This window comes from Dicentrarchus labrax, unplaced genomic scaffold (assembly GCF_905237075.1).
Source record: "Dicentrarchus labrax unplaced genomic scaffold, dlabrax2021, whole genome shotgun sequence".
NCBI classification, from domain to species: domain Eukaryota; kingdom Metazoa; phylum Chordata; class Actinopteri; family Moronidae; genus Dicentrarchus; species Dicentrarchus labrax.
The window spans coordinates 11,130,320-11,238,335 of record NW_026136715.1 but is presented as its reverse complement, the minus strand read 5'-3'; the positions used below and the strand labels follow the sequence as shown (position 1 = coordinate 11,238,335).

General features: G+C 40.0%; 7 protein-coding genes across 12 annotated transcripts; 3 read left to right on the top strand and 4 right to left on the bottom strand.

The window, feature by feature from the left end:
* Nucleotides 1–1,533: 1,533 nt before the first annotated feature.
* LOC127377730 (rhodopsin-like) lies at nucleotides 1,534–3,020 on the bottom strand. Its single transcript, XM_051425863.1, has one exon. The coding sequence runs from the start codon at nucleotides 2,939–2,941 to the stop codon at nucleotides 1,880–1,882; it is 1,062 nt and encodes a 353-aa protein (XP_051281823.1). The 5' UTR covers nucleotides 2,942–3,020; the 3' UTR covers nucleotides 1,534–1,879.
* Nucleotides 3,021–32,156: 29,136 nt separating this feature from the next.
* Nucleotides 32,157–70,413, top strand: LOC127377724 (prickle-like protein 2). Its single transcript, XM_051425855.1, has 9 exons — nucleotides 32,157–32,716; nucleotides 59,817–60,001; nucleotides 63,465–63,578; nucleotides 63,687–63,824; nucleotides 64,304–64,507; nucleotides 65,515–65,701; nucleotides 66,390–66,544; nucleotides 66,680–67,481; nucleotides 67,572–70,413. The coding sequence occupies exons 2-9, from the start codon at nucleotides 59,870–59,872 to the stop codon at nucleotides 68,522–68,524; spliced, it is 2,685 nt and encodes an 894-aa protein (XP_051281815.1). The 5' UTR covers nucleotides 32,157–32,716; nucleotides 59,817–59,869; the 3' UTR covers nucleotides 68,525–70,413.
* A 712-nt stretch (nucleotides 70,414–71,125) lies between these two features.
* Nucleotides 71,126–80,533, bottom strand: LOC127377731 (periphilin-1). Its single transcript, XM_051425865.1, has 7 exons — nucleotides 80,175–80,533; nucleotides 78,539–78,619; nucleotides 78,329–78,432; nucleotides 77,944–78,143; nucleotides 74,478–74,536; nucleotides 72,515–72,667; nucleotides 71,126–71,718 (listed from the first exon to the last, which is right to left on the bottom strand). Exons 1-7 carry the CDS (start codon nucleotides 80,211–80,213, stop codon nucleotides 71,536–71,538), a joined length of 819 nt encoding a protein of 272 aa, XP_051281825.1. The 5' UTR covers nucleotides 80,214–80,533; the 3' UTR covers nucleotides 71,126–71,535.
* Nucleotides 80,534–82,289: 1,756 nt separating this feature from the next.
* Nucleotides 82,290–89,282, top strand: LOC127377728 (receptor-type tyrosine-protein phosphatase V). 4 transcript variants are annotated; one of them, XR_007887741.1, is made up of 11 exons: nucleotides 82,290–82,455; nucleotides 82,970–83,065; nucleotides 83,613–83,712; nucleotides 83,803–83,893; nucleotides 84,004–84,080; nucleotides 84,190–84,324; nucleotides 84,764–84,886; nucleotides 85,014–85,174; nucleotides 85,321–85,593; nucleotides 86,298–86,359; nucleotides 86,490–86,572. XR_007887741.1 is itself a non-coding variant. In XM_051425862.1 (11 exons), exons 2-11 carry the CDS (start codon nucleotides 83,061–83,063, stop codon nucleotides 86,719–86,721), a joined length of 1,122 nt encoding a protein of 373 aa, XP_051281822.1. In that variant the 5' UTR covers nucleotides 82,297–82,455; nucleotides 82,970–83,060; the 3' UTR covers nucleotides 86,722–89,282. The 4 variants fall into 4 exon arrangements, 2 of the variants coding, with proteins under 2 accessions (XP_051281822.1, XP_051281821.1); XR_007887742.1 differs by having other exon boundaries at nucleotides 86,487–86,545; XM_051425862.1 differs by having other exon boundaries at nucleotides 82,297–82,455; nucleotides 85,321–85,456; nucleotides 86,490–89,282.
* LOC127377726 (transcriptional regulator QRICH1) lies at nucleotides 87,348–94,687 on the bottom strand. 2 transcript variants are annotated; one of them, XM_051425857.1, is made up of 12 exons: nucleotides 94,454–94,687; nucleotides 93,404–93,692; nucleotides 93,213–93,308; nucleotides 92,972–93,112; nucleotides 92,086–92,874; nucleotides 91,798–91,975; nucleotides 91,536–91,690; nucleotides 91,306–91,420; nucleotides 91,009–91,117; nucleotides 90,040–90,188; nucleotides 89,840–89,930; nucleotides 87,348–88,600 (listed from the first exon to the last, which is right to left on the bottom strand). In XM_051425857.1, the coding sequence occupies exons 2-12, from the start codon at nucleotides 93,656–93,658 to the stop codon at nucleotides 88,414–88,416; spliced, it is 2,265 nt and encodes a 754-aa protein (XP_051281817.1). In that variant the 5' UTR covers nucleotides 93,659–93,692; nucleotides 94,454–94,687; the 3' UTR covers nucleotides 87,348–88,413. The 2 variants fall into 2 exon arrangements, with proteins under 2 accessions (XP_051281817.1, XP_051281818.1); XM_051425858.1 differs by having other exon boundaries at nucleotides 92,098–92,874.
* Nucleotides 94,688–95,601: 914 nt separating this feature from the next.
* Nucleotides 95,602–103,462, bottom strand: qars1 (glutaminyl-tRNA synthetase 1). Its single transcript, XM_051425856.1, has 23 exons — nucleotides 103,248–103,462; nucleotides 102,705–102,855; nucleotides 102,158–102,267; nucleotides 101,972–102,047; nucleotides 101,812–101,876; nucleotides 101,663–101,716; nucleotides 101,300–101,363; nucleotides 101,151–101,225; nucleotides 100,956–101,041; nucleotides 100,771–100,857; nucleotides 100,582–100,681; nucleotides 100,418–100,496; nucleotides 100,098–100,337; nucleotides 99,912–100,004; nucleotides 99,683–99,820; nucleotides 98,558–98,645; nucleotides 98,308–98,454; nucleotides 98,084–98,185; nucleotides 97,885–97,977; nucleotides 97,411–97,538; nucleotides 97,256–97,322; nucleotides 96,308–96,433; nucleotides 95,602–96,170 (listed from the first exon to the last, which is right to left on the bottom strand). The coding sequence occupies exons 1-23, from the start codon at nucleotides 103,356–103,358 to the stop codon at nucleotides 96,120–96,122; spliced, it is 2,331 nt and encodes a 776-aa protein (XP_051281816.1). The 5' UTR covers nucleotides 103,359–103,462; the 3' UTR covers nucleotides 95,602–96,119.
* A 175-nt stretch (nucleotides 103,463–103,637) lies between these two features.
* On the top strand, nucleotides 103,638–106,457 carry ogg1 (8-oxoguanine DNA glycosylase). 2 transcript variants are annotated; one of them, XM_051425860.1, is made up of 7 exons: nucleotides 103,638–103,984; nucleotides 104,269–104,633; nucleotides 104,734–104,913; nucleotides 105,461–105,639; nucleotides 105,733–105,880; nucleotides 106,002–106,051; nucleotides 106,138–106,457. In XM_051425860.1, the coding sequence occupies exons 2-7, from the start codon at nucleotides 104,306–104,308 to the stop codon at nucleotides 106,336–106,338; spliced, it is 1,086 nt and encodes a 361-aa protein (XP_051281820.1). In that variant the 5' UTR covers nucleotides 103,638–103,984; nucleotides 104,269–104,305; the 3' UTR covers nucleotides 106,339–106,457. The 2 variants fall into 2 exon arrangements, with proteins under 2 accessions (XP_051281820.1, XP_051281819.1); XM_051425859.1 differs by having other exon boundaries at nucleotides 103,639–104,156.
* The last annotated feature ends 1,559 nt before the right edge of the window (nucleotides 106,458–108,016 follow it).

Here is a 108,016-nt window from a genome sequence, read left to right as displayed (position 1 = left end):
AAAAGCAATAATGTCAATCTCCATACTCTCCAACAAAAACACAATTCATGCTTTTTTAATTGTTAAAAAGTTAGAACCAGGGCTGCCATTACACTAATCATACCACTAATATACTTTGTCATCTCAAATATAATAATGTTATAGTAAAAATTGACAAATTAACACAAATTGACACTTTATTGAACTGGGTCTAATTTATACTAGATTCTTCTAAACTTTAAGATTATAAGTGGTATTTATATTTATTTACAAAAAGCTAAATAGTATCTTGTCTGTGTAAACAAAAAATCCTAAGAGTTCCATCTAATCCAATATTCAGTATATCATTCCTATTCATTAAATTTTAGAGTATGATTGTGCAGCCATAGCAAGAGAAGCTTTTCTTTTTTAGTGCTAAATTAAAGCAGTGGGTAATTGATTTTGTTTTTCCTTAAACTCTCAGGTGGCTTCAGCCTGCTAGGTGAGTATATTGGTAAAAGATCCACTAGTATGATGGTTGCTATAGCTACGCACAAAGGTCATTATGGGAGAGATCTTGAGGTGTTTTTCTCTAGTGTGGTATACTGCATAACCAACAACTGAGGAGGAGGAATTCACGTCATCAAGTGAGTTTCGGTCATTGATCATGCTGGTACAACTCATTGTAACGTCTTTCAGAGAGTAATAAAAAAGCCCAGCCTTTGAGAACACAAAAACAATGAAGCTATAAACCTTGTAGATCTCAAGTGGGTTTATACTCATTAACTACCCCAACATAATCTGAGATATCCAGTGTTAGGAGTAGGTAGTAGTCACTGTATTACTGAATTATTATTACTGAATAATAAGAAGAAGAAAGAAGAAGATATACTTTATTAATCCCCAATGGGAAAAAAATCTAACATAATAAAAGAAAACCTTTGCTTTAAATCTTGTTTTCTATATTATGAGGCCTGAAAAGAGATTCAAAACCTTTTGAGAAATGCTGTGCAGTTTTCCCAGTGATTCTTCTTTCTAGCAATATAAGAAATATACAAAAATTTAATTATTAATGGTTTGTGTGTGATATGATGGAAGTAAGGAACACAAGTGAAGAGAAATTGTTTCCATTCCATAACCTTTGCATCAAGGTGTCTCTTGGTAATACAGATTTGTGTTATCCAATAAGTCTCTGTCTGTGTTAACCTTTAATTAATATGATTAATATTCGTCATCAGATAAAGTTGGTGTTGTGTCATGTGTATATTCATCCCTGATTAATAATGTCATAATCCCTGAGGTACTTCTAAATCCAAGGTGACCTGTGATAGAGGTGAGATTACAGTAGCAATGCAGATGCCTCTACAATAGAAATCCAAACACTATTCTAAGTATCTGTACCATCAAGTTCTTAGCAGAAGAGCAGTAGTCACTAAAATAATAGCTCTAAAGTAGAAATTGACTCAAGACATAAATGCATTCTGAATAGGTCAGTCACATTTATTCAGTTGATTAAATATACTACAGTCATGAACTTTGCCACCCAAATTGCAAGTAAAACATAAACAGGATGAGTCATTTGCAAAGTGCGTTTTATTTTACGTTGCCTTGATTACATGCCTCTACATTCAAAAATAAGCCAGTATCATATAGGATCCAACTGTAAAGATTAAAATTTTTTTCCCTTTCCTCTGAGGAAAAAAAAAAATCTCATTAGATAGTTAAGTTGGATATTCTGTACATACAGGAAAAACTCTGTAATGGGCTGACCTTCCCTGCAACTGTCTTTAGTTTGAACCAACTCGTTTGTAAAAATACAAAAAGGAAGTTATTTCTGTAGACATTAGCCTTCAGTCGTTTCCCGGGGGGAGCAGAAGTCTTCTTCTTGGATAGTGGATCATGGAGCCTGTTGACGGCCCTTTTATGCAGGAGACACAGAGCTGGAGGAGACAGAGGAGGCCTCGGTCTTGGAGGCAGTAGATGCTCCCTCCTCTTCTTCGAAGGGATTCTTTCCGCAGCACAAGGTGGTGATCATGCAGTGGCGGAACTGCTTGTTCATGAGGATGTAGATCAATGGGTTGTAGACGGAGGAGGTCTTGGCAAAGAAGGCCGGGAGGGTCATGAAGACTGGTCCGAACTCTGAGCCCTGATGTGTGAAGATATACCAAGCCACACTGGCATAAGGACACCAACATATCAGGAAGGCGATACCCATGATAACAACCATGCGGGTGACTTCCTTCTCAGCCCTCTGAGTGGTCTCAGACTCCTGCTGGGCAGCAGCAGCCTCCTTGACAGCACAGAGCAGACGGCCATAGCAGAAGAACACGACACACATTGGAATGATAAAGTGGCAGGCGAACATGTAGATAACAAAGGACTCATTGTTGAAACCCTCTGCACGTGTGTAGTAGTCGACTCCACATGAGCACTGCATTCCCTCAGGGATGTAACGAGACCAGCCGACAAGAGGGGGCACGGCACAAGAACAGGCCATTACCCAGGTGAAGGCCAAACCCATGATTGCGTGATTCTCCCCGAAACGGAAGTTGCTGATGGGCTTGCAGACAACCAGCCACCTTTCAACAGCCAGAACAACCAGTGACCAGAGCCCAATCTCACCGCCGAGGGTAGCAAAGAATCCTTCCATGTTGCAGCCAAGGCGTCCAAGGACGAAGTAGCCATGCATTGAGGTGTACATCGTTGTGGTGAATCCTCCAAACACCATGAAGAGGTCAGCCACTGCAAGATTCAGCAAGATGTAGTTTAGAGGGGTCCGCAGCTTCTTGTGTTCGATGGTGACGTACAGAGTGAGAAAGTTGATGGGGAAGCCAAGAAGGATGAGCAGGAACATGTAGGCACCCAGGGCAGCATAGGCTGCTGGGCTGACAAGGTAGTACTGAGGATAATCATAAGGACTCCGGACAATGCCGGTGGTGTTAACCATAGGGACATAGAAAAATGGTCCCTCCGTGCCGTTCATGGTTGCGGCTTGGGGTTGCGATCAGCCCTTCTGTGGTGTTTCTTCTGGCTGTTCCGGAGAGTGATGGAAAGGGACCTTGCAACAAATGGATCCAGGTCTGGCTTTTAAAGGCACACCTTGGATTATCACTTTCCAAATCCGTCAGCACAAAGTGATTTAGGCCACAGTTAATATCTAATCCAGCCACCACTGCAAACATAACTGACCACTCATCAAGATATTAAGGTTACACCTGCTCATGCCTGTCATGGAGCTATCCAGTAACTTCTTATTTGAAAGCATGATTACAACATGGTACCTCATAAAAAAAAAATATTTAGTAAATATTTTCACCATTGAGAGTGACAGTGTTTCTGTGCACAGTTTAAATGTCTCCCCATATTTGTGACATTCTTCCAGGTGCTCCCAACTCCTTAAGCAAAAACATGCAGATAGGATTGTAGCCACTTGCTCCTATATAAATGTGAATTTAAGGTTCAATCTGTTTTAGCTGCTCCAGACACCCCCTGACCCTGAATAGAGCTAAACTGGTAAATGTGATGAATTAACATACATTAATTTCAGGACTTGTAACCCCAAAACCTTAACCTAATCTAACCTATGGGTGTAAAGTATATTTTAACATTAAGTTATAACTATAACATCAAGTGTAATTTTTATTCTAAAAAGAAATTCATCCCAAAGTCATGTGGTTTTAGTCTAATTCTGACAACATTTTATAAACTATCTGAAAGTGTGTATTTTAGATCACTTTAGTGAGGATGGTCACACAAGAAGTACAAGAAGCCAAAATCAGTCATATATACTGAACTATAGTTTACCATTCTGACAAACAAACAATATGCCAGAATCATCCTATGAGACAAATTGGTCACAGTAAGGCTGCAACTACAAGAATTATTTCCATTTTTAATTAATCTGCCAATTACTTTCTTGATGAATTGGTTAATCCCTCAGTTTTAGTATAAAATGTTAGAAAAATTAACTTTTTATGTCCAAACAATATAACATTCAATTCACTGTCATATACAACAACAAAAATCAGCAAATCTTCTAACCACGATCAATGTTTGGCATTTTCGCTTGAAAATTCACTGAATCAATTAATCTATTATCAAAATATTTGCTGATTAATTCTCTTAAACTGAAGAATGAATCCTGGACTCATGGAATAACACCATAATCCTTCTATGATTATTCCTAAAATATGTCGCAATTCATAATAGGACATAGAGAGAATATACATAAATTAAAATCATTGTAGCCACTACTGCAATATAGACCTTGTTTAACTGTGACAATACTTAACTGATTAAAAATCTCTTGCAGATGAGTTTTCTGGCCAAGACAATAGCAGAAGATAACCCTACACATTTCTTAAAATATATCTTAGTCTCCTGTATCAATGTGTGGTAAGTGGGTGATTCTCTGTACTTCATTGAATGTAGAGCAGAAGCAGTGGTGTTGCTGAGTGGTGGACCATCTTAGCTGTTGGTAAAGAGCTCAGCACTTTCCTAATGGGTGTTGTAATAAAGAGATTTGAGGCTTATGGATGTTACTCTCACAGGCCTGTAATGGACTTAATGTCGCAGAGGGTCACTCTCTCTCAGTAGGATGTTGCTGTCTTCAGATGTGATACCTTATTTCTCTTTCCTCTTGTTTTTTTTATTCCAAATTTTGTTTATGACTGGGTGAAATGTCAGAATATTGAAACTGTATGAACTTTGACAAACCATTAATTAGTTACAGCAGGGGTTTTTTAAAGTCTGAGACTGTGAGCCCTTAGATAAAGCCTGGAAAAAGACCTGATGAACATGGATAAATGGGCTAAATTGAAGCTTACTCCATGGGGTAACATTTATGTGATTAAAGTGGTGTGTGGTACGTTTCCATCACGCTGCCTGTTATCACCAAAGTTGTTCAAGCTATTTGATAGACTTGAAGAGACCAGAGATCAATACAAAGAAAATGTGGTCACCAAGGGACATTTATATAGATAATACAAATTATCTCAGGATACTTTTCATATAGAGCAGGTCTAGGCCGTACTACTTATAAAATTATATGGTATGGCTATATAATCTATCGTTTTAAATGTCTTGATTGATAAAACACTGGAAGGGAAACAGACCCAGAGCTGACCTGGATAAAAATCCAACAGGAGTAAGTCCAGCTAGTAAGTCCTTTTAAACCTTTGGATGTTCTTCACATGGTTGAACTACTAATAGTAATGATTACTTTGAAACTTTAAACTTTTAACAGGCTACAAAGAGATATCTGTAAAAATCTAAGGGTCATTTGGCAGAAGAACCTAGGGTATGATCTGAACAATGTGGAATGATTAAAATACTATCAAATACTGGGAAATAAATATAGGCTAAGGGGAAATATACTCAGTTAATATTAGTAAATTTATTTTACTAAAGAGCTCCAGGGGATGGGCTTACTGATCAGTAATTTATGCTGGAAACAAAAACAGGAACTTTTCTTTCTACATACAATTTGGGAGTGTAAACTTGTTCCTGTATCCTATTGGGAGACCAAACAGAATTGCCAGATCTATCAAAATAAGACTTTGCAGTGATAAACGTAGAGGTTGAACACGTTAGCAAGAGTCAATTGTAAAAATTAGAACTTTAAGAGGTCATGGGACCACTTCTTTGCTCATAGTGTTGCTGTGATAATCTGGTTGTATTGATGTAATTGCTTTATAATTATTTAATATTTGAATTTCATATGTATAGCACCAAATCATAACAGAAGTTATACATAATTCAAGCAAAAATGCTAAACATTTGCAAATTTCATCTTTCATCTTTTTATTCATAGTCTGAGTGACTGATTGATTAATTGGGAAAATAATTGGGAAATTAATCAATAATGAAAATAGTTATTAGCTGTAGCCCTAGTCTTACATCATATATAAAAGTCTAAAACAAACTTAAACAAAACTGAGGCTGGCCCACAGAGAGATTCTTGTTTTTTTGTTTGTTTTGTTTTAGACACAAAAGTCTGGTAATAAGTGTATGAATAAATTATACTGCCCAGACATACCAGTGTTACAGTAAAGTACCTCACTATTGAGCGATATTCTACTAAAGTTCAACTAAAGCCATCAAAGCGCAAAAAAATGCATGAACAAAACCGACTGCAGCCAGAAGGAGAGACCTGGGAGCTACAATCTCTGCACCACATATTCAAATGCTGTAAAGGATTTACAGATCCAGGAGATCAGCACAGACCTGTTGCTGAGCTGCTTAATCGCTCTACCCTGTTGTGGCTAATCTGTAGGTGTTTTGCTGCCCTCCTCAGGAAGCCAGAATAAGTACACCTAAACACAAATCCAAGGGTCTATTTTCATTGCTACAAGATAACCATGAACTAAAAGTCTTTAACCAACCACAACCACTGTTTTTTTTTTTTTTTTTTTTAGAAATTGTTTTCTCCTTTCAACATTGCAGGCAACAGCTTTAATCTTGATTGAATTTTGAAGTTTACCTTCATTCCTTCTGTCAGTACAGAAATAAAGACAGTTGGAAAGTAACATTTACTTAAGTACTCTTCTTCAGCATATTTTTGGAGGTACTTGTGCTATATTTAAGTATTTCCATGTTTTACTACAGCTGTAATTACATATTTTTTTACATTTAAAAAATATATATGATAACATTTTTAGAGATTAACAAAGTGGCTCCCATCATTTTTGGCTATGGGACCCCCCAAAAAGCAGTGTCTGGCTGTGGCCACTTGTCATGTTTCAGATGTCTTTGAGGAGCTTTGAGGTGTGACCACAAAATGATTTCCACTCTAAACTTCTCAGATGGTTTCATTTAAATAACAGATTTGTACAGAAGATGTTTGTCTTTTCTTCCTTTACATCCCATTAATCATCTCCTGTATCTTGTGAGTCTTTGAAAGGGCCTGGCTCCTAGGTTGATAAAACTAAACTACCTAACTGTACATAATAGCAGCTAGCTCAACCTTTATAAACTACTACAGTAAGTTCCTGCATACATGTTGAGGCATCAGTATCACATATAATGACATATTAGTCTCAGTGGTAATTTTCCTGGAGAATAACTACTTTGTACTTTTAATACTTTAAGTACATTTAGCTGATAATACTTATCTACTTTTTACTTAAGACTTTGAATGCAGGACTTGTAATGGAGTATTCCAGTAGTACATTGCTGTATTAAGGATCTAAATGCCTCTTCCAGCACTGGAAATCAAGTCTTTCTTCTCAATTATGTCCATGTTATAATGTAAATGTCTTTCAAGATCTTTGAACCTCTAAACTGTAACCTCCCTAAAAGCTCTCTCAACTCTCAAAGTAGTTAATCAAATTTTCTGTCACTTTTTGTGTGTTGTACCTTGGACTTTTTTTCTTCTTCAGTTAAATGGAACAAACTGTAAACCACCTAAATATCACAAAAAACATGAAGGTGTTTGTGCACAAAAAAAGTTTAGCTGGACTCTATTGCTATGTTGCAAAGATGTATGTAAATAATGCTGTTGGCCATGGTTTTGTTGTTTGTTGAACTGGCTGATTTCCACTGAAATCCCTTTCTACGATGCTAAACTGAAAATGGACTGTGGTGTCTAAAAAGTATCCACCTTGAGTTTATAGATGTCTCAGACAAGGCCCTCTCTAATGAATAATACACCGAGATTCAGCCTTATCCTCATGAATAGTGCATGCCTTTCTTTTCTCCAAAGAGAAACACATATAAGCACAGGAGAAGTATTGTTACTGGTTGGTGGTGTTTTAATGTGTAGACATAGTCTGGAGGAAGCACTGTTGGAAATATCAACACCATACAAGCATACTCCTGTCCTGACATGAGATTTCAGATTCAGTCATCATATTATATATACATATTATTATTATATTATTATAAATATTATTAATATTATCATTACATACTGTTATTATTATATACTGTTAATTACAATAACACTACCATCATATCATCAGTACTATTACCACCACCTTGCAACTACAACTCTTTGCACCTTACCTACCTATTTATCTTTTTTTTAATCTTCTCTAAGTATTTTATTGTATTGTTCTATTCTATTTTATATAGACAACTAGTAAGTTCCTGTATCATCACTAAACATTATCTAACCCTGACTATATTTAGACACAGTAATGAGTCACAACATTAATATTAGAAGTATTTTACAAATAAAACTTTGACTACGTTCAAACCACCACAACCTCACTGCCTGACTTCAGCTTTTTTTTTTTGCATATGAAGATGACTGTGGTTTTTAGAGGACAAATGTGTGGGCCGAGTGTGATGCTCTCTCACTCTGCCCACAGGAACTCTCTTGCTGAGTGACCGGTAGAGAGGAGGGAACACTGTGACCAGGACATGGCACATTCTACACCACCAGCTCCCACATACATTTCACACAGAGGGTTATACATCATCAGGCCCGTAACAAGCAAAAATAACATCAGCTGGTGTCGAGGATGTCAAGATTCATTTTGAGTTTCACTGTCCAAACAATAAAAAAAAAAACGGCGCTTAAAATAATCTTTGATGGTTTTGGACTGCAACTAAAGATAATTTTCATTATTGATGTGTGTGTTGGAGAGATGCAACAAGTTGATTAGTCAATCTAAAGGAGATTATTACATACAACCTGTATGTACAAATATTGCATGTTCCAGTTTGGAAATCCATGTCTGGATTTTATACTTTCCCTTATCTTAATAAACTCAATATATATGGGTTTGGACTGTGGCCAAGAGCAGACATCTAAATACATCACCTTGCACTATAGTAACTGTAAGGGGCATTTATAAAATATCAGAAAACAATGAAAAGTAGCCTAATTTCCAAGTCCAAGGTGACATCTTCAAATATATTTTTTTGTCCAAATAACAGTCCAAAGTAAGGCTGCAACTAACAATTATTTTCAATATTGATTCATCTGTTGATCATTTTCTCAATTAATTGACCAGTTGTTTGTGAACAATTGAAAATGCTGATCACTGTTTCCCAAAGCCCGAGGGGATGTCCTCTAATGTCTTGTTTTGCCCACAAGATAATCAGTTTATTTTCACAGAAACCAGAAAATATTCACACTTGAGAATTAAAAAAATTTATTAAAAAAAAATCTATCAATCGATTATCAAAATACCTGGCCATAAATTTAATAGTTGACAGCTTCTCACATTTAATAAGATGCAGCCAGATAGTTTGGCCTTTTTGACTAATCAATTTTTCTTTTTTCTTTTTCAATGGGTGCTAGACAAAATAGCAAAATATAGGACAGACAGGTGTAGACACAAAATAATGACACAAACATAAAGGTGTGTCGCTTACAATGCCATTCATACTGTTGCGCTCAACAATTTAGTGACAAGATGGTTTGTGAAATTTGCAGCAAATGATGTGCGAATGTTGTGTTAGGATGAAATAATGTGATCTATTTTGAGCATGTGTGTGTGAGGGGTAGTTTCTCCTGCTGCCAAGACCTAGTGTGATTGATAAAAGGGAGTATAGTTCCCCTAATTCTTACAGAACAGATACATGACAGAACAGAACAGATAAATTATGAATAATCACTTTTTGGATGATCAAGTAATCAGTAGCTGTGTGACATTTGCTTTTCAGTAACTATTTGTTGCTCTGCTGATGATTATGGGTTGGGTATAATCACACACAAACTCCACACTAAAAATCAACCATCTGGTGGATATAGCAGACAAGTATTATATGTTGCCAACCACAGACTCTACTTTCCCTTCGCTTCAAAGATAAAAACAGGACTGTAAATCAATCAAAGCTTCATATAAAGGCTGTTGATAACACATTTCTGGTGCTGCACATGCTTTCCGGGTGTTTACCAGCAGTGGGAGCTGTTAAGCTTCAGTGTACTGCTGGACATGAAATCGTTCACATTCTGCAGTATTATTGATTCTCCAGCAATCGACGGAAGAATTATTTACATCTTGTTGCTGAATTAGTAGCACCATTTCCGGCTGGTATTATTTAGCTCTGCCAGGCTGCCTATTTTTAATACATTATTCACATTGTTTGTAACAGCAGTGCTTCTCTCGAATCCTGGTGCATCGCAGCAGATGCATGTCCATGTTTCTTTAACTAAACTGATGTCTTTTACACCATCACTGCTATTATTGTATGGAGGGGGATGTGTCAGCACTCTCAGCAGTAGGCAGTAATGTATGTCAGATGGACCTCTCAGACCCTCCCCTCTTATCAAAGACTGTTATTTGTCAGGAATAGCATCCGGGCCCATTCAGTAACCATAAAGTAGAGAAGATGAGGTCAGAGGTGTTGTTACAGCTTCATTCACTGGAGACCTGCAGGAAATCAAATCATACTGCATCAACACCATCTACTCTCATCTGAAATGAACAGTGGGATGGAGTATTTGTCAGACTGGAATGCCAGGCGCCTGAAACAGATTTCTGCTTGGACCTATATTTGCATTTGTGTACGGCAATTTATTCCTGGTGTGCAATCAAATGTACAGCAGCTGAAACCTGCATGCGATAGATCTCTTCAAAGAGAATAACGGAACATAACTACCACTCATTTATTTTAAAAATACCTATTCGTATAGTGAGAGATAAAAAGAAATCACCAAGCTGATGAGGAGCTCATACATATTTCTTTCTGGTCAGTCAGAAGTATTAACAGCAAGCAGTAAGTCTCTCTCTCTCTCTCTCTCTCTCTCTCTCTCTCTCTCTCTCTCTCTCTCTCTCTCTCTCTCTCCATCGCTATCCTCCGATCAGCTTTGATTTTGCCTCTCTTCATTTCTGTGTCTTTATGGTAGTCTTTCAAGTTCACACACACACACACACACACACACACACACACACACACACACACACACACACACACAACATTCTGTCTGTGGTGACGTTTCTGTGATCCATCTTACCGCCCATTGTTCATGTTTGACAACTGCAAAGAAATTAGCAGTCTTTGGCATGATTCATCATCTTTCAATCGACTGGTTGCTAAGGTGATGAATCCACGGTATATGTGCAGAGTGCTGAAATCCTGTGGAGTGTGTGGTGAGCAATGTCCTCACACACACACACACACACACACACACACACACACACACACACACACACTGAGTATGTGCGGGGAGCGGGACTAAACCGTTGGGCAGAGCTGGGTTCTTTCCTCTCCTGGTTGATGTTTTACGGTTGAGAGAAAGAAAACCCAGATGCTGGTGGTTAAACCTCTCAATGTGTGCACAAATGTCACCCTCATCAGCAAACACTTCCAGACACACACACATCCACACACGCCACCTCCCACGCTCTCATCTGCACACGATCACACAACAACCGCTTCAAAGCCACACATATTCATCAGCCCTCTCTAAACTCCTTTTATCATATCTCATCACTCATATGCTAAACAGCCACACAGATTTTTGGGTTGTAAACTAGAGCATAGCAGGTAATAAGGAGAACACCTGGGTCAGGCTCGATCCCAGCGTGTTGGCTTTTGTCATACTCTTTGGCTTGTATGGAAAAAAAAATTCTGCTTTTCTTTTGGTGCACTGTTAAGGGGCCACAATTTCCAACTTGCATTTTTCTAATGTAGTCCACACATGCATCCAAGTAATCAGTATCCAGTGTTCCTAATTGCCAAACTATTGCCAGACTAGTCATCATGAATGATGAAGCCAAAATCAGCCAAGATGGGGTAAAACTGGTCCAAAACTACCAACCGGAGTTAATTCTCACCCCAAATCCTAACTTTGCTCCCATCATAACTCGAATATGGTATATAAATATAAATATATATGTCCAAAAATGTGACAGATCCAAGTTGCATTTGGTCTTCCATGGCTGAACAATTTGTCCCACCTTTGAGGCTGATACAAACATGGATATTTCAGAGTTCAAAGATTCTGTTAATCTTATATCAACCAATGAAAAAATCGGTTTTAACATAAACACATAATATAGATTTCAAGCAAAAATCCCAACCATTCTGTGGTTTCAGCTTCTCTGATAAGTTGAAAACTTTTCAGTGCTTTCTGGTGGAAACACTATGTAATGGTTAATAAATGTCCTAAACTGTATAGTATCTTTCTACAGTTGCAATTTCTTGTTATGTATCTGATAACATAGTTATACTCTACACAGATATCATTCACCGATCAGCCATCAGCCAACATTATGACCACTGGCAGGTGAAGCGAATAACTGATTATGTCGTTATCATAGCACCTGTCCGTGGGTGGGATATATTAGGCAGCAAGTGAACATTTTGTCCTCAAGTTGATGTGTTAGAAGCAGGAAAAATGGGCAAGCGTAAGGTTTTGAGCAACTTTGACAAGGGCCAAATTGTGATGGCTAGACGACTGGGTCAGAGCATCTCCAAAACTGCAGCTCTTGTGGGGTGTTCCCGGGCTGCAGTGGTCAGTACCTATCAAAAGTGGTCCAAGGAAGGAAAAGGAGCAACAGGGTCATGGACAGCCAAGTCTCACTGATGCATGCGGGGAGCGAAGGCTGCCCGTGTGGACCAATCCAACAGACGAACTACTGTAGCTCCAATATGGTGAGTTCTGATGGTTCTGATAGAAAAGGTGTCAGAACAAAGTTCGCCGCAGTCTGTTGCGTATGGGGCTATGTAGCCGCAGACCAGTCAGGGTGCCCAGGTGGTCATAATGTTATGGCTGATCGGTGTATACCTGCAATACGCTAGTACATTCTAGTACGAAAATGAACATTTTCACTTTGGTCCTTGGTCTTTTGTCCACTGCAAGATAAAAACGCTGCACAAAACAAATCCAAGCAGACAGCAGTGATCTGGCAGAAATTACATACTTTAGGTTCACCTGTGTATTTAAAAAACATATTTCTTCTAAAGGTAACGTTCAAGACTGACACAACATCCCCAATTCAGACAGCAGTACTGCTCTTTATCCAACCATCTTCCAAACCATATCATGGTTTTACTATTATTAGAGTCTAATATTACAACAGATGCATCTACCACTGCCATCAGCGACTGGCATCGAACTGCTTCCAAATGCAAGACACACAACAACAGTTGGACATGTTATTATTTAACTCTTTGTATGCATGCATCATCTTTCTTCTTGACATGCTGTTAAGACAGCATCAGAATTGAGACAACTTACTGAATTGCCACAGAATGTGCTGCCTTGTGAAAACCACATGCAGCTTGACCGTTCAGATGCATCACAGTACAAACAAACGTATCGTTCTTATTACTTATTAGGTATTATAGCTATTCAATTCCTTCCTGGTAGCACAAAGGTGAACCTCAACCTTTTTTCTCACCCTATTGAAAGTGCCATGCCAGACTGTTTAATTCTGTAGCCTCAACAAGAGGAACACAGCTCAAAGCATGATGACGCTTGTTTTGTGTTTCATTTCTAGACATCACAGGTCGAAATAAATGGGGGCTTTGTCAAGTGAGGGGCATGAATAATACTACTACTATAAACACAGAGTGTTTGAAGCTGGCCCATACTCATCTGGGTAAATGCATTAATATTAATAATATGTGTTTGTGTCCTTTCAGTAATCCATTATGCCACCGTACTAGTCATTTACAAGATTATCTTTAGTTCAAAACCAAATTCTTATTCATGCATGACTGTTAGAGCAGCTCACCACTACTCATTCCAATTTTCCACCATAGATTAGTTTTGGTGAACCAGCATGCCTGTAAGTTTTGCAAGCATTAATCATTGGGCTCATAATGTGGCGTGAATAGTGGAAAGGGGGCGAAGATGAAAACATTTAACCAGGATATGCATCAGTGGAGCTGCCGCCCCAAATTTGTCAAGTGTGTCTGCAATTTAGAGGAAGTGAAGGGGAGATAGAGTTTCAAACATGTCAGAAAATTAACACAATTTCCAATTAAGGCTTTCATTTCCTTAATGAGAGGAAGGGACTAGTGCAGATCCAGAGACAGATCAGCAGATGATGGATTGGGTTCCTGAGGGGTGTGACTGGGAATAGGCTACAAAGGCTTTACATCCCATCTGCTTGGCAACCTGATTTGACTCCTCTAGAGAAAAGATACCATTACATTAACATGATTAATGAATATATTTTTTTTAAAGAAGTATCTTCCTGTAAGTATGTGTAAGAATTAAAAGTGTTTCACTGTTCTAAATACCAGTAATGCTAGAAATGATCAAACCGTCTTGCTGCGCCAAGAGGATTTTGTGTTTTGTTAACTCACTGTTATGAAACACTCCAACATATCTCTCAAGGCTAGAAAATCTACAGCCTGAGAGGTGATTGAAGTCTGCTAGTTAGTTCCCTGCAGAAGCAGCAGGACCAGAAGGCTTCAGGTCTGTTTATTGAATTACATGGGGAGGTCTAATGATTGGCATTGCAAGTGGCCTGCTGGAAAATTGACTGCGAGTGAGTGAGAATCATGTGACTTTATCCGCATGACCAGTTGAAAGGAGAGGCATCGAAGCAAAAAGATAAAACTCTCTTCTGTTCACACTTAAAAAAGGCTACACATAGAGCTTATTTTATAGGACTTAAGATGTTTCTTTTCGAAAGCAGGACAAAAAAAAATCTAAAATATAGGCGCTATATGAACACTATCAGGCAGCTAGAGTACTTTATTATAAAGCTGCTATGTCACACGTTTTACCTTTATCAAGAAATTGCAGCTTCTCATGTTTGGATATTGTAATTTCAAAAATGTTTTGATTCATTGTGCAGCCCTAGAAAAACAAATGCTCTATTAATAAAATAAATAAATAAATAGATTAATCAATAATGAAAAATTACTGTTTGTTACAGGTCAACTCAGTGGTCTTTTCAATCAAGCAGACTCACACTGACTCTGCAGTGCCTGGTTATGCAGTTTGCTTCTACCTGATACACACAGCTGCAGCTGGTTACACCTCCTCCACCCAAGCCTCCAGCCCCATGTTTTGGTTTCTTATTAATCATACATTCACTGGCATTTCTCGCCTTGTGCATTATGTATATGCCATATCTCATCTCAGTGATACATGTCTGCTGTTCTGTTACCCTCTACATTCTCTGCTGCTTGAATGCTGAGAGGAGCATGTTTTTTACCCATCAAATACAAATATATAAAGCCATTTATAGCTTTAAATGGTCCAGTCTCCTTAGACGCAAGTGTTCCTGAATTATTAATTCCAGCTGCGTGTTGACAGCGGACAAATATGAAAAATCAAACATCATGACAGAATAAGAATATAGACGCAGTGTTTACATTAATTCAACCAATCAGTATGTTGTTTGGATGGAAATGTACATGCAGAAAATGAGGTGTTAATCCTGCATTAGCCACAAGATAGATTAACATTTCCAACCGTTTATATCAGACAATGAAAGCGAATGTGCTCGAATCACCGTATGCTTTTGGAGATGCTGATTTTTTTTCTAACAAGGATGGATTTCGTTTTCATTCTTGAATTCTCTCTGATTTCGAAAAGGCAAATGTGCTTTACATTACATCTGTTATAGTGAGGTGGTTCATCAAAGCTGGATCTGGAGCTGACTATTTATTGTTCGTGTGTGTGCGTCTTTGTGTGTGTTTGTGCGTGTGTGAAGAAACACTCCCTATAAGTGAAAGCTGTACAGCATCTTGATGTTTATCATGACAACCACTGTCAGAAAAGGCTGCTATTTTAGACACAATACATAAAATAATGCACTTTACACATCCTTGCTCCCATCTTTCTCGTTACCTCAAACAGTTTTGCCCCACTGTTTCATCCTACTCGCTTACTTAATGACAGAGCCCGTATTAAATAATTCCTCTTAAATGATGTTGCCAAAAATATGTATCAGTAATCCCTGCAAGGCTTGGAATAGATTTGAATAACCCAAATGCTGACATGATCATCCAGTACTTAGTTGCGTAAGTGTTGGTACTCGCGTACACAGACGTGTTAGGTACGGCCGTCCTTCACCCTTGCTCTCTTGAATCTTGTGATTCTGCTGCTGCACAGTTTAATCTCTGTATTTTCAGTTTGTTGCTTGTCTAGGAAGCTGCTGGCATCCCAAAAAGCTTTGTGCTCATCGCAGAGACAGAGCTCCTCACTGTCTGGTAAAATGACAGTGTCTTACAGATCATGACCAAACAGTGTGCTCATGTCTGCTGAGCTCAGGGTCTTACTGAGTACCAGTCTGCCCAGTTTAATATTCCAGACACCCACCATATGAGTTCTTGCCAGTAACACAGCCTTGACTCATGCCTTTCATGGCCTTAAAATGGCTTTCCAACAGGCCTGCAACAACCGATGTTAGGTTTGTGTACCATGTTCAGTGAGTAAAAGTCTTAGCGTTTGTTCTGTTCCACCAAATATGTAACAAAGACGGAGCAACTGGTTTCGACTCATGTGGCTGAAAAGTGTTTGGCAGAGGAACACAGCAAAGACGCAGTGATAAATCATGAGATCTGAGAACATAAAAACACAGCACAGCAATCTCTGCCTTCCTTCATCTATCAATTAACACGCTGCCTATCACAGCCATCTGATATACTTAATTTGATTCTGTTTATATTTAAAAAACGGATATCAAACGAAAAGAGGACCAAAAGCTGCTAGTTGGTCTTCAATGTCTATTTTAGCACAAATGCAAACCTCATCAGCAGCAATAGAGGCAACTGTACAACCAATGTAACCCTGAATGACACAATGTTTCTTCTTTTTTTGCTTCTTCTTACTGTACGCTTGGGGAGGTCTCTGGAGCAAGCTTGTTTTAGAAATGTATCTAAAAAGGGTTTATCTCCACTTAAGCCATTCCCTGTGGTGGCAGCCGCCAGGGCGTCAATGGTAGTACAGTCCTTTTGATGTCAGCTAGCACAAAATAAAACATTTATTCAGCTACATTAAAAATAGTTTTGAGTCCTCTTAACTGGTGTGCTGATGCTGATGTGCGTGAGAGAGAGATTCAGATGTAGATATCACATTCATCCGTCGCTGCTCACTGCAAATTTGTAGTTCTGGGTACAAAATGTAATGCATCTTAGGGACACCTCAAAATCAAAAATACATGTTTTTCCACTTTTACCCATCTAGATTGTTATGGTATGAGTTGCCAAGGTTTTGGAGATATCGATATCGAGATATAATAAAACCAGATGGCGCCGAGTTTGTAGTGCTCTAAGCGCCAAAAAATATATATTTGAAAAACTCAACAGCAATGTCTCTTTACAGAAATCATGACCCGGTTACTCAAGTTGATCCACAGACCTTGTTGTGAGGAGTTCCATGTGCGAACTATTTTATTTCTACCAAACTACATCCTCCAACTGCACCAGAATGTTACTCAGGTGAGATGGTTTTACACAAGCACTGCAAATCACATGACTGTGTCCTTCATCCAATCCAAATGTAATTCCATTCATATTGAAGCATCAACAGACTAACTATTATGGATCAAGTCCTCCATTATGGTATACTTAATATTATATCAATGGAGAAGCTGGTATTGGTAAAATAACTGGAAAGAAAAGTTTGTTTTTGGCTACAGCAAATTAAATACCTTGTTAATGTCAAAATCATTAAAATCCAATAAATCAGTTCTGTTCACTGAATTGCAACTTTGGCTACAATAGTCCCAGTATAAGCAGCACATTGTCAACACTGTCTCATTGTCTTCGCCCGAACACATGCGTGATGGTTTTGTGTAATTGTCCAACAACAGCCTTAACACAATGCCATTAAACAAACAAGTTGTGATTAACATGTGACCAACAAACCACTTGAACACAGCAAAAAACACACACATCACCAAAGCTGTAAACACATAAACAACATAAACTCAAGAGCAGGTGTACAGTCTGAGTATGTGGCTCTCACAGTTCCCACATTAAGGATTTATCCATTTTTCTCAAAGATCAATTCAAGACAAACACTGAAGCAAAAACATGTTTTGCAACACTTGCACTGTTTTAAAGTATATATATATATTTCCATATAAGATTGATTAAAATAAAGATTAAATACAATTTGTTGATAAATGAACCTGATAAACTGTTAGTTATCGTTATGTGCTTTGATTAGAGCATCTTTGTTTGGCCTAACGGAAGTTTTATCTCTTATTTTAACTTTGTAAACCGTTATATTTAACTATGGTGCTGCCTGCAGAATATTATTTGATCCAGTCTGGTAAACGATTCTTTGAGGGATGTATAAAATGTCTTCAAAACAAAAGTAAGTATTGTCAAACTACTTGTTACAGCAGCTTTAACCGCAAACTTACCGCTGGTTGGATTCTTTTAGTAGTAGCTGGTCTCCTCCTCCTCCTCCTCCTCCTCCTCCCTCTTTGATGGACGAAAGTAGAAACCAATTTTTGGAATTTGAAAACTTTGTGCTCCACATTTTTCCATTTATTTACTTTTTTGACCAATACTTTAATGCTTTGGCTGCTTCTGTTTTGAAAAACAAAAAACCCCGCCCGTCCCTTCCTTTCCTGGTAGTTTTACCTAAGCGCACCCATAGACGTGAGCGCACCTGCCTGAACCGCAGTGTGAGGGCGCTCGGCGTGATTTACCTGAAGTCCCCGTCGGGCGGTGCAACGTATGCCAAGGTAACTAAATCACCACACATATTGCAGACATCTTTAATCCTGTTTTTCTTTATATCTGCCTGGTTGCTGGTGCGGATGGCCTTCCTCAATAATCTTCATATTTTAACTCAATCAGTTTGGGTGTCAAATATTATTTGTTGTTAAACAGTTGTGACATTGAACCACACCTGCTCAGTTTTGGAGTTTGAGGTTGCCACATGGGGGGGGGGGTTGATCATAACCCATGTCTGTTCAAGCCTTTTGCGTCAAGTGCGGGTGGCCTGTTTGATCTTGTAACCGTGGTCGTATGTAGACCTTTTTATTTTTGTCAGACTATCATAATCAATATTTTGATAATTACACCCTCATTATTGGAGCCTGGCCACAAGGTAAAAGGAGTGCTTTTCTCCTTTTATTATATATCTTACAAGATGAAGGCGAGTATCTGGTTAAACTGCAGCTCCCTATCCTTCACAACAAAGGAAATTGTAATGAAATTCAGAAAGACGTATGATTGATCTATTTGGTAGGGAATGGGACTGAGCTTTTCCCTGACAGTATCATATGACCCTTTCACCCTGTTTCTTACAATGTTAGGGTGACCTGTCTCTCCTGCGTGATGAGGTAACATCCTACTGAAGCTGTTAATCCATGACAGTCATGGAGACATGCTTGAGAGCGTACAGGAATAGAAATGCAAATGGTGTCAGTTTCATAACACCTCATATAGAAATCAATGTCTTGATCTGTTTACCTTCATGTGCCACATCCTTTCATGCAGGAAAGTGTAGAAAACATATCCAAATAGGTTTTCATGGGTTTCATTAATTCCGCAATAGGTGAAGATTGATTCACTGAACATACAGTTTTCATTTATATAAAGGCTGTATCATTTATTGAGCTTTCCGATGTATAGAGTTTTTTTTTTTATAATTTTTTTTATTTAATATCATGCCACAGTGGGACAGTTAGAGTTGCAGTCTCTAAACACATGCCCCATATAAGACCCAATTACAGGTGATTTACTGCCCTCACAAAACAATCAAGATTCAAGATTCAAGAAGCTTTTTTTATCCCGAGGGAAATTGCTTTGCAATAATTGCGATACAAAAGTGGAGAAGTAATACAAGAGTAAGAATCAAGCTAGCATAAAAATAAAATAAGTAACTAAATGCAACAAAGTGCAAATGCACAATAGGATAAAGCTAACATAAAATAAAGTACAACAGTAACTAAATGCAACAATGCCACAAAAATGACAGTTAACATAGGTATATATAATATACAACAATACGCACTGTGCAGTTAGCCGCATAAACTGAAATAAAATAACTACAACTATACAAAACATAGTGAACGATTGTTTACAGGGATAAAATGGCTGTATGATAAAATAAGCAATCTGATCCCCAGATGTGACTTTTACTGTACTTTGCAGAACACAGGATTTATTCAGCATCACTTAGAGGTTTATAGTTATCAGCAGTTAGTGTGGTTTTGCAGTTTGATGGGCTAATTTGTGCATTTATAGATTCAAGTTGAGGCTTTGTTGCTTTGCTCTTATTAGATCTACTACTGCACTTGTGGCCAGAGATGAGAGAGGCAGGCCGACAAGTCTTTAATAGCTACTTGTATGTTTCTTACAATGGTGGTATCTTGTGAAAATGGTAACAGATAGGTGGAATTAGAGGGCAGACTGCACACAGTGCCCATGTGGTTCCCATCTCATCCATTCAACGTGTTGTCATTAAGTGTCTTATCTAATTACTTCCACCCAAAGTAGATGTGACAATCCCAAAGGTTTGTCCTCTGGGCTCCACACTGTTGATGTAATGCCTTGGTGCTAAATGCAAACCAGCTTATACAAACCATAAAATTTATGGTTGCAACAATTATTAGGCTCACTATAATAGTTACTGACTTCTGCAATCTAAAATGCCCATTCAGATTCACACATTCAGTTAATTCTTTATCATTTGTTATGTCTAATTTCATTCAAGTTTAAAGGATCAAATATCTGCAGTTAGACCGAATATTTTGAAATGTGACAGATAGAAAGCAGCACAGGTTGAAACAAGGATAGTTTCTGAAAGGAAAACAGCCAGAGACCTTGCCTATAATCCCTGTGCTATTCATTTTAATTTCATCTTCCTTGAATGAGAGATCGCCACATAAAGGGTCCTTTTTTGCTCCAATGAAAAAGCCAAAGTCTGACAAAGAACTACTGAGATTCAAGCTAGGGATTATAAACACATTATGCCGCAGTGAAAACGGCATGTTCTGTGCCTCGTATGTATTTTACTGCAAAGGTGTGTCTCATCCTATTGAACTGTATTTTCACCCAGCGTCTACTCCAGCATAGTATTGTGTGCATTTGTATGTGAATGTGCATCCATGAGTCTGGGTTGTGACTGTCTTCCAGCTGAGTCTTCTATTTGAGGGGAAAGATATGACAGTTCAGTACCCAGGGAGCTGTGATAAAGAACGATAACATGTAAAGATGTCTGCTGGTTGACATCTTCTCCTCTACTATGTTATAACATGGAGTCCCTCTGGAGGAGGACTGTTTATCACTCAGGGACTTTAAATGGAACAGGTGTACATGGGAATGTGTGGAGGAGATGGATGTGAATAGATTGAAAATGGTTGAAAGACGTGGAAATGGGCAGGGAGGGAGACTGATGTTTATTGAGCAGGGAGAAGAATGTATGTTTCAGTGTGGCTTTTTTGGCCATATGCATGTAATTAAAGTTTTTGCTCATGTTGATACACTGTGCATCACAACAAACAGCCATCTAATTCTGCCTAAATCTTCTTTTTGAATTGTATGTTGTGATCCAAATGCTTTTTCTGGCCCATGAAAGTGGATTATCTTTGCTGCGTGACTCTCCTCCTCCCATATTGTGGCTGTGCAGTTGTGCATTGAGCCACCAGGGAATCAATGGCTCATCTCCTGAAAGCTCTTAGTGGTCTTATGAGTGAGTAGTTAATACTGAGTGCTAACCCCATAGGTGCCTTCATTCAGCCAAGATAGCCTTAAATGGAAAACCAAGCAACCAAGTGTAAAACAGCACATTTTCTCCATGAGAAACATAATACATAAAAACATCATCTTAATTATTCCAAAAACAAGAAATATACCAAATGACAGTACAAAGACCACTGTGAATAGTCAAATCCCTGCAGCCTGGGTGTAATTAGATGTAGCTTCAATTAATTGCATCTTATTCCATCCATCAACACGGTCCTCATCTAATAAATGCATTCAGTTCAAAGAACATTTAATAGGCTGGAAAAAATATCTACTTTAACTGGGTTTCAAATTGTATAAAATGTAATAAAACAGTTTGGCTGTAGCTTTATTAGATTTCAGGCAAGAGGTTGATATTTCCAGGGAAAAAAACACAGACCTTTGTCAGCTAAAAGCAGGCATGGTAATTGGAAAAGGGACACTGGGACATAATCACTCCATCACAATCCTGGTATGGCTTGTAAATATTCACACTTTGGTTGCACAAAATAGCGCTCACTGAAAATGGTGATGTTTTGTTTAGATGGAGAAGGGCATCTATAAAAAGATGGGCCTAACAAAACTGAACACCACAAGGGTCTCGGGCCACACTTCTACAGCAAAATGTGTTTTCACCCAGAGGAAATAAGTATTTTTCATCTTTGTCTTTGTGTATGTTGTGTTTTCTGTGTTTTCTAGGAAGGGGGTGGCAGTTCCTTCACTCTTTGAACATGTGTGAATTGTATCAGGTCTCGGGTGAATAGCTGCAGTTTCACAGAGGTTTTTTTTTTGGGGGGGAGAGAGAGAGAGAGAGAGAGAGAACTGAATACCGGGTTTGAAGATGACGCCCCATTCAGAATGTTTCTCACTGGGTGCATACGCTGAAAAAGCCTCAGTGGTCTTATAGAGCATGAGTCCTTCTCCAGCCGCGCAGGTTGACAGAGTCGACTCCACAAGGGGGCATCGGGGGCAGTGGGGGGGCCCTAACTTCGTTCACTGACGCTTTCATTGAATACCCTTACTTGTATAGAGGGATGTCGATGTTTTCTTGAATGTGGTAAATGGAAATCATTTGTAAAGGTAGGATGCTGTTAAGTAATGTCAGTTCAAGTTTTGAAAACTAAAGGTCTGTCATTGGGTGTAGGCTAGTTTAAGTTAAGTTAGCTTAATATTTTTATCCCATTCCCAGCCATGGATTTATTTATTTTTTGGTCGTTTTTGGAGCCACTGTCACTTAATGCTACAGCCTGCAGGCTGATGGTGCTGTTGACACTACTGTGGATGATTTAGGAGAAGGTGGGCCTTTTTTGGGAGAGGTTTTATTGATGACTTGTACCAACTGCTATTTTTGTGATTGTTCTCTGAAAATGTTCTCCTGAGGTAGAATCACTGAATTGTTTCACTTTCGCTTTGCACGACTACGTTGCCACATGCCAGAAATTTAGTGCCCCTCTGCTATAAGCCTCGTGTCCCCGACACTAGTTCTGACACTGCTGGTTGAGAGCATGCATGTCCGAAATCTCTGCTGGCCAAGCCAACTGACTCCCTGTTCACTCCCTGCACACATGAATGGAAAAAGTGATTTAATCCTACGACACTTCTACACTTTCCAAATGTCACTGAACCAAACGGATCAAATTCTGGTGATAAAAAGAGCCATTTCGTGATGCTCAGAAATATTCACTGTTCCACAGCCACTCCTTTTTTGAGTAAAAAAATGCTTTCTGAGCCAGTGTGCATCACGTGATGTATGTGGAATTTAATAAGCAATATTAATCTAAACTACGTTTATTAACATGCATTAACTGTTTTTTAAAAATGTATTTATGTTATTTTTTATTTGTTGGCCGCTTGGGAGCAACGCAACAAGTTGTGAATACAACACTGGAACATTATCCCTTATAAAGTTGATATGGTGTACATGGCAGACAGTTGCCTATTTACACATCCAGCAGATACGGGGCAACATTAGCATTAATTTGAAACCAATATGCCCAATATTCACTCCTGTTTTAGCTCTGTGTTATTCTCCACCAACTCTTCCCACGCATATGTAGCTCTTTAGTTGCTACAGGCTCCACTATGTTCACCAGCTAGTCACCAACTTTGTCTGAATGTGCAGTGGGCTTATCAGAGCTTTTTCACTGACAGCTGTTGCTGCCTAAAGTGACACTGATAAGAGCTGTGAGACTGAAACAAGCTTTACATTTTTGGACCAGAAACGGTGAGCTCTGTAAAAAAGTTGAACGGAACTGCAGAGTCAAATGATAATTCTCTGTGGGTTCGTCACTATAAGCACCACCTTTCAAATTACACAGTGATTTGATTCCTTGGACAGTCAGGTGATAATTGGACATATTCAAGTCCAGCTGATACTGGATTTTTAACAAATATTTAATTTTGGTTATGATATATAGTGTGATAATTATTTTTGTTAACATATAACATACAAATATTTTTGGCAAGGATCTCTCAAATGTAGTTATGTTGCAGTTATGGCAAATATATTATACAGTATATAGTAAGGTGGGATGTTTTTAATGATGAACAAAAGGTGATAGCAACAAGGAAAAGATAACTGGAGCTATGGATTCTTTCAAATTTGTTTTAGTATCAAATTTAAGTATCAAAATTATACTTTTTATTATTTTGAAGACCTACCTTTGAGAAATATTAACCTGTTTTTCAGATTCAGATTTTTCTGATTTACTAAACATTTGTTTCCAACTTAACATGCTTGACAGTTGAGTCCTAAAGACAACATCCCAAGAATTGAGGCTTGATGTATCAGTATATTTTCAATAAAAGTTTCACAATATAAATTCACAAATGGGCGGTATGATAAAAGTACAGCCTTATTTTTGTTTTTCATTTCCATATCTGCTCACATTTACACAGATACCAAAATATCTGTAATAATAACAACAGCCCAACGATGTATCACTCGGGCTCTAAGTTACAGCAAATTTGGTTGTGGACAAATGTCCTCCCTGCTAAATTTCCATCTTCGGGGATAATAAAGAAAGATTGAACGAGTCAGTAGACTGAGTCCTGATTGGTCTAAAGTTCAGGCAGAGGGAGGTGCAGAGGGGAGAATGCAAATACAGTGAATAAAAGAGTTAGACTGACCTTCCTCAGTGGGAAGAAATAATTCCACTTAGGCAAATAGGTTTGTTTTATTTCCAGTATAGCTATATGTTTTGTTTGAATTTAGTTGCTTCTTGCTGTATTATGTGACTAGGCCTTTTATTTGGAAAGAGTCTGGGTGTCAGGTCTTCCTGTCGCGGTGACAGTGAAGGATGAGAGTCTTACTTATCGGGCTGTAGAACTGGCTGTGTGATAAAATCAAAGGGCAAACAGGATGACACAGACTTTAATAGAGGCAACACATCACTGTCATCCTCATTATCTCTCTTCTCCATTGACCTCATCACCTCAGTAACACTGCTCACCCAGTACAATGGGTCATTAGTCGATTAAAGTGTAAATAATTTTCTCACTGTGGAGCTGAATCCTTCAGATACAACCAACTGAACTGAATGCAGTAGATATATGCAACGTTGGCAATAACACGTTACTGTAGTTCCATTACTTTTGGGGGTAACTATACTTTTAACTAATTACTTTTTCAACTTAAATAATGCAATTACATTTACTGAAAATGGGCTTGTTACTTGTAACTTTTGTCTTACCAGAAAATAGCGGACAACTGCAGAGGACAGCAGACAAACAGCCAATTTCTCGGATTTTGATCTAACATCACCCGGCCTTGCAGTGCTGCACAGTGACTGTAATGTTTCTAATATAAATGAGAGAAACTTAGGTTCATCAAATATAATTACTTATTAACTACTGTAGCAAAGCTCAGTTACATACATCCGGCATTGTGTGGGTCTTCTTCTAACAAATCTGTCTTATCCATAGACTGTGCAATTATAATTTGACGTAATCTCTGTGACGTCAGCCACAGGTTTCTGAAAAGCCGTTGTGAAGCTCAAAGTGTGGTGGTTCTGGCCGTCACCATCTTGGCAGTCCTGACTCCGCCAGCTGCCGGCTAATCCAAAAATAGGCAAAGACGTGGAGCGTGGGTGGAGCTGAGGCGGGCTGAGTGAAGCCTGGTTACTGAAAACAGCCGCCTGTGATGGCACCCACCTACCAAACAAAGCGGCCATGCCTTTAATTATGCATAACTTTACTTTAACTTTGACTTTTTAGCTTTGATAAAATATAAACGGGTAAGTAATATAAAAATTCACCCCCCGTACAATGAACAAGAAATTTAGCTATACAGAACAAAACCGTTTTATAGAGCAGGTCTAGACTGAACTCCTGTAAGCATTATTTACAGAGACCCAACAATTCCCACCATGAACAAGCACTTGGGGACAGCGGCAAGGAGAAACTTCCTTTTAAGAGCGGATAACCTCGGACAGACCCCTCGGCTCTAGGTGGGTGGTCGTCTGTCTCGAGCAGTTGGGGTGAGAGAGAGAGAGAGAGAGAGAGAGAGAGAGAGAGAGAGACTTACTGCTTGCTGTTAATACTTCTGACTGACCAGAAAGAAATATGTATGAGCTCCTCATCAGCTTGGTGATTTCTTTTTATCTCTCACTATACGAATAGGTATTTTTAAAATAAATGAGTGGTAGTTATGTTCCGTTATTCTTTGAAGAGATCTATCGCATGCAGGTTTCAGCTGCTGTACATTTGATTGCACACCAGGAATAGCAACAACAACTACACTAATAGTAGTGACTGATGATGATGAACATGAAGAAGATGATGACGGCGACGCAACAACGATGAGGGACAATGAGCAGTGATTATAGTAATAATAGTATCTGTAGTAATAATAATAACAATAATATCAGTGATATTAGCAATGGGAGTCAAGCAGGACCATGGTAGGAGGCACCACCAGGATCCATGAGAACCTGCGAGACGAGAAAACACAAGAACTCCGGGGAAGAAGTGAAGTTAGTAACATGCATTAATGGAACATGAATGTGTGGGGAGAGAGAGAGAGAGAGAGAGAGAGAGAGAGAGAGAGGAGCTCAGTGCATCATGGGAAATCCCCCGATACTCTAGGCCTATAGCAGCATAACTAAGGGATGGTTCAGGACTCACCTGAGCCAACCCTAACTATAAGCTTTATCAAAGAGGAATGTCTTAAGACTACTCTTGAATGTGGTGAGGGTGTCTGCCTCCCGAACCACAACTGGAAGCTGGTACCACAGGAGAGGAGCTTGGTAACTGAAGGCTCTGGCTCCTGTTCTACTTTTTGAGACTATAGGAACCACAAGTAGCCCAGCATTCAGAGAACGTAGTGTTCTAGAGGGGTAATCGGGTGCTATGAGCTCTTTAAGATATGAAAGGGCCTGACCATGAAGAGCTTTATAGGTGAGGAGGATTTAAAATTCTATTCTAAAGCCAGTGCAGAGAAGCTAGTATAGGAGAGATATGATCTCTTTTCCTCGTTCCTGTCCAGGCTGTAAACATGTTCATATTTGCTAAAATTGGGCATTTTAATATGGGGCCTTATGGAGATTGACTCACTTCTGGAGCCAGCCTCAAGTGCCTGTCCGGGGAACTAGTTTGTGTTACTTCCGTGTTGGCTTAATTTGCCAGTCACGGAGGTTGCAGCTTGGCTTACAAGTAGGAATGCAAGTCAATGCAGCCCTCTGGGGGTCGGGATGTCTGTCAGTGATAATGAATACAGTGATAATTTGTCAAATTATCTGTGCATTAAGAAGAGAACTGAAGCATACATTTAAAAGTAACACAAAAGTTTGTTTCCCTAGTAACTAATTACTTATATCTGCACTACTTGGTAATTAAATTCCTTTTCAGAGAAATAACTAATAACTTCTAACTTTCAGTAACTTGCATAACACTGGAACAATGTGGCATACATGTCTGCAAGCACAGACATTGATACGGCAAACAGACTGCAGGTTTTTTATCCCGCTGAACACATATGTTTTCCTGCAGGCTCGCCATCACATGCAGTTACACCTCTTTAAAAGGAAAGCCTTTAGGGTTGGGGCCTGACAGCTTTGTCATCCCCTGACACTGCACAGTGATAGAGGAGATAAAACTCCCATGTGTCTTACTCACAGTCCCCCAGAGCAAAGACATTTTTCAGTAACTGAGATGGAGTATGGCAGGATGGAACCCCCCCCCCCCAACCCCGGCCTCAGAGCATTTAACATCAGTGTGCTAGTATCAGATGTGGTGGTCCTCAAGGGAGCCGAGGAAGTGTGCTGTATAGGTAAAAACATGACAGAGAGACAGAGAGGGAGAGATAGAGTCCCAAATGGGGTGTGAGTACCTTGACAAACAGATACTGGTCACAATATTCTCTTGTGGGTCAGATTTGACCTTTTTATTGTTTCTTTTTAGCCTGACACGTCATCAACCATTTTTGTCCAGTGTCCAGCTCTGACTGGTGAATTGCCTCCCTTTGACACAGTAATCACTGAAATCCTTTTAATGTCATCTTACTCTCACAGAATTGTGACATTACCCAGAGATAGGGTGACATAATGTATTTAAAGATGCAATTGATCAGGCTGGGGCCACAGTAATATCAAATAAGTAGTCATGCCGAATTATATGATTGTGCTATTGTAGGTGTACAATGGCCGCTAATGAATACATGATTGTGAATAATGGTGTTAATGGAAAAAGGCTATGGCTGCCTGCTTTAATATAGAGTGGCACTGTGATCTGTCGAAAATTATCAAAATGTGCTTCAGTCTTGCATTATATATTTTTTCTGTTTATTTCTTCAATAGTATAAGTCTATAACACATTTACTTTACGAAAGTTGTTTGTATGCCAACGGACCGAGAAATATAACTTACATCAATATTAGGCAGTCCAGTGGGATGAGTAATGTCTTAACATCCTGGTTGATATTTTCCAGTCTCGGATATAAATGTCAAACACAGTGTTATGTGGTTGTCATGCCATCTATCACTCTCAGTTGGATACAACTGCTTTTACAAAGTTTTGTGAAAGGACGAGCAGAGAACTTCTCTCTGCTTTGTATCCAACCACTAACATCTTCCTCCTCATTCTTATTTAAAGCAACATTATGTAAGATTTGGTATTTGTTGGGATTTAGTGCCCCCAGTTTTAGAGTGCTATACCACTGTCGTAAATATGGGCAACTGTGCACGTGCTTTTATTATGATTACAATACTTATGGCCAAAAACAGCTAACACAGCCAAACATCAAGCAGATGCAACAATACAAAACATAGAAAGCCAGTTAATATTACTAACTAGTTACACCAAGAAGGCCAGCTCGGTGTCTGTCTACAGCCTTTTATTTCACAAAGCCCGACACCACAAACTGTGACAGGTATTTCTATTATAAAGTAGTCTAAATCAGCTTATAATGTCACATATGATAATATATTTTTCACGGGGACATTTGACTGAACAAAAGGAAAAATAACTTTTACTTTTGATACTTAAAGTACATTTTGCTAATAATACATACTTGTAGGAAGAAAAAGGTCAGAGTCTTTCTTCTTCAACTGTTATTCTGTCACTGTATTCACTGTAATTATCATTCCACATACAGTATGTTTTGTTGTGTCTGTAGTAGTACATGTACAATATACTTTGTATATGAAGAAAGTCATATCATTCTCACTGTTCATCCATCCTCTTTCTTTAGTGTATTCACTCTGTTATTCACTAAATAGCTGTACCAAAATGAATTAAGTTTGCCTTCTATCACAGATTATGGAAATGTGCGAAGAAAAAAATAGCATGCTAGGAGTGAATGTGGCTCAACCATATAATCATCAGGATATTCCATTATTTGCATCTGATGGCAAAGTCTATTTTCAGCCTGCAACAGAAATTTGTGGAGAGGAAATTACTCTAACAGCTACAGTGCAGGCGTTCCTTTGAATTGTGTGGAATAGGCTCCATTTCTTCTCCTCACAGGCTTCTCCTTTTCCTGTTCTTCCTCTTCTTAATCAGCTATTGATCTCTCACTGTCCCTCCTTTTACCTTGTCTGTATTTCCTCACCTTCACACCCTTAGGATCAAATCATTTCTCTTGCTGGACCAGAGATAACAGAAATTTTCATTTGGATGTGTGACCCTGGAAGTAGACCACCATAGTTTTAGGTCTACAGTCGTTAAAACAATTTTTGGTGAGCGTTATTGAGTTACATTTATTGCATTATGTGCCCCACACTTCACAGATGTCCCACATCTTATCTGATTTTGCTCCAAGTCTTATACCAAATTAAATCTTGTCTTGACCATAAGTGCTGTTCACAATTGATTTTCAGTGTAATACTAAAGATCAAGATTAATAGCAATGTTTGAAGGTTTCAAATTAAACATCCATCAATATTTTTCTGTTCTAGTTTAACCTTCGTCCTACCGGCATATTTAACATACAAGGACTACCAACTGGGGTAAAACAATATGAGTTATGTAGTTAATGTCAGCTGAAAATAAAAAAAATAAAATACTACTACTAAAATAGACCGAGCACATGAGGAAACCTGTGTGCTCCTATTATCTACAGAGGCAGTGGGTCGCCTTCCATGGAGTCAAACCGCCATATTTCTACAGTAGCCAAGAACGGACCACCCAAACACTGGCTCTAGATTTGTGGCCACTGTATGCATGTGTGTATACTCCTAAGAGACCTAAGACATGAGTCATTTTCATGAATGGTTACCTCAAATCAATGAGTTGCGTACGTATATGTTATTTAACAAAACATTTTTAATTCTATTCTGTGTACATAATCAATCGGAAGTATTATGAGGTGATTGTATCAGTTAAAAATCTAAATTAAATTATAGCAATATGATTAATAGATTAAAATGTGTCCTATGCTTCCTCCTTGCGTAATGGTCGGCCATATGAAGGGGTTGTGGCCTCTTTAGATGATCTGAAACATTGTGATTGGCTTATAGACATCCAAAAGTTATGTTCATTGGAATGGATGAGGGATCTGAACTGGGTAAGAACAATGCACCACACAAGGCAACGAAGGAGTTTATTTATGGGCAGTTACTGGAATGTCATCTGACTTCAGTCCAACCTGTTGAGGACCAGTCTGATGGCAAAAAGAGTCTTATAGGTCCATTAGGTCTACAGGCCTGGACGAGCGTTACTAAGGAGGAAAATCAAGTTTACATCGAAGGATACAGTTTCTACGCTTTTTTCTGACGTGGATCTTAAGTGAGGATCTCTGATGTCACCCTCAAATTAAGACCTTAGAGTCAATGTTTCAATTCAAATAAAATATATAGGAGAACAGAGCCAACACATCAAAAAAAGTTATTTATACTATTCTTTCCGATGGCTCTGTGTAAAATAATCATCGCAGTCATATGAAAGAGGATACCAAAGCAACAAAATAGGCCTTTTACTTCCAAGATAAGTCACTATGCGTCCTGCTCACTTGTGAGTGTCTGCTCAATTAGTTTCCCTATTTTTCACCACGTTAATTGATAACACTATATTAGTACTGAAAACTGATCCAAAGTTCAAAACCATTGCATATATTTATATTAGCGGACCACAAATAAGACAAGAATTAGGTTGAAGCAGTATTACTGGCGGCCGGGCTTCAACTTTATTCACTGATTTTGGTGAAACTGGATCATATTGCATGGAGAAAATATTTTCTGGTCTTCCCTCTTGCTGCTTTGTCTCAAGTTTAAGCGATTTATGTAGTGTTCTGATGGACAGATTGCTTTACTGTTGTTGCTTTATTGTTGTTAGCCACAAACTGTAGCTGCTGTTAGCTGGTTAGCCGCGCAGACGTCCTATTAGGTGAATCTGCCTGGACTCGGTACTCAGAGCACTTGGGGCAGTGTCAGTGTTTAACATCTAGTACCTACAGGAGCAGTGGCCAAACATTGTCGATACAGAAAATGAACATGAATATACAGTAACTTCTGGAACAATGTAACCCAAAATAACTCCTACTTCACTACACAGAAGGGCACTTACCATGGCAGGCAGTACGCTCTGCAGATTAGTGCATGGTTACAGATTGTACAGTGTGGTAGCAGAGCAGTTACGTGCTCTATTTTAATAATTTACCTTCATTTTTACAGGAAAGTTACCGGGGTCAGACTTTATTGTACTCAAATGTGGCTACAGCCTTTGTAGAATGAATCATATCGCACAGTGAGTCACACCTCACAAGTAATGCAGTGATGAGCGCTGTACATTTATAACCGCACATTATCTTCTTACTGTATGCTTCTTCGTCGTTGGACAAAAAAAAATACTCCTTGCTTACTAGAAATTATATGAGATAGTAAGAAATAGAATTAAGGATAAAATGTTACATAGTGTTTTTTTTATATATATATATAAGTCCTGTTCCTTATCTTCCCCACCCAGAGCAAAGTATGTCAAGTCCTCCCAGACAATTCTCCATTTCATTTCCATCTCCTGAAAACAGCCGTGCATAAATACTCCTGTTATTCTAATCGGAGGCTGTGTGCCGCCATGTGATTGGCTGATCGCTGATGACTCACTTCAACAGGCTGGTGTGGGGCTGGCAAGAAGAGGGTGGGTGGGTGGGAGGAACGGGTGGGTAGGTTGGTGGTGAAAAGGGGGAGCAGAAGGGCGGGAGGAAAGGCTCGCTCCCACAGCTTGTACGCCTGTGTGCATTGTTGTTGTCAGAGCATGCTGTTTTGTCACACACACACACACAAACACACACCATAAATACTTGCAAACGGAGTCAACTTAATCTATACACACTTTCCCACTGTTTTTTTCTGTTCATCTCCCCAGCCATGGTTGCCTGTAGCCAGACTTGAGGAGAGACACAGAGCCTGGAGGAGAGAGAGAGTGAGAGAGAGAGAAGGAGTGAGAGAGAGAGAAAGAGAGAGAGAGAGAGAGAGAGAGAGAGAGAGAGAGAGATATTTGCTGATCACAGTCTGCAGCCCCCAGCCTTCCCTCTGTTGCTGTTGCTACAGTACGTGTGAAAGGCAGAGAGGGAGAGGCAGCAAAGACAGAGCTGGTGTTTGTCTCTGAGACTCGGAGGGAAGAGGAGAGCGCTGTGAGCTGTGCAGTACAGAGCAGAGCCAGTCGGTCTTCTGGTATGTGTCCAGTGTGAGTGACTCAGTCCAGTCCCTGCGCACCTCTGCTGCTGTCTGAGCTGCTTCGCACACCAGGACTCTGACACCAGCCACACAAACAGGTGAGTGTCAGCAGCCTCACGATCAACTACTCTCAATAGTGTATGATGCCAATCTGACTCGACACTTTTCATGCGATTATTTCAGATTTTCACTGGCGAATGTGTGTTTTTTTTTCTGTATTTACAACAAGAATGTATTGATTTTGACAAACATTGCTGAAAGTTCTTCTAAGAAGCGAGGTGTAGCCGTCATCAGTTGTGTGTGAATGTGACGTGTGGGGGTGTTTTTACATGTATGTCTGCATGTGCGTTAGTTTGTGTGAAGGCTTGTTTACGTCTTGACTGACAGGTGAAAAAGACCACAGGGACTTGGGGAAAGCGTTGCCTCTTATAGGCGTGAATCCTTCTGATTTCATCCCTGTTTCCCCATGTGTAAATCCATGTGTCAGTGAAAAAGAAAGTGGGTGGAGTGGGAACCGTTTCAGCTCTGCTACTGTTATCTCAGCGTTGTTTAGAAACAGAGGAGAAAAAAAAAAAAAAACAGATGAAGACAGAGCCATCTCAGATGCTGTGCTTTAGGCGGACTACAGTATTTGATGGAATGCAGATTGTGCACACATTTTGATCCGTAGTGTGTGTGGACACAGAAATCTAAAAGACAACTGTCAGGGAAATCTGTAGGTGTTTACATTTCAGATTTACACTGCTTTTCTTGAGCTTACTGTGAGCCTTTTGTCTCAACTGCGCAGGAGAACTACTGCATCCATCCCTAGTTGTAGCACTGACAGGAGGCGATCACCGTAGCATAAGATGGCAACAATATTCTCAGAGCAAAGTCTAATCCATTACATAATAAGGTTTTCAACATACTGGCATGATTTCATAAATGGAGCCGACATCAAATCATAGATGTGTCTAACAAACAAGATTATGCGCAGCTCCTTTTTCAGTAATATCGCATGCAAAGGACAATGTGTTGTCAATTTAGTATAAAGTTGTAATATTGTATGTTAGATTTTCTTACACATATTTCCAGTTTTTTAACAGCTTGTTTAAAAGTGATGTCACAGTTTTAATTCATCATATATTTTTTTTTCTAGATGCTTTGGCCACCTGAGCTCAAACATCCTTATTTTCATTGTGATACGTAGCTACCATTCTTCTAATCTACCATCTATACCAAACATTTCATATTTCAGCACCTTCTCCTCCATGTTAGTATGTAACACTTCCTGTTGCATCCTGGAATGAAATTTGTGTGTAATGGCAGCTCATGAGTGTTTACCGCAGGGAATCGGCAGTTTAGTCCAGAATTATTTCCCCCAGTGCACAACTTGTTGAATTAACTTCAGTTCTTTTGAAGTTTGTCTGTGAAGTTAGTCTTAATCTGCGGTGACTTACTTCAAGCCTGCATGATTTGCGTACAGAGAGGACAGAGAAATACGAGGCTTTGAATAGGACCATATGGCTGAATGAGATTTCACAGAGAGACATTGTCAGTGTCTAGATGGTTTAAACCCCTGAGCCATGACCGTGATCCGGGCTGCCATTGAGAGCGAAGTGTTTGTCTCTCTCACTGTGGATGCTGCTGTTGTTTGCCTCTGACTGTCAATCTGTCACTGACTGTGATGTTGAGGAATCAACCCCAGCTCCCCATTGACCCTGCCACATCCCTTTATCACCCATCCCTCAATATATCTGGCCCCCCATCCATCCATCCATCCATCCATCCATCCCTCCCTTCTCCCACCGGGTTTCGAATGTTTGTCTCTTCACTTTCACCGAGCACCTCCCTCCACCCCCCTCCGCTCTGGTCGCCACAGAAACGGCTGATTCAGGAAGGGTGGGCGGGTGTCTCAGAGCTCTTGCTGCTCTGCCCCATGCGGTGCATTCACAGTACATTTCTGCTTCTGTGCTGCTTTTATGGCCCTGATATGCTGACAGTTCAGGTGGCTCAGTCAGATGTTATACAATCATATCAACTACACAAAGGCTGTTTGTTCAGTTCCCTCAAAGGACATGTTAGGTATTTAGAGTTGCACTGCCATTCATGTTCAGTTTTTCTTCTAATGACAGTACAAACACACGGGACCTCATCATTGCCCGCTAACAAATCACTGGTGCTTGGAGATTTTTTTTCAAGGTTTACTTTGCTGAATTTGCGCAGACTTTATTTATGTCTCTGACGTAAATCTCTGTATCTTGACTGGTCTACTAATTAAGTGTTGGGATGATCCTATAAGACTGCAGTCCTATTTTTGCTTAAACATATATGACACCCGGGTCGGAGTCACACTGTGTGTGTTTAGAGACTACACTGAGGTGATTAATAATGTAATATACCATGACTGAGTCACTTAATAATAGATTTGCTATGACCTTTCTCTTACATTAGGTCGATAGAGCAGAATGAGAGTGATGGCGTACAGGGTTGAAATAAATAGATGGAACTGAAAAGAAAATTCAAAGAGAGAAAGAAAAAAACAAGTGATCCCCTTCCAAACCGTGTATTACAGGAGACCTCCCACTCAAAAAATACTGAGCGCCAGATAAAAGATTTGCTTCTGTAAATGCAGATTAATCTACCAGAAGTGGCTTTTTGTTTTTGTGTTGTGGTTTTATCCATTTTGTTGCATTTTTAGGATAGCTCTGGTTGCCATGGTGATAGTTTGTACAGTAGCTTAAAACACCGCCTTTTAGAATGGCTTCTGAACAGGAAATGAAACCTGCGTTTTACCGCAGTCAATTCCAAGCAGGACCCCATGAGCTCGTCCTGCTGTGCCTGATTAAATTAAAATGGGAATTTGTATTCACTGAGGAGGTAATGGTGAAGATCAGCTCTCTATAAATTGTTGTGCTCCCTGATGCTCAGGCTTTTGATGTTTTTGTGTTCATTGTACAAACACCTTATTGATCAGAGTCACAGTCTTTCTACGGCACACTATCTCTGCCAAATTAACTGCTGCATAAAGTTACTTGCAGTTAATATTATTTGACTGTTTACAGGGTCCAGTGAGTCTAACCAATATTGATTAACAACTTGCTCAAAACACTATTTGATCTCATCGTATTTAATGAAAATGTCTCTAATTATGTTTTCTTTTTCATGTTTTAGAACAAAAAGATATAAATGTATGCAGGCTGCAGGGGTTTTTTCCACCCTGCAGTGTTCAGCCATTACAGTCAGTGGTGACGCAGCCTGAGACTCACCAGGCACACTGCAGACCCGTCACAAGACACAGCCAGAACAAAGAGCACACACACTGTCATCTAAGAGAAAAGCACAACTTAGATGATAACACAGAAGCAGCTTTTTATTAATACATCATAGGACTGTAGATTGGGAGAGTTTGACATACAGTACTATGCCATATGCTGAGACCACTTTTTAAGGACACCCAGGTACCACTGTGGCACTGGACGCCTCAGATGGGACACTTTTAGGTCACTTTGATGTCCGTGTGTACCTATTCACTCTGTCGTGGTTGAACGTATGAGCTTGTAAATGTATGAGTTCACAGATGATGACAACCATAACGTCAGGTACTATAATGATATATATGTGACTTCAGCCTTACTTGATGGTTCAAACCTATAACTAAACCACAAAGGTAAGTTTATAAAGGAGGAAATGGACACCATAAAAATTATTGATCTGTTTAAATGGACAAATAATAATAATAATAGTGGTAAAAAGATTAATGTTCAAATATATTTATGTAGACCCCCGAAAAATTAGCAATTGTTGTTATGATAGCTAATGAAAATCTAAATAAGATAAACTGTGAAAAGAGACTTTTATTGCAGAGATAAAATCATAATAAACAGAGGTAAAATGGAATGAATAACCTCTTATCCTGGGGAAGTGGGATGACCATGTGCCAGTGACACAGCAAAGACTCACTGCAACATAAAAAGATTTGTGGCCGAGCTTAAAGACCTGGGCCTCAGAAGCCTCAGTGGGCACCCTTCCCCTTGTAATACATCCATTTTCATGCCTGTACAAATAATTGAATTACGAGTAAACACATGCATCTGTATTAGTTATAGGATCAACTCAATATGATGCATTTATAGTGCATTTAAGGGAATCTGCACATTATAAAATATTCATATTTCAGCCCTCTTTCCACAACATACTGTAATTAAAGTGTGAACTTCACTGGAACCTGTGCTATTTGCTGAATTGTGGTGAATTAGTTTGCAACAGGTGCTAGCCCAGTCTGTTGCACCATAGAAGTAGCATAATAAAACATTTTAAACTTAAAGGTACAATCCAAATATATACCAAAAAGGTAGCTGCAGAATTAAAACTGATTAAATTGGACTCGAACCTGCTATCACTCTCAAACTGGTTGAATGATCTTAATACAGGGAGTAATAAATTAATATTAAAATTATTGAACTTTTCTGGTGCTGCTACAACTGGTCTGCAATAACAGTAATTTAATCATATTTCAAAAGTTATTACCTGAGAAACATTATTCATTACAAGCATGTTAGATATGTAGATACAATAATAAGTCATTACTTCACTAATACTAGTTTAATTATAATGCTAACAATAAAATTAACGTTTTAATTGCAGGGCTTTTGAGGACATTGCGTACTTAGTTCCACTATTTGCCTAAGGTCCTGCTTTCCTGCCCCACTGTCACACACTGCTCAGAAGCTACAATGGTTTGTCTTCAGAGCGTGTGACACAGCCCTATAAACCAACTAATTCTACAGCACAGATAGAAGCAGTAAATAACATTTGTGAATCACAACGGGCAAAATAAAACTGTCTGAGAAAGATCTACTGTAAGATGGCAAAACAGCAGCAGGTATCCTGCAATATCACAGACTGCTAGCTAGCATCAACCTGATTTACCACAATAATAAAGAGGCACAATTATGGATAATAAAGGTAAAAACCAAGCTTAAAACTGTCTATGTAACTGTATGTAAATAAATCCCCAGAAAACAACAGGATGCTCAGCGTGTTCTCCTCCTAAAATGGATAGCAATAAAAACTGTTAAAAGTCTGATGATAGTCTATATTTTTCTTACTTTCAGCAAATCCCACAAAAAGACTAGAAGCAACAATGAATTAATCTTGCTAGCATGTATTACCTGCTGATGCAGGATATTCCTGCATAGACCTCCATTGTCCACAAACCAAATTAGTGAGCTACAGCATTACACTGGGTGACATGCTCCTGCATTACCATGAACATTGAACATGGCAGTGTAGCTTATTTTGAGTCAATCCCATATACACCTCCACCTGGAGCACCACATCTGCAGCTTAGAATAGTCCCCAACTAATACACCATTTACTCCCATTTGATTACTGCTGTTTTCAAAAATCTACAGTGTCCAGCACTTATAGGAAATTGTGCAGCCTTGTTTAATGAAAGTATATATATTTGTGATCTACTAGTTCAGCAGGAACAAATGGTTTTGTAGCTGTGTGCCACAGACAGGAAAGGGAAGTTGCAAAGTAGACAGAGAGACACATTCTGGTCTTTTAATAGGATTCTTTGACAATAACAAAAAGGCAGAATATTGCCAGCTTTAACCTTTAAAAACCATGATTAAAAACCATCTGTATCTGTCAGAAACCTGCATCTGACTTGAATAATGTTGAATAAAGATGTTATCCAATATAACCCAAGGCTTGTATCTCTCTCAAACAAAAGCGCTGGCCTTAATGTCTAAACTAGAAAACACACACACCTATTAGAACAACGTCACAGATATGCAGTAGCAGTATTAGATATTTTTTATTTTGCTGATGCAATGTGAGAAAGCAACAAATCCAGACTACTTCAAAATATTAACTGCGGAACTTGCTGCTAATGTAGGGAGCTCGTTCTCCTTTGCTTTGGTGAGCAGATTAATGATTATTGAGTGTTTCTTCCTTTATTAACTTTACTCTTAGCACACTCAGCAGCTGCCAAGATTGATGTTTTCAATAAGTTGGCCCTGTCTTTTAACTGAACTATTCTGGTGAAGGATTGGGTAATGATTGGGTATTGAGGAATATCGGATAAATGTTGCCAAAAAGGATTTAATGCAGATAAGTTTTGGCTGTGGACCAGTGAAAAGTGACCGTTTGTTTGCTGCCCACAAGCTAAAAGGACTTTGGCTCAAAATATAATAAAAGGTGATCTGATGAATCATGCCCTATATAATGTTTGAGGTGCAGACTGCTTGATTTGATTTCCATGTGGAGTGAAAGGTGAATATTTTGTCTCCAACCAGTCGTTACCACAATCAAGCTCCTCTTGAATTGGATCCTGGATGATTCCCTGCGGCTGGCTGCCGTCTGATGACTAATGTTCTACCAAGCACCATATTAAGGCCCCTTAATTGGTTAGAATAAACCAATCATTAACTTGCTCATTAAAGCTTATTGTAGTGTTGAGACCACTGTGACTCGATCATAGCAAACTTCTATAATTGTTCCCAAAGCAAAGTCGTGGTCCTGGCTGCGAAATTCAGGACTCATCAAAACCAACGTCCTGACTCAGTTTGGTTCTTTAAAGATTCCCTGGCACGAAGGTGTTTCTCTGTTCCAGCCAGTGGCAGACTCAGGCTGTTTGAGGGGCAGGGGCAAAAACATTTAAAAGGGCGCCAGCTATGCGATGGGGCAGCGTGCAGAAAGTCATGATGCGTAGTATAACAGCTTAGTCAGGGTTAGGGTAAGCAGCCTAAAGGGCACTTTACCACATTTCATCAACTGGAAGGGCACCCTAGATGGAACTTTATCATGTTTTATCTACCATAGGGGCATCCAAGAGGGAACTTTTGCAGTGTTTTTTAAGACATGGGGGCACCACAGAGTGCAATTCCACCCCCCCGGTCAACCAGTGGTTCTGGCCAAAATTCCCATCTGGACCCACTCTGCCATATGCTCATCTGAGTTCTCATTGGCCATTCCCTTTGACAGCTGTGAGGCCGCTAGTTTAAAATGGTGAAGAATAGGGGAAGAGGCTTCAGACGTATAGAGATTTGTAAAGCTCCGGGTTTAAACTCAATTTACCACAGTGCGTTTCTTTAGCGGCGTGGCACTGTGCGTCTCAGCAGTTTCCAGCCAATCTCTGCGTATGCTAGAAAGTGCTGACTGGCCTATGATAGGGATCACTAAGAGAACAATATGCAGTTTATGCTTAGTCAGAGGAAGACTGTTTCCTTTAAATTAAAAGTTACATCCAGAGAGGAGTTGAGAGAAAGAGAGACAGGGACAAATGGAGGCTGCTGCCATAGTGCAGGTGTATGGATTATTGCCAGGGGAGAGTGACAGCAGAATGTAAATGCTGGTGCTGGCGCTGATGGTGTTGATTGTGGTGCTAGTTTAGCCTCACTGACTGATGGATACAAGAAAAGTTAACTCTAGGGGAATCATCTGTGGTGCTGCTGTGCCCTGAGGTTTAGTATTCACTCTATACGAATACTAATGGCATCATTACTGGGCTTCTGAAATAGCATTTTCCTACTCACCGAAATACACACACACACACACAAATAGCCACTGTCACCCATTAACATGCAAACACATAAACTCACAGATTCACATAAAATATGATAAATAAATATTGTTAATAAGACAATGTGATAAATGTATGTATGCATGCATTTATGATTATAATTGACACTAGTTAAAGTAGGGAAAATTCATTTTTACTTCTGCCAATCTACATAGACTTTTTTTTCCTGAGTTAATATTGCATATTGTGAAGTGTGAAATGTACAAAATAAGTATATACTGCCCCTGCCCTTGTCTAGATGTCACCACAAAGCATCATTTTGAAGCAAGGTTATTTTGTAACATGTTTCACAGCTACATCACATCTCTGTCGTTATACTGTCGTTATAGACTTGTAGAAGCATGTTCTGTATTATTTTGTTGTCTGAGAGCTTGATCAGATAACATAATGTATTATAATAATGGGTCTTTTTATTTATATGTAAATGTATGACTACATTGTTTTATTCATTTCTTTTAACATAACATGGCAGTTGTGAAAATAAAGTGTGTAATATTACGATGGCGATTAACACGCCTGCAGTTTGAAGAAGCAGACATGATCACAGGCACAGAAGCTAAGCTAAACTGTGGGCAGCAACAAAGCATATAGCCACCCAAAAGACTCAATATGAAGTTGGGTGCACACAGTTGTGATAACATAAAATATAGGAGAAATTCATAGGAGAAATTAATGACAAATATTGTACATAAATTAAACTACTTACATCTACAATATAGTGTGTTTGAAAAACATTTATTAAATGTTTCTACACTGCTTATTAATGAATAATAGGGGGACTTAATGTAAAGTGTTAGCCCCTTAATATACCCAGTGTAAAAAGAGAGAAATTACTTTTAAAAAACAAACTTTAAGAAAAGTTTAAAATGCACAGGACACCCTTTACTTCTCGCTCCAAGGTCTGCTGGAAGGGTTCTTACTTTTTGCTGAATCCAAAAGGCATTTTATCAATTGGAACATTCTGAAACTTCAATCGATTTCCAGGTCACAGAGAAACGAAAGGACAAGGATGTATAAATAAACAGCTGGAAAGAACCCCATATCACCCCAGCGTCCTGGATTCAAATCCAGCAGGGGCCTTTGCTATGTGTGTCATCTCCCCAAGTGTCTCTCATATTTCCAGTCACTCTTCAACTTCAACTATCAGAAATGCAACAACTTTAAACACAGAACACAGAAATAAAAGTTTATTATTTCACAGCAGATCCCAATACTTTGACTTGGATTAGAACTGCACATTATTTTTCAAATCTCAAATTGATCTTTTTCACAGTTCCATCTGTCTTCACAAATCAGTCTCATTACTTCACGTGGAGCCCTCTTCAACTCCCATACAATTTAGGATGCATGAAAACAATGTGTAAAGTATATTTATTCTTATATTTGAATGGGTATTCCATTCAAATATGATCAGGATGGTATGACCAATGAAGCAATTCAATAATCAACTATCAGGAGGAGGAGGGATTATTAGAGTAGTATAAGATTAATTTCCATTCAGACAAAAAATAACAAAAAATAAATACAGAAAGTTTCACAACACAATAAAGGGAATGGGGAAATGCTGTACCTGTACCTTTTGACTACAGTTGCTGTACTTGTACTTGATTACAAGTAGCTGTTTAATGTTATTGTTGTAATGAAATAATTATATCTGAATGCAGAGTCAACAAAGGCATCAGTTTGTTTCCTTCACTCTAGGTGACTTGAAAAATAAGACTTAAGAGTCTACAGTTATCCTAGAAGTTTACCATCTGTGTTTAGCATGATAGCATGCTAAAATGTGCTACTAAAGACAGCACAGGATGATGGGAAAGTTGTTAGCTTTGCAGGTATTCGGTCATAAACCAAATTAGAAACAACAATGGAGAAAGAACACTTTAGGGATCAACAAAATGATTACCCTGAAATTCCACAAGGCACAGCTTTATAACATGGCATCTGCAAAGCAGTTTGGCTCCGTGATCTGTGTGTCTTCAGTGCAATCTGCTATGTGCTGCTTGATGTGAGTGGGTTGCAGCGTCCGTCAAAAATAGACAAGATGTCCTCTAGTGGAATTTCGAGCATTGCCTAGAACGGGCGTAATCAGCTCCAAGCAACCATGGCGGAGCTGGAACACGTCGCGGCCATGCCTGGTGCAGTTGGGGGGTTACAGTTCATCCTGTGGGGACGTGAATGTCTGTACCAAATTTCATGGCAATCCATAGATCCAGATTTTTCACTCAAAACTGTCAACCTAATGATGGCACTAGAGGAAGGGATCACTAAAGTTATTAAGAAACATCACATTTGGGGATCCTGAATTCCTGCAATATTTCAGTGAAATTCATCCAGTAGATTTGGAAATATTTCAGTCAGCAAAATGGTCCCATCCCTAGAGTGCTGCTAAAAATTTGTCCAATCCCCACCAAAATAATCAGCCCTTTTTATGGAAAGAGTTAGAGGCATTGCTATTTATAATTTAAGTACATTTAATTTTAAATTTTTCTAACAAGGCAATTCATGTTATGTATGTAAATGTAAAATTACCACTGCACTCTAGAGATGATGTAGAAAAAGTCAACAATGCCTGCTTGATCCGTTAAATGTTCCAGTCCCATGAGGCTGCAGGGGAATTACTTAACAGACCAAAATCTTTTGTTTCCTCTTATGAGCTCTGCGTCACTCTAAACGGCTTTGACGAGATGAGAATGTGACGCAGGCAGAGCTGTTAACTATTACACCTCCTTTGTGAAAACCACACACACACACACACACACACACACACACACACACACACACACACACACACACACACACACACACACACACACACACACACACACACACACACACACACTCTCAAATACTTCTAACCAACAGATCCTCTCTATTGCTGCACCACCTGGCTCTCATCAACCCCCTCATCAAGCAGAATAAGATCACTGTTAATCCACTTGTCTCAGCCCGTAGCGTACCAACAGCGCTCCCACTGCAGGGCTCAACTGTTCCCTCAGGGCCGCCTGGAAGCCAAGAGTATAGAAAGGTGCTCACATCCTACACACTCCCTCCGTGCCTCTCCCTCTCAGCCTTTCTTTTTCCCTCTTTTATACACAAATGCATCTTTGCTCTTGTGTTGTTTTTTCGTCTGTAAAGGAGAAAGGTTAGTGAAAGAAAGGTTACTAAAGGTGAGTGCACATACAGGAGATTGTCCAGTAGTGCAAAGTAATTAAGAACATTTACTCATGTTCTGTTGTTAAGTACCATTTTGGGGTACTTAACTTGAATATTTCCATTTTATGCAACTTTCTACCAGTTGCATAAGGTATGCAAGTGTGTGAACTTGACATTTGAGGCCCTGCTCATTGACATGCATGTGCATGAATCACAGTCAATAAAGTAAAAGTAAAGTAACACAGCGTCATCATGCATGTACTATCAGCTATGACTTTTTGCAATTATATTTATCAAAGGGAAATAAATCATGTTGTAAGACGACAGTAATCAATATTTAAGGTCTATTAGCCTACATATCATTCAGATTTTAGATAATTTTTCAGACTGGCTTACTGGCAACGGTTATGTGTTCTACTTTTACTTTTATGCTATTTTAGAAGGAAATAATGTACATTACTACATTTATCTGACCACTAGAGTTACTTTTCAGATTTTATGCAAAAAATATATGATAAGTTTATAAAATACAGCACATTGCTAGGGATAAAAAACAGTGATTCCCAGTCTTTTTGGTTTGTGACAAAACCAAAAGCAGTTTCACATTTCAGATGTCTATGAGTTGTTGGCAGTTCACCAAAGAAACATTCCCCCTCTAAACCCCTCAGATGGAAGTAGATAAAAGTACAAGATTGTGTATCAGAACTGTTATTTCTCTTCCTCCCTCACTATTAATCATCTCATGACCTCTCAGACCAACCGCCAGCTGGGAATCACTGGATTCATCATGTCATATACAATAATGTATCAGTCACAGGGACCATTTTTCTGTAGAATGACTACTTTTGATACTTTAAATACATTTTGCTGATAATACTTTAACTTAAGTAGGGTTTTGAACGTGTACTTCTCCCTCCGCTGGAGATGTCTAGGTTTAATTTTGAAGTGGAGAGCATTGTGTGAAAACTTGTAGCATGTTTCTGTGTGCATCCTATCCCGCTGTGAGGTCACTCAGGCCTGTGGCACAACAAATCATGACCCCCTCATTTTGGGGTTTATTTGTATTTGTTTACTTCCACTGCTCCCCGCTAGCTCCCTAAATGTTTCTGTGATTGTGTTGTTCTATCGATGGCGGCTCCTGATGCCTGCTCTCTCAACTGGCAGGGGAGTTTGCAAAAGTGGGTGAGTTATGGGAGTTATTTTGGCTGCAAAGTCTTCCAGAGGACCATCAGGGGAGATCCAGTACCAAGGAGGTAATTGAATTTGAGGTCTCAGTTAATGATTTTTCCAACAGCAGGACTTTCCCCCCTTCTCCTGGGCTCACAATGCCCTGCATGGCGTGAGCAGAGCGTCGTACAGGCAAGCCCTAAATCAGCCAATAATAGCTTTGGAGAAGCTAAGTACCTCTTACTCCTTTAACAGGTGTGATTTAATAGCACTTGTTAATCCATACATAAACAGAGCTTTCCATTTTGTGTGTAGTCTTATAGGCTTCATTGAGCAGATGTTAAACTAGATTTATTGCCTTTGGACAAGAGCTTCATTGTTAAAAAAACAATTAGGGGATAATGAATCACAATGAGCTCAGGATACTGTATTATACCTTCACATGTGAATTCATTAGTTGTCTGTTGTTGCAATTTAGGTTGTTGTGACTGTAACTAATAAAGGAATTTCTTTAACTGTTAAGCCAATCAATTTACATCTATATCAGTATTTCCTGATAAGAACCTGTTGAACCTGAAGTGTGAAGTTCTCTAATTATATGACCTGACCAGACCAGTGAATTGTATGTTTGATCTTTTGTTTTTTAATTACTCTCCCCCTAAAATGTCAGATACTGACATCTCAACCTCAGGTTACACAGAAACATTTATAATTAGTTTTAACATCAAAGAAACTAAGCTCATAGTAAGTAAGTATTTTTTGACTATTCTTAAAAGTAGGATAAGTATAAACTCTGTCAGACCTCATGCTGTTTTTTGCTCCAGACAGATTGACAACTTTGAAGCTGTAGTTAAATTTGAAACCTGGCAACTTCAAGGCTGATTGGTTTCCATTTGTAGTTCAGTCAGAAACAGAGACTTCTCCCCTTGGACCCCTTGTCTCCTCACCTCCATTGTTATCCTTTTATCCTTTTTATGCTGCTCCACATAATCTCCATCTCACTTTCTGTCTTTTCTTTCACCAAATCTTATTCCGGTATCTACCTTCTATTAAGTTATAATATATTTATTTCTCTTTCCAGCTTGGAAGCAGCTCTTATCACAAAATGAGTGGGTATCATAATTGCTCCTCTTATCCCACCTCGGCTCAGCCCACCACTCTCTCTCTCTCTCTCTCTCTCTCTCTCTCTCTCTCTCTCTCTCTCTCTCTCTCTCACACACACACACACAGTTGTCTTCCCTGGTGTTGTGCTGTAACCTATTTCGGTGCGACATCTTGTCGTTGCCCTTCAGCTACACAGACTCACCACTAATGGCCACCAGGTTTTTCTCATTAGTTAATTATGTTTTGTGATAAAGTCTACAGCTTTGAGCTGTTAGCTGAATGGCTTTCAGGCTAATGGTAACTGATCACCTTTGTACACAGACTAAAATTGGTCTTTTTTTTGCACTTGTTGCATTGTCATGGCCATCTATTATGCCTGACTGCATCCTTCATTCAGCCCCACAGAAAAGCTGTTGTTTGTCTTGATGAATCCAGTGAACTTTTCTGCAGCATCCCATTGTAGCGTGACTGAGGTCAGAGGCCAGTGAAAAAAAAATGATGCGCCCACTGGTCTATATGTAATCATACTCTTAATGGTAGCTGCCTGATATAATTTCCTCTCAGCCTGTTATTCCAGTCTTCTAGCCATGGAGGTGTAAGTGATTCACATTTACAAGTTCAGAGGGAACACCTGCAGCAGCTTCAGACTGTCACATACATACACAGATTTGTTCCTTTCAGAATCTTTGTCTGGCTTTGACTTGATTTATTGAGATCTGATCGATTTGTCCCAACTCATTGTCTGTCTCTTTTGTACTGTCACAGTCAATTTATATTTCTTTGTTTGCTTTGGAACGACTCTGGCGTGAGTCATTGCACATCCATTGTTGTTTGCGTCGCTGCACAAAAGCACTGGTTTTCAAAAAAAGCTTCAACAATGACGGAGGGTGTCAAATTAATCATGCCTTCTGTGGCTACCCTCTCCACTCTGTCGAATTTGGGTTGGTACCCAACTCTATAGTCAGTATTGGATTCCCTGTCTCTTAACCCCAGGCTTTAGTGGCAGACAGATGTTGGTGGTGGTGGAGTTTCCACTAGAGATATCTTTCTTTATTTATCTTCTTCCCTGAGTACACCATTTCTTCAGGGCACATTGAGCTATCTCCTGTGCTTTTTGTTTACAGCACAATGATGGTGGTGCTGAGGCAATATTAAAAAAAAAAAACGCTCAGCCCAATTCAAACTTATTGGGTCCATCTGCTATTTCTTAGAACATAGTGTCAACACTTAAGAAGAGACTCGCTCCATTCTCCAGTGCACCACACATACTTAATTATGCTACCTCGTCATGGCTGCACCGGCAAAGCAGTCCAGGAACAGGGGCTCAGACAACTCCTCTCCAGACTGAACACCAAAAGACATTTCTTTCATATGCACAGCACTTTACACATGCTGGGAGAGCAGTAAATGTTTCCCATATGGCAGCATCCACACATTTGTCAGCCCTTCTGCGTTGGTTTTTTTAAAAAAAAACGTTTGCGGCCAGTTTGCTGCCAGTAAAAGAGAGATTATGGAAATATATTGAGATTTATAACATTATTTCTGGAGAGAGTGCTGAGATTGTGAAATTCACACAGTGCCATCACACCGAAGCCAAGTTGGTATCAGTCATAGATGTCAAAAAAGAAAAAGGCTTTCTTTACTTAGCCCTAAATAAATTATCTCTTTTATAACTCATTACATTAGGAGTGTGTGGATACTGTTGTTTCATATGTGGTGCCTTTGTCAGTGCTGGAATTGGCTGGGTACTGTATTAGGGTACCTGTAGGTTGCATAATAACACTGATGTAATTATACTTGCCAACAAAGGAAGTAACACAATATAATTACTTTTTTAAAATGAAGCATATCAGCTTATTTTCACGTAACACCAAGTTCCTCTCAGGATCATACAGTATTTGTACTACAGTGTTGTACCGTGCTAGCTGCATATATTTCAAAAGCCAATGCAGTTTTATTTAGTTGTGGATAATTTATCAAACAAGGACACTATCCTCCCAAGAAAAGCAAAAGCATTGTTTCAGCAAGTGCCCCAAGACGACATTTGTTTAAGTTGAAGTCAAAAAGCCCTCTGAAACACTGAAGGAATTATGATAGGAGCAAAGGAGGAAGTCAGGTGATGTTATTATAGAACGACAAAGTCTGCATAAAGAAGTGGTTGGGGTTGATAGATAGATCAATAAAATGGCGGACTTTTAACGTGACTGCAGTTTGTTTCCTGTTTCCTCCCAACATTCAACGTTGGTTTCTTTTCACAATGACTCCCTTGAATTTCCCCTGACATTAATGAAGTAGTCATTTTTATACCAAATCCCAATTTTTCCCTTATCTTAATAAAGTACTTATTTTAACTCAAACCATGATCTTTTCCAAAACCTAGCCATGTCCTTTTGTGCCTAAACCTAACCAAACCTTAACCAAAGCGTTGTCACATGATATAACGTTATTTATTTGAGATTTGTAATGGTTTTGGAAGGCACTTATAAGCCTTATAAGTGCCTTCCAAATAAATATTTCCCGCTGATGGGGGCATCAGATCAGAAAATGCTTCTGTGTGTCGTTCTGGAGTGCATGGACCGATGATGTATTTTGTCGTTTGATTTGAAGATCCTGTTGCAAAGAAGAATTTAAGCATGAAAGCATGAGAGGTGATACTGTTCGGAGGTTTCTTTGTGGAATCCCCACACATTACTTTATTTACAATAAGTGGGAGAAAGGAGGAAGACGTTTCAGTCAAATAATTTTTATTGCCATCACGTAACTCAAAAGTTAATAATAACCCATATAGCATGACTTTAGTTTTCACTACAGGTTAAACTGCAAAATAAAGTAGTGCTTTGATTCAACCATAAAACAGAGCAGACTTCCCCATTGCTCTAACCCTGGAATCCATCCAAGTAATGGAGCAATCTGGCGAAACAACAAGCTATTTAAGGGGGTTCAAGCCCTTTCCCTCACAGCATCAAGACGACTCAGGGATATGCCCGACCTCTAACGCTACGCTGAGGCTTTCAGTGCTTTTACTGCTAAAGTGTTGTTGCATCACAGGCAAATGCCTCAGCTATGTGTTCAACTCCTCTCTACCATGATGTTTCATGTGAAGAGACCAGTGGGAGGACGTGTAAAAATGCATAGCAACAGACTCTTTCTCTCCTGTTCTCTCTCCCAGATCCTCACACATGCACACATTAACACACACAGACACTCACGCGCGCACAGGCACAGACAAATAAATACACCCCTGCACACATATAGCACACATGTAACCCCTCCAAACACAAGGCTCTGTGGAATAATAATGGCACCATATTAAAGATTACACCCTCAGGCAAATGATGTAAATGGCATCACACAACGGGAATTAGCCTCAGTTTGTGAATCACCAGCAGCAGTCGAGGGAGAACATGTGCCGCTGCCCGCCCAGCTGCACTCCTCGCGCAGGTCATAAGCTCGGTCTGGAAACTGATCCTTTATTTGTGTGGTGTGTGTGTGTGTGTGTGTTGCCATTTCAGACGCAGTCACTCCTGAGGAAGCTCACTGCTCTTCAGCCTTTTCCTGTCACCATACCCGATCACGCCTGTCTGTCAGATAATTTGGTAAAATTACAACAAAGATGGGTAGGCTTATGAACACAGGCAGTATCCACTTCCCTCACTGAGACGCAGGATGGTGCCTGTGCAGCGGTGTAGTGTGCGATTTGCCTGTTGAAACCCTGCAATTCTATTTCAGGCCATCCCACACACAGTGGGAGAGGAGCAGAAATGTGTCACCCTTTAATTACAGCTTTTCAGGTCCTTGTGAAATTTTGTGCATCTGTAGGTAAGAGAGGCCTACTTTGGATTTCAGGAACACACCTCCAGCAATTAGCACATCAGGGACATGAACAGTAGATTGCGTGTGGGTCTTTATGTGTGCATGTGCTTTAATTTGTTTAATTTAAGCATTTTGGTTTATTTGTACTGTACTTTTGGGATCCACAACTTCAGCACATGAAAATTATGTCCTTCCAGCTATTGATGACAACACGGCGTGAGTAATGCACACGGCCAATTGGAGTGTGTGCTATGTTCCCAATTATATCACCATGTATTGTCACCCACTCTGAGCTTTTCTCAGTCTGTTCTGCCAGCTGAACTGCAGAGCTTTATTCCTATAGGGTCAACCCCTTTCAATTAATTTCTTGTTAGTCCTGATCCAAATAAGCTGCAGTAAGAATTTAATCCTCATAACTGGATTATGAGCTGATTGGCGCTACAAGAGAGCTGTTTGTTATTGAAATGAAGGGTTACATAATTCTGGATTTGATGGTGTATTGACAGCCAATCAGAACCAATCAGTTAATGAACAGTTCTGTTGTTTAAAACATCAGAATCTTGTTGCCACAGAGAGAAGGAGGATTTCTAGCTTCTAACAGGAGATGAGATCTGACAGCGAATTGGCTGTTTTTATGAGTGTCCTTGATAATGATTTTCCACGCAGACCTCAGAGAGCCATTGAACACACAAACACACACACCTCTCCTTCTGTGCACATTAAGATTAAGAAACAAGATGGAGGAATGAAGGACAATGCTTGCTTGAACGATTGCACTTTTAAAAGATTTTTTTCCATTCCTTATTCTCAGTGATAACATCCATTGTCTGTTCTATCTTCTGTTCTACCTCCTCAAATCCACCGACACACACACACACACACACACACACACACACACACACACACACACACACTACTTTGTCATCTCCTGCGTCTGGATCGCTAAATTTGGATAAATGAATAACATATTTCCTGTCGAGCCTCTTGCTCGGTTGCCATGCTGTTATCGAGTTTTTCCCTTTCATTACACGGGTGCATATCAGAGAGTTGGGCAAGGGTTACTGTATTTACTCAACCAGCCTGACTCCATGGCGACCGGCTCCCGTGCCATTACCCTGTATGGCAGGTTGCAGTGCTTTGGCACACTCGTTCCCTGCTGTGTTAAATAATTCTCCCGTCATTGGGGGACTGGCTAGAAAGGCTGGAAGTTTGAGGATTGGATGGTGTGTGTGTGTGAGGGCAGTCTTTTGTGTACATGTATGTGTGTCTATAACCCTTTATTATTAATCGGGGATAACTGTGAGTTCAGCCGGGGAGGGGAAGGAGGCCAAGGGTTGACATTTTGGGCTGTTGTAAGTCCAGTAGGGAGGCTCACACACAGGCGTTAGTGGAGCAGTAGGTTACTGCTTCAGTACTGCCCACGGCGCTTTGTTGTGTCACTGTGAATCTGTGAAAACACATTAAAATGTTGGTGGAAGGACATCACATTGTAGCTGATTTTAACATCATATCAACCATTTCTTTAAGATTTGCCATACTACATTTCTGTTTGTGTCCGGGAATGTTATTGAACGCGCTCATGCCCAGAATGTCACTCTTAACTGCACCCACTGAGCCATTTGAAAGCCATTTGCATCAGGAAACTGGTTGAGGTGAAGAGGATGATTCCAGATTTCATCCATCTGTTGTCCTGTAAAATTGATTATGTCAGTTGATTATGTAAGTGAGGAATGAGATGAGCCAACAAATTAGTTTCATAGTGTAGCACAGGGAGCCAGCATAAAGGAATCCCAATATCAGTTGATGAAACCAATATTAATAATCAGATATCAAAGCATATCTGTTAAATAAGCCCTTTTTGTTTTGTAAAAGCAGAACTATAATCTGATACATATCCAAATCCTCTTTGCAGATGTGAAAGGCACTTAGGCAGATAATTACCATCAGAAGTGCTCTAGTAATGAAAAAAGCGCTGTCTTTGAATGTTTTCTTCATCATGTATGTAATAATTTATTCTGTATTGGTCTTCGCTGTTTTAATGTTCTTTAAAACTAGTAAAGTAAGGAATGAGGCCCACCTGGCTAAAGACAGGATACATGGGACAATACCTTACAGGACATCAAAAACACCCACTTGCTCAGTCTTTTTATGCTTCTGTTGAGCTACCCCGAAGCCTGCTTACCCAAAGAATTTGCATTCCAATTTTTCAATGACTGACCTTTATGTGGCATCATGTATTTGTATGCCACAATTCTCGTAATCTCCCGGGGGTATATTGTTGAATTGTTTGATGTTTTGCAGAGGGGACCTGGGGGCAGACTAAATCACTGCTACTTCTTTAACAGTAGGAGCATATGTTTAACCACTACACACACATGCACACACATAGACAGAGGGAACAGAAAATGTATTTGGCTAAAAAAAAAAAAACTTCAAACCCCCCACTCTACTCTGGCTTTAATATTTCATCGGATGTGCTGAGTCTTTGAGATTGCGATGCTGTTGAAAGTGGTAAAGTGCTGCCATTACCAATAGAGAGGAGCGGGTAACATATTATTTTGAATCTGCTGCATATGTTTTTCGTTGTTTCATGCATATAGTAAATAGTTTAACAGTATTCATAAATCCTGCACAGTTGTTTTTGCTATATTACTGCATCCACAAAAGGCAATGGATGATTAATTACCGTGTGTTGGAATAATAATTCCACACAGTGTTTGTTTACAGTGAAATAATTGCCTACATACAGCAGTGAGATTAGCAGACAACCCAGAACCTTTTGAGAAGATTAGTATTGTTCGGACTTTTGTGTGTTAAAGGGGATGCAGGAGTGAATACATTCAATTTAATCCTCTTCCCCAGTTTTTCTGATTGAAGTCTGTAAAATTTAGTTTAATTTAACGATTAAATTCAAAGCCCCAGTTGATCTTGTTGATTCGAAATGTCTGCATTTTCTCCATTTTGTGTTGTGTTAAAGGGGGAATATAGAGAACCATGGAATTTATTAACCAAGGGAAATGCTAATTACTGCAGACATACTGTATATTGTTAATAGATAAGGAGATTTAAAGTCAGCGTAGCATTATTTTTGCTGTCATGAAGAGCCTATAGTTGATTTTGATTGGTATTGCTCTCACTGTGAAGAGTTAATAGAGCCTTGGTCAGGCTCTGTGCTTCAGCCGAGCACCTCCTCTCATGTCAGCTTTTACATAAATAAGAGCTTTTTCTCTCCATCACTGCCTCTCCTTCTCTTTCTCTCATGCACACCCACACAGAGCCTGTCATAGGCACATGAGGATGGGAGGAGGAAGAAGGGAGGTGGGTGAAGCATGACACGTGAAAAAGGAAAAGCGTTGCTCTTAACACTGCATCTACAGCCCTCTATCTATTGTTTCTCAATATTTTTTCTCTCTCCTTCTGTTTCTAGATACCGTATGTATTCAAGAGTATTTTCTCTTGCTGAAATTGAAGCTGTTGTGAATTTATACACAGAGCCTCTTCTCTTTGTTCTCAAAATTACCCAATTACCCAAGATCTTCTCTCCTCTGGCACAGAGATGTTGATTAATCTCAGTTAATTTCTGTGTAAATTAAGACACTGCTAATTGGATCTAACTGAACAAGAGGCAAATTATGGAAATATAAATTCTGATTCAGTGATGGTTTATGATCTGTAAAATAGGTTATACCTTCAGCATGTACATTATATAACCCTGCCATGGTATGTAAAAAAAAAAGAACGCTAAAAGATTCATGCTTCCCAACAAAGATGGTGGATCGAAAGAAAAAATATATTGCAGGTCTCTCTGTGCCTGTACTTTATTGATAAATCAATAAAATCATACATTTCTTCAGATACTAGTAAATGGGTGTTGTTGAAGACTTTGCACACCAATCCGTTGCCACGGCAACTTGCAGAGTTTTTCCAACTGACCTAGAGTTGGCTGACTGCTGCCTCACTGAGGTACAGTTTGGATGAGTTCTCCTCTAGTCACTGCACCTGCTCAAAATAGTGATAGTCATTGTCAGATAATCACATTTCTTAGTAAGTAAGCACAATCTATGTTCTCAAACTAAACCCATCAGTTGATTGTGATTATTTAAGAGATGTTGAGTACAGATTCATGAATTATATAGATCTAAAAAGCAGGGTACTCTGAAAGCAGCTGGCTGACCTCAAAAAGGTTGACGTATTACAAATTGACTGCAAATACAAATGGAAGTTGTCATGTTTTATCGTTTTACAACATTCAAAGTAGATTTAATGTGCCTTTCTGACACTGTACGATGTACGCCGTACAATGCGTCACTGTAAATCAGCAATGCTGCACTATTGTGTTATGTATGTTTTTATGTATTTAAAAAAAATTCTCCTTTATAGTATTAACTGTACTAGTCTACATGCCTCTACAACTGCCTCTCTTCAATTGAATTGAATTGAACTGAAACCAGATCTCTACAAAGGGATCTTAATAGACCTTTTTCACAGCAGCCATTTTGACATGAAATAGTAGAGTAAACACAGGTGTTGCCAAATGATACTAAGGTTCTGTTAAACTCAGGTCAAAGTCAGGGTGTTGCTATTGTGCATGTTGGCTCACTGGAAAGGCTCTGCTACACAAAATGGAACATAACCATAATTCCTATCATTGGAAACAACTGTGATTACCCTATTTCATGTCAAAATGGCTGCAGTTAAAAAAAAAGGTTTATTAATTACAAATTTAAAATATTAAATACATGTTACATCCCCTTTAATGGGGTATACCTAAATCATCAATAGTGTAGCCAATTAGTTTCAGAAGTCACATAATTAGTTAAATGGAGAGCACCTGTGTGTCGTCAAGGAGTTTAAACTGATTGTAAATACACCTGTATCTGAAAGGTCCAATGTTTGGTGAGTTCATATCATGACAAAACCTAAAGGAAGCAACTCAGGGGAGACCTTTTGTAAATCACTGAACATTGAGTCCAGTTAAATAAATCAAGAAATGGAAAGAGTATGGCACAGCTGTTAACAGTGTGCGAACTATACCATGGCTTTTGGGGGAGCTCACTTTTTATGTCTTTTTGTGTCTGACTGATTGACTCACAGGATGCTGACAACAAAACAGAAATGAATAATGGCGATTCGACGCACAGACTGAGTGTGACTAAGAAAGCTTTTTTCTTATCTTTGAGTTACAATGAGTGAAGTTTAATATATTGCACCACTACGCCTCAATGGTGATCGCAAGAATAGCATGCATGCCTGTATCTTTAGTGCATTAGATCACCTTACTGCATGAATCTTATCAATATATGCCCAACTTTATGCATGCTCCGTAAAGAAGAGAAAGATAGAAATGCATGGCCAATATGGCATATATATATTTTAGAGACCCCGATCATGTTTTCAGAGGAGCTCATGTCTTATTAAGAGGAGCTCCCCTTGGCTTCCCTGTATTTTGCACCCTGGCTGTAAATCTACCTAGAGCAGAGAGTGGCCGTGCAACAGAGAGACTAGTGAGGGAGGCCACCAAGCTCTATGCTAAATGACGACTCTGCAGGAGCTACAAGCTTCAAAGGCTCAGACTGGAAAGACTGCATACAAGAACAGTTAATCGGGTGCTTCACCCGGCCCTTTTTGAGAGAGTGACAAAGAGAAAGGCACTCTCACTTTCGCTTTGACATTAAAAGGTCTTTTTTTGTTATTGTCTACTTTGACTCAGTGTTGTAAGACAATAAAACATGAACTTGACTTGTTAAATCAGTGTGTAAATGTGATCACAGGCCTTGACAGCAGTACATTTTCGTCTTTTCAGTTCAGGCAATATAATTATATTTTACCGTAATAATTCTGATGCAATTATTCATGCCTGCAGTATGACCCGACAGAGCGAGGTTATCATTCCTCTTCACATCACTGTGAAGTCATAAAATGCAAGAAGATTTTTTCCTCCTGAGAGAAATGTTGAATATTTTTGAGCTATTCGGTGACATCTGAGCCACAAAGTGGCTTAGAGAAAGTGGTTCTGATATCATTGATGCTAATTAGGATGTCATTGTAGTTTAAAGGTCAAATATTGAATAAAGTGTGGGTCAGGACAGATTTCTGCAATGATAGTAGACATTCAGTGGAGGGTCAGCAGCTTTTTATATCCCAGCCATTCACTCCTTGAGGTGATTGTACTGATTAGTTCCTCCTATCTGGCTGAAAGTGTATTGATTGGTTAGAAAGAGTACGAGCAATGTCTTGGTCCTGCAAGGCACATGATTGCCTGTATCTGCTGTACACCTTTACACTCTGTTAATAACAGGACCCCGATCCTTTCACAGCTGTGTACAAAAACACCAAAGTTAGTGAGCTTTTCAATGAACATCAATGCTGTTTTTTAACATCTCACATTCTGCTAGGGAAATGTGTTTCATTGAGGGTATAAAATGAAATAACATAGTGAACGTTAAATAAAAAATAGTGTCTCCACTTCTCCTACTGTCTCTATTAATAGAAACATTAATGATTAACATCAATGGAGTATTAGTATTATACTAGTTTACCTCAAAGAATACTATCATGATTCAAAGGAAAAAAACTTACATGATTTAATACAACTTTGACTAACTATTATTAAATATGAATACAAATGTAGCAAATAGGGAACACTGAAATATTTCTTTTCTCCCCAAATATATTACCACTTCTTTCGGAAGCATCAATTACCCAAAAGTATGCCTCCTCCAGGAAACAGAAGTTCACAACTTGTCTCTCCTCTCTCCTCGTGTTGCTGGGGAAGAACAGAAGAGTGTGTTATGACTAACCAGTCGGCCTGGCGAGTGTGTCTTACGTCAAAAAGTCACACACTCATCAGCAGCCTTCTGTACTAGCTCAATGTGCATCCAGTCAAAAGTTAGGGTGTAAAGACTACTCATTACATTGAAACAGTTTGACACCAAAGCTGTGTCTTTGTTTAACAATGCACAGTAGAGACTTACAGTACATCTTTATAAGTGGGGTGTGAAGGGACCATTAATCGAAGCACTGGTGCACACAGTGACGCTGTCATTCCCTCCATCTAACAATGTGTGTGCAAAATGAATGTCACATGCTTCACAAGGGTTTATACTAATACCAGGCAAGAGACATTTATAAGTGAACAATTGGCTACTTTATCGTTAGTATTTGTAGTTTCTCTACCAAACTCCATATAACATCACATGTAGCTTAAAAAATGACTTAATGAGAAAAAGGCTGTTGACTCCTGCACATTGTAAGCACTAGTTTCTAGTCACAGCAGACATTTTGACTCCTCGTAGCAGGTACAACAGAGGTGTAACTCATAACATCAATCATGGCTCCATCTCATTTAAGTGCGCCAGTGAGCCATGTCACAGACTCAGCATGCACAGTACCACGGCCCCATTCTAAATGTCACTCGTTACACCTGTAGTTTCTTCTGGTATGACGTGAGAAAATGTCTTCTTTGAAAAAAGTCTTTCAGAAATGTAACATTTTGTAGACCTTCGGTGAACTTGAATTATTTAAAGGAATATTCTGACATTATGGAAAATACACCCGTTCATACCAGGAGTCAGAGTGAGTTTATGTCTGTGGTCAGAAGCAGCTCTGCGACATGTTTAGCCTAGCTTAGCACAAGCACTGGAAGCAGGGGGGAACCACCTAACTCTACCAAAAATGCCTCCCAACATCAAAGCTGTCGTACACATTGTATCTTGTTTATTTAACACTTGTAAACATAGAAAACAAAACATAGTTTGCTTATATAGAGTGGAGCCATTTCCTAATGAACAACAGCTGGGCCTTCAACATAAGCAGCCTCTTGAAAGTCATGTCAGAGTGAACTTGCACACTTTCCTGTATCTGAGCAAAACTCAGCTGATGTGTAGTTAGCTGGCTAGCTTGTTAGCATACAAGAAGAACATGAAAATAAGGCAATGCTCTCTTTCTCTTTTGATGAAAGCTAGCTGTGTTTCCCTCTGCTTTCAGTCTTTATGCTAAGCTAGGCTAAACCCAGCCGATCTCTCTTGAGAGGTAGCAAACTGACAAACTGCAAAAAGCCACAGAAACAATCATGATGGCATGTGGTGCTTATTAAGATATGAATAATATATTATTATATATGAATATATTACAAACTATTACTTTAATTGAATGGAAAAACTCAAATTGTCAATCATTTCCACCCTTTAATATCAATATTCTCTTCCCAAAATATTTGATCATTATAGGTGAACTTGCTATGAAATTAATAGAAATACCAGCTTTCAGTCAGGTTCTCCAGCAGCTCCTTGATCTGATTTCATATTGCCAACATAAGTCACGTTTGTACTGAGGTCTGACTGGTGCAACAGGCTGCAGGTTTCCTAGCAAGCCCACTCTCACTCATCCTCCATACACTGATGAAGAACAGCCTCAGGGCAGGCTAGAGGCCCAAGGTTACATACCTGTGATCTCTCCTCACAAAGAAATCAGCAGCACCCATCTTAGAGAGATAAACAGTACTCAGCTCTGCTTGGATGGAGGCTGAGTCACTGGCTCAGTCTGTGGAAATGTCTGCTGTTCCTTGGCCACTGCTTAAGCTCTGTTTTTCTGTGATTTCTAATCTGTGGGAAATGGTGTTGCTGTCTGAAACGGCCCAAAAAGACCTTTCTGATGGTCTGGGAGAAATCATTTTGAATGAGAAATGTCAGGAACTGTTTACACTTTCTCACTGACCATCATGCAGTGTTGTTTTTGTCAGTGAACTGCTATGACCTTGATACATGACCTACAGATACAGAAAAAACATCCGGTGTCTCAGTTTTCTGTGCTGGCATGTTTGCATTGATCAGATTGTTCTCTCTGATTACTGATTACACTGCAACAACTTCAATAATCATTATGGATTTTTTCAAATGTATATTAGATTCTGACATCATTAGAAACCACGTTTGTTTCCTTCCACTTTACACTAATTAACTCTAATATCGTTCCACTCTTCAGCTTTCAAGCTAACAAGCCATGAGATGTAAACAGAGCTCATTCTTGCTCTCATTGCTGGCTCACTAGATATTATAGTTGCCTGTAAATGAGTTGCATTTCATTTTCATACTTTAGTGGTTGAGGCGATACCTAGTCCTGTTAATTATTCATGTGTCAGCAATTTGTGCAGCTGTTACCCCCTCAGACTGAAAGGAGGAGAAGATTGAACTGATCTCTAATACATACTTTCAGGTAAAGCAGTGACTACAGATACAGCTTGGTCTGCTGATAATTATGTCTTGGAACTGTGTTGTTAGTACGATAATTGTGTAGATCTTTTTATGCGTTCAGTCTGTCAGTCGTTCCACCACTTCGGTCCAGACTGGAATATCTCGACTATGAAAGGATTGCCATGAAATTTGCACAGACCTTCATGGTTCCCACAGGATGAATCTTACTGACTTTGGTGATCCCATGACTATTCCTCTCAAGCAACCAAGTTCAAGCATGAGGCTGACATTTTTGTTTTCAGTGGCATGTTTTTGACAACTATGGGATGGATTGTCATGACATTTTGTGCAGACATTCATGGTCCCCAAAGGATGAATCTTAATTCTTGTTGGATGGAATGCTATGCCATTTTATCTCCGCTTCATGATGAATTGCAATAACTTTGATGTCCCTTAAGTTTTCATCTAGCACCATTAAGAATTTTTTTCCAATATTTCTTCTGATCATAAACCTACAAAGCTAATAACATTCCCATCAACCTCGGCTGTACGTTGTTTGTAAGGCTACTTAGCACATGTTAGCATGCCAACATGCTAAACAGCATGCTAACATGCTAAATGGATAGTAGGAATGTAAAGATATATCACAAGACATTAAAATCACGGTACATGAAGATTCATATTGGTGAGATGAAAGTTGCCATGTTATATCAATTGTGGTATCTAGGCGCAAAGACTTCAGTTTCACTTGTACAAAGAAAATATTCTTTGTTTTGTACATTTTCTACCCTACCTCAGAAATTAAGAGAACATATATTTTGTAGATTTTTGTCTGACAATTCTTCTGGCTCTAAATTCAGTATTGTGATCGTCATTTAGCTCAAGTACGCTCCCACAAAACTGCATGGCTGTAGACATTTAGTCTTGAATGCATTTTACAGATCCGGATCACTGAGGTTTTTTTTTTTTCTTTGAATATGTGAGAGAAAGACAGAAAAATAAGATTCATTTTTTTTTCTATAGCCCTGGTGCACCTGATGTTTACCACTGCAAGTTCCACATACAGCCTGGAATACTAATACGAAAGACTTCACCATCTCTCATTGTTTCTCTCGTTGCTCCATCTCCTGCTTTCTTTTTTTGCTTGAATCTTTCTTTCTGTCTCTTTCCTCACTCTCTTATCTGTTTCCTCAACAGGAATACCTGTGTCCACTGAAGCGGTTTGTGTAGAGGAGCATGTTGTGACAGCCATGTCTCTGGAGATGGAGAAGACCATCACCAAGCTGATGTACGACTTCCAGAGGAACTCTACCTCTGATGATGACTCTGGATGTGCACTGGAGGAATATGTCTGGGTTCCCCCTGGCCTCAGTCCTGAGCAGGTACACAACCTTCGCTTTTAAGTCCCAGATATTCAACTTGCACATTTGACGCACCTTTCCCATCACTCCTAAGTGCTTCATTAGCTAATGCTTATTTTTGCATAGCCAGACTGTATCGAATTGAACCGGATCGGTCAGAAGAATTGAATTATTTGGACATCTGTGGTGTTTTCCTAATAATCTTGAGATGGAAAATTCCCCGATCTGAAAACAAGACAATGGATCACTATTGTTTTTTATTCCCTTCATGGTGTTTTAGTCTCTTTGGGTTGGAGGAGGGGAGGAGAGAAGGTCAGGGATTTCATACAAATCACTGAGACTTAGCTGACAGGCGTTTCATGGTAGAGTAATTGAAAGGACATTTTTCAGCTGTCACTGTTAGGGCTGACACTGTGTAGGAACCAAATTCACGGACAGACTGAAGGACAGCCATAACCAAAATCATGAAAAGGAACCACAGAGTCATTAGCTGATTACATCGTCTGAAGAACAGATGTGGAGCAATGAATGAATTTATGTTGTCTGGATCACTGTGTTATCAAAATATGCAGCTGTATATTAATCAATCTTTTTTTATATTCGAGTGTATAGGGTTTTGTTTATCCAGGTGGAGTCCCATTTCACATAAAGCAATAAGCAATTTCCCAAGTAGATGATTATAAATTTTTTATGAAAATGTGAGGGAAATATGTCACATTAGAACTGTTAACATATCATAATTTTTCCATTAAATGATGCTTTTGGTATGCTAAGACTCAATTTGCTCTGTATTTTGGTGTATCCTTGCGATTTTAAACCCAGAGGAATGGAAGTAATTTGAGTCAGTGAATGTTTGGTTGAATCTAATTGTGAATCTAATTGAAAATGTGGCAATATGTTTATATGTCCAGGTTTCACAATTCCCTGTCTGGGCTAATTTGCAGTTTAAATGCCTTTTAATTGCATGCATGACCAAGCTAATGTAATCAATCGTGCACATCCAGAGGAAAATATTTCCTCATCATTTTTTATTTTTGTCCGCTGTTTTTGTCAGTTCTGACATAAGATAAACAGGGTTCTTTTAAACTATACCGTGTAAAAACAACTTGTCTTTAATTAGTAAGGGCAGCACTCTAATGCAACAGGCCTCCTAGGGCTCTGTTAACAGATGACAGGCCGGGCTGATAACAGTCATTTTCTCCAGTCAGCCATCTTGACAGGATGCTGAAAGGGGCTGCAGCCTCTCTCTTCCAACAGGGGGTGCAGGCAATTGTAACTGCCTGTTGCTTTTTTTAATGCACTTGAATGTAATGATTTTTAAGCCTGTCACTTTGGGTTTTTCTCTGCACAATGTCATTAATGTGACTCGCATTTTAAAAGAAATGTATCATTTCATATGGTACAGTTCATTGAGCTGTCAAAACTCAAACTCAGTTTGACAATGAGGTTAATCTGTGTCAGGATTGGCTTGTTGAAATGTTTGATTCCCCAAGTTTCTGACCAGATGTTCATGACAGTGGTGCCCCTAGGTTGAACTGTCTACTCCTGACCATCTCTGACCAAATGTCCAACAGATACTAATTGTATTCATAAAAAATGATTGTTCCTCTCTCTTTTTCCTCTTTATCCTTGTGTCTATTAAAGTTATTTCAAGAGCTTGAGAATACAGGATTTGGTGAGATAGAGATTCCCATGAGTTGGAAGCTGGAGCTGAAACTATCAGTTAATGTGAATACTTACGGGTTTTCTTAGTCTTCTATTATAGTAAAAGTAAAACCATTGGATTTTAGACTGTTGGTGAAACAAAATAAGCAATATGAAGGGCTCTGGGAAATTACAATTGGCATATTTCATCAGACCAGAAATATGATTAATTGATAATGAAAGTAATCTTTAGTTTACTTAAGTTGAAGAGATTTTGCAGCCTGATAGACAACAAAGAAATGCCGTATGAGAGTGAATATTCAGTGACATGTAGTCGTCCTTCATAGCTGTTTCCTCTCCTTCCAAGCTCTCCTCATTTCCAGATTCTGGAGTAAAGTTCCACCCTCCGAATAAACTGGCACAAGGCACAGTGTCACCCTCCACAGCGTAGAATAAAACAAGGGGGTGCGTTATAGAGCATCTGAGGGGCAGCACTCAGAGACACGCACTCTCTACCCCACTGATTATGTAAATTGGATCACAACAACTTCAACAAAATAGATCTTTACACTGCTCTGAACACTAGACTCTGCGTCAAAAGCTGTTTCCCTGAAAATCAGAGACAAGATTGCTTTCCATCCTAAGTGTTTACTTCTCAAATCAAGGTTTTCTCTATTACCTGCTAACATGCAAATACAAAAGGAGGTTTAGGCCATTGTTACAAAGTCCTATGCGTCATGAATTCTAATTGCAAACCAGTATGTGTAACTGAGATTTCTTTTTAAGCACTGCGAATATATGCTGTTGAAAATTTAAAGAACCTGAACTGTTCAAGGTTGTGTCTGCAGCAGCAGCAGCAGCAGCAGCCAGGGCTCATTGTGCCATGCACTCTGAATTCCAGACACTAATTTCCAAGGGCAGCGATGGTAGAGGGCAAAACGAAAACAACTTCTATTGGCATGAAAACCATGATAAATTAATTTTAAAGTAATTTCAAATTCATTTAGGTTTGTCACCATGAGTATTATGTATCATGTTAACTAGTCCACGTTTAATTCAGCATAATGGGCACATAGTGACTCAGTTATCACTGTGTAAGTCAGCTCTGTATCATACTTAAAGCAGCTACAAGGAACGTTCATTTTTTGTTGATTCTGGCAGCCCTTTGGACAAAAGTGATACTCTTTCCACTGCCTCGTTTCATTGATATATAAAAATAGCAAATCTCTCTGATGGTCTTGTTTGTTTATGTAGGTCATATAGAGGCATCAGTATTAAATTTAGGGCTGTTTCATAAGCAGTTAAAAACTCCTTGTGGTATGTTTAAAGTGGCTATAATCAATATTTTTTACAATGGAACTCATCACTACTTAAATGTAAAAGGTGTCACTTGTTATGATGAACCCACAACGAAGTATCACTCAACTCTGCAGTTCCTGTCAGCTCTAAGGAGCGTTTTAGTGTTTTTCAGCTCATTGTTTTGATTTCCCAGCCACAAATTAACCGTTTTGCTTCACTCTTACTGATGATTGCATTGTTGTTCCGACCTCAGAAGGCAAATGTTGTAAGGGAAAAAGCTTTAATAAGCCCACTCTAACCCCACAAACACCAGACAGACAAAGTTAGCAACTAGCATAGGGGAGCATTTAGCAGCTACAGAGCCAGATATTTATCTGAGGATTAGTGGAAACCAAAAGCAGAGCTCAAAGAAATGTCAGTGTTGTGTTTGCAGTCTGTTTCCACTTCCCCCCCAAGTGACCAAAAACTCAGTTAATGCATGTTTAAAAAAGCTCATCTAAGGCATTATAAGAACCACATGTTTGTTGTTGTTTGTTTTCAGGTGCATCAGTATTATAACTCCTTACCAGAAGAGAAGGTCCCCTATATAAACAGCCCTGGAGAGAAATATCGCATCAAACAACTGCTTCACCAGTTACCACCACATGACAATGAGGTAAAAGAGCACAGCACATTTCTCATTCATACATCAACAGTTTATCTGTGTTGTTATGGCTTCCAGTCGTTTTTATGATGATGCCTAATGATGAACCGTGTTGTGCAGGTGCGTTATTGTAATGCGTTGGATGACGAGGAGAAACGAGAGCTTAAGCTCTTCAGCAATCAACGGAAGAAGGATAACTTAGGCAGAGGCAATGTCCGTCCTTTCCCCCTCACCATCAATGGGGCCATTTGTGACAAGGTAAAATCAACAACTAGCCTTCCTTCCTTTTGCCTTCTTGTCCCTAATTTCACTCACTGAAAATATCAATGGCCAACCGAACTACTTTTAAAGCTTCTCTCTGTCTAAATAAATTTCATTTTCTATTCTATCTGCATCATTCAGTCCATGTTTTTTTCATTATATTCTCAGTTTTGCTTGCCTGGTATTCTTTTTGATGTTTCATCAGATAGATGAAACAGATATAAAGTTGAAAACATTTCAATCTTGAAAAGATAATAGTTAAGTAGTACCATCTTCTAAGTACTATCTTCTCACTCTCCCTCTCCACCTTTTACACTTTGTAATGTTTTTCTCTGCTTCTTCTCCCACCCCTACTTGATCCCCTTACTTTGCTTTCGTTTTCTTTCCTTTCCCATCTTCTTCTCTCCTCTCATCTCCTTTTCTTTCCATTATTTTTCTTTCCTTACCTTTCCTCTTCTCTGTTTCCTTTCCTACAGTGCGGAGGTCAAATAAATGGTGGGGACATTGTGGTTTTTGCTGCGAGGGCGGGTCATGGAAAATGCTGGCACCCTCATTGCTTTGTCTGCAGCATGTGTGAGGAATTGTTGGTGGATCTCATCTACTTCTACCAGGATGGCAAGATCTACTGTGGCCGGCACCATGCCGAGAGGCTGAAACCCCGCTGCTGTGCCTGTGATGAGGTACGCCTGTCTGGGCCTGGAGCCCTTTAGGGTTGGAAATGGCTGAATGGTTCATAGCTCTGAGTCTTGGATGTGGTTAAAACTGGTCTGGAGAGAAAAGATGTCTCAGTATTATTGCCATGTCTCAGAAAGTCTGCTTGTTTTCTAACCGTTATGTGTGGCAAGCAGGCTTGAGATAACAATGATAATAACTCTGGCCATAGTGTGATGGACTAATTGAAGTCTGGTAAAATTCAAAAGGCCAGGTGTCCATTTTTATTCATCCGGGTTGGTGGGGGGGATTTTATTTGATACACATTGTTTGATTTCTGCCTGCTGATGATAATGGAGGATAGTTATGTAGAATAGAGTTTTATAATAACAGTAATTTTGAATGCATTTAGGAAGGAATGGATATATAGATAATCAGTGTTACTGGATTCATTGGAATATCAATTGTTTTTTTTCTTGGGATGACATATCCTAGGACAGTGGTTCCCAACCTGGAGTGACCCCTTGATAGTTCGGAAACCCACCAAGGGGCCACAAGCAAAATTGTAGGAAAAAGAAAAGACAGTTCTGTTGATACTTAATTTAAAAGTAAATTAATTATACTTATTTTTTTTAGGATTTTCCTCTAATTTCTAAGATTATACAAATAAAACTGGAAAAATCCCTTGTCAGTGGAATCTATGACAACTCAGGACGGGTTGCAAGAAGACATTGCTTCATTTTAAGGAGTCATAAGGGAAAAAAATTAAAAACCACCGTCCTAGGGGTAACATTAATATTATGAAAATAATAACAGGCCATGGATGGAGCCCCGAGGTAACCCAAGCATCTTCCCAAGATGATCTTGCTTCGTTCATGATACATTAATATATTAATCATCTTTGCAAATAGGCATGAAACTAGTTTAAAACCAGTTAAAAATTCATCACTCATTTTATATTAACTTATGACCTCGAATCAACTTCATCTCTGTGTAGAATATCATTGCTGATAAATGTAATGTCTGGGTCATGCAGATAATCTTTGCCGATGAATGCACTGAGGCAGAGGGCAGGCACTGGCACATGAAGCACTTCTGTTGCTATGAGTGCGAGACCACGCTCGGCGGCCAGCGCTACATCATGAAGGATGGACGGCCACACTGCTGCAACTGCTTCGAGTCCCTTTATGCAGAGTACTGTGACGCATGTGGAGAACACATAGGTACATCATGTTTCCTCCTGTGCTTTTTATTGTTGTTTTAAGTCTTCTAATATATATGAACTGTTACCAAAACACATGGACATGTTTTTCTTACTCTAACATCATAGAAAACGTCTAACAGCTATTTATATTAAGTGTGGGTGTTATCATCTCTGTGAGCTTTGTGTGCCACAGCTGTGGAGAGGCGGAGTCAGTGCAGTGAGATGTGGATGGTTATTATCATCCCAAGCTCCAGTAACAGTGAAAGAGTGTGTTTCAGAGGATGCTCCCATGTTGTATCCAGATGGGAGCTGTGAAAGATGATTACTTCCTCTAGCTGGGGAGCGGGGTTGGTGAAATGTATTCGTGCTACGTTACAAATCGAGTGATCACGTATGGGCACAGAATCACAAATGTTTTCCTTTAGGAGAAAAAAAAATAAGCTCTGTGTATATTTTTTTTTACATTTCAGCACTAAGAGGCATATTTGCCAAAGATCAGCTTAATCTACTTGGCTAATGGATAAAATCAGACTGTGGGCTGTGTTCATTAGCTGCACAGACTTTGTAGAATAACATTTTTACAGTCATATTAGAGATAACGGTCATTAAATTACCATTTTTAAGAAGTTAAAGCCAGACTCCTTGTGTATTAATAATAAACATTTTTCTGGTGCGTCATACATTTTTTTTCCCCATCTTAAACAAAGGCATTGACCAAGGCCAGATGACATATGATGGGCAGCACTGGCACGCAACAGAGGAATGTTTTTGCTGTGCTCGTTGCAAGCGCTCTCTGCTGGGCCGCCCCTTCCTGCCAAAGCAGGGGCAGATCTTCTGTTCACGGTCCTGCAGTGCTGGACAGGTGAGTAACCAATAATATGATTATATGATTGAACTGTTGTATCTTTTAAAAAGGGACATTCATACATACATTAAACATTATGTTTACAAATTTTTAATAATTGTACTGTTTTACTGTTTTATTTGAACCAATCAGGATCCAGATGAGTCTGACTCCTCAGACTCTGCTTTCCAAAGCGCCCGCTCCCGTGAGTCCCGCCACAGCACCAAGATAGGGAAAAAGGAGCGCAGGAATGCTGAGCAAGAGCGACGGAGTGCTGAGGCCCGCCAGTCAGCTCCTCCACCCATGCCTGACCGTCTGTCTGCAGAAAGTGATCCGCTTTCTGTACAGATGGACCGTTTAAGCCTCTCATCAAGCCAGACCCCGAGCAGGACACCTAACCGCACACCCAGCCGAACTCCGAGCCGTGCCCCAAGCCTTAACCAGGTGTGGATGAGCCGGGATGACCCCTACGTCCCTGCTGTTTACGAGGGCCCTCAGCGGGAACCCTCCCCCAGTCCAACACCTATACACCTGCTGGGTCAGTGTAACCTCAGGCAGGGCTACAATCCAAACGCAAATGCTCATCCTCCAGCTCAGACTCCTGCCAACCCAGGGAAGAGGCCTGATTCCTGGGGGAAGGAACAAGGAAACACCAAGAGGACCCCTATGGCTGCTCTGAGGGGTCACTCCTTTAATGAAAACTGGACCCACCACAACCAGGAGGAGTTCAGGCCCAACAAGCTACGCACCCAGATGAGCTTCAATGAGATGTCTAGCCAGAACCAGGGGTTCTCTGACAAGAGGAGCATCAGCCTGCATGGATTCCAGAGGGATGGCAGACCCCCACTAACCAGGAGGAACCCCATCAATGCAATGAGCTTCAATGAGCCCCTCACCCCTCTCGAACAGACTCCTCGTGGATCCATGGATTCCCTGACTATGTCCAATGCTACAGGTGCGATGATGTAAATGATACAGCATGATACAATATGATATAATGCCAAATGATATGAAAATGTGACATGTGATTTCTGGTTTTTAACAGGTAACTCTCTGGATGGGGTCAGTAAGCGGCAGGAGCATTTATCTAGGTTTTCCATGCCCGACCTGAGTAAAGACTCAGGTGTAAATGTGTCTGAGAAGAGCAACATGGGCACCCTCAGCTCCTCAGTCCAGTTCCATAGCACAGAGTCGCTGTCCTCCTCTCGCCCCTACAACAATAACATGTACGCTCCACTGAGAGTCGGCTACCCGCTGCAGTACTGGGATGGCCCGCAGCCGCTGGGCTTCGACGGCAAAGGTCGTGTTGGGGTGATGGGCAGCAGTGGAAACCTGCGGATGCCTCCCATGAGCGACAGAATGCCACGCCGACGCATCAGCGGGCAGGAACCTGTGTCGCAGCAACAGCAGCCACAACCAAGACGCCGCAAACACCACCGTGGAAACCACGGTAATGGGCAACACCGCAGTGGCCGCCATCACAAACGCTCTCGCCGCTCCCGCTCTGATAATGCCCTGCACCTGGTGGCGGACCGGCCCACTCAAATGGTAGAGCCGCCTTACCGTCGTGTCCAGGAGGATTATGATCGCTTCCCCCCTGGTAATGCTGCTCGGGAGTTGTTTGGTCTGGAACCAGGTGGGTACAGACAGCAGCCCCACCGGCCCTGCCCCCGCACCACATCCGATCTCACCCTGCAGAATGCTGGCTGGCAACCTGTGGGGCTGGGTGGGCCATGCTGGGGCGATGGGTACATGGAGGCTGCTGACCCATGGTGCTCCAGCTGCTCCTCTTCCTCCGAGTCTGAGGGAGATGAGGGTTACTTCCTGGGTGAACCAATCCCTCGGCCTGTGCAGCTTTGCTACATCAACAACGAGGAGCTGCGCCATCGCTACAGCCCCTCTGGGATACCTGGCCATCACGTACCTCTGCACGGACCGATTCATGGCCAGTTGCACAACCGTCAGAGGAGGAAGAGCAAAAACTGCATAATTTCCTAGATTTAGAGCAAAGAGATGGTGAGGGATGAACAGGAGAGTCAAAGAGATAAGAGAGAGAGGTAAGGAGATGGTTAAAGCAACAGAGAGGTGGAACAGAGGGAGTGGGAAGGTGAGAGTGAGACAGTTGACAGTGAGAGTGAATAGAGAGAGAGAGAGAGAGAGTGTGTGTGTGTGTGTGTGTGTGTGTGTGTGTGTGTGTGTGTGAGAATGTGTGTTGGGGTTGAAGAGCGAAACGGCCTATTTTTTGTGCTTGTGAGCTTACACAACTCTACACTGGGTAGTGTTTGTGTACACCTACACAGAATGATCTAATCATAAGAGGAAGCTCAGCTGGCTTACACAACAGAAATGTTTACAATGATAAGAGATCAACTCCTATGATGGTACCAGGAAGCACGGATGAATTTGACTACTAAATATACTGTGGTCAAGGTAAATAACATGATGTATGTGTGTGTCTGTGCGTGTATCCATGTTACGGAGAGATCGAACAATTCCTTTACAGTTTGGAAAGGGAAGAAAAACTGGTCAAACTGCAGTGATTTGACTGTTGATGTCGCAGCTCAGTGATCCAAGCACTGGGCAGTAAAACTTATTCTATGTGGACAAACCCGAAATTGTGTTGGGATAGTGAAAGTTACGTGCTAGATTCCAAGCTATGTCATTGTTTACCTCAGTGGAATCCAAATGCTGCTGGAATATAGTGTTGGCTCGCTAGCCCTGTTATCACCTTGTACAAATAGTCTGTTGAACTTTGTGCTCTACATAGCCAGCTCTCCATGCTTTAACAAGGACGGAGAGCCAGACAGCCTCTGCTCCTTGACCATTCAGGCACAGTAACGTCAGGTATGGTCCCGTTTTATCTTCTGCAACATGCTTTGTTTTTTGAGAGTTACCTATAGATGATTAACAATAATACTACTAATAATAATGCCAACAATACTAATAATAATGCAAATAATAATTATGATAATATTAAAGAACAATACCTGTTAAATGTATATATAGTAATAAACATAATAAAGTAATAGATGTAGTAATGTAAATGTTATGTACATATGGTCTTAAATATTTATATATTTTGTAACTAAAGAATCATTATTTGTATAACATGATGTAGAGATAGGGAGACTTGCATGTTGATTTGTTGTTGTTGTCTCATACTGAAAATAAAGTGTACTTCAATGAACGACCAGCAAGTTGTATCTATAAGTTGTACTGAGATCTGTAGTTGGTTGTAACTAACATGTGATTGGTCCGCTTGAGTGAGACATTAGCGGTGCCCTAGAGTCATACTTTTCAGAAGAAGTCACCATTATTTTGTACACTTTAGACCTTTTGACTTGTGATAACAAGAAAAGCACAAGTGAAACAAATTTCATTAACAATGGCTCAGTTCCATAAAGTTTTTCCAGTAAGTCAGCATGCACAATTCCTGGACCCTGGAACTGGCTCACCTAAATGGAATGCAGTCGTTTTTAATTTGATCAATAACACCTGTGCTTTTCCTGCAATTACAGGCCAAAATGCACCAGGGAAATGGAGGAGCTGCTCATAAGTTCAAAAACACTAACCACAAAGTACAACTGAGGCTGATGGGAAAGTCATTAGTTTTTCAGGCATTCGGTCACAAACCAATTGGACAAATTAAAAGTTTTGGCCCGATGACAGAGCTCGAAGAACAGTAATGGGATAACCAAAGTTATTAGGATACATCCTCTAGGAACCATGAGTATCTGTGCCAATTTCCATTGCAATCCATCAGTAGTAGTTGAGATATTTCAGTCTGAACCAAAGGGGTGGAACGAGAGGCTGTCAGACCAACATTATCATCCCTAGAGCCATGCCACTAGTATGGATAAGAATATGTATTAAATCTTTGAAAAACATTTTGTATTCTCTTTTGTGAAGTTTAATTGTTGGTGGCTTTCCAAGTCGCAGTTCGATTGACATCTGTTGGAGCACATTTTGTATAATTTCCTGGTGAAGAATGTTGATTTTTTCTTTTCTTTTTTTCTGTATACTAATGGTAAAAAAACAAACAATATACTTACAGTTTATAGCACATACTGTATACAACTAGCATATAGCATGGAATTGGGACACCGGTGATCAAACTAGAGCCTGACAGATACTGGATTTTTTACTGGGTCAGTACTAATGATAATATCTGATGTTTGAGATTGATCAGATTCATGGTCAAATCTGAGGCAGCAGAGACCACGATAACCCAACTTTTAGTCCCTAGTATGATTCAAGCTCCAAAAACCTACAATTCCCATAATGCTGCTGGATAGCATTATTCATTATTTTTCATCATCCATGTCTTAGAGGAGGACTCCTCATGATGAGTAAACTTCATGTATTGTAGTGGAGTGCCCCTTTAAGACCTGTGACCAACATTTATATTATCAATATTATGATAAGCCGATATCTACCATGCTTCTGTATCAGTCAGGCTTTAGCTCAAACATAGAAATAAATCTGCAGCATTTCCTCTTTGTACTCAGAACAATGTGTGACCTACTCACCTACTGACCCATTAATGTATTTCCTGCTATGACTTCATTTTTCTTGCCCGGGAATAAGTCACTGAAAATATTTTAACCACATGATGTTTAATATGCTGTATACAAAATTAAATTATTGGAAAGCAAGTGATCATAAATTAAGCACGTTAGTCGGATGTAAAAATACATTTTCAACCTCTTCAGAACATCACATACAACCAGTGTATTTTGGCATCATCATCATCATCACATTCTCAAAATTATAAGCAATATGAAATTTCCAAATCACAGTCAAAGTTTTCTTTCATTTTTCCACCAGTGAGGAGGGGGAACTTTGTCCAGGCAGCAGGCAAGAAAGTATTAATAAGAGCTTATTACTTCTACTAGCAAATACAAAAAACAAACACAAAAGCAGTGTTCAATCACCTGAAATAAAATTCTCCTACACCCTTACCAGTGGGATCAGTGTTAGGAAGACAGGCTTGATGAGTGTGTGTCTGATTAGTGAGACAGCTCCCTGGAGTCATAGTCCTCTATAAATTTCTCCATGGCCTCCACGCAGCGCTTGCCGATGTCCCTGAGGTTCTCCTGCAGCGACGCCTGAATGGGACGTTCCAGCGACTGATCCTTTTCTATGAGCATCTTTGCCACAAGGCCAAACATTTCACATTCCTGATAGTACACCTGTAAGACACACACACCCATGGTTTTAGGACAAATGCTCCGAAAGTGAAGAGTGAGGCAGGGCAGGAAAACAGATAAACAGGGAGGGAAATGAGAGAGGACAACAAATGAGCTGAGTGGTCTCGTCATGCGTTTCTAATTACCATTGAATGGATTAACAATCCATGGAAGCGCTCACATGCAAACTGGTCAGTATTGTGTGTGCGTGTATACAGAGTTTTGTGGACATTTTTGCATAAGCTACATGTTTCCAGCTTTCTTGCAATGACTCTAAAATCCTGCAACCATGGAGATATGAAAAGCAAGAGGCCATCTTTTCCGTCAAGTGGGTGGACACATACACTCATACACTCTTTCACACAAACATCGAGCCGATGAGCAGAGCCTCATGTGACGTCTGTCACATTGAAGACGGCATTAAAGCACGTGTTGGAGCCTCCTGTGATACAGGTGAGCCACAATAAACAGCCTCACTTTGCATTTTTGATCACTTAGAAAAACTAAAAGAATAACACCATTGATCACATCAAACAATGAATAAGACCTTCTTTGTCAGGCTCTGCAACGTGAAGAAAATGACACCCCTGTTGCCTGAGGCTCAGCATTTCAAAATTAATGTTTATACTACAGAAATCAAATCTTTTTTTCTTGTCTCATGTCTCCCAGCGGTTTCCAAGATCTTTCCTGTCACTCTTTCTCTAATCCCAGCTTCTTTTATCTCTCCTCTTCCTCTGTCTGCTTATGACTAACCCTTCTCCCAAGGTGTGAGTGTGTTTGTGTAATGACACTCCTCTACCTCATCTATCTCTCTCCTCTTCTGCTGGATGGCTCTGTCTCGTGCCACCGTCTGGCTCGCAGCTGAAGGGAGCTCCCTGTCTCTGCTTCGTTCTTTGCTTTTGGTCCCCCTGTGATCTCTCTCCCTGCTTTGATTCCTGTCGTTCTGACAAACCTGCAAAAAGAAAAAGGGGACAAAAGTTGCATTGACACTTGGCCAAAAACATGCATTGCACACATTGATAATGACTGAGCCGCTAATGACCAAAAGATGACTAAAGTGAAGTTCCACATGTCAACTTGTAACACTGAGGCAAGTGAATTATAAATGCAGAATTTGTTCTGACTGCATATGTATTCAATGGCAAAACAGGTATATATGTCTGTTTTGCCATTGAATATTTATATATAAAGAAGATGGAAAAGGGTTGTTAGGTAACAAAAGTAAAATTGGTATTACTTCCTAATAAGTAATGAATTAAATATAATTGTTTAATGGTTTATAAATTATTTGTTAATGATTTAGAGTTTAGGTAGCTCATCAGAATAAACAGAATAAATAAATCAGAATAAAAGTTATTTTGCCATCAATGCAGCACTAGCAACTCTCATTAAAGCTGCTATAATCAGTGTTTTTAGATAACAAAGGATCAAATGTGTACATGTAATGTGAAAGGGATCACTTATGGTAACAAATTCAGAGAATTATCACTCGACAGCAGTTCCTCTCAGCGCATTTAAGCATCTTTAGGCACACTGTTTTGACTCTACAGCCCACAATTTTACTGTTTTGGTTTGTTTTGTTGTGTTGTTTCCATATCCAACAGCAGCTTTCAACATAAAAGCTTTAAAAACCCACTTTACACTACCTCCCCAGAACCAAAAAGGAGACAATTAGCAACGAGTTGGTGAACATCGAGGAGCATTTAGCAGCTTAAAGAGCCAGATATTTAACTCAGGAACTGGTGGAGACCAAAAACAGAGCTAAAAGGGGAGTGAATATTGGGGGTACATTCATCAGGTGGTCAGAAACACACCTCAAAATGAATTATAATGCTGTTGTATCTGCTGGATGTGTAAATAGGCAACTGTTTGTTTGTTCATTTTCACATTCTGGGCTACTGTAGAAACATGGCAGTTGAACATGGTGGATCCAAAGAAGAGGACCCGCTCCCTCTGTAGATAAAAACGACTCATTACTGTTGTTTTCACAGACATTACTGTAGTGCAGCATCAGGAAATATTAATGACTAACATGCTAAGATACTTTAGCTGTTGTCAGTGTTAGTCCTTGTATTAAAAGTTAATCACACAGATTTTACCTTTAGGCATTATTAAAAAGCCTATGTTATCACCAGCTACAGTCCCATTTAGTAACACAACACTGATTGGAACAGTGAAAATCTTGAAATAATAAATTCTTTGATTCCTCCTCCTCTTCACTTTAACTTCACTGCAGCACTGACCAGCAATGATTCATCATGTGCTGCTCTGCTCCTTGTGTTTAGGTCAGCCAAGAAATTTATGCGACCATGTGATTTCAGCATTTCCTGCAGCACCTGGGCTGTTTGCATTATAGATAAGACGGTCTCTGCTATGAGCTCATATTTAATGAACCAAAACACCCTGTACAATGTATGAAACGTACAAATAACATCAATCAATAGACGAATGGATGAAAATAATCCGTAGTTGCAGACCTTCTTGCTACCCTGTTTTCTCAAGTTGTATATATGACATGAAATTTCCTTCCAATCACTTTCATCTTCAAATGTATTTATATGCCCATAAGGATAAAATTCAAAAATTTCAAACAAAACACATTACAATAACAACATTCAGTTTAAAAAAAATACATTTATATTTTGATAGTATATTAGGTCATTTTCAAGGAATTGGTGGGCAGCTATATTTTTTCACATTTCGTAAGAAAATTGTAAACCAGAAGGGGAGAAGCAGAGCAGGTTTTCTGCTTGTGAACTTACAATGAACTGCACGTCCTTGTCTCTGCTGGAGGTGGACCTTGGTAAGAAAGCCCTAGTAGCTGGAAAACAGACAAACCACACAGTCAACACAACAACATAAAAAGAGAATTTGTGTCTACCTGAAACACAATTATATATATTAGAGGGCCTTTGTTCTTTGTTTACCAAACCTATAGGTACCTACAGTTATTTATGAGCGTATCTTTAGGTCACCACTCATGTTTAAAGCTTCCTAATCATTCTCTCTGTCTCTTCAACCTCCTGTTAGACAAATTAAGTATCAGCATCAAAAATCAAAAGATCTTTAAGCAGAATCTGCTGATATGTGGGAATTGTGCCTTGTTATGTTGTACTGCAGTATGTGAAGCAATAGTTTTGTTATGGCTCATTATATACTGCTGGCTAGTCTCTCTCTCTCTCTCTCTCTCACTCTCACTCTCATATACACACAAATCCGCGATGAGTCACCATCATCGCACCATCACTCAGGCACACAAAAAACCTGTTCCACACTCACACATACACAAACACACACCTCCACAGTGCTGCAGTGTGCGCACACATACAGTGCCTGAGTGCAAGAGAAGATAAAAACATACAGTACCAACAGCTCAGTCGTTAAAAACAACATAGCTACCACTTTATTCCAGGAAAGGATCAACAAAAACATGGGACTTCAGTTAGTGTTAAAACCAAGGAAACACAATCGTAACAAATTTTAAACCCCTCTTGTTTACTTCTAGACTCTTCCCACTGACAAATGATGAGGTAATTCTCAAGCATCTACGAGATCTACCTGCAACTAAACACACAGTTGAGACATACTGAGACATATAATGTATAATGGCTGGACTACTATCAATTCATTGCTAAGAGCATTGACATAATCCATGTGTGTTGAGTCCAGGAAGAGCTTCTTAGTGATTAGTATTATGTAACACTGGTTTGTTGCTACCAGAGTGTGACTACCTATCCACCACCAGATACCACGATGAGCAAATGCCCTCCAAATATTTGTATTGAAAAGTGTTCATGAAAATGTGCACGTGTGTCACTGCTTGCTTATACTGCCACCCAATGGTCATTGAATAAAGTGCATGAAGATACTGTATAGATTGTAAAGTATATTATTTAAATTAACAGTATATGTATGTGTAAATTAAATTAAATACATTATAATGTTTGATTTTTGTTGGGACTGTGTAAAGGGGTTATTTGTTTATGTTGTTTGTGGTGTTCTATTAAACTGTAGTGTACTGTGTATGTGCTTCTAGGTTGACCAGGTGTCCCACTTTATGTGGAACTGGACAGCATTTTTATCCCTTGTCCCCCGTCCCACGTCCCACATACTGAGACGATGTCCTACATTTTGACTGACTCTAGTTTTTAAAACTCAAATCACTGTAGGACAGACACTTTTTCTAAAATCTGTTTTTAGTGGCTGGCATCACAAGCTATGCAGAATTAGGCGGAATATGATGGAATGTACCAAAGAAAAAGGAAGTGCTACTTCTAACTGGGTGAGGCTGATGGAAGGCGACTATTGCATATGACCTGCGAAACTTCAGCTTCCTTTTATGCTTACTATATTTATGCATAGCGTATCAATGCATAGCCTATTGTGTGCTACTTAATCACCCAGAGGGAAAAGACAGAAATGTTTATTTTTTAGGTTAAATAGACATATCAAAAGTTTAGACTACCTCCCAAAATGGGTAATGTGTCTGACATTGTCCCACACAAACATACTCTTTGTCCCACATTTGGTTTGTTAGGATCTGGTCACTTTATGTGCTTCTGTGATTGCGTCTAACATGGACGTGTGTGAGAGAGGCTGAGTCTGTTTTCCTGTTTATTCATTTATACCTATACTGTGTTTTGCATGGAGAAGCTTAAAATAAACTCCCTGCTTAATAAGAACCCAAAGAGTCAAAAAAAAGTGTAACAAGGGGGTCATGTGTCAGATAATTATTATTTAGCTTCCGGTTGTCTCTGGTGGTGGTCTGGTAATATGTTACTCCCATAATAGCTTTCACAAGAGTTTTTATGCATGCATAATAGTAGTCAGACATAGTCTATTACTTGTCCAGTCTGCATAATATAAAGCAACTCTTACCTATCATAATTACTATTACATTTCCATACTTATTCATATGAATATGAATGAAATATGTTTTGCTTTTTATAGTCATGAACCAAAGGTATGTACAGAAGATATATGAATGAATGAAAGATGAAAGATATTTTTATCTTGCAGTTTTTTTTTTTTCTTGAAACAGACATTTTTCACAGCAGACATTTTGACATGTCACAGTGAGAAAAGCACAAGCTGGTGCTATGGTGTTGTGACACCAGCACTTTCAAAGAAACATGGTTCCACACTTTTTCCTTAGATAGTCACTGACGAAATTAAACTAAAATAAAAAACAGTACTTCAGAGAGACTTGCCCATACATGAAAACCAATAGGTCAAGTTGATCAACACTGATTCAGCGGGCATCCAGCCAATCACAGCCATTTGGCCAAATCACCAGGTCAGGAAGAGTAGACAAAGTATTCAGAAATGGGGCTGAAATAGGCTGCCCTAGTTCTTGTGCTCCCTCAATCATCCCAAACTCAAGCCAGCTGGCCAAAAAACTTAATTCAAGCTAATGGTAGCTGACATTATTTAGTTACCCCAAATAAGTCCACCCACATTTCAACTGAGGCCTTAGTTACAGTTTCATTTTCATTTCAGCAGATGAACAGTTTTAGGTTCCTGTCATGGTTATCTCACATCTCCACACTGGTTAAGAAAGCACAGAAACAACTGTATTTCTTAAGGAAACTTAAGAACAAACTGGCATTGGATGTGCATAGCCCAGGACAGGAGGACTCTCCACCCCTGAATAAAGGTTTTACAAATAACATTAACGATGGAATTCAGCCATCATTTATTTCATTATTTACACCTGTGCTTCACCTACTGTGACATGTCAAAACCCTGCAGTGAAATAACCTGTATATGTGGTCCTCCATCGCTTTGGAGCCTATAATATACTCACAGTTTTAATGTTCCTTTTAATTGAAACTATTCTTTAATAACATTACTGAATTCACTACATTAAAACTGTGATGGCCTCATTTGAACTTTCATCAGCGCTCGCTTTTGACCCCTGCAGTGTAAATCCAGTCAGACATAAACACTTTTGTTTCACCCAGGCAGGGCACTGTTAGCCCCACGCTTCATGCAGCCCACATCATCTTTGGTTTACAGCTTTAAAGTGGCTTATTTAAAGTATTACAAATTTGTAATAGATAGTAAATGTATCTAATTGCATGCCCTTGTGCATAAGAAATGATGTAATATCCCTGCTGTCTGTAATACTGTAAAATATTCCACTGATCTCTTCATAGATACATGAAGTGGTGTGTGTATTATTATTGGGTTTTACAGACTTTTGCTGCAGACATACAGTAAACGTACGGTTTTGTTTAGAGGGTGAACTCCCATCAGTGCTCTCCCTCTGCTCGTACCGCTCCTTCTCCTTCTCTCGGTCCCTCTCCCTCAGTGCGATGTGGTTAAGTTTAGGCTGGAAATGATCTCGCCGGTGGAAGTAACCCCGGGGCTGGAAGTGGTGGTACCTCTGTTTGCTAAAGCCAGGTTTGTAGAATGAGTGGTCATCCCTTGGAAATCCACACCATTCGAGAGGGGGAAAAAAAGCTTTTTAAGAGCAGCCAGAATCACCCTCAACCCCATTATCAATATTTTGCAGGCAGCTCAGTAAAAAATGTTGCTATCATACAGAAAAAGAACAGACTGTAAGAAAAAACAAATACAGTGCTCCTCATTCCAAAGCTTTTAATCTTACCGAGGTCTGTAGAATCGCCCTCCGAACTTGGGTTTGTAGGAACTGGATGACCATGACCTCGGCCTGGATGGACTTCGCACTCTTCTAAACGCCCGCTTGTCATCCTTAATTGACATGGGTAAACCAATTTGTTACACAGTGGTACTTGGCAAAGACAGCAGAACAATTGTATAGTAATTTTGAGACATGATATCTGAGAACAGAGAGTACCTGAGGGGGAGACGCAGTGCTTTCAGCGGGCCTCTTGTCAGCGGACTCATCACTGTGTTCCCTGTGCCGCAAAACGGAGCCCTGAAGAGAGAAAGCACCATATTATTCAGAGTTAATATGGTGTTACAGTATAGGCACTATGGTTTAGTATTACAGCTGAAACAATTAGTTGATTAGAAAATTAATTGGTAATAATCTTTCTAATTTTTCAAGGAAAAATTACCAACATTCCCATGTTACCAAATGTGAGAATTTGATTAATAGATATTTAAAAAATATTGGATATATTTATCAAGAATGAAAAAAATACTAGTTGCAGTAGGTTTCTTGTTGTTGATGTTTTTAGTGCTTGGAAGTATAAGATGATCACACTGTACATTGCCAGTGTTGGGGAAGCTACTTTGAAAGCACAGCTTTAGCTGCCAATTGCTTCACACTTGAAGAAGCTGAACTACAGCAAAGCTACCCACGAGGAAATCAAATTGCAGATGGATGTGAAATATAATACAAAAAAGTCACATACCAGAAAAAAATTCCAGTCAATTGAGTTTATTGCAAAAAGCGCCGACTTGTTCACATATTGTACATAAACTGAAAAAATAAAATGCCCCATTATTCATGGTAAAGTGCAGGAATGTTACCTTTGGTTTTCTATACAACATCAATCAGTGCCTTCCAGAAACTAAAGTCTAGGTGGGACTATTGCACCAAGCAGGATTACTCAGTTGGACAGTTAACTCTGGACATTTGTTAATAAATAGCAATACAAAATACTACTTATACTATAATAATAATACTATAATGACACCTATGCCTTCACAGCAGTCAGGATGAAAGGAAAAGGGTACAGGGGCTGGTCAAAGGTGTTCCAATATTGAAAGAGAAACTATGGTAAAACCTATATTATTATTAAGTAATTGAATCACGATGCAGATATGAATGTAGCTGAACTACCAGCATACTACTGCAAAATGTTGTTAAACTACTAGTTTAATTACACGTAGTTCATTCCTCCCCAACACTGTACACTGGGGCCTTAAATATAGTGTTAAACCAAGGATTGGGAAATCTAATTTCCATCTGCTTGAGCATGAGGAGAGTAATTTATTCTTACACAAGATAACAATGGAGGAGAGGTATAGATACCTGTTTCCAAAAATAGTCTCGCACTCACCTTTTCTGTCATTATGCAGTCTGGTGTGAGTCATTATTATGTTTCTATAACATGTCTCTCTCTCTCTGTGTGTGTGTGTGTGTGTGTGTGTGTGTGTGTGTGTGTGTGTGTGTGTGTGTGTGTGTGTGTGTGTGTGTGTGTGTGTGTGTGACAGGCTACTCAGTACTGCCCTCATGTGCTTAACATTACACTTTTTTTTTTTTATTTAAATCTCCTGTAGTGTACTTTAATATACTCTGTTATCATATCTATGATGAGATAAGTACAGTTGTTGTTGGTGTCCTGTCCTGGAGCTTTTGTTAATGATTCAGCGGGTTTCAAATAAAATGGTATATCTGGTCAAGGGGAGGCGGGGTAGGGGGGTGAGGGCAAGTCACGTGACTAGCAACAGTACATGAATACACTTGAGACAACTGTCAGTATTATGATAGCTCTTCACTCCCAGGAATTTTTTTTTTTTACCTTGCTTTGAGGTGTGTCCTGTGGCGGTGTATGGTCCATGTCTGTGTGTCTGCAGCGTTGTTTAAAGCTGTGTGAAGGACACGCAGACTTTTTTATTTTTTCTCTCGAGCCCAACAGACCAGGAAGCGCGTGCCACCGCTCAAATTACTGTCCACGGTAACGTTACATCTGGAAAGTGAAATCTTTACATGTCTGTCTCCCCTCGCAGACTTTTAAGTTAAAACGTTTGGAGTCGAATATCTCACGATGTGGACAAACAAATGTGCGCCTACTCTGGTCTCCGCAGGAAAATAACGAAAGATACTTTTACTTCCTTTTTCTACAGCCACCCAATCAGATCAGCCTGCGGTCATATAAACGCTTATCGAAACGAAAACTTTCCGGAAAGCGCGCAGACGCAGTGGACCACACGGACACCTGTTTACACCTTTAATTTAAAGTCCGACTACTTGTTGTCCTGTGAGTGTGGTAAACCCAACGATGGCGCACTTTAACGACCATAAAACATGTTTATTGCAAAGTTTGACAATTGATCAGTGGCGCAATGTAACTAAATACATTTATTCTATAAGTACTGCACTTAAATACAAATTTGAGGAAGGGAGTCTTTTCTTTCATGTGTTTCATATGTGTTTCTCATGGGACAGCGATGCTAAAAACATAATGATCTCATATTAATCATTTTTCACGATTTTACTGCATAATAAATACTTTTGATGCTTTAAGCTGTACTATATATATATATATATATATATATATATATATATATATATATATATATATATATATATATGTATACTTAAAATAAATATGACTTTACTTGTAGTGGAGTATATTAATAATACTTCTTCCAACAGTACCTACTGTTACCCCAAATAGTATGATTTAGACATTGCTTGTTAAACTCTGTAGTCCTACACCACACACTTTTCAGATAACAACAGAGAGGAGAGTTATTCCTGTTTCTATAGACGGTCAACCTCGTATTTTTACCATAATAGTCGCCTGTGAGTGAAATAAAACTTGTTATTGTATTACTCAGTGTCTTCAAGGACATCCTGAAGGTTCTATTGTTGCCAAACTGTAATAAATTATACTTCTGTTTTTTTTTTTTTTAAAGTCTTACCCACAGGGCTTTTTTATACAAATATGATTCAAATCTGAGCTATGAATAACACTGCAGAGAATTTCCTTATTGTAATAGATGATGTTTCAGGACTTGTGCTCAAAAGTTCTTGTGTCCAGCTCACATGGACTGGTAAGACAGCAAAATAGTGTTGCAGGGACATTATTTTCATCCATATAAGATTACAATGCAACCAAAGAATTTTGTCTTCTGTCCCAGGCGTGACAAATTGGTCTTAAATGATCATATAATGAACCATAAAACATGAAATGAACTTCATTCTCTTCCAAATAAGTGTACCACAAACAAACATAAACAGATATATTTCCTTGTACAGCAGGAAAAACTTGCAATGCGCTTCATGAATATTACCCTGTAACCAGTTTACAGAATGTCCTTGCAAAATTGTCCCAGTTAAAGAATGTTCCTCATAAACTGCAATTCAGACATGTTTAAAAGTCTGTTCTCACAATTATGTCTGACATTGGGTCCCATTCCATGTCACCACTTATGCACACAATAATTTAATTTACAAGATTAAAGCAACACCACAGGGATCTGAAAAAAGCCTAAAGAACTGTAAAGTAAGGTCACAATAAACTCACTGACAAGACTGGCCTTTAATCAAAGTGCTAAAAGTGCCGATCGTTTAGGGTATGTAAAGTGTTTCAACTCTGAAACATTCATTTATAGGACAACAGACATTTCTGATGCAACATGTTAATGCATAATGATACAATGTCATTACATGTGTTTCAAAGAAATAAGATAAATATGTGTTAAACCAGACACAAATGTCTTAAGTGTGAATTATGAACTCCAGTCTCACATTTCAATTGCAGTAATGCTCAGGTCTGACCTGAATACCACAACAAGTAAGGATATTTTGTTCTAGGAAAGACACGGTGAGTACAAAGAATAGGTGAAGCCGTGACATCCCAGAGCTTTAATGTTGCTCACTCCACCCACTGTCTCCACCCATTACACCTCCTCCTCCTCCCTAGAGAGAGAGAGAGAGAGAGAGAGAGAGAGAGACTGGGCGAGAGAGAGAGAGGTATGATTAAAACCAGACAACTTAAGAGCAGTGTTGTCCTTTACTCTTTCTCTTCAGCTTGTGGCAGACTTAAATCATTCAACAGAGGCCTGTTTGGAAAGGTAATCCCGAAACCAATGTAATACTAAAGCTCTCTTTCCTTCTGCCGTTGTTGCAATGTTTGGGGTTGAGAACTTGTTGGAGCAGGTTTTCTTTCTTGTCGGGTCAGTTTTACTAATTGTCCTGTTTGAATGTTGGGCTGTTCTTGTTACGTAAGAATTTGTACTATAATGTGGCTGTTGGAAGAAAGGTATAGTTAGACTGGTATGGACAATTGTCTTGGTTTAATTCAGTAAACCCTCAGGGCATGAACAAGTACAAACCTATTAATGAGAGCAACTTCTACATGTGTCATTTTCTCTCATTTGCACAGTTGTGTGGTGTATTTTCCTGGTGTCACATACCTCTTTTTAAAAATCCTTTTTAACAATTAGGGGGAGGGGAAGACAAGAGGTGGACACATTGTTATCAGCTTCTCAGTTTCAGTTTGCTTCATCATTTCTCCATTGATTTATTGATTTTAATTAATAAGTTTACTTTATGAGAAAGGATTTTTTTATATATCATTTTTCCCAGCATCAGCAGTGAAATTATCCTGTCATCAATCAACACCTTGAGTCCCAGCTAAACTGATATTTAAAGTACGAGGCTGGCCACAAGAAAAGACATGAGGTAAGAACAAACTTCCATGTAGCATCCTGAGAATATGCTTTGGCTGATAGTGGTCTATATTTTTGAAACTGTCAACAAATCCCATGAAAAGACCAAATTAGTTTGTCTCTCTGTATCCTGTCTGTGGCACTCAGCCCTACGTTCATGACTGAAGCTATAAATCTTTGTTGAAACTGAATGTTTTGCCAGTTTATGAGAACAAAAACTAATGTAGTCTAATACAACAACCTTAAGAGGTGTTGGTTCAACTGTACAGTTATTTTGCAGGATGTAGTTTGTTACTCAAACTTGAGTAAAGAGTGCATTTATTGAGGACTCAGCTGACCATTTGGTGCATTACTGAGTATTTATGATGCAAGATGGTGAATGTAGGATCAACTCAAAGTAAATATAGACCCCTGGGTCATTGTAATGGAGGAATCAGTCAGCCAGTGTAACAATATGGTTCTTTAATAGGCTATATCAAGCTTTGGCTACACTTATCCTTTTTGTCTCTGTGCATCTATGGTCTTAAAATGGTTGAATGTAAAACAGTCATGTTTTACAGGGTTCAAGCTGTCTCTAGAGCGCAAATTCTAGAAGAGTTTCGTTTCCGATGCCTGGAACTTGCAGCCAATGACAACAGAGGCTTTAAACAGGAGTTTGAGGTATGATTTAAAGTTGAACTTTTGGATTAGATTTCTGATTTATGAAGCTATAAATTTTAGTCATGTGTACTAATGTCTGGTTCTGGGAAGGAGCTCAATGATGTTGGCAAAGACCTCCCGACGAGAGCGGGGGACTTGGAGGCCAACAGAGAAAAGAACAGATACCCCTACATATTGCCATGTAAGTGCAAAGCTTACCATACTAGAGCAGATTACAGCTCAAAAACTATATGTGGCAATGCATGACTTTTATTTGTCTGCTTTCTATTTTCTGACCACATCTGGTTATAGATGACCACTGTCGAGTGAGGCTGTCCATTCAAAACTCCCATCCACACACTGACTACATCAACGCAAATTTTGTGCCTGTAAGAACTCTTTATTTTGTCTGTCATTACTCTGTCTACTTGCTTTACCACCTGTCCGTCTGTCTCCACACCTGTCTGCATCTATTAATGACTGTGTGTCTGTACTCAGGGGGGAGGATCAGAAAGAGACTTCATCTGCACCCAGGGTCCTTTGCACCACACCATGGCCGACTTCTGGAGGATGGTGTGGGAGCAAAACATCAGGATAATCGTCATGGTGACAGCTCTGAGACACAAGGGCATAGTGAGAAAGACACATTGACTTTGTGTGTCTGTGCTGGTGTGTGTGTGTGTGTGTGTGTGTGTGTGTGTGTGTGTGTGTGTGTGTGTGTGTGTGTGCCTGTTGCATGCTCATCTCTATTGAGCTTTGTTTGTTCTAATGACATATTTGTCCTTATTTAAAAGGAACTGATGAACATTTTGGGGAAATACTCACTTTAGATGAGGAGATTGAAGTCTTTCCACTCTCATGTCTGTATGCTAAATAGAATGAGGCTATAGAGTGTTGCAGATGTCAGCATGTCAAACACAGAGATTTATATTCTCACTAGTCTGCCTTTACAGCCTTGTTGTGTACTCGTGCAAACTATTCTAACTCAAACTTTCCACATACTGTACATAATATGAGGACATTCCTCACGTCCTTAAATATCTGACCTTGTCCCTTATTTCTATGTGTGCAGGTGCTGTGTGACAAGTATTGGCCTCTGGAACGAGGGACAGTTTATCACGGACTGATCCAAGTGACGACAGTGACCCGTAAACAAGGTCCAGATTATTTTATCACCACCATTAACCTCAGACAGGTGAGCCAAAGACACATCGTTGGTACCTTCAAACTGCTGTTGACTTCTATGTGCACTGACCGCACCAGTAATCAATCAAAGAAGAAGAAGCCCTGGCTCGGATTAAAGGAAAGTCTTTGTGTTTCAGAGAGATTGCCCAACAGACAGGATAATCACACACTACTACTACCCTTCCTGGCCGGATCGGGGCGTCCCTAAAAACGTATCCTCACTCTGTGCCTTCACTGAGCATGTGCGGCAGAATTTAGAAGCCATTCCTCGCCTGGGGCCGGCTGTGGTGCACTGCAGGTCTGACCTTCAGCCCATCACCCTCTCCTTCTGGAAACACATTACTTGCTTATGTTAAAAAAAAAGTGCCCCTTTCAGTATAAACAGAGTTATTAGATAGCGCATGAGACAGAGTTTAAAGTCAATCCTCTGTTTTTGTGTTTCAGTGCAGGTGTTGGGCGGTCAGGGACATTTGTGGCATTGTTGTGGCTGATGCAGCTGTGCGTGAGGGGCATCCGGCCTGATATCCGGGCTGCTGTGGAGGATCTGCGGTTACATCGAATGTGGATGGTCCAGAATCTGGTTAGTCCAGTACTGACACTCACCTGCAGTAGTGGAAGAACTATCAAAAATAGATTTGATTTCGGCCTTCAAGATCACTGTCATGACTGTCAGTGAAGATTCATAACTCAACTGAAATGAGTTGTTACCAGAATGATGTGAGTTGATTTAAGCTGTTAAATTTCTGGCAATTTGAGGCAATAATGACAAATATCAGGAGAAGATTGAGATTTATTAAATGAGCTCAAAGATCCCTGCAATGTTCAGATTCGGTTCTCATTATCTTGTGATATCAAAGCTAGTTTTCTTAAGATAACAAAATAATTGCCTTGTGATTTCGAGATAACGGCCTTAAAAAAAAAGTGCAAGCACAGCCGTTAGGCATGCTAAGCTAATTGGCTGGAAGTAGACTTATATTTAACGATTATATTGACGATTATAAGAGTTGTATCGTATTCTCATCTTAAAAAGGAATCAAAGTATTATCTAAAATGTCAAACTATTTCTTGGATGTACTGTATAACAATGCACCAAAACATGCTCATCATAAGCTAATTTAATCATAGAATATTTTCCTTTGAAATATAGTAAAGACGCAAGTAGAAAGTAGTACTCAAGGAGTACAATACCCCATAATCATTATTTAATAACTGTGTTTTCTACCACTGCTTGGCATACTATTACTGCAATTAATATTGAGTTAAATTTACCATATACCTCTTTGGACAGTAGTATTAAGTGTATTTAAATACATACCTGTATGAATCTGTCATCTCATCACATAAACACTGTGCGCTTTACTGTCTGATATGAATAAGATGAAGCATCCTAATTACCTGCTCATTCTACTGTGTGTATTCAGGAGCAGTACATGTTTGTTCATCAGTGTCTGCTACATTGGCTCAGTGGAGGAACCTCAGCATGGTGAGAATACAGAAATAAACTCCCAATGAGCACCAACACACATCAAATTCAATTTCAGCACAGGCAGCATATTATTATTCATTGTAAAGTATGATGACATTTTAATTAGGCGTCTTCTCTGTCCCAGCAGCCAACAAACTCAGGGAGCCAGTTCAGATATTAACCACCACATTCAGGATCGACCCCACAGCTCCTCAGCACGGGGGAACCGAGCAGGGAGGAGGAGACATCACCATAATCGACAGACACCTCCGTCAGACCAACAACAAAACACATTGCAGCAGATTTTACACCCTGGGAACCTATTGAGGAGGATTCTGCCTTCCTCATCGATGTTTAATTCAGGCTCACACACCTCCTGAGCTCAAATACTATAAAGCCGATAATACAAAAAACAAGCAAGACACTGCTGGTGGGTAGTAAAAAAAAAAAAAAAAAAAAGCCCTCATACAGCACCTGAGAAGGAAGGGGAATAACTGTAGAAATAATGCAGTGTATGCTGTATGACAACAGGCCCTGCAGGCAGAAAACTGGCCTGACAACATGCAAATAAGTGCTGGTTTAAAAAAAATAAAAAAAAACAGACGCAGCAGTTTGTATTGTTGCCATAAAGGAATATTAAGGAAAGAACCAGCTGTTCAGGTCAAACCTGTTCCTCTACTGTGGATTACTTAGTGTGAGATTCATAAGAACAATGATGACGCTGCCACCTGTGCGTGCAGACAGTGCTAGGGGTAATACTTAGAACCCTGTTAATCCAAAATGTTGACAGTGTACTACCAAATATGTTTGGACAATTCATTGTTTCTTTACCCTTTGTGTGCCTCCATTACTGATGAAGTGATGTTGTGGGATGACTTTTATTTAGGGTTTTCTTTTTTGAAAAAATCATTGTGCATCATTTTATATCACACAATGCAGTCAGTACTTAAGGATGCATGTGCAGAATTGATAGCAGACTTGCTAGAAAGGCAGACACATGGTATAGTGGCTGTACAAAAAAGGTCATGTTTCAAAAACACACAGGCACTGCCATTCTCCTTAGATGACTGAAACCCATTACAGTACATGAAGGAGCTATGAGTATTATACATTATAGAACATTAAGGGCTAACCCACTTTTTTTTTTTTTTAAAGAGTCTTTCATCTGTCATGTAATAAACATGTATGATACAATAGATCCCTCTCCAGGTGAGTTTTGGGGTTGGTGATGGACAGAAGAGAGTAAGGAGGATCCAGCAGCAATCAGCATCCTTCGCCCTCCGTCTGTAAGTGCTAGTGGCTGCGGGCTGAGTGGCGACACTGTATTGCAATAATGTCTATGTCCTGATGCGATTCGTTTGCTGCTGAGCTAGTCCAACAGAGGGTGCTACAGCCCAAGCAGCATCCACCAACAAGCGAGTAGTCTCCAGAGTTAGGGGTGTTTCCAAGTGCACTCAGCTCAGGAACAGACGAGAGTGAAATACAAAGAAAGAGGGAGAATTCACACAACTTGAAAAATTTGCTTTTAGCCTATGTTTGGCTACTTAATGCAGTCTTAATACCAGTGAGGTATTCACTGTGAGACTTAACCAAGGCAGATAGAGCAATGAAGAGGGATGTCTATGAAAAGCAGCATAGCACAGGCCAACCCCAGTGAAAATATATATGAAATATATTACAGATTAAAAGAAAAACGGGAAAGAAAATTAACAATTGTTCCAGACTATTGGTAAGGAGAACCAACAGTTAAAATAACATTTAAATTAGAGTTCAGGTCCAATAAAAAGATTAGACACTACATCCTTTGGCCAAACAAAAAGAATAAAAACACGTGGTAAGGTTGAGAGATTGCCTCAGTAAGACAAATAATTATCTGTATCGGTTGTATGTGTATGTACAGTCCTTGTGTGTAAGATATGCTGACACATAATGAATATAAACATATACATGCCACCCTTAAAGACCACAAGAGGGTGTGAGAGAATAGAAAACTACTGATAATGAGCAATCAAAAGGCTGGGTGAAGAGAAAGAGGAAGAGTCTAGTCCATTTATTGTTCTCCTTCGGTCCAACTAGTGCACGCCCTCTGACATGTTAATGGCTTCCTGGATTTCGCGGACGACGAGGATGCGGGCAAGCATCTGCTCCAGCTGTTCTTTTGGGATTGGTTGAGTCGAGTACCAGATGGGGCTGTTCGGAGCCACCACGGGCTCTGGTGTCAGGTAGAAGGTGTCATTGCGACCTTTAGCGCTCTGCGGACTGACAGAGACACACAGTGTGAGCACGTTGTTAGGGTACACAGTAACAGATACAGTTCTAGCCTTCCTCAGCATACAATACAATTTAATTAAATTCTCTTTTTCTGCAACTAAGGGGGAGGATTAGTGGATGGTGTGCTTTCATATTAAATGTCTCTGCCATTTAATGCCTGAGTGAACAATATTGAACTTAAAGGAAAATTCAGTATATCTTTTTATTTTATTTTTAAAACCAGGCTTAGTCTTCTTGTGTAGAGCATTGTTTCCTCAGGGCTGCAACAATTATTTTTTATTAAGGATACATCTGTGGGTTATATTCCCTGTTTATCATTCAAAAGCAGCAAGTTTTCACAATGGAAAATAACTAATGAATGTCTAGCATTTTTAAAACAAAAACTAAATTAAGACCATGGTGCTTATAAAAAAAAGTGCAGTTGTGTTTACTTCATATGAGCAAATTCTTGCACTTTTGTAAGCACTGCAAGTTGGTGCGGTGTAGTATTATGTACTGTTTATTTCTGTATTGTTTTTCCTTCTGCCTGTGTCTACAACATTGCCTATACCATCACTGATGTTGGGTACCTGCCAATTGTAGACTAAATATATTAAATATGATTATGTTCAATTTTGTGCCAACACTGCAAATTTCCCTTTGGGATAACAAAATAAATTAAAATCACTCACTTTGTAGCATCTATTTTTTATAGTAGCCTTCTCCCTTTTCACAAGTTGTGAAGGCTGCTGACATTTTTATAAACAACAAAAGGCCAAAAGAAGTTAGTTGCCTTTGTTCCTGGGCATATAAGGAGGCAGAAAAACATAAAAATCATTCACCGTTTTAGAGAGGAGAGTTATACAGTATCCACGTTTTTGTCAGTTACCTAGCAACAGTCTTTTCACAAGTTGAATCACTTGAACACTGAGTGCAGCATGTACTCCACATCCCATGTCAATAACATAAACACAAGCGTTTTATTAGGTAGCAGCAGCAGCACCTCAAAAGAGAAACTCTTTGACACTCAACATGAACTGATAAACCTAACCCTGGCCTGAGAGAAAAACACTACATGGTAGCACAAAGAAGCATTTTTACCAGTTGTTTTCTGACAAAGTATACAGTTACATAAATATATGCAATGTTTTATTAAATAAAAACCATGCAAACATGTTGCACAGTCCTGATGAAATGTATTTCCACTTTAACTGATATCCCTTGTCACCTTAGGGCTGTATTATTTACCATTTGAAGAGGTAGAAATCGTAGAGCTTGATGGGGCATCGCAGAGGGTTCTCTGGGTCCTCCAGCTGCTCTGAGTACATGTCATCTGTGACTGAACAAGAAAAACATAGAAACAATATAAAAACATATATATATTTTCGCTTAAAATAGGGTTTTCTCTCGGCACGACAGCACAAATTCAATTCATGTTGCACTTGTACCTTTCTGTCCTATGAACCTCTCTGTTGACTTTAGGTATCGGATGCTGGTGCTCTTGTCTTTGGGGTTGTTGGGACTCTTCCTGGTGTGTCTCAGCACCTTGGAAAAGGCCACTTTTAGATGCTGATCCACTGTCTTCAGGTGAAAATACCTGTTAAAAAGGTATACAGTGTATAAATTGACTGATTTGGTCAGTGCGTGTTGAATAGTAGCCATACGGGGGCAGAGGGTAGATAAAGAATAACGACAGCAGTGTCTATTTGTTTTTGCAGGTTTTAACAACTTTTTTTTATTTTTTTATTTTTTTTAAGACCAATATGAAAGCAATCAAAGACCTATTTCACATTCACACAAACAAAAAAAGTATGAAGAATATAAAAGGAAAATAAGAGTCTTTCAAAAGTAATAATTTACAAGATTTCGATGCAGAGTTGCAGTGGAAAGACAGACACGTGCTTTGGTTTAATCTGAAGCACAATGATTGGGTGAGGGAAGACCGGCTAATTTAAAACCGGTTGCTTTCACCTCAATCGAGTGAAATCCCGTAGGCATTTTCACTGGTGTAACTGGAAAATTGGGCATCGATGTATGAATGTGGAAGACTGAGTGAGCAGCTGTTTGTGATAGTCTTTGCCATCACTGTTTGAATGTGTGTGAATGGGTGAATGTGGCATGTAGTGTAAAAGCGCTTTGAGTGGCCAGAAGACTAGGAAGACGCTGAACAAGCACAGTCCATTTACCATTTAACTTCATAATCCAATCATATTTGAGACCTGTCGAATCGAAGACTTTTTAAAGCCCTAAAATTAGGACCTTTGTCTTTTGCTGATACCTAGTGGGTCAGGATTCTATTGTAGATGAGTATTTGTGTACAGAGTTATACAACGGAAAATATTACTAGGTTTCAATTAAGCACCATAGTAGTAAACTATAGAAGTAAACATTGCATGAGGGAAAATGGAGCCACTCACTTGGTGTTGAAGAACATTAGAGTTGTGAGCAGCGTCGAGGGAGAATGAGCTCCCAGCTGTTTACATTCCCACAACATCTCCTCTGTCACATGGCTGGGGATAACATAACCTGGTAGAGGAGGTAAAGTGCAGATTATAAAGACCTGGCAGTTTATAATATCAGGCAAGCAACATAACGTGGTAGGTTTGTTTATTCATTATTGCACCATTTATTTGAGAAAATCAGTTGATAAAACATGAAGTTGATTACAGAGGAACACACACTGCAAGTTTGGAAAACAACTTTTGTCAACTCACCTAGTGGATGAATAGATGGTCTCCATGGCTCTAAGATCTGGTGCAGACTGTGAGCGAAGCGAGTGTAGTACTGATCTGAGAAAACGTCATCCACACGACCATTATCAAACAGATACTGCAGGGGAAAATTGTAGGAAACAAAGATGCACTCAAACAGCCTTTCCACATCAAAATCGACGCAACAGATGTTGAACGAAGAATCTGTGTGTTTGTGGGCATAGTGAACTTACTTTTTGTATGCACAGAAATACATAGTAGAGAACATCAGCCTCATAGGACTCGCCTTCCAGCCCCCGAGCCTCTGTTGTCATCAAAGAGAGACCCATGCAGAGCTCTGCTACTGCACATGACACCAAGTCCTCCTGAAAACGTAGCGCCTGGCGTCCTAAAACAAAAAGAGATTGGGTTGATAGATGAAAACAGAAAAGAGTCAATGGCAAACACATATAGTGTTTTGTTGTATATAAATAAACATTATGTATATGCACTTACGGCCAATTGGGGCCAGTTTATTTCTGTCTGATTTGTCCATTTCTGCATTTTTCCGCTGAGCCCAAAGCCGCCACACGTCTAGCCCCTCCTCTGGCTTCAGAGTGGCAGGCAGCAGCAGCTCCTGCACCTGCACTTGCTGATGGCCTTGGCCATCCACCTCAGCTACCACTGTCTGACCCTGCATAGACACAAACACACAAACACTGTTAGCATGTAATAAAAAAAAAAAAAACATGTCTGTATGAATATCTGGCTACGATAAAAAAAAAGAAGAGAAAAGCTCAACACCTGTGTAAGTACCTGTAGCTGTTGGGCGTCCTGCCCTGACAGCCCCTGTGTGTGCAGCACCTGCTGCTGTGGATCCCAAATTAGAGACTGTGTAGCGTTGGAGTAGCCCTGCACTGCCACTGGGATGTGGATGTTTCCATTCATCAGCTGGGCAGGGAACAGTGTGTTTGCGGATAGCGTGTGCACCACTTCTTCTTGGCCTCCCATTCCCCCAGAGCTTGTTATGCTGGAAACAGCCTGTGCTGTCTGACTTTGACTGGCAGGGATTTTCAGCTTGTCATTGTCAACAGTAACTTGTGTTGGCATTGTAGTCATTGTTGTAGTGTTTGTCCCTGCAACCTGCACTGTTCCATAAGCCTCCTGGGGGATGGCAATGTGTGTGACCTGCTCACGGCCTCCGGAACCAGCGGGAGCAGAATAGACAGGGATTGTCCAGGTCTCCCCTGTGGGACTGGTGATAGTGCCTGTAGCACTGTAAAGGTGGGAGCTGTCCACAGTTAGGAGGTCTGGCCGCAGGGACACGTAACTTTGCTGCTGCCCCTGTCCCTGAGGGATAGCGAGGACTGTGGCTACTTGCTGACCAGGCAGGGCATAGGACACAGTGATGGGCATGTCAACCTTACGCTTCTTGGCTGGCTGGAGGACACCTGCACCCTGAGATGTGGCAACGGTGGTTCCCAGTACCCTCCTCTCAGCATTGTCCTGCTGCTGGGTGGGAGAGAGGGCCCCCACTGTCTGGATTTGGATCTGTTGTCCTCCTGCAACAGCTGCCACCAACTGGGCTTGCAGCTAAAACACATGGGAGGCAGATGATAACTGGTAACTAAATTTAAACTCTGGCTGATGACAAAATTTGCAATTCTGCCATGATGATGTCCATGTGTACCTGTTGGTGCTGCTCCTCCGTGAGTTCCCCAGGCTGAATTAGCTGTGCTGTAGTCACCCCTTGAAGCTGTTGATGGGAACCAGAGGGCACTTGGAGGACCTGACCCAGCATCTGACCTTGCTGCTGGCCCTGGATCTGCACCTGAAAATAGAGATTTAGAGATATAAAGAGAAATTTAGTGGACTGAGGATTAAATTGAACAGGTTATATTATTAAAAACACAACACAAAAAGGTACAAACCTGCACTATCTGTTGCTCTGTATTTTGTTGTACAGACTGCTGCTGAGACGTGGACTCCTGTATCTGTTGCTGCTGTGGCTGGACCTGCACCTGAACCTGCATCAGAAGACAGCATCTGTCAGAAAGCTTCATTTTAAAGACAGAGCTTCTAAAGAGGTTTTGCTATGTGACCATTTAGTGCGTAGATTTACCGGACAAGCCAGTTCCAACAATGACCCTGCCACTTCTGTGCTGTCCGTGTAGATACAGTTAGACTCTTGTTGGTAGACCATAGTGGTGGTGGTAGTCGTAGTATCTCCACTTTGCTGGCTGAACTCCTGCAGGGCATCTGGACCCTTACTTGCCAAGGACTCCAGGAACTCCTTCATGCGATGCTGAGGGATGCTCCGAGCCTTCTGCCTCACAAGCTCCTCGTAGGAGCCTGTACCATCCAGGGAGTTATTCATTGCTGCTGACAGTGTCTTCTTCTATAGCGGGGATCTGAGGAAAGGTGCGATTCATTTAGGATTGGCTGTATAGGTACATGCTTTATTTATGTCAACAAAGAATGGCCATGGATCACATTCCAGTAACCCTGTCAAAACTGCTAACATTAAAACTCTTATGAATTACTCTTATTGAAAAAGCAAGAAGACGGCGACATGGTTGTGAAGGAACAATTAAAAAGAGAAAAACGCTGCGCTGACATCAGTTAAAAAGCTACAGTGTTTACAAACGGACCTACAGATCACTGACCAGTGGCAAACACAGACAGACGGATGATAATAGGAAAGGGTTAATTCTAGCTGAGTGTCTACGAGCAGGGACAAAAGCGCGGCCACTTTCCAAATCCGATGCAGTATTCAAAGCAGCGATGGAAACTGCTGCATAATGGTGGGGGAAAAATGCAAGTTCCACAAATCAATTAAGTTACTATTGTGAGCATGGAGCAACGACAGCCCATCTAACAGCTGATTACACAACGAGCTAGGTTGCAGCCAGGTGAACAGGCTAACTAGCCGCGTGTTGTTTGCAAATAAGAGCCTGTCACAGTGGTGTTTTGGCAAAGTGTACGGAGGCGATCAGGTGCCAGAACAACAACACAGCGGCTACGTAGCAGGCGGTACATCAACAGAAAGCAGCGGAAAGTGGGGCAGCTCTCCTGTCGCTAACGTTACACCGACTTGCTAGCTGGATTTTTTTTTTTTTTTTCCTGTTATCTCCAAAGCTAGCAGGCTACTGTTAGCATGCGCGTTAGCTACCTCTCTTCCTCAACCGGGCCGAGGCTCGAGTCGCCCACAACCGTTTCTCTACCCTCGAAACGTCGCTCCTCTTCCAGCGAGCAGGGAAGCGAGGTGCTTCTGACGTTTTTCTGTGGCTGGTTTACTCTTTGTTTTTCCTGGTTTTCGTTAGATGGCTAGCTCTATTTTTTCCTTTTCTAAACCACTCATATTTCGCTGGGCGCCATCTTACAACACTACCTACAGACCAATAGGCGAGCGATTTGTAACTCTGTCCAGCTGTCGCGGTATTTCCACCGCGTAATATCGCGATAACAGACGGGCGAGGAATAGACCTTTAAAGGCGACACACACAGGCAGAGTAGCCGGCTAGATCAGCTAGATGTCAGTCCACCTTAAAACCCTGTTATACCAGACAGACGCTCTTAGTGGTTCACTGGCTTCTGAATCTTTTAAGGTAGTTCCGTAGAGATGCGCTGAATATTTGGGTGGTGCTCACGGAGCTCTGGGCAGTTGAGGGTTAATTCCCACGCACTATCACTTCAGCGTGGTGTGTGTTTTCCACACTGCTTTCTGTTTGGACCAAATTACCTGCTTGAGGATTAATTTTAACTTTTTATGGCTTATTGGGAAACCTGGAGGAGGATTTTTGTTACACAGATTAATTTCCATTAAGGTCAAAGCTGTTTTGCACCATAAAACATTATTTCCTTTATTTTTTCTTTCAAATCTAAATGTATTGTTTATGCACCAATGCACGCCATCCACTTAGAGATGATATCAGTATTGGTCCAATAATGTTTTTTAAGTTGCTTAACACAACTGCAAAATCAGGCACAGCAACTAATGCAAAATTGATATCTTGCTTATAAGTCTGAGATTGTGTGCTTTTTAAAAATAACATTAGATAGCTCAGTCTTAGAGGTTGCATTATAGTTAAGCAATAACCTACTGTTTTCCAAACTTACAAGACCTCTCCCGATTATGTCATTACATATACAAATTCCCAATTACTGTCACCCCCCACTCATGCTGAATATTGTGTGATCACAGCAATACTCATAGCCAAAAACATCATCATATACTAAGTTTAACATTGCATCCTGATATTAAAATATCAGTAGTTGAAGATAATTGACATCAGCTTCAAAAACAAGAGACATTGCACATGTTTTTTCGAGGAATATTTATTCTCGTCTGTCAAAAGGACACACATGAACCCCCCTGAGTCTTAAAAAAAACACATGGTGGTTTGGCAGTGACTTACCACCTTTGTTAGAAAGTCATGTATGGCATTTGAGAGCATCTCCTCTGTGCAACACCAGCTTAGAGCCCATATTAGCATACAAGAGGTCCTCGTTGAACAATGATCAACGTTGCATACATTCAACAAAGAGGAAACACTGTGTAAGTGAATTATTATTGCAGCGGCTATAGAAAAAGAATCAAGCAGACTCTGACACCGACTGACCAAGCTTGCGTCTGAACCAAGTGATACTGCAGTAATTCTGCTGGCCACAATTCTCTTATGAACATGGACGTGTAATTATTACAGTATCTGATTTGAGTCAGTCTCAGCATAAGCAGTCTGTGCCCTTGCTGTTGTTACACCTTCAGTGATGCAAACAATTTGGACATGTATCTGTGGGCTCATGGGAAGCAGGAAGTGCGGCTTGATCTCAGTCAATTAGATCTTCCCCGGGTCTTCTTTGAGAGTGACTGTCCTGTTGAAGACGAACTGCAGAGAAAGAAAGATTAGGAGTTACACTTCACATCCAAAATGTATTTATATCAGAGTAGATTACCAAAACTCAACTGAACTAAAAACAGAGGCTTTCATCAGTAACCATTTGTAATATAAAACACAACACTTACCTTGTCTGCAGTGCTGTCAGGGTCCAAAGAGAAGTAGCCAACTCTCTCAAACTGGAATTTGTCAAAAACCTTTGCTTCCTTGACGGAGATATCCACTAAGGCACTGCTGATTGTCTGCATGGAATGCTACAAAAAAGAAATACATATAAAAGTTATATATATATATATATATGATATTTAAAACATTCATATAGCAGCAATCAACTATTTGCTAATATTTATAAAGATATAGTGGCATCATGGTGTTCTGAGAAGAGAATGACGTGACACTCCATCTTGATCCATGTGTTGCTGTCGCAGCCTTTCTGTGGTTTGTCTACATAGCCAATCTGCTCTGTGTGCAGCTGAGTAGAGCGACTGAAAGTGCTGTTTTTCTTGTCTACCTCAGTGAATTAAGGATTTATTTTGACCAAAGAAAAGTTGGAACAGTGGAAAGACAAACAAAGACTGTTCAGTGAGTTTTATTTTGTTTATATCCACTTTAAATGAAGTTACAATGATATGAGAGTTAAAATTAGCATTTTTGTCTATGGACCCTGGTTGTGAGTGATATTGATATAACGGCTGTTTCTAGTTGTGTTGGGATCCTTTCAGACATTTAGAATAACAATGTGAGCCTGTCAGTGTCAAAAGTAAGCTCTTTTAGTGGACGTACTTTGATAGCACATTTGTCCCAAGGATTAACGTTAGCTTACATTGCTTTCACATCTAACTCTGTGAGTTAAGGGTTTATTTTGACCAAACCAGCTTTGGTGATTGTTGGAAATAACAGTTATGGTGAGTTTTATTTTGTTTCGCTCACTTTTCTTTGGTCTCAGATGCTGGTGCTCTAGTGCGACATCCAGTGGCAAATTCATTTTGTATAACCTTTAAACAATTACTACGCCCATAGAAACATCTCAGTTAATCCAAACAAGCCTCCTGTCACTGGAGTGCAGAGGTACTCACAGGATTGATGTCACTCAGGAAGCCACTGGGCACTTCAGCTGGATCCTCTGGATGTTTGTGCAGAAATCTACAAAGATAGTGAGACGTTTTGGTAAAGTGAGTTTTCTACATGGAGCATTGGTTGTGAATGACAGGGAGTGATTTTTGTGACTTACAGTCTTTCATAAAGGCGCACTTCACACAGCAGTGGCTGGCTGACCCAGTGGATGAAAGCCTTTGGTTTCTCTGCAGTATCAGAACTGCAACAGGTCACCTCCAGTTCTACCACTTTACCCTGAGCATCCTGGGAAACAGAGTGAAAACCAGAAGGACATGTGGTGAGGACATGGACCAGATGGTATGTAAAATACTACTTAACTAAAGTGAAGACAGAGACACAAGAGTTCAATCAGATTGAATTTTGACTAATGAAATGATTAGGCTCTGCAGGGTTCAGCCAATTTAAGAGAGGGGGTCAGACTGATTCAGAAAATATTGTTTGTTTGTATAATTTTTTCATACAACTGCATGGTCAAATAAAACAGCCGAGAAGAAGGGATGCTACATGGCTGCAGTGAGTGTAAGGACAGTGATAGAGGTTAATGGTGCTGAAGGAAAATCTGGTCTGACTGCACCTTGAAACATCTTACCTTGATGACCTTCTGCACAGAGATGATATACCCAGCATGCCTTAGACCTACAGGCTGCTCAGGGGTCAGACGCTTGTAGCCCTTCTCCATCACCTGCAAAAGAGTCCATCATCATCATGTTTTGTACATAATCCAAAAATTGGGCAAATAAAGTCTGCTATGGTGAGAGTAATTATTTGTGTTTTTTTCTCTCTCTAACCTCTCTGAAGTCACTCTGTTCAATGAAGATTGTACGTGTAAATGGAACCACGTGGCTGCCTTTGGCCTCGTTGGCAGGGAAGTCTGGTACTCGTACATCTGACTGAGACAAAAGAGGACGACGGAAGGAAGATTTAGTTCAAAGACAGAATATACCGGATATTACAAGTCCTCAGGGAGCTGTTTAATGTGTAATCTCTCTGTATTTGTAAGTCATGCACAAACCTTTGAGTTCTCTGGAAGGTTAGTTATGGTGACTTTGAGCGGTTCCAGCACAGCCATGACTCTGGGTGCAGAGTCATTCAGCACGTCCCTCACACACGACTCCAGAAGGTGGGGCTCTGTCGTTGTCTGGGAAACTGTGACTCCCACCTGCCAACACATGTAACATATTATTACACAACAGCACCGCCCTGATACATGTAATTACTCCTTACACCATCCACCTATTCATCCTTCTAGCCTTTCTGCATACCCGTGCACAAAAGTTGTTAATTGCTTCTGGTGGGAAACCTCTTCTCCTCAGTGCGGTCAAAGTGAAGAGACGGGGATCGTCCCAGTCCCTGTAATTAGAAGAGATATAGTTAACAAACTATGTGTAGTATGAAAACATCACACGAGAACCTGCGGTCAAAATGCTGCCCAGCAAACCCCAGTGAGAAGTATATATGGTTTGAATCCATCCATGATGTTTAACTTGTCTGTCCGCTGCAAGAGATCTGTGTTTTTATTACGATTAGTGGTAACAGCTTTTTATAAACTTGGGAGGACTTAAGCCCTTTTCAGACATGGAATTCATCAAGCTCTTTTTGTCATTCAGACATAGGTTACCTTAATGTAAATTTTACTTAAAGTTCATTTACAGGACATTTACTAGAAGAGCCACAAGCTTGTGCAATGTAATTAAAACAATCTATATAATACAGTTCGTAGGCCCTTGCGTATCTGTTTTTTTCCTCTTAGCTCTGAAGAAGGCAAAGGAAAAGGTTCAATTCAGACTTGTGCTTTGCTAAAAAGTGTTGCGTACATGTTGCCCCGTCCGACCTAGTAAGACTTTAATGTAATATTGATTTGGGGACTTATTTAGTCATAAGACGGACATGTAAAATTGCCCTCATATTTACATAAGGAGTGCACGGCTAAAAAGGGGCATTAGTGGAAAAATAAAATAGGGTAGAAGGTAGGGATGCACGGATCCAACTCTCTCTCTGCTGACACCTCAACTCACAATATCTGCCACCACGTACCACACTGCATGAAACTCACAGGGATAATTTTTATATAGGGTAACATTAGACCAGCACCCCGTAACAACTTCATTAATGTAAATGGTAGCAGAAAGACCGCATTTTATAATGACACTGACACACGTGGATCAGTAACGCCTGACTAATACCTAACCTAATAGTTTAGTAGTAGGGCAAATACTCATCCTTCATCAGTTGCTTCTAACACAAAGGTTTCTGGGCGCTGGTGAACAAATGCTTTCTATCTATTTGGGTTTTTTATAGCCCATTATTTACAAGACTATTGTACTGTAATATAAATAGTTAAAATGAACATACTGGAAACAAATGGCAAAAAGAAAATGTGATTTTACCTGACAACGCCAGTCTCTACAAGTTTGATGATTTTCCTCTTGGACACAACAGTGTAGGTGAGATTTAATCGCCCATATTCCCACTGAACAGGGCAGTACACATCCAGAGCGTTACACAGCCAGAAATATGATGAACGCCTGTAACAAAACCAACAAAGGAAGTGAACATTAACAAAGCATTGGTATCATTAGATTATGATACAACAGATCGCCAAACAATCATCTATACCTGGCCTGGAACTCTTTGGTACAGAGTGAGTGTGTGATATTTTCAATAGAGTCACACAGACAGTGAGTGTAGTCATAAGTGGGGTAGATGCACCTGCAGAGAAATATAGCAAACAAATGTAAGTAAAACGCAGCCTGTGGTGAGAAAGATATTATATTCAAATGAAGAAAGTTCTGGTTTTCATACCATTCATCTCCTGTCCGATGATGTGGTGTGTATTTGATTCGGTACGCCACGGGGTCCATCTTCCCGTCCTCCATGACCATCTTCATCCTGAGCGTAGCTTCTCCCTCAGCAAACACACCCTTCTTCATCCTGTCAAACAACACCAGGGACTCCTCAACGGGTCGGTCTCTCCAGGGGGAAGCAGGAGCGTTATGGCCCTTCAGTTCCTCCCCTTTCTGGTGACACACATACGCATGACCCCTGAAGGAAGAAAAGAATCAAACATCATATTCCAGCTTGTGCACATTTATAAAACATGTACACATAGTTTCTACACTCACCTGCGAACAAGATCCACAGCAAGGTCATAGAGTTGCTGAAAGTTGTCTGATGCATGCGTGACAGCATAAGGTTTGTAGCCTGTGTAATACAGTTACATTGATGAGAAACTACCTGTAAGCTTTCATCGAACCCAAAAGGTGTAAATCAACAGAGTCAAACTCACCGAGCCACTCCACCATGTCCTTAATAGCAGTGAAATATTTTTCCTCTTCTTTCTCTGGATTTGTGTCGTCATACCTCAAGAAACATATTCCGTTGTTTGCCTACAGGAAAAGACAGGGTTTAAAGGAAACAGCTGCACCAGGAAGTATTAAACTGCTAATGCGGCGGTGATGGATGAAGAGATTCGTACCTTTGCATAGCCAAAATTGAAGTTGATAGCTTTGGCATGTCCAATGTGAAGGATACCATTGGGCTCAGGAGGAAAACGAGTACGAATCTAAAGGAATACGTAAATGGAAAGGGTGAAAGAACCATTTACATAATAATTTTCAAGTTAAAGTGTTTTACTCCAAAAGTTAAAAGTAGCACGTGTACCTGTCCACCGGTGATCTCCAGGTGCTTTTTAAGCAAGTCCATTGTATTCGGTGTTATCACATAGCCCTCGGTTTTATAGTTCTCTCCTGTATGATGGAACATGAAAGATCAACATACTGTGTAAGTAAAACCTTTAAATTGAAGCAACAAACGGAGACGCAACTGCATCTAACTGTTCAGGTGGTTCCTTCTCACCTGGTTTATGGAACTTCAGCGCTTCTCCTCTGAGCTGCTCCATTAGCGACTTTCCCTCCCCAGTCATCACCTCACCTAAACAACCAACAAGCAAAGTTTAAGAAAACACAAAAGATAAACCATTAAATTCACTTCTGTCTGTTTCTTACCATTCATAGCCACCTCGTCTTTCTTCACCTTTGCCTCATTCTCTGCAACTTTAGCTTTCTGGGGCTGCAAAATAATTAGATATTAACCACAGATGAAAACAGTGCAGCGATTAAAGGAATGGTTAGACATTTTGGAAAATAAAGTTAACCAGCAGTTCGTTGGCTTAGCTCAGCATAAAGACTGGAAACAGGGAGAAACCACTAGCCTGTCTCTGTCCAAAGATAACAAAATCTGCCTACCAGCACCTATAAGTAGTGATTTTACAGGGGGCTGCGAGTCTATATAGTCTATTTCTTGGCTGGGTGCAGACAGAAAGTGAAAAAATGTCAAACTGTTCCTCAAAATAATGTGACATGTGTTACCTTAGGTTTCTTCTCCAGGTCAGCCTCTGTCTTGGGTCCTAAGAGGTGTAGGACCTATCAAAACAAGACCAGAGTTAGTTACGATATACAGTGGGAGAAACCATGACAGATATACAATGTCTAAAAATATTCTCTTTTTCAAAACGCACCTGCATGTCCACCTCATTTTTGATGACTTTTCCATCTGCCCATTTTAAGGCAGTACGTGCCTCTCCTGCAACAGACACAAAAGCTCAGTGAGACATTCTGTCTGTCTGTTAGGCTTTAATGGTTTCAAAAATATTTCAGTAATCAAGTGTGAGATCATACCCATTAGCAGTCCCATGTTGAAGCGATACCTCTCATTTAACAGCTGTTCCTTGTGCTTCTTGATCACCGTCTCCACCTGTACAACATTCCATCGTCACTGAACACACCACCCCCAGTAAAGCTTGTAAAAAAAAAAAAAAAAAAAAAACAGACATATGTTTGGGAAATGTAAGCATTTGCACTTACAGCATCTTCAATCTGCTCCGGTGTTATGACGACACCAACTCCACATGCCTCTTCAAACGCCTTCTGGTTGATGGGCTCCTGAGGATGACTCTTTACAAAGTCCAGTGCAGCTGCAAAAAACAAACAAACACATTTTCTCCAATCATTTACGTCAACAAACGTACCATTTAATCAGTCCATATAATAGTCTGGCACTCATTCATTCTGCTTTTTCTTTTGCGCTCAATGCCGTCCACGTCCCCAGCCTTTTTCAGAACTTGCATTAGTTTTGGTGACCCGGGACGTTTTTACTATATATTTTATATATTCATCAAGTGTGATGTATTCCAGATTCAGATGCATTTCATGTTGACATAAATGATTTAATGGTAATTTGGGTATGCAAGACACTATATTGTGTGCTTAAGCAATTTGTTTTCTTGTGTTAGAAATCAGTCTGGACAAATTAGAAAAGATCAATGTTAAAATATGTCATTTAGATTTATTAGATGTAGATGAGTTTTTGGTAAAGCATTGAAGTGATCAGTCGGACTGCAACATGTCTTACCTGCCAGCTGTAGCTCTGTGCAGATTTTGCACTGTGCTATGTTGTCTGAAAGAAATGTCAGGCGTTTCGTGTCTTTAAGGCGAGATGCCATATTGTACAGCAAAGTACCCATGGTTTTGTCCACTCCTGATGCCCCACGGACACGTTGAGCCTATGAGAAAATACCCAAAAAATACATTGCTTTATCCTTCAAAATGTGTTCATGTCAAGAGCCAATTAACTGAACTGTATTAAAGCTAAGACAGACATGGTAAATCCCTATTTTGACCCTGGGAGGATGGACTTTGCACACTGAATGTGAAAATGAAAATATAGAGACCCTGCCTCAACTACACAGAAGTTCTCAGAAACGTATCCAGTGGTAGGTAACGTTACCTCCGAACCTACAATTAAAGCAGCTTTAAATAAGTAAGAAATATCGAGAGTGAATACAACAAGTGAGCTAAAAAAAAACACAAAAAAAACCTGAATGTCAAGTCATATGTCACATTTCACAGCTGTCCCTCCAGGAAGTTGAGTTCCCCCACATACGCTGGGTCGTACCTGAGTAACTGCGTCCTTCAGGGCAGAACTGAGAGCTTCATTTTTCAGCGTTTCTTTCGCTTTCTGCTCACTGAGCCCAATGGACGTGAAAAGTGCCAACATATCCGCCATTTTTCCACCGTATTCACCGGCTAGAGCGGAGCCACATACACGCTACCACCGCACACGGCTTTCCTTCGCGGAGAGGGAGGGAGGGGCGACTTCCTGTACACCTCAAAGACCAAAATGAGCTACTAACAAAATTGCCAATAGGACACCGCGGGCTCGGATTGCATTGACCAATCGTGATTGAGCTTGCTTGAAGTGACCGCCTACTACGAGCCAGGGAGCCAATCAACTGTTGTGTTGACATCAGTATGGGCGGGGCTACCGGGATCTGTGTAATGTTGCATCAGATTGACAGTTCGGTATTTATTAAACATTAAATCAGGACCATAATCAGTTCGTATTTATTTCAGATAACCTTTTTAAGTACAAGTGCCTAAACGTTGCACTTTTCATAAAACTTTCCTTCTCAAGTATGCCCAACTTTGCAACGCGTTGTAAGGTCTTTGTTGTCCATCATTATCGACGCTCGCTAAAACAACTCCGCGAAAGTTATTTGCGTAAACCGGAATTAAAGTTGTCGCTCCCCGTAAAATCACTGACCTAAAACATGGGTGTTTAGGGTTTGATATACGCTGCCACAAACACTGGATCCCACCACAATGAGTTTTTATACCGGGGCACTGTGGCAGGTCAGTATACTCTTGTTTTAACCTCTAAACAAACAGCAAGGTAACAGTTAGCAGTAAAGGTTATGGCCAAACATGCAGTGCTGTCCTCGGGGACAAAAGTGTGGAGATCTCTGGCCTGTGCAAAGTCAGAGCTGTGTCTGGACCTCACTCTTGCCTGTGGACAATCTTTCCGGTAGGTTGGTCACACACTGTCAGCATCATGATCGACAGGAGAGCTGCAGGACAGATCTAGCACACTTTAGATCCTCATATGTGTCTTTCCACTACTGCATCTTAACCCACAGCTGGAGAGAAACTGCAGGAGGCCACTGGACCGGAGTGATGGGAGGACGAGTTTGGACCCTGACTCAGACAGAAGACAGTCTGTGGTACCATGTTTACAATAACCAAGAATGGCAGGGGGAGGGAAGTGACAGGAAGAGGAGAGCTGGTGTTTCTCTCCAGATGGAAAACAAGTCAGGGAAGAAGTTCAAAGGAGCTTTGAAGAAAGAGGAGGAGGAGGAGCCGTTGGCTGTGACTTCGGTGCAGGACACTGAGGAGGAAGAGATGCTGAGAGATTACTTCCAGCTGAATGTGAAACTGGGAGACCTGTACAAGGAATGGGGGGCAGCAGACCCCCATTTCAAGCGCATTGCAGACATCTTCAGTGGTCAGTGTGTCTGCTTGTACCTGCATGATATCCCTTATTACAAAGTAAGTAATGACTGAGCCAGTATTTGTCTCAAGTATTTTGTTTGGTCTCCCTCCAGGTGTGCGAATGTTGCGCCAGGACCCCACTGAATGCCTGTTTTCCTTCATTTGCACCTCCAACAACCACATCTCTCGTATCCATGGCATGGTGGAGAGGCTGTGTAAGGCCCTGGGTGCCCCACTGTGCCAACTGGATCAAACCTCTTACTCCAACTTTCCTTCCCTGTCTGCACTTGCAGGTGCTATAGTCTTCCCCTGCAGACCTGTTTATCATCTTTCAATAACATTAGTATCAGTGGTGTGGGGTTTACAGCTGTGACCCAGGATCTGTTGGGTCTCTAATTATATTCGTCCTTCACTTTGGCTTTTGGTTAAATTTCATTGCTTTTTTGTTTATTTGTGTCCAGGCCAATGCAACAATATTTTTCACTTCTGTTATGTTGTAGTGTCCTCAGTTCAGTGGTGCAAATCCACGTTTAGTTTGGGTTTTAAGTTGATACCTGAGTGGTACATACACTTTGCTCCAAGTTCTATGACATGTATGTTAAAACCCTTTCTTTATTTCTACCTTCAAGTGCCTAGATATGTCATACAGCTGTATACCTACTACTATAAGGCATTTACCAACATAGAAAGAAATATACTTAAACCATGGAGTAGTCTGATTGAGACTCATGTTCATCAGTCATTTAAGGATTAGTGAATGTTAATTCACTCAGTTATCAAGCAGAAAAGGCCTACATATTGTCATCATAATTGTGTTGTTTTTTACCTTGTATTCTTCAGACGACAGTGTAGAGGAATGTCTCAGGGATCTTGGTTTTGGGTACAGGGCTCGGTTCCTTCAGCAGAGTGCGAAGCAGATTTTGGACACCCATGGGCTCCAGTGGCTTGAAGGTCTACGCAGTGTCCCATATCTGCAGGCCCGTGATGCTCTGCGCACTCTCCCTGGTGTGGGCACAAAGGTAGAGTAGAAAAAAACTTCTTATATATCTTCCTGAAATAAAGTGAAGTTGTAACAATAACATGTAATTAAGGCTATATGTGTCTCTCTGTAGGTGGCAGACTGTGTATGTCTGATGTCCCTGGATAAGACAGAGGCCGTGCCCATAGACACACACGTGTGGCAGATTGCTAAGCGTGACTACAACTATGCTTCTGGCAAAGGACAAAAGACCATCACAGATAAACTTAACCGAGATATTGGTTAGTATCCATGCACCTCATCAGTAGTACTGTATGGTTACAGTGCTACACTGCTTGTAAACACTGAATATAGTTTCTTTTTAATTGTTAACATAAAGCCAAATTCAATATTTCTACACAGGGGATTTTTTCAGAAAGCTGTGGGGTCCTTATGCTGGTTGGGCACAATCGGTGAGTGTTATCATTCAGTATCTGTCTGTGAGTGTCTGTCTCTGACAGTCTGTCTGCTATAACCACAGTGTCTTTATCTGTTTTAGGTGTTGTTCTGTGCTGACCTCAAGAAGTTCCAAAAGCTGAAAGAAATGCCACAACTGAAGCAGGCGAAGAAAGAGGAAACGGATGAAGAAGAAATGAGGGTATCGTGCAAGAAAACAAAAATTAAGACAGAAGAAAATGCAACTGCAAAGAACACGAAAACTAAGTCAGCATGTCACAAGAAAGCAAAGATGTCTGTTTAGAATGTGAATGTGATATGAAGTAAACACTTCTTATATCAGATTAAATTGCCTCACGTTTTTCACAAACATTGGCCAGCGCCATTTAATAAATCTATTGGAATAAATGAAATAATAAAAGATGAATTTTCTAGACATAAAACAAATTATTGTAAAACGATTCTCAGGGTTATTGTTTACATTTTCATGTTGTTTACTATGTCTACTTTCCTGACTTCACTACTACTGTACAAGTGCAGCCCACTGGCACACTCTCCTTTTTATAATAAAGACAAAATAACTTACATGCTATTTTTTGTGTATTTATTTTGAGAGAAAATGTGCATATTAGCACAGTCATCAAGCCCAGAAACCATCACTGTCATATTGGCTTTCACTTCTGCTAACTGTTGCCAGAAGATGCCCCTAGGTGGCAGTATGAATTGGAAGATATTACTCTGCAAGATAATATCACATAGTGGACCATTTGCTTTAGCCAGCTTTCTTTCTATTAATCTGTGAATAAATGTAACTATTTCCCTGGGTGATTGCTTTCTGTGAAGCCCTGTGGTTACTGTTACACCACGTACCAACATGTCATGGCATCTGCATGCATGTCTGAAAAGGTCATAGGATGCCAAAATGGTGTGTTGTATTTCTTCAGTGCATTCCCTGCGTCAAAATAGTATGTCTGCCTGTTGGATCATAAAAAGCAGTTTGACTGGGTGGCATGGTGTCTGTATGTTTATCTATAGGCCTTAGTTGACTGTGTCAGCTGGTCTTTTTATAGCAGGGACTGCAGTTATCTGCTGTCACTTCTGAAGGGCCGTGTGACTTTCTCTGTTGACATCTTGGATGTGTCTCCTGGGGTTGTTGACCTATTTCTGTCCCTGTATGGCAATGACTGAACAATATTTTAATTTGTTTAAAATATATGGGGATAAGTCATTCTGAAATGTGGCAACAGCATGCATGGCTACCAAAGCTCTTTCTTGCCCTAATTTGAAAGACACGTTGGCGTAAGCGGGCAGGTGCATCATGTATGTCGTCATCTGTGTGTGTCTATATGTGCGTGTCTTACATCCATAGATGTTGTTTATTTGTGGTTAGTCTGTGCAGCCATGCGTGTTAATGAATATGTGAGTCAGCTTTCATCCCCACTCCAGTTGAGCTGGACAGAAGCTGGGGCCCAGCTTTAGGGCAGAGGCACAGTGAGGAAGAAAAGCAGAGTAAAAATAGACTTGAGAGAACAGGAGGGAAAAATGAAATACAGAGAGGTTAAAGTGTGCTGGAGGTGCATGGATTTGAAAGAAAATGCCATGTGTGCACGCATGTTGACACACAAAGACTAAAACAACACAAAAGTGGCTTGTTGGTTACGTAAGAGATTGGTCTCAGCTTGTGTGATGGCCTCGGGAAGTGTTCAGTTGAACAGACATCTCTGGTGTGTACTTTCTCTTAAGAGGACATCATTACTTTCTGCAGGCACCAGGGGGCGGCAGTTTTGTTCGGAGCTCCAGCAAAAGGTAAAGACCTCTATTTCCAGATGTGCAGCAGCAAGATTGAATTTGTCTGATTGACATGATGTGAAAGGTGGTGTTATGGTGGCCCTGTCAGAGAGATGTGGGGGACTAATTGTCAAGTATATGTGTGCCATTTGAGTGGATCAAAACCCCAAATCCCTGTATACTGAACTTTATAG

What these genes read in the sequence shown, in the direction of transcription:
- LOC127377731 (XM_051425865.1), bottom strand. Translation starts at nt 80,213, where the DNA reads ATGGACCATACACCGCCACAGGACACACCTCAAAGCAAG. An exon ending in AGGACACACCTCAAAGCAAG is followed by an intron (nt 78,620 to 80,174) that starts GTAAAAAAAAAA and finishes TTCTCTCTTCAG; the next exon opens with GGCTCCGTTTTGCGGCACAG. An exon ending in GCACTGCGTCTCCCCCTCAG is followed by an intron (nt 78,433 to 78,538) that starts GTACTCTCTGTT and finishes ATGTCAATTAAG; the next exon opens with GATGACAAGCGGGCGTTTAG.
- LOC127377730 (XM_051425863.1), bottom strand. Translation starts at nt 2,941, where the DNA reads ATGAACGGCACGGAGGGACCATTTTTCTATGTCCCTATGGTTAACACC.
- qars1 (XM_051425856.1), bottom strand. Translation starts at nt 103,358, where the DNA reads ATGGCGGATATGTTGGCACTTTTCACGTCCATTGGGCTCAGTGAGCAG. An exon ending in AAAATGAGGTGGACATGCAG is followed by an intron (nt 101,717 to 101,811) that starts GTGCGTTTTGAA and finishes TTGTTTTGATAG; the next exon opens with GTCCTACACCTCTTAGGACC. An exon ending in ACCAAAGAGTTCCAGGCCAG is followed by an intron (nt 99,821 to 99,911) that starts GTATAGATGATT and finishes GTTTTGTTACAG; the next exon opens with GCGTTCATCATATTTCTGGC.
- LOC127377724 (XM_051425855.1), top strand. Translation starts at nt 59,870, where the DNA reads ATGTCTCTGGAGATGGAGAAGACCATCACCAAGCTGATGTACGACTTC. An exon ending in CTGGCCTCAGTCCTGAGCAG is followed by an intron (nt 60,002 to 63,464) that starts GTACACAACCTT and finishes GTTTGTTTTCAG; the next exon opens with GTGCATCAGTATTATAACTC. An exon ending in TACCACCACATGACAATGAG is followed by an intron (nt 63,579 to 63,686) that starts GTAAAAGAGCAC and finishes CGTGTTGTGCAG; the next exon opens with GTGCGTTATTGTAATGCGTT.
- LOC127377728 (XM_051425861.1), top strand. An exon ending in CTCTGAGACACAAGGGCATA is followed by an intron (nt 84,325 to 84,763) that starts GTGAGAAAGACA and finishes CTATGTGTGCAG; the next exon opens with GTGCTGTGTGACAAGTATTG. An exon ending in AGTGGAGGAACCTCAGCATG is followed by an intron (nt 86,360 to 86,486) that starts GTGAGAATACAG and finishes TCTCTGTCCCAG; the next exon opens with CAGCCAACAAACTCAGGGAG.
- LOC127377726 (XM_051425857.1), bottom strand. Translation starts at nt 93,658, where the DNA reads ATGAATAACTCCCTGGATGGTACAGGCTCCTACGAGGAGCTTGTGAGG. An exon ending in TGTTGGAACTGGCTTGTCCG is followed by an intron (nt 93,309 to 93,403) that starts GTAAATCTACGC and finishes CTTCTGATGCAG; the next exon opens with GTTCAGGTGCAGGTCCAGCC. An exon ending in TATTTCTGTGCATACAAAAA is followed by an intron (nt 91,421 to 91,535) that starts GTAAGTTCACTA and finishes TTTCCCCTGCAG; the next exon opens with TATCTGTTTGATAATGGTCG.
- ogg1 (XM_051425859.1), top strand. Translation starts at nt 104,047, where the DNA reads ATGGCCAAACATGCAGTGCTGTCCTCGGGGACAAAAGTGTGGAGATCT. An exon ending in TCCCTGGTGTGGGCACAAAG is followed by an intron (nt 105,640 to 105,732) that starts GTAGAGTAGAAA and finishes GTCTCTCTGTAG; the next exon opens with GTGGCAGACTGTGTATGTCT. An exon ending in ATGCTGGTTGGGCACAATCG is followed by an intron (nt 106,052 to 106,137) that starts GTGAGTGTTATC and finishes TATCTGTTTTAG; the next exon opens with GTGTTGTTCTGTGCTGACCT.